At 45.6% G+C, this 144,179-nt stretch overlaps 1 protein-coding gene across 5 annotated transcripts; it reads left to right on the top strand.

The window, feature by feature from the left end:
• Positions 1 to 41,566: 41,566 nt before the first annotated feature.
• On the top strand, positions 41,567 to 143,746 carry DAO (D-amino acid oxidase). Of its 5 annotated transcripts, XM_069759728.1 has the most exons (12): positions 41,602 to 41,633; positions 43,053 to 43,110; positions 96,513 to 96,725; positions 97,313 to 97,427; positions 98,147 to 98,223; positions 110,967 to 111,032; positions 113,643 to 113,697; positions 113,783 to 113,887; positions 136,160 to 136,242; positions 136,377 to 136,494; positions 138,602 to 138,700; positions 143,101 to 143,746. In XM_069759728.1, the coding sequence occupies exons 3-12, from the start codon at positions 96,532 to 96,534 to the stop codon at positions 143,227 to 143,229; spliced, it is 1,041 nt and encodes a 346-aa protein (XP_069615829.1). In that variant the 5' UTR covers positions 41,602 to 41,633; positions 43,053 to 43,110; positions 96,513 to 96,531; the 3' UTR covers positions 143,230 to 143,746. The 5 variants fall into 5 exon arrangements, with proteins under 5 accessions (XP_069615810.1, XP_069615829.1, XP_069615818.1 ...); XM_069759709.1 differs by lacking the exon at positions 43,053 to 43,110 and having other exon boundaries at positions 41,567 to 41,633; XM_069759717.1 differs by lacking the exons at positions 41,602 to 41,633; positions 43,053 to 43,110 and adding an exon at positions 69,563 to 69,698.
• The last annotated feature ends 433 nt before the right edge of the window (positions 143,747 to 144,179 follow it).

Raw genomic sequence — 144,179 nt, 5'->3', positions numbered from 1 at the left:
CCGTGCTATCGCCACTTTGCGCTTGGACCCTTGAGAGTGCTGTTTGTCTGAAGAGGTGGGTGTGGCCGCTTTTGGTCGACGGCACTGCCACTGGGTCCCTCATAGTACAATAAAGTGTCTCTGGCGGTGGTGGTGCGCACCCAACGTCAGACACACCGTTGTAATATGAAGGGCCCTGTGCCTGTACCGCCGGCCACAAGCCAGTTCCCCCCCCAGCTCAAACAGTGCTCTACCACTAGCAAAATTATCTCTCACAGCTTCACCAATGTGTAGTCTAGGCGCTGACATCCTTCAATGCCTGGCACTGACAATACCATTGTTTTGACATTTTTGTTATGTTAGGCCTTCGAAGCCTGTCTGCGGTCCCTTCTTTCTACAACTACTACACTGACCAGGCCACTGCTGGCCGTGTTACCCTGGAACCAATTTAAAAGTGCCTATAGTCAGCCCAATTTTGTTATGTTAGGCCTTCGAAGACTGTCTGCCGTCACTCCTTCCACTAGACTTCCACTGACCATACACTGCTGCCCATGTACCCCTGGAACCAATTTAAAGTGCCTACAGCCAGCCCAATTTTGTTATGTTAGGCCTTGGAAGCCTGTCTGCGGTCACTCCTTCCACTAGACTTCCACTGACCAGACCACTGCTGCCCATGTACCCCTGGAACCAATTTAAAAGTGCCTACAGCCAGCCCAAGTTTGTTATGTTAGGCCTTCGAAGCCTGTCTGCGGTCACTCCTTCCACTAGACTTCCACTGACCAGACCACTGCTGCCCGTGTACCCCTGGAACCAATTTAAAAGTGCCTACAGCCAGCCCAAGTTTGTTATGTTAGGCCTTGGAAGCCTGTCTGCGGTCACTCCTTCCACTAGACTTCCACTGACCAGACCACTGCTGCCCGTGTACCCCTGGAACCAATTTAAAAGTGCCTACAGCCAGCCCAAGTTTGTTATGTTAGGCCTTGGAAGCCTGTCTGCGGTCACTCCTTCCACTAGACTTCCACTGACCATACACTGCTGCCCATGTACCCCTGGAACCAATTTAAAAGTGCCTACAGCCAGCCCAAGTTTGTTATGTTAGGCCTTCGAAGCCTGTCTGCGGTCACTCCTTCCACTAGACTTCCACTGACCAGACCACTGCTGCCCGTGTACCCCTGGAACCAATTTAAAAGTGCCTACAGCCAGCCCAAGTTTGTTATGTTAGGCTTTGGAAGCCTGTCTGCGGTCACTCCTTCCACTAGACTTCCACTGACCAGACCACTGCTGCCCATGTACCCCTGGAACCAATTTAAAAGTGCCTACAGCCAGCCCAAGTTTGTTATGTTAGGCCTTCGAAGCCTGTCTGCGGTCACTCCTTCCACTAGACTTCCACTGACCAGACCACTGCTGCCCGTGTACCCCTGGAACCAATTTAAAAGTGCCTACAGCCAGCCCAAGTTTGTTATGTTAGGCCTTGGAAGCCTGTCTGCGGTCACTCCTTCCACTAGACTTCCACTGACCAGACCACTGCTGCCCGTGTACCCCTGGAACCAATTTAAAAGTGCCTACAGCCAGCCCAAGTTTGTTATGTTAGGCCTTGGAAGCCTGTCTGCGGTCACTCCTTCCACTAGACTTCCACTGACCATACACTGCTGCCCATGTACCCCTGGAACCAATTTAAAAGTGCCTACAGCCAGCCCAAGTTTGTTATGTTAGGCCTTCGAAGCCTGTCTGCGGTCACTCCTTCCACTAGACTTCCACTGACCAGACCACTGCTGCCCGTGTACCCCTGGAACCAATTTAAAAGTGCCTACAGCCAGCCCAAGTTTGTTATGTTAGGCCTTGGAAGCCTTTCTGCGGTCACTCCTTCCACTAGACTTCCACTGACCAGACCACTGCTGCCCGTGTACCCCTGGAACCAATTTAAAAGTGCCTACAGCCAGCCCAAGTTTGTTATGTTAGGCCTTGGAAGCCTGTCTGCGGTCACTCCTTCCACTAGACTTCCACTGACCATACACTGCTGCCCATGTACCCCTGGAACCAATTTAAAAGTGCCTACAGCCAGCCCAAGTTTGTTATGTTAGGCCTTCGAAGCCTGTCTGCGGTCACTCCTTCCACTAGACTTCCACTGACCAGACCACTGCTGCCCGTGTACCCCTGGAACCAATTTAAAATTGCCTACAGCCATGTTTTATTATTTTAGGCCTTCGATGCCTGTCTGCGGTCACTCCTTCCACTAGGCCTCCACTGACCACACCACTGCTGCCCGTGTACCCCTGGAACCAATTTAAAATTGCCTACAGCCAGCCCAATTTTTTTATTTTAGGCCTTCGATGCCTGTCTGCGGTCCATTCTTTCAACTACTACTACACTGACCAGGGCACTGCTGCCCAAGTACCCCTGGAACCAATTTAAAATTGACTACAGCCATGTGTTAATATTTTAGGCCTTCGATGCCTGTCTGTGGTCACTCCTTCCACTAGGCCTCCACTGACCACACCACTGCTGCCCGTGTACCCCTGGAACCAATTTAAAATTGCCTACAGCCATGTGTGATTATTTTAGGCCTTCGATGCCTGTCTGCGGTCACTCCTTCCACTAGGCCTCCACTGACCACACCACTGCTGCCCGTGTAACCCTGGAACCAATTTAAAATTGCCTACAGCCATGTGTTATTATTTTAGGCCTTCGATGCCTGTCTGCGGTCACTCCTTCCACTAGGCCTCCACTGACCACACCACTGCTGCCCGTGTACCCCTGGAACCAATTTAAAATTGCCTACAGCCAGCCCAATTTTTTTATTTTAGGCCTTCGATGCCTGTCTGCGGTCCATTCTTTCAACTACTACTACACTGACCAGGGCACTGCTGCCCAAGTACCCCTGGAACCAATTTAAAATTGACTACAGCCATGTGTTAATATTTTAGGCCTTCGATGCCTGTCTGTGGTCACTCCTTCCACTAGGCCTCCACTGACCACACCACTGCTGCCCGTGTACCCCTGGAACCAATTTAAAATTGCCTACAGCCATGTGTGATTATTTTAGGCCTTCGATGCCTGTCTGCGGTCACTCCTTCCACTAGACTTCCACTGACCATACACTGCTGCCCATGTACCCCTGGAACCAATTTAAAAGTGCCTACAGCCAGCCCAAGTTTGTTATGTTAGGCCTTCGAAGCCTGTCTGCGGTCACTCCTTCCACTAGACTTCCACTGACCAGACCACTGCTGCCCGTGTACCCCTGGAACCAATTTAAAATTGCCTACAGCCATGTTTTATTATTTTAGGCCTTCGATGCCTGTCTGCGGTCACTCCTTCCACTAGGCCTCCACTGACCACACCACTGCTGCCCGTGTACCCCTGGAACCAATTTAAAATTGCCTACAGCCAGCCCAATTTTTTTATTTTAGGCCTTCGATGCCTGTCTGCGGTCCATTCTTTCAACTACTACTACACTGACCAGGGCACTGCTGCCCAAGTACCCCTGGAACCAATTTAAAATTGACTACAGCCATGTGTTAATATTTTAGGCCTTCGATGCCTGTCTGTGGTCACTCCTTCCACTAGGCCTCCACTGACCACACCACTGCTGCCCGTGTACCCCTGGAACCAATTTAAAATTGCCTACAGCCAGCCCAATTTTTTTATTTTAGGCCTTCGATGCCTGTCTGCGGTCCATTCTTTCAACTACTACTACACTGACCAGGGCACTGCTGCCCGTGTACCCCTGGAACCAATTTAAAATTGCCTACAGCCATGTGTTATTATTTTAGGCCTTCGATGCCTGTCTGTGGTCCCTGTCCTGTGGCTTCCACTAGGCCTCCACTGACCTGTCTACTGCGGCCCGTGTACCCCTTGAACCAACCTAATAAAATATTTAAAAAATTAATTTGATTATAAAAAATAAGATCGTGTTGAGATCTCAAATGCAGACATTTTAACAATCAAAACAAACACACAACAAATATCTGGAACTGTACTACAAAGGTCCAACAGCTACAATTTCTTTCTCCTGCAAGAAGTTAACTGAAAGTTTTTTGGAGTTGTTAACACAGATATGGCATCCACCGAGTGTTGTCCTGTCGCGTCTCCTTTAAATTATTTCCAATAAGATGTTAAACTATTAATTTAATAAAATCAATAATTAAAAAAATAATTGAGTAAGTCAAAAGCACATTGCAAATAAACATTAATTACAAATCAAGAAGCATGGCGCGTCCGAGGGTGAGTAGATACCGAATAAGAATATAATCACCCTCGGACGCGCAATGCTTATTTACAACAGCCTTCCTTCCTAAGAATCAGCCCTTCCGTGGTGTAGAGAGAGGTTGTGTTACACTCCAAGGTGTTCCCCAGGTTGCCTTTCCTGAGCTTCGATCTTCCGGCTCTCGTTTAGTAGCTGTTGGAAACTACGCTGCATTAGGCCTACTAATTGTGTATGGGGTGTAGAGACAGGTTGTGTTACACTCCAAGGTTTTCACCAGGTTGCCTTTCCTGAGCTTCGATCTTCATGCTCTCGTTTAGTAGGTGTCGGAAAGTAGGCTGCATTAGGCCTACAAATTGGGTATGGGGTGGAGAGAGATGGTGTGTTACACTCCAAGGTGTTCCCCAGGTTTCCTTGCCATTGCTTCGGTCTTCCAACTCTCGTTTAGTAGTTGTAGAAAAGTACACAGCATTAGGCCTACAAAATGGGTATGGGGTGGAGAGAGATGGTGTGTTACACTCCAAGGTGTTCCCCAGGTTGCCTTTCCTGAGCTTCGATCTTCATGCTCTCGTTTAGTAGGTGTCGGAAAGTAGGCTGCATTAGGCCTAAAAAATGGGGAATGGGGTGGAGAGAGATGGTGTGTTACACTCCAAGGTGTTCCCCAGGTTTCCTTGCCATTGCTTCGGTCTTCCGACTCTCGTTTAGTAGTTGTAGAAAAGTACACTGCATTAGGCCTAAAAAATGGGTATGGGGTGGAGAGAGATGGTGTGTTACACTCCAAGGTGTTCCCCAGGTTGCCTTTCCTGAGCTTCGATCTTCATGCTCTCGTTTAGTAGGTGTCGGAAAGTAGGCTGCATTAGGCCTACAAATTGGGTATGGGGTGGAGAGAGATGGTGTGTTACACTCCAAGGTGTTCCCCAGGTTTCCTTGCCATTGCTTCGGTCTTCCGACTCTCGTTTAGTAGTTGTAGAAAAGTACACAGCATTAGGCCTACAAAATGGGTATGGGGTGGAGAGAGATGGTGTGTTACACTCCAAGGTGTTCCCCAGGTTGCCTTTCCTGAGCTTCTATCTTCAGGCTCTCATTAAATTGTGGTTAAATGGAACAACTGCATTTGGCGTACTAGTTGGTTTGGGGCCTACTATCGGTGTCTGCCACTCCTTGCTGTTCTCCTGGTTTCCTGTCCTGAAATTCCATTTTCAGCCTCTCGTTAAGTAGTTGTTAATGTTAGACTGCATTTGGCCTACTAGTTGGGTTGGGGCCTACTATCGGTGTCTGCCACTCCTTGCTGTTCTCCTCCACTGAACAAAGCTGTGCCGCCTGTTTACTACGGTTGCCAATTTTGAACTGCATTTCGACTACTTACTGATTTGGCCCTACTCTCTGTGTCAGCCTCTCATTCCAGTTGTCCTCCACTGCAATGCCCCCTGGTTATTCCTGTGTTACCAATTTTGAACTGCATTTAGCCCACTTTCTTCTTTGGGCCTATATCTGTGTTTCCACTTCATCGTGCCCATTGCCCAGCCAGTGATAGATGAGTCTGCTGGTACATTGACCCATAACGCAACATTCCCCGTGCACGCTACACAACAACATTGTGACCCTGCTGAAAGTCAGGTTGCTCTTCCCGCATACCATACCACCTTACACGGGGACAAAGAGGAAGGTGCAGATGAAAGTGCAGGTTCCTTCATCAGGTGGGGGGAGGAATACTAGTTGGCGACGTCACTGGCACAGGGCCTCTCATAGTACGCAAAAGTGTTGCTGCCGGTGGGAGGCGCCCCCGCCGTGCAAACACACCGCTGTACTTTGAGGGGCCCTGTGCCAGTGCCAATGCCAACGAGTGGGCCCCCCCCTGCTTGCTCAGGATCACAGCACTTGCAAAGTTGAAATACTTACCTCTCCCTGCTCCACTGCCGTGACGTGGTCCAGATTTACTGGGCCCACTAATTACTTGAACCAGCCCTACCCCCCACAACTTTAGCCAAATGACCCCCAATTTCAAATGCCTTCCAATTATTTTAAGGTAAATTACGCTTGACAAGCTTCATTAAGAAGAATGGATGGTTTTGACATTAAAATGGGCACTCTAGGTGTTTTCCTGGCCCCCACTCACTGCCGACTATGCTGCCCCATTGACTTGCATTGGGTTTCGTGTTTCGGTCGATCCCGACTTTACGTCATAATCGGCCGATTTCACTCGACCCGACTTTGGACATAGTCGGGTTTCGCAAAACCCGGCTCGACTCTAAAAAGGTCAAGGTCGCTCAACTCTAACTACAGGTAATGAGTGGAGAAAAGAGGAGACTCTTAAAGAAGAAGTTACAGGTCTGTGAGAGCCAGAAATCTTGATTGTTTGTTTCTGACCAAATACTTATTTTCCACCATAATATGCAAAAAAAATGTTAAAAAAACAGACAATGTGATTTTCTGGATTTTTTTTTCTCAGTTTGTCTCCCATAGTTGAGGTCTACCTATGATGTAAATTACAGACGCCTCTCATCTTTTTAAGTGGTGGAACTTGCACTATTGCTGACTGACTAAATACTTTTTTGCCCCACTGTATGTAGACGACATTTTGATTTGTTTTGAACAAGAAAGGGATAACGAAAATATTCTAAAAATCCTGAAGCAACATTTCGAAATCAAAGACTTGGGAAATGTAAAACAATATCTAGGAATACAAGTAGAAAGAGAAGAAGATGGAAGTTTCCTACTGAATCAAAATCACATGATTCAAGACATGACAGAAAAATTTGGATTAAAGGATGCAAAAACAGTAAAGTCTCCAATGGAAACTAATTATCTCAAAGAGATGAACAGTGAACAAAATATGCTACCAAATAATGAAGAATACAGAACAGCAATAGGAAAACTACTGTATCTAGCGACCGTTACAAGACCAGACATCGCAGCAGCAGTAGGAATCCTGAGTAGAAAGGTATCAAAACCAAATAAAGCTGATTGGAATGCCGTGAAGAGAGTAATGCGTTATTTGAAAGGAACTAGCAATGTTAAGCTGAAATTACCAACAAGCGATGATTGGATTTTAACAGGATATGTTGATGCAGATTGGGCTGGAGATCCAACTGACAGAAGATCTACCAGTGGACATATTTTTTTCCTCTCAGGTGGACCAATAAGTTGGACAAGTAAGAAACAGTCAATTGTGACACTATCTTCAACAGAAGCAGAATATGTTGCAGCAGCACATGCGAGTCAAGAAGTACTGTGGTTAAGACAATTGTTGACAGAATTAGGACAACCACAGTTGGCACCAACAAAACTAAAAGAGGACAATCAAGGATGTCTTGTTCTTGCTCAGATGGAAAGAGTCAATCCAAGAACCAAGCATATTGATGTGAAATATCATTTCTTGAGAGATCATCAGGAACAAGGAGTCTTGAAGTTACTGTCCTACTGAAGAAATGATAGCAGACATTTTCACGAAGGCGTTGAATGCTGATAAACATCAGAGACTAATAAAAAAGTTGGGTTTGATTGAATAAGTCCTTACTGTTGAGAAAGGGTGTTGGCATATGCAACAGATTAGGACTTATTATAAGTGAAAGGAGGACTTTATACTAACCAGACAGCAGATGGCGATAGTGTGTAAAGTTATATACTTGCTGTAATGTGGGGAGGGAAGCTCTCAGTTGTTGGTTGTTTTCTTACTTTCTGTTTTGCTTTTCTTCATGAATGTGTTGTGTTCAGTGCACGGACTGTGTGACACTGAATTGTATCTCATGTTTATCCAGTATGAAGTAAATACTGTTTACTCAAGATATCTTGCTGATTGAAGCTCTCCTAAGTACAGCAGTGACTGCAAGAAGAGGCACTCTGCAACAGGCACTACTCCGTACACCTCGTACACACACGGCTCTGCTCTATACACATTGCACACGCTGCTCCGCTCCGTACACCTTGCACACACATGGCTCCGCTGCGTACACCTCATACACATACGGCTCCTCTCCATACATCTCGTACACGGCACTACTCCGTACACCTCGTACACATGGCTCCACTCTATACACATTGCACACGCTGCTCCGCTCCGTATACCTTGTACACGCATGGCTCTGCTCCGCACACCTCGTACACACGTGGCTCTGCTCTGTACACCTCTTACACACGACTCCGCTCCGTACACCTTTCACATGCTGCTCCGCTCTGTACACCTCGTACACACGCGGCTGTGCTCCGTACACCTCGTACACACGGCTCCGTACACCTCTTACACACGACTCCGCTCCGTACACCTTTCACATGCTGCTCCGCTCCGTACACCTTTCACATGCTGCTCCACTCCGTACACCTCGTACACACGCGGCTGTGCTCCGTACACCTCTTACACACGACTCTGCTCCGTACACCTTTCACATGCTGCTCCGCTCCGTACACCTCGTACACACGCGGCTGTGCTCCGTACACCTCGTACACACGACTCCGCTCCGTACACCTTTCACATGCTGCTCCGCTCCCTACACACGCGGCTGTGCTCCGTACACCTCGTACACACCTCGTACACACGGCTCCGTACACCTCGTACACACGGCTCCGTACACCTCGTACACATGGCTCCGTACACCTCTTACACATGACTCCGCTCTGTACACCTTTCACATGCTGCTCCGCTCCATACACCTTGTACACACGCGGCTGTGCTCCGTACACCTCATACACACGGCTCCGTCCACCACTTACACACGACTGCTCCGTACACCTTTCACATGCTGCTCCGCTCTGTACACCTCGTACACACGCGGCTGTGCTCCGTACACCTCGTACACACGACTCCGCTCCGTACACCTTTAACATCCTGCTCCGCTCCGTACACACGCGGCTGTGCTCCGTACACCTCGTACACACATCTCTGTATACCTCTTACACACGACTCCGCTCTGTACACCTTTCACATGCTGCTCCGCTCCATACACCTCGTACACACGCGGCTGCGCTCCGTACACCTCGTACACACACGGCTGTGGTCCGTACACCTCTTACACACGACTCCGCTCCGTACACCTTTCACATGCTGCTCCGCTCCGTACACCTCGTACACACGCGGCTGTGCTCCGTACACCTCATACACACGGCTCCGTAAACTACTTACACACGACTCTGCTCCGTACACCTTTCACATGCTGCTCCGCTCTGTACACCTCGTACACACGCGGCGGTGCTCCATACACCTCGTACACACGACTCCGCTCCGTACACCTTTCACATCCTGCTCCACTCCGTACACACGCGGCTGTGCTCCGTACACCTCGTACACACGGCTCCGTACACCTCTTACACACGACTCTGCTCCGTACACCTTTCACATGCTGCTCCGCTCCGTACACCTCGTACACACGCGGCTGCGCTCTGTACACCTCGTACACACGCGGCTGTGCTCCGTACACCTCTTACACACGACTCCGCTCCGTACACCTTTCACATCCTGCTCCGCTCCGTACACACGCGGCTGTGCTCCGTACACCTCGTACACACGGCTCCGTACACCTCTTACACACGACTCCGCTCCGTACACCTTTCACATGCTGCTCCGCTCCGTACACCTCGTACACACGCGGCTGCGCTCCGTACACCTCGTACACACGCGGCTGTGCTGCGTACACCTCGTACACACGACTCCGCTCCGTACACCTTTCACATGCTGCTCCGCTCCGTACACACGCGGCTGTGCTCTGTACACCTCTTACACACGACTCCGCTCCGTACACCTTTCACATGCTGCTCCACTCCGTACCCTCGTACACACGTGGCTGCACTCCGTACACCTCATGTACACGACTCCGCTTCATACACCTTTCACACGCTGCTCCGATCCATACACCTCGTACACACACGGCTCTGCTACATCCACACTGTAAACACCTCCTGACCTCACACATATACACTTACCCTCCTCCGGCGCCCATGGCAACCAGCAGAGTCCTGTACAAGGATGTCCTCCCGATCATGTGACCCCTGACTCCTCCCATCCTGTGACCTCATCACAGGTCCTGTGCGCACAGAGCTGACATCATGTGGTTTGCTGCTGTGCGGGCCGGGTGCAGGGACTCAGGGAGCTCTCAGCTGACTGGGTGATATCACATACCTCCCAACCAGTGCGGGACAATTAATGTCCCGCCCGGGATCGCGGGGCTGACTGTCAAAATCAGGACAGTCCCGCTGGATCCGGGACGGTTGGGAGGTATGCGGTAGGGGTCCTTCACCCTGCACCCCCACCCTTCCGCCAGATATAAGCAATGTACGGAGCGGAGCAACACCTGTGAATAAGGCTACTTTCACACTTACGTCGTTTGGAATCTGTTGCAATGTGTCGTTTTGGGGAAAAAACGGATCCTGCAAATGTGCCTGCAGGATGCGTTTTTTTCCCCATAGACTTGTATTGCCGAAGGACGCGACGTCGTGCACTGGATGCGTCGTGTTTTGGCGGACTGTCGGCATGAAAAAACATTCAATGTAACGTTTTATCGTACATCGTGTCTGCCATTTCCTACCGCGCATGCTAGGCCGGAACTCCGCCCCCTCCTCCCCGGACCTTAGAATGGGCAGCGGATGCGTTGAAAAACTGCATCCGCTGCCCACGTTGTGCCGAATTTTCACAATGTACGTCGGGCCGACGCTTTGCGACGGGCCTGTACCGACGCAAGTGTGAAAGAAGCCTACTTTCACACTAGCTTTTTTGACGTACGTCGCAATGCGTCGTTTTGGAGTAAAAACGCATCCTGCAAAGTTGCCCGCAGGATGCGTTTTTCTCCATAGACTTTCATTAGCGACGCATTGCAACGTATCGCCACTCGTCGCATCCGTCGTAAAACGGATGCGTCGTGTTTTGGCGGACCGTCGGCACAAAAAAATGTTTCATGTAACATTTTTTGGTGCGTCGAGTCCGCCATTTCCGATCGCACATGTGCGGCCGGAACTCCACCCCCTCCTCCCCGGACCTTACAATGGGGCAGCGGATGCGTTGTAAAACTGCATCCGCTGCCCACGTTCCTTTTTTTCGCAGTTTGTGGATCGCCCCCATGTAAGGGCAATGGGGTACTCGGTACCGGGTCCTTCAGTTCCCTCAGCGAGGATGTCACGGTGGCCAGATTTGGACCGTGGCCCTATGAGGGGCGCTGTTGTGAATTCCGCTCTTGGGCTCCCTCTGGTGGTTTTAAGTGGAATGGCTGCTCCTTGGATTTAGCTGTCAGCAGCTGCTTCCACTGATTGTCTATTCTGCTCGGCTATTTAGCCTGGCTCTTTCCTTCAGCTTGTGCCACTTGTCAATGGTTCCTGGTTGGATTCACATCTCTTTGGATTTCCCTGTTATCCTGACCAGTTCAGCAAAGCTAAGTTCTTGCTTGCTCTTTTCTGTCCACAGGTTGTGGACTTATCCGTTCTGTGCTTTCTTTGTTTGTCCAGCTTGTCAGTATGAATTAATTCAGTGATGCTGGAAGCTCTGGGAAGCAGATTTACCCTCCACACCTTTAGTCAGGTGTGGAGATTTTTGTAAACTCTGTGTGGATTTTGTGTAGTGTTTTATACTGACCGCACAGTATTCCATCCTGTCCTATCTATCTAGCTAGACTGGCCTCCTGTGCTCATCCTGGTTTCATTCTGTGTATGTCTTTTCCCTCTCCACTCACAGTCATTACTTGTGGGGGGCTATCTATCCTTTGGGGATTTTCTCTGAGGCAAGAGAGTTTTCCTGTTTCTATCTTTAGGGGTAGTTAGTTCTCAGGCTGTGACGAGGTGCCTAGGGAGTGTTAGGAGCATCCCACGGCTACTTCTAGTGTTGTGTTGAGCTTAGGGACTGCGGTCAGTACAGGTACCACTTCCTTCAGAGCTCGTCCCATGTTGCTCCTTAACCACCAGATCATAACAGGGCGCCCAATAAAAGGCAGAGTTCGTAGATAACGGTAGTGTTCGTGATGCCACCTGTGGTATTCGGTCAGAGTGACCGACGCTGCTTAGGGGTCTGCTGGGGTGATGGAATGGCAGCTAGATGGAATACCTTCCCACAGGTGAAGTATTTCCCCAGGGCTTCCCAAAAGTGTAGATGTTGATGGTGGATGATGTAAGGCGCGGCAAATAACGAGGACACAATGGGTGCAGTCTCTTTACCTTTACTGAAGGCTTCAGCATCCACAGTCCAGAGTGCCGGATGACAGGGTAGCGGGGTTCGGCCGGTCTGATGGCAATGCCAGAGTCCCCTTATCCAGGTGGAAATCAGTAGCCTTCCCCTTGCGCACAGTAACGTAGTAGGTCCCTACTTGCATTAGCTACCATAAGGTCCTCACTCTTGTTCTCTCTCTGTCCCCCAGATGGATAGGACCAACCCATATGACGGTGATGGCCTGAGGCTATTTTATAGGGACCCTAGAGACGCCCCTCCTCCACAATTGCCATCGTGTCTGCTTAGGTGTTTAGGTCGGACAGCCAACTTGGAATCGACTGCCCTGCCGGTCTCTGAAGTAAAGCGTAGAGTCTATTACTCCCTCGGTGTTCCGGCCACCGGATCTGCGCTTCAGATGGAGGCAGCCTGCTTCTAGCTGGTCTCCCACTGATGTTTTACTTCTGTTGCTATGACTTCTTTTCTCACTCACTACAGCACAATTCCTTTCTTGTCCTTTCTTAGGATGCTGCCGCATGGGTTGCAGGCGCAGCTCCGTGTCCTTCTTTCCTTCCTCCTCAGACTTCAGTCTGGATCTGACCAGGGATCACCCCAGCCAGCTCGACCGGGAGACCTTTCCTCATCGGTCCCCAGCCAGGAACTCTCCTCTCCTCTCCTGATACTGACTAACTTCCTAACCAACCCACCAGTTTTACCATGTGTGAGGAGTGGCCTAGTGGATAGAACCCTTAGCTCCCCCTGGTGGACTGGAGTGTGAAGTGTGTGTGTGTGGCTGTGATACCTGGTAAGATGAACTCCTTTGGTGCCATCGGACGTAACATCACTCCCCCTGGTGGAAGAGCGACATTACTGCAACGACCAGGACTCTGGGGCGCTGCACTTCCCCCCGTTAAATCCAGCACTCCGGGGCTGGGAAAAGAACACAACAATTACAGGTTAGCAAAAGACATGCAAAAATTTTGAAATGCTTTAAAACAAATTAATTTAACAGTGCTTCCCCTTTATGGGAGGTGAGAACACTTGAACGTTACAAACAAAACATATCTACATTGCGCGCGCTACTAAAACAATTATTATCTAACTATGACATAAATTTAGCCATACAGGTATTCTATCTTACTAAGTGCAAGTACCCTCTAAGGGTATACTATCATTAACCCTTAAAGTGCTAATCAACATTTTCCCTATCCTTCTTCATATGCAGGACTATCTGTCTACCCCTACGGGCCTACTGCATCTTTCTTCCTAAAACCTCAATTTTATTTACAGTACATCATTAACATTTTATCACTTTCTAACTTTCTGGCTACATACTATCACTATAAAAACATTATGACTATCTAACTTCTTAAGGCAACATTATCACTTTTTTGGCAAGGTGCAACAAATGAACATTCCCTTTAAGAGGAAAGCTCAAGTCTTTCTCCTGAAGTAGTGCAAACAATCAACAAGTCAGTTATAAACTTTAAGACAATAGAAACTTTCACGTCGTCATCAGGAACAGTTTCTTCGCAAAGTCTTCTTTCTTGTAAAACCAGTAGTGAGCACCCTTAAGAAGGTGCAAACTATGTACAACGGACAGTTTGTGAACCATTCACCGTCCACGATTGCAATGTTCTTTAGAAGTAATGATGAAACTTGTGCAAAAACTTGAAACAATAGGGATACCGGGTAAACAAAGGGATCCCTTTAAATGTTAACCCTGAACGGGTTTTGAGGCAGCAACAGAAAATGTTTTTAAACTATGTACAGTTTTTCAGGGCTCCGAAGTTTATTGGAGTTCTGGGGGTAGTACCGGTGGGGTTAGCCCTGTCGGGTATCGGCTACCAGGTGCTACATAAGGGGCTCCCTCACTCCAGATGGGAGTCTGTGTACCCACAATGTTCTGTTCAGGGGCAGCCGAAGCATGAGCCACGCTGGGAGTTAGTTCTGTAACCACTACAGTGGTAGCTGGACATACGATAGGGGTGATGTTAACTTGCAGGACCCTCGGTGGTTCAACGGCTGTAGCGGTTGGGGTTGTTTCCTTAACACTAGGTGGTGCTGTTAATGGCACACATCTCTTAGCGTTTCGAGCGTACCATCCTTTTTCACCCCAGTGACGGGTGTAAGTCACCGGATCTCCGGGGCGCAAGTCTCGGTCCGGATGCCCCCTTCCAAGGTGAGACGCCACTTCTCTTCTGTCAACCCGAACCTTGGGCACTATCCCGGATTCCTGAATGAAACCCCTCCCTCTTTGGAGGTGGTAGGTCACCACTATGCCATAGCTCACCGGGGGCCTGTCGCCTCGCCGATTTTTAGCGGCCGGTGCGTCACTTTGAGCGTTCTGTTTATTCTGCTCCCCCCATTGTGACACTAGGCATTGTTTGTATTCTTCCCATGTGAGGATCACAATATAGGAACCCTCTTGTTTGGACCCGTCTAGTCTAGTCCTTGGAGCATCCCATTTGAAGATCACCCCCTCAGGGCTCACGTCCAGTGGTATGCCCATGGATGTCGGGAGCGGGGACAGCGTCTCGTTGGTCATGTTGGGAGCCGTCAGGACCCGAACGGTGGCTGGTGTTCGGTCACAGTCCAGGTGGGGAGCGGTCGGTGGGGTAGGGGCGCTTGTTGTACCTGTTCCTGATGTGGTTCCACCGATGGCAATCCGCTCCGCTGATGGGGACACTGGAGTCGGCTGCCGCTTGAACTGCGATTCCTCCAGTGCGACCCTCCCGCTCAGCTCCGACTTCCATTCCTCCGCTGCGGTCAGCTCTGCGTCCGGGAGTGAATGGTTCAGTTTCTCCAGTAGCGGCAAGCTCGGGTTCGCCTCCAGCTGCCCGAGATGGTCCTGGGTCACTTCGTTGTCGTTCCGGTACCCGCTGGTCGCCATCTCGGCTCCGGGACCTTCGGTAGCATACGCATGCTGCTCCTCCATTTTCTGGGGTTTGAGCTCCTGCATTCCTGAGCTCGTCATCCGGCAGCCGTAGTCGGAGAGGGCGGTCGCTCCCTTTGGCGCCGCTTTCGCGGTCTCCTCCCATGGCATGCCCTCCTTCTTATCCAGCGCTTCTCGTGGCACAGTAATGGCGGCAGTTTTGGCGGCAATTTTTGGCGGTAAATGGAAATACACAGTCTTTAAGCAATTCACAGTTCCAATACGATTCTGACACAGTTCTTAGGCGCACATGACCCAATTTTTCAGGCTTAAGTCCATCCTGTTCGTGACGCCAAAATATTTGGATCGCCCCCATGTAAGGGCAATGGGGTACTCGGTACCGGGTCCTTCAGTTCCCTCAGCGAGGATGTCACGGTGCCCGACCCGGACCGTGGCCCTATGAGGGGCGCCCAATAAAAGGCAGAGTTCGTAGATAACGGTAGTGTTCGTGACGCCACCTGAGGTATTCAGTCAGAGTGACCGACGCTGCTTAGGGGTCCGCTGGGGTGATGTTATGGCAGCTAGATGGTGTACCTTCCCACAGGTGAAGTATTTCCCCAGGGCTTCCCAGAAGTGTGGATGATGATGGTGGATGATGTAAGGCGTGGCAAATAACGAGGACACAATGGGTGCAGTCTCTTTACCTTTACTGAAGGCTTCAGCATCCACAGTCCAGAGTGCCGGATTACAGGGTAGGCAGGGTCCAGCCTGTCTGACGGCAATTCCAGAGTCCCCTTATCCAGGTGGAAATCAGTAGCCTTCCCCTTGCGCACAGTAACGTAGTAGGTCCCTACTTGCATAAGCTACCATAAGGTCCTCACTATTGTTACTTATCTCTCTCTGTCCCCCAGATGGATAGGACAAACCCATATGACGGTGATGGCCTGAGGCTATTTTATAGGGACCGTAGAGATGTCCCTCCTCCACAATTGCCATCGTGTCTGCTTAGGTGTTTAGGTCGGACAGCCAACTTGGAATTCACTGCCCTGCCGGTCTCTGAAGTAAAGCGTAGAGTCTATTTCCTTCCTCCTCAGATTTCAGTCTGGATCTGACCAGGGATCACCCCAGCCAGCTCGACCGGGAGACCTTTCCTCGTCGGTCCCCAGCCAGGAACTCTCCTCTCCTCTCCTGATACTGACTAACTTCCTAACCAACCCACCAGTGTTACCATGTGTGAGGAGTGGCCTAGTGGATAGAACCCTTAGCTCCCCCTGGTGGACTGGAGTGTGAAGTGTGTGTGTGGCTGTGATACCTGGTAAGGTGAACTCCTTTGGTGCCATCAGACGTAACATCACTCCCCCTGGTGGAAGAGCGACATTACTGCAACGACCAGGACTCTGGGGCGCTGCATTTGCGTTGGTACGTCGGGCCGACGCATGGCGACGGCCCCCTACCGATGCTAGTGTGAAAGTAGCCTAAGGCCTCTTTCATACTTCTGTATTTTTCCTCCTGTCAAAATCCGTCAATTTTTGAAAAAACAGGATCCTGCTAATTTTTCTGCAGGATCCTGTTTTTTCCCATAGACTTGTACTAGCGACGGATGGCCATCCGTTTCATCCGTCATGCACTGGATCCGTCGGAAAATTGCTGTCCGTCGGGCGGAGACAACGCACAGAGGAAAGTTTTTTTCTGCACGTCAGAAAACAGATCAGCAACGGGTCCTGCGCTGTCCGTCGTCGGCTATAATGGAAGCCTATGGATGCAGGATCCGTGGCTGACCGTCACACACAGGAATCCAGCGACGTATACCGTTTTTTCATTCTGAGCATGTCTGGAAGGATTTTCTAGTCTGAGAAAAAACAAAACTCTCTCTCTCTCTCTCTCTCTCCCTCTCTCTCTCGAATTTTATGCATTAAAAATTCAGGTACTACCAAATTCAACAGATCCGTCAGGTTACTGGATGCTTTACATCCGTTTGCCAATCTTTTTACAACGTCCGTCGATACGTCGCGCCGGCGCATTATGACGGCCGTCTCAAGACGGAAGTGTGAAAGAGGCCTAAGCCATCAATATGTTGGTCCCACACAACCCTTTTTAGGGTCCCAAGCCCCTTTTCCTACTCATTGCATGTCCCCAGTGAGGAGGAACAGGGAGAATGCCGATCAGCCATTCAAAGGGAAGCTATTGTCAGAAAATGACCTTATGTTTGAATCAGTTTTTTTTATTATAAATGTTTATTTTTTGGAGGGCAATTGGTTTCTTTATCACAACCTGAATTAAATATAGAAGTCTTGCAATTTTCACACTGGCCACTGGAGCGGTGTTGGACTCTTAATTTCCTGTTGTTTCAGGAAACAACACATGTACATAGCCACAATAATCAAACCCTGACCCAATGTTTTGTACTGAATCATCTAATGAGTGTGTAAAGAGAGGAGGGTGACTGGTGGATCCTGTGTAGTCAGCGGTGTATAAAGGTATTACCTGTCATTATAATCCTGCATCTGATGATAAGGAGCCTGAATACTCCTGACGAACTAGTCCCAAAAAGCCCCAGTGCAGAAAAAAAATTGTAATATCATGACATAATAAAAACCTTGGCAAAATGTTTGTTTCTTTAAATACACAAAAGTCTAGCTTGTAAAATAGGCCATTTTCTGATGACTGCTTCCCTTTAATATGACCTTTCCTGTGGATCAGCTGTAAATGCCATTGTGGAAATTCCTTTAATGTCAACCTAAAATTGCTTAAAGGGGATGTCAGGTCCAAATCAATAAGTCTGAAATCACTCTGTGTGCCTGCAGACTTATGAATCCCCCCCCCAGCGCACGCACACTGCTCTCTGCTGGGATTCTCTGGTTTCTGAGCCAGGACCAGAGGGTATCAGTAGCATAGCTAACGGGGGGGCAGAAGGGGCCATCGCCCCGGGCCCGGAGCTCAGAGGGGGCCCATCCAAAGCTGTTAGTTACATTCTGTGGCTGAGCAGGCCGCCCGTCCGCTATGGGGCCCTGAGCAGGTGGGGGGCAGTGCCAGCAGTGGGCCCCCAGCCCTTCACTGCAAGGACAGCTGTTTCGGCATTTAGCTGATACAGCTGACCGCATTGATGAAGGAAGGAGCGCTGCACTCCTCCCATCATCCCCCAGTCAGCGTCTGACATCACTGACAGTGGGCGCGATGACGTCACCACCCGGTGCTCGCTGTCAGGAGATGAGTGGGAGCTCAGAGCACCACTGGAACAAGGAGGAAGAGAGGGGAGTATTTATTGTTTTTTTTTATGGGGGCTGCCTTAAGGTACCTTCACACTGAGCAACTTTCCAACGAGAACGACAACGATCCGTGACGTTACAGTGTCCTGGATAGCGATCTCATTGTGTTTGACACGCAGCAGCGATCAGGATCCTGCTGTGACATCGCTGGTCGTTGCTGAAAGTCTGGAACTTTATTTGGTCGTCAGGTCGGCGTGATTCGTCATGTTTGACAGCAAAAGCAACGATGCCTGCAATGTTTCTTCATGGAGCGAACAACCAGCGAGAACGATAAGTACGTCACTGGATCGCTCCTGCATCGTTCTGCGTTGCCGGTGTTTGACATCTCCTAGTGACCTAAACAGCGACGCTGCAGCGATCGGCATCGTTGTCTATATCACTGCAGCGTCGCTAAATGTGACGGTACCTTTATACTACAGGATCTGCCTATGGGGGTGCCGCTTTATACTACAGGGTCTGCCTATGGGGTGCTGCCTTATACTACAGGGTCTGCCTATGGGGTGCTGCCTTATACTACAGGGTCTGCCTATGCGGTGCTGCCTTTACTACATGGTGTGCCTATTTGGTGCTGTCTTATACTACAGGTTCTGATTATGGGGGTGCTGCCTTATACTACAGGGTCTACCTATGGAATGCTGTCTTATACTACAGGGTCTGCCTATGGGGGTGCTGCCTTATACTACAGGGTCTGCCTATGGGGATGCTGCCTTATACTGTACTACAGGGTCTGACTATGGGCGGGCTGCCTTATACTACTGGGTCAGCCTATGGGGTGCTGGCTTATACTACAGGGTCTGCCTATGGGGGTGCTGTCTTATACTACAGGGTCTGCCTATGGGGTGCTGCCTTATACTGCAGGGTCTGCCTATGGGGGTGCTGCCTTATACTACAGGGTCTGCCTATGGGGGTGCTGCCTTATACTACAGGGTCTGCCTATGTGGTGCTGTCTTATACTACATGCCTTATACTACAGGGTCTGCCTATGTGAAGCTGTCTTATACTATAAGGTCTGCCTATGGGGGTGCTGCCTTATACTACAGGGTCTGCCTATGGGGGTGCTGCCTTGTGCTATAGAGTCTGCCTATGCGGGTGCATTATACAATATTGAGTAGGCCTATGGGGAGTGCATTATATTATATTTAGAACAATGGTGTGTTATACTATATGGAGTCTATCTAGGGGGCCATCATACAGTGTGGAGAAAACAGTGAGGGGGCCATCATACAGTGTGGGGACTACAGCAAGGGGACCATCATACAGTGTTGGAGCCATCAAACAGTTTGGGGACTACTAAGGGGTCAGTACACTGTGTGGCTGGTACTATACAGTGAGGGGGCATTTTACTGTGTCACGCCGCCACCACCGCTTTTCCTGGTGTCTCATACTTACCGTTCCACAGCGTGTCAGCGCGCACCTGTTCTTCCAGTGTCTGCTCCTCTGCTCACTCCCCCAGCTCCTGCTTCATGTCGGGTGCGCGCGCGCGCGCACTAGATTCCACTGTACACGCGCACACAGTACTCTTTGATTCCGGCCGCTCCTGCCCTCTCACTCTATGCCCCTGGAGGACCTTGACCTGGAAGGTATGCTGCCGCTCTGTATATCAGGCCACCTCTTCCTCTGGGCTGTGCCTGATTATCATTTGTTCTTGCAAATGACTCTGGCCTCCGCCTTTCTCTGCACCTCCCTTGCGGCTTGTCCTCTATTCCTCAGTTAGGTTTTCTAGTGCCTGACCATTGTTTTCTTCTTCGTTTCTTTCCAGCTCCAGCCTGCCTGTGTCTCCGTCTCCCCGGTGCTCCTGTGCCTCTGCGTAGTTTTCCTGCTGTGTTCTCTTCCCATCCGTATTCCTGTGTCTCCGTCTAGCCTGCTGGTTTGTCTCCCACCTTCCCTTAAGGCTTCCATCTTTTACCGTAACTGTCTGCTCCCTTTCTCCGTCCGTGCTTTTTCCCCTTTGTCCTTGCCTGGCCTTTTCCACCTTGTCTTCCGGTTCTCTTTCATTGGGTACCAGCTGCCGTGCAGTAGTCTCCCCTGGGCTTGTTCCTAACGCTCCCTGTATAGAGGTGGTCTACCTGGCCTCCTCGTACTGGGGAGGTTTGCTGTCGCGGTCCAGTCGGTTCACCTTTTGTTGTTCTCCAAGCCTAACAGTATAATCAGGCCATGGACCCCGCTGGTACCTCAGCTTCCACCCAAAAGGAGCTGGTGTTCCTACGTGAGAACCAAACTAGGATCATGGCCTTTTTAAAGTCTATGGAATCCCTTTTATCCGCTCTCCAGCCTTCTGACCCGGGGAACGCATCCCAGTTGGCCAGTCTTCAGCAGGAACTCGCCCAGCAACGCGATACTCAGGGTCACATTCTTAATTATATGGCTTTGGTAGATAACCATCTGCTATCCCTACAAACCGCCGCCTCGGCTCCTGTCCAAGTTCCGATTTTGCATCCTCCACCCCGTCTGGCTAAACCCCCGCGGACCCCATATTATGTCGGGGTTTCCTAAATCAGTGTCAGTTACATTTTGAATTACTGCCACAACAATACCCCACTGACCGGGCTAAGGTGGCTTTTGTGATGTCCCACTTGGAAGGTGAGGCTTTGGCCTGGGTTAACCCCCTCTGGGAACGAGATGATCCTCTCGTCTCCCAACTTTCCACTTTTTTGGAGAATTTTCGTAAGGTCTTCGATGAGCCGGGGCAACTAGCTTCAACTACTGAGTCTCTTTTTAATCACCAGGGCACTCTTTCTGTTGGCCAGTACGCCGTTCGTTTCCGTATTTTGGCCTCCGAGCTGTGGTGGAACAATGAGGCCCTGGTGGGAGCTTTTTGTCGAGGTCTGTCCGGCCTAATTAAGGACGAGCTGGTGGGTAGAGACACTCCAAAGTCCTTGGAGGATCTCATTTCTCTGGCATTGATTTGCTCTTTCAGGAACGTCTCCGTGAATCTGCCAGGGAGAGGAAATTACCTCGTCCAGCTTCGACTACTCGCAGTTCTCCTCGCTCTCAACAAGCCTCTTCTTCTACGGCCTCGGCACCGGAGCCCATGCAAGTGGACCTTATCAAGCCAGCGGAACAACGCCGTAAAGAAAGACTCGCACAGGGTCTCTGCTTTTATTGTGGCAGCGCCTCTCATCTTCTGCGTTCCTGTCCGGTGAGGCCGGGAAGCGTTACCTGGGTATGCCATCTGCAGAGGACAACACATATCAGGCCTCCAGCGTCCTACACAAGATCCATGGCTTCAGAGTGAAGAACCTATTACTGGTCCATGGCATGGCAAACGCTAAAGTCCATTTCCAGCATTCACTTTTCCTCTTTGACCAGACCCATCACCTCTCTGATTCGCAAGCGATCCAATCCTCACATCTGGTCCTCAGAAGCTAATGATGCCTTCCTGTCCCTAAAACGAGCCTTCTCTACAGCTCCCGTACTTCATCGTCCAGAAGCCAATAAACCTTTTATTCTTGAGGTAGACACTTCTGCTGTTGGAGCCGGAGCGGTACTTTCTCAAAGGTCTTCGTCCGGGCGGCTCGTCACCTGCGGTTTCTTCTCCAAGACTTTCTCCTCTTCTGAACGAAACTATTCCATTGGTGACAGGGATCTGTTGGCCATCAAGTTGGCGTTGCAAGAGTGGAGGTATTTATTAGAAGGAGCCGTTCATCCGTTCAAGATCTATATGGACCACAAGAACCTAGCTTATATTCGTTTGGCACAAAGACTTAACCCCCGGCAAGCTAGATGGTCTCTCTTCTTTGCACGTTTTAATTTTGAGTTACACTTCTGTCCCGGCAATAAGAATCTCAAGGCTGATGCTCTGTCCAGATCCTTTTTGTCTATCGATACAGAAGAGGAACCCACGCACATCTTGGATCCCTCCAAAGTTATCGTGGTAGCCCCCGTCAATCTGAATTCTTTGCCTCCGGGCAAAACCTTAGTTTCTGAGTGCAACAGGAGGCTAGTCTTACGCTGGGGACATGCCTCCAAATTTGCTGATCATGTTGGTTTCAAAAAGATTCTCATGCTCGTGTCTCTTTACTACTGGTGGCCAACCTTTTCCCAAGATGTCCTAAGCTTTATTGCCTCCTGTCCGTCTTGTGCCAAGAACAAGGTACCTAGGCAACAACCCTATGGACTTCTTCCGCTTCCAGTTCCTTCGGCTTCCTGGCAACACATTGCAATGGATTTTATCACCAACTTATCTTGCTCTTCCGGCTGCACCGTCATTCTTGTGCTTGTGGATAGGTTCTCCAAAATGGCTCATTTCATATCCCTTCCAGGTTTGTCCTCTGCACCTGAATTGGCAAAAGTTTTTATTCATCATATTTTTCGTATTCATGGCTTTCCTCAACATATTGTTTCGGACAGGGGAGTCCAGTTCACCGCTCAGTTTTGGAGAGCTCTCCAGATCAACGGTCAAGTGGAGCATATTAATCAGACTCTGGTGACTTTTCTCCGTCATTTTTCTAACTCCCGCCACAGTGAATTGGTCGATTTACTCCCGTGGGCTGAATTCGCATACAACAATCATACCAGTGAATCTTCTTCCAAGTCTCCCTTCTTTATCGTCTACGGGCAACATCCTGGTGTACCTCTACTGGTTCACCTCTACTGGTTCCTCTTGTCTCGGGTGTGCCAGCAGCTGATCTTCTGTCCGGGGAGTTCTCTAGGATTTGGCAGGAGACCAAGACCGCTCTCGAATCAGCACGTGACAGAATGAAAAGACATGTGGACAAGAGGCGCTTAGATCCTCCACTATATCATCCTGGTGATAAGGTTTGGTTGTCCTCCAAGTTTGTTCGCTTAAAGATTCCCTCACGTAAGCTGGGTCCCCGCTATATTGGACCTTTTGAGGTCTTGGCTCGCATTAATGATGTCTCTTACAAGTTAAGACTACCTCCCTCGCTCCGTATTCCTAATGCCTGTGTCTCCGTCTCCCCGGTGCCCCTGTGCCTCTGCGTAGTCCTCCTGCTGTGTTCTCTTCCCATCCGTATTCCTGTGTCTCCATCTAGCCTGCTGGTTTGTCTCCCACCTTCCCTTAAGGCTTCCATCTTTTACCGTAACTGTCTGCTCCCTTTCTCCGTCCGTGCTTTTTCCCTTTGTCCTTGCCTGGCCTTTTCCACCTTGACTTCCTTTCTCCCGCCATTATTCCTGTTCTCTTTCATTGGGTACCAGCTGCCGTGCAGTAGTCTCCCCTGGGCCTGCTCCTAACGCTCCCTGTATAGGGGGTGGTCTACCTGGTCTCCTCGTCCTGGGGAGGTTCGCTGTCGCGGTCCAGTGGGTTCACCTTTTGTTGTTCTCCAAGTCCTAACACATACTGTGTATAGGGGAGCTGTACAGGGGGACTTTATTAAATGTAAAGTGGGCACTTATTGTTATAGGGGAACTCAGGTTACTGTGACTGTCAAGGGCACACCGGTCATTATTACTTTCTAGGGGGCAAAATGTGGGCACTGTTTTCTAGGGCACTTGCACCTGGCATTACTATATTATAGAGAGGTGCTTTAGAATTTAGAAGGCACAGAGAACCACACAGCAGGTGCAGTAATAGGGACACATACGGTAGCAGCGGCTCAGTATTTGGGGTATCGGGCAGTAATAGGGACACATACGGCAGCAGTGGCTCAGTATTGGGGTATCAGGTGCAGTAATAGGGACACATACGGTAGCAGCGGCTCAGTATTTGGGGTATCGGGCAGTAATAGGGACACATACGGCAGCAGCGGCTCAGTATTGGGGTATCAGGTGCAGTAATAGGGACACATACGGCAGCAGCGGCTCAGTATTGGGGTATCAGGTGCAGTAATAGGGACACATACGGCAGCAGCGGCTCAGTATTTGGGGTTTCAGCAGGATGAGGAGTTTGTGCAGGTTGGGAATAAATGGTGATGGGGCTGGAATATGAGAAGTGAAATGTGTCTGTTGTTTTTTCTGCAGCCTAGTTGTGGATGGAAGAAATTGTCATGTCGGTCTGGGCCAGATGGAAAAGACGGGAAAAAAACGTCAGCGGTAAGTCACCATCTGTAACTGTGCTGTGATCTCTTATATGTTCTGTAGGATTGGTATCTACCACTGACCATATGGCGGTAATATCCATGTTGGTCGTTATATAGAGATTATCTTCAGTAATAGCGCGGCCATCTGCTGAGGTTCTCCTCCACTATTAGGGGGCGTCACCAAATTGTAATCAAGGTTACCTGGTTAGGGGCCCAATGAAAAGTTTCACCCCCCTGAACCAAAACCCTAGCTATGCCTCTGGAGGGTATGTATGAGTTATACATACTCCCGGCCAGCGGATGTGGCCTCGCTGTATACATTTGTATTGAGCGAGGCTGCGCCCTCTAATCAGTCACGTGCACTAGTTGGCCTCTGGCTAGGAGTATGTCCGGTCCAGGCTCAAAAACCAGCGAATCCCCACAGTGTACAGTGCATGCGCTGGGGGATTCATAAGTCACTCAGAGTGACTGCAGGCTTATTGATTTGGACCACTTTAAAGGGGTTGCCAAGCTTCTCTAAACCATGCACCATGCATGGGTTAAAAAAAAAAAAACATGCTTGTGGATTCACTGCAGGCTGCTCTGGTGGTCAGCATCAGCCTTGAAGGTACAAGGTCACGTTCTTCTGTCACACATCCGCTGTGATTAGCTGCAGAGGTAAGGTGACGAGAACAGCACTTTAGAGAACATCTGATCCTGGGGTGACAGCAGGTGAGTATGACGGTTTTATTTTTAACCTATATATGGCCCCAGTACACACGCAGTGAAGTAGGACAACCAATTAAAAGGGAATTTCTCATGTTGAAAATGGTATTTCACCTCTAGACAGGATGTTATAGAGGAAGTGGAGCAGATCTATACGTTATATATACCTTTCTGTCGGAACATTTTCACTATAACTTGTATTTTATTCACTGAAATCCCTGGTGTTTTTATATATTTCAGTTCAGTGGGTGGGCCTACTAGTTATTCACTGTCCTCTCTCTGACTGTGCATGCAGCGTTAGTTGTCAATCACTAGTAGGACCACCCACTGGACTTGTATACATACAGTAGTTACCAAAAGTTTTGAGCCTGACACAAGTTTTGGTTTTCCCAAAGTTTTCTGCTTCAGTGTTTTATATTTTTTTATTCAGATGTTTCTATAGTTACTGAAGAACAATTATAAGCATTTTCTAAGTTTTGACCATCAATATATCAGATTTATGGGAAGACTCAATATTTACTCCTTGATCCTTATTTTTTTTAAGACTTCTGTAATTCATCTTGGCATTGGATCCGTTCAGATTGAGATCTTGGGAGATTCCTGGACATTGACCCAAAATGTAAATTTTTCTGGTTAGTTATCACTTTTGCCTTTTTGCTCCATCATGCTGGAAAAAGCTTTGTCATCACCAAACTGCTCCTGGACCATTGGGACAAGTTGGTCTTGGAGGATGTTTAGATCGTCAGCTATTCATGCCTTTGTTATTAGGCAAAATTGTGAGTGAGCCCTCTCCCATGCATGAAAGGTATCCCCACACTGGTCTCAGGACGCTTGTTGGCAGGACACAGGATTCATGGTAGTGCTCACCTTTTCATCAATCATACTTCTAGATGTCCCAAACAGTCTGAAGAATGTTTCATCCAAGAAAATAACGTTATCTCAGTCCTCTGCAGTCAAATTCCTGGACATCCTGCAGAATGTCATGTCAGCCTGTCCTTGATGTTTTTAGAGAGAAGTGGCATTGTCTTGAAACCAGGCCAGCCTCCAAAACCCTTCGCCTCACTGAGTGTAGATGCACTGAAGCCTGCTGCCATTCCTGAGCAAGCTCACCTGTGGTGTTAAACTGATTCCATATTTGAATCCTTGGTTAGAAGACATCCTGGCACTTGCTTAATTTTTTGGGGCGCCTTGAAGCCAGTGTGAGGGTCGGCCAGGGCGGTTGTCATTTCTAAGAGTAATCCCTTTATCACACCCTGGTTTCTCCTCACAGTACAATAGTGCCTTTCCTTTGGCATACCTGCGTTGTGGGTCTCTACGCCATCAGGTTCCTCTCTGGGCTGCTGAAGGCTCCTTGTGGTCGGTATCACACAAAGAGAGAGATAGTCCTGCTCAACTTTAACAACAACTGCTTTATGTGGTTCTTTACACAGGACATCCAAGTTATTTTCAGCATCCCTGTCCTTTTCTCTCTGTCACTAAGCTCGCTTCTAGGACGGACCGTACCTTTCGATCCCTCAGCATCCTCCCTGCTCATCCTTACTCCGTTTGGGGACTCCCTCACCTGTTTTGCACTGGTTCTGAGGGTGTTAGCCGACACAATGAACTGCCACATGATGAGCGACCTGCCTGTACTGTTTAGCCTTTTCTAGCAACTGCAGTCCCACTAATACTGCACCTCTAGTACTGTTGCTGTTGCTTCTCCTGATGAAGTTCAGACCAGGGATGCTATATGGCTGGGCCCTATTCTTCAACGTTGCGTTGCACTGTGTTGCCTGGGCTGGCTAGCCCAAGTGAGCTGCATGGGCACCCTGGCCCAACTGAGACCTGTCAGGAAGTCCCTCTTGCCTTATCCACCATGCCCCTCCTATGTTAACAAATTACAGTGCTATATCTGGAACTATGATGTACCCCATCTTGTGGCTAAACTTGGGTACTACACTTTCCCTATGACACTTCTTATACAGAGCAGCAGTAATAGATGTGTACAAAACAACATGATAGCAGTAGACAAAGGTAAAACATTACAATATACATATTTACCGGGACGAACAGGACATAGTTTACCCCCTTACACCTCCATCACAGCAACTGACCCTCTTTGAAGTTTTTAATGATCCGATAAATGGATTTCAGAGAAATCTTTCAAGCAGCAATGTCCATGCCTGTAAAGCCTTTTTGATGCAAGGCAAAGATGATTTCACAGGTAGCCACGCCTCGTCACTGACTGACAGTTGGCTCTACAGTGCCGAGCCTGCTGTCAGTCATTGCTGGAGGATGGTTCAGCCACCCCTCACAATGCACTGAGCAGTGACTGAAGCCCGCTGCCTGCAACCTCTGTGACTAAAAGTCAGAGGCAGCCAGAAGGAATAACATTTATTTCCTCCCGGCAGTGGGGCTCTCAGTGCAGACAACAGGCAGCTTCAGAACGCTATTAACCTTCAGATTAACCCCATATCTGCAGCTTACTAGCATTTTTTCACATGAAAAGTTCCCTTTAACATTCATCAGGCCCAAGACCAGACCTGTAAAACTAATAAAGACCCTCATCAAACACAGCCTAATGCTGATGAGCAAGACATTGTGTGTTTGACCTCAGCGGTAGTTCCACTCCTGATGGAAGATCTTCCCTTGTGTATGTATAGGAAGAGACCCTGCCCTTTTTCTGGTGCTTCTATGAATGGAGGTCTGTGGTCTGGATATTGGTCTGCCAGATGAGGATTGGTGGCAGAATCAAGAACTCGCAGTTGACTTCTACATTGCAATGTCATCATCACTATAAAATTCTGTTCACATTTGCGTTGGAGGTTCTATTCTTCCTGTTAAAACTACACCACCCCATTGTGAGTTGTGACCTCAAAAGCCACATTGCTGCTGTGAACAGAGCCTTATACACAGCCTCAGTCTACTGCAGCACTGATGTATGGCCACTTACCTGTATATAATCAGCGGAGTCTGAGAACATTGATGGTAGAATGCACATTAGAAGCAGGAGGGCTTTGTACGTACAGTTCATTGAGGCCTAGTCACTACTACTGCAATGGGGGCTTTCTTGACGTCGCTTATGACCGGTGTTCTGTTTGCGTGATGGGTTGGTATTGTAAATTAATGTTCCATTGCATTAGTTATCGCACTAGGTTACTTGGCTACTGCCAGTATGACCATCCAACTCTGTTTTTACAATCTATCTCTAAAACAGTCAACAAGCAAGTTACAGACACTTAGAAGGGTAAATCATTAAAGGGAAGGAAAATGTATAGAAAAGATTCTTCTATTTCTCAGTTTATTTCACCCTTTGCCTTGGATTTAAGAATTGCATCATTCCAGTTTCACACATCTGTGAACAACGGACTGTTCTTGGATCACAACACCAGGCAGACCGTTTGGCCTGTTGATCTGAGCTCACTCATATATGTCCATGAGGTAGTTAGCACAGGTCAAGAGACCCAGTGGTTGGGCCGGGTATGGTGACCCAATCACAGTCCATGTGTAGTCTGTGGCCACAGAACCAGAGCCCTGTGAACCTCCTCCTCTTATCGATGGCCGGACAGGTAAGTATTAGGTGGCATAACAGTACCCCCTCTCTTACCCCCCTCTCTTTAAAACTGGAAAGGAACCTTTTCAAGATTACAGGAGCATTGATATTCTCTAGGAGTTCCCAAGATCTTTCTTCGGGACCAAACCCCTTCCAATCAATTAAATAAAAAGTCCTACCTTTAACAGTTTTCTTAGCGAGAATATCCTTAACTTCAAAAGAGACATCGGAAGAAATGGGTAGATGAGAACGCGACGGGGCAGAATGAAAATGATTAAAAATTGCGGGTTTGAGGAGCGATACATGAAAAGTGTTAGGAATGCGTAACGAGGCGGGTAACTTCAACTTGTAAGCTACATCATTAATTTGGCTAGAAATCTCAAAGGGACCGATGTAACGTGGACCTAACCATCTAAATGCCTCTTGTCAGCATACCTTTTCATTCTGCTACTAGCCCTCTCAAGCGCCTCCTTAGCCTCCTGCCAAATCTTGGAAAATTCCAAGGACAAGGAATCTGCCGCCGGTACACCCAAGGTGGGGAGAACAGGGAGAGGAATGCCGGAATGTTGCCCAAAAACAATAAAAAAAGGAGATTTAGGCGAAGATTCACTAGTGTGTTGTGAATTCTGTTTTCGAACTCCCTCCTGTGGTCATGAATGGTATTTCGGCGAGTTCTGTCCATGAACTCCCTCTGGTGGCTGTGAGTGGAGCTGCTGCTTCTGAGGTTCCTTCCACAGGTGACGTAGTTTATTCTTTGGCTGGCTGTTCTATTTAACTCCACTCAGATCGTTACTCCATGCCAGCTGTCAATGTTCTTGTACTGGTTCAGTTCGCTCTTGGATCTTTCTGGTGACCTGTCTACTCCAGCAGAAGCTATGTCCCTGCTAGCTAATTATTTGTTCATTGTCTCCTTGTCCAGTTGGCTATCATGATTTTGTCTTGCTAGCTGGAAGCTCTGGGATGCAGAGTGGCACCTCCGCACCGTGAGTCGGTGCGGAGGTCTTTTTGCACACTCTGCGTGTTTTTTTGTAGTTTTTTGTGCTGACCGCAAAGATACCTTTTCTATCCTCAGTCTGTTTAGTAAGTCTGGCCTCCCTTTGCTGAAACCTGTTTCATCTCTGTGTTTGTGACTTTCATCTTAACTCACAGTCAATATATGTGGGGGGCTGCCTTTTCCTTTGGGGAATTTCTCTGAGGCAAGGTAGGCTTTATTTTCTATCTCTAGGGCTAGTTAGCTCTTAGGCTGTGAAGAGGCGTCTAGGTCGTGTTAGGTACGCTCCACGGCTATTTCTAGTTGTGTGACAGGATTAGGGGTTGCGGTGAGCAGAGTTCCCACTTCCCAGAGCTTGTCCTGTGTGAGTTTAACCATCAGGTCGTTCCGGGTGCTCTTAACCACCAGGTCCATAACACTAGTGTGATTATTATAGGCGAATTCTGCCCAGGGAAGAAGAGACACCCAGTCATCATGATGAGCATTGGTAAAATGGCGGAGATAAGATGTGAGAATTTGGTTTACCCGCTCCACTTGACCGTTGGACTGGGGATGGTATGCAGAAGAAAAATCCAAGGATACCTTCATAAGTCCACAAAGAGCTCTCCAAAAACGAGAGGTAAACTGAACTCCTCGGTCGGAAACGATATGCTGAGGGAATCCATGAAGTCGAAATACTTGATATAAAAAGATCTTCGCTAGATCAGGAGCAGAAGGTAAACCAGGTAAAGAGATGAAGTGAGCTATTTTGGAAAATCTATCCACCACCACCAAAATTACAGTGCAATTAGAAGACTTCGGTAAATCGGTGACGAAGTCCATCGCAATATGACTCCAGGGAACAGAAGGCACAGGAAGTGGATGCAGTGATCCTGAAGGAAGCTGTCGAGGAACTTTGTTCCTAGCACACGAAGAACAGGAAGCAACGAAATCCAGGACATCTTGGCGAAGCGAAGGCCACCAATAATGGTGAGAAATCAGGGAGAGAGTCTTCTTGCCCCCAACGTATCCGACGAACCAGGAAGAATGACCCCAACGTAAAACTTTCATCTTGTCATGATTTGACACAAAGGTTTTTCCCGGAGGAGGAGTGATCACATCTAGGGGAGCTAAAGAAACGATCTTAGCAGGATCAAGAATATGTGCTGGTCTCTCCTCTTCATCCAAAGGTTGAAATGATCTTGATAGAGCATCAGCTTTGATGTTCTTATTTCCAGGTCGGAAATGTAGCTCGAAGTCAAAACGTCCAAAAAACAAGGACCATCTGGCTTGTCGTGGGTTCAGCCTTTGGGCGGACTGGACATAGGCCAGATTTTTGTGATCCGTAAAAATAATAAAAGGATGTACAGCCCTTCAAGGAGGTACCACCACTCCTCCAAGGCCAATTTTATGGCCATTAATTCCTTGTCACCAATGGAATAATTACGCTCAGGAGGAGAAAATGCCTTAGAGAAAAACCAACAGGAGACCAATCGACCCGAGTTAGACCTCTGTAAAAGTACTGCTCCAGCTCCAATAGAGGAAGCATCCACTTCAAGAATAAATTGTCTATTGGTATCCGGTCGATGGAGCACCGGTGCTAAAGCAAATTCTTGCTTGAGGGTTTTGAAGGCAGCTTCGGCCTCCGGAGGCCAGAGATTAGGGTCGACTCCCTTGCGGACCAGAGCAGAAATTGGTTTAGTCAAGGAGAAGCAATGAGGGATAAATTGTCTATAGTAATTAGCAAAGCCAAGAAATCGCTTTATAGCCTTTACTCCCGAAGGACGTGGCCAATTTAGAATGGCAGACACCTTCTCAGGATCCATCTTCAGGCCATCCTTAGAGACAATATAACCCAGGAAGGGTATGGAAGACTGTTCAAAGACACATTTCTCAATCGTCGCAAAGAGATGATTCTTCCTTAAACGTAGTAAGACTTGGCGAACGTCTCGTCGATGAGAAGATAAATCTGGAGAGAAGACGAGGCTGTCATCCAAGTAGACCTCGACACTAGTATAGAGGCAATCACGAAAGATATCATTGATGAACTTTTGGAACACAGCGGGAGCATTACAAAGTCCAAATGGCATAACCAAATACTCATAGTGACCATCACGAGTGTTGAATGTAGGTTCCCCGAAGATCAAGTTTGGTAAAAATTCGTGCTCTCCTCAGGCGGTCAAAGAGTTTTGAAATAAGAGGCAATGGGTATTTATTTTTTACAGTAATGTTGTTTAACCCTCTGTAGTCAATACAAGGATGGAGAGTATCATCCTTCTTCACAAAAAAGAAACCTGCCCCAGCTGGAGACAAAGATTTTCGAATTAAGCCTCTGGCGAGGTTCTCCTGAACATAGTCTGACATAGCTTGAGTCTCTGCAGGAGAGAGACGATAGATTCTTCCTCTAGGAGAAGTAGTACCAGCAACTAGGTCTATAGGACAGTCGTAGAGTCGATGTGGCGGAAGAGTCTCCGCCTCCTTTTTGTCAAAAACATCAGCGAAGGAAGAATAAACGGGCAACCCGGAAGGAATGGGGGAGGAACAGGGGACACCCACAGGACGTACCAGCAGCAGACAATGAATCCAACAGGAATCTCCCCAATGAAGAATGTTGCCCCTGTGCCCATCTAAGAAGGGTTTGTGGACCCGCAACCACGGAAGACCGAGAAGAATAGGATGAGAGATGTTGGCTAAAACAAAAAACAAAATTCTCTCCCTATGAACAGCCCCTACCTGACGCTCTACTAACTGCATAACTTGAGTTACAGTCTCTTGCAGAGGTTTTCCGTCTACGGAAGCGAGAAAAAGAGGATTCTCTAAAGAACTAACAGGAATAGAAAACTTAATAACCTCCTCTAACCTAATAAAATTTCCCGCTGCACCCGAGTCCACATAAGCCTCAAGAGAAAAATGTTTATCATGAATATGCAACAAAACAGGGAGAGTGAGGGGTTGAGAGGTTTCACACACACCTAAGGAGGCCTCTCTTACCTGACCTAGGTGGAGGAGTTTTCCGGATGATCTGGGCAGGCTCGGAGAAGATGAGAGGAGCTTCCACAGTAAAAACAGAGACCCTGGGCACATCTCTCCTTACGACGTTCGGAGAGTTTTAGAAGATCCACTTGCATCGGCTCAGGAGCAGAAACCGAAGCTGAGACTCCAAATTAGTTGGAGTATCTCGGCCAGCTAGTTCATCCTTGATGCGGCTAGATAGCCCCCACCAGAATGCCCCCACTAACGCCTCATTATTCCAACCCAAGTTGGAAGATAAGGTCCGAAACTGGATTGCGTATTGCCCAACAGTTAAAGACCCCTGAAGTAAATTAAACAAAGCAGTGGTTGAGGCCAAGCAACCCGGTTCATCGAATACTCGACGAAACGTCTCCAAAAATGAAGTGAGCTGAAGGACCACAGGATCAACTCGCTCCCAAAGAGGATTAACCCATGCTAGAGCATCACCCTCCAAGTGCAAAACAATAAAAGCCACCTTGGCCCGATACGTAGAATGTTGCAGAGGAAGGAGCTCGACATGAAGATGGAACTGATTAAGAAATCTCCGACATAATTTGGGATCTCCATTAAAGTGAGGAGGTTTGGCCAAATGGGGAGAGGGATGAGGAGCAAGAGCTGGTGAAGGAATGGATGCGGCTGACTGAAGAGAAAGAAGTCGGCTATCGACAGATGCCATATAACCCAGAACATGGGACTGGGCATCACGCTGCTGTGCCAGTTCTTGTTGCAAACTGGCCAGCTGGGAGGCTTTCCTCGGATCAGAGGACTGGAGAGCTGAGAGACAGGAGTCCATAGATTTCATAAAGGACATCATCCGAGTTTGATTCTCCCGCAGGAAAACAAGTTCTTTCTGAGCAGCCGCAGCTCCAGCGGGATCCATGGCCTTTGTGTACTATAACAACTCGAGTAGTGGACCCCATGGGTCGTGGCTTCAGAGCCCCCGAGGATGAGCGGACCAGATAGCGCCACCCCCTGTACAGGGAGTGTTTGGGACAGGCCCAAGGAGGGTAAAGCCGCAACTGCCGGAGCCAAAGGGACAACTGTGGGCTGAACCAAAGAAGGACAGCAGACGGGAGAGAGACGGAGCCACCGAGGTGACCCGAACAGCGGAGACACAGGACGAGCAGAGACTGCAAGGATAGAGTACTGACCGGTAAGGTGAAAAGACACGTTTGACAGGGAACGACAGGAACACTGGACTGGTAGATACGGCAGGAACACAGGACAGACAGGCACGCAGGATTGGCAGGGACAGCTGGAAACACAGGACAGGCAGGAACGGCAAGAACACAGGACTGGTAGGTACGGCAGGAACACATGACTGGCAAGGACGGCAGGAACGCAGGAATGGCAGGTACGGCAGGAACAGGACTGGCAGAGATGGCAGGAACACAGGACTGGTAGGCACGGCAGGAACACAGGACTGGCAGGGATGGCAGGAACACAGGACTGACAGGGACGGCAAACAGAGACAAGTCAAGACTGAGTCAAAGCGAGAGGAGAAGAGACTAGAGCCAATGAACCTAAAGAGACGCCAGCAAGGAGCCAGCGAACGCAATAGACGCAAAGGCGTCTTACCTGGACAGATGCTGGGAAGAAGTACCCAACGGGCGCCGCCATATTGGGGGCAGAGCCACTGGGTCACGACCTCCCAGAAACCATAGCGGCGAAAGGAGTGCGTCTGCGCATACATGGACCGCAGAAAGGACGAGTGCCTGAGAAGCCAGAGGAAGGAGAGCAAGAAGGAGCATCGGGAGCGCGCCGGCCGGACAGGTAAGTATTAGGCGGTGTAACAGCTTCCCATATATGCGATAAATCACAATTAATTTATGTTTTAAGTGGGGGGAATCAATTTTTCACACAGGACCCTGTAGGTTTGGATTTCTTTTTCCCTTAATAATAAAGACCTTCCTTTAAAAACTACATTTTGTGCCTACTTGTGTTATTTTTGTCTAATATTTAAATTTGTTTGGTGATCTGAAACATTTTAGTGTTACAAACTTGCAAAAGAATAGGAAATCAGGAAGGGGAAAACAGTTTTTCACACAACTGTATATATTTGTATGTAGTGAAGAATGTTTTCAAAGGAAATATTCATGTTTAAATTACTGGAGAATGGAGAATTACTCTATGTTAAAGCTCATGTTAAAAGTGCATTGCATTCGCATGTCATTTAGATGTCATTCGGATGCTTGGTGATAAAAATCACATTTTACTCGCTTGAAAATAGCATGACACTCGCATGACACTCGTCTGACTTTTCAGGAAGAATATTGGACTAATTTTTATTAAATAGTGATGGGTACAAGCTCTAACTCACAATATGATTTTCTTCTTTAACCCCTTACCAAAATATGACGAATGCAGTTGGGAAAATAAGTATTTGATACATTGTCGATATTGCCTGTAATTTTTATCGTAGACACACTTCAACTGTGAAAGACACAATTTAAAAATAAAAAAAAGAAAATCACACTGTATGATTTTGAAATAATTACATTGCATTTTATTGTGTGAAATAAGTATTTGATCACCTATCAACCACCAAGAATTCTGACTCTCACAGACCTGTTAGTTTCTTTTAAAAAGCCCTTCTACTCTGCACTCATTACCTGTATTAATTGCATCTGTTTGAACTCGTTACCTGTATTAAAGACACTCGCCCACACACTCAGTCAGTCACACTCCAACATTTCCACCATGGCCAAGGCCAAAGAGCTGTCTACTTACACCAAGGACAAAATTCTAGTCCTGCACAAGGCTAGGATGGGCTACATGGACAATAGGCAAGCAGCTTGGTGAGAAAGCAACAACTGTTGGAACAATTGTTAGAAATGAAAGAAATACAAGATGACTGTGAATCTTCCTCGGTCTGGGGCTCCATGCAAGAATTGCCTCTTGGAGTAAGGATGATTCTGAGAAAGGTCAGGAATCAGCCCAGAACTACACAGGAGGACCTAGTCAATGACCTGAAGAGAGCTGGGACCAGAGTCTCAAACTTTACAGTTAGTAATACACTATGCCATCATGGGTTAAAATTCTTTTGGTGCACACATGGTCTCCCTGCTCACACCAGCACATGTGCAGGCCCTTTTGAAGTTCTCCAATGACCATCTGGATGATCCAGAGGAGGCATGGGAGAAGGCCATGTGGTCAGATGAGACTAAAATAGAACTTGTTGGTATCAACTCCACTTGCCATGTTTGGAGGAAGAAGGATGAGTACAACCCCAAGAACACCATCCCAACCGTGAAGCATGGTGGGGGAAACATCATACTTTGGGGGTGCCTTTCTGCAAAAGGGACAGGACGACTGCACTTTATTGAACGGAAGACGGATGGGGTTTTGTATCACGAGATTTTGGATAACAAGCTCCTTCCCTCAGAGCATTGAGTATGGGTTTTGGCTGGGTCTTCCAGCATGACAATGACCCAAAACACACAGCAAGGTAAACTAAGGTGTGGCTCAATAAGAAGCATTTCAAGTTCCCGAAGTGGCCTAGTCAGTCTCCAGACCTTAACCCAGGAGGGAGCTGAAACTCAATGTTGCCCAGCGACAGCCCCGAAACCTAAAAGATCTGGAGAAGATCTGTATGGAGGAATGGTTCAATATACCTGCTGCAGTGTGTGCAAACTTGGTCAAGAACTACAGGAAACGTCTGACCTCTATAATTGCAAACAAAGGTTTCTGTACCAAATATTAAATTCAGTTTTTCTATCGTATCAAATACTTATTTCATGCAATATAATGCAAATTAATTATGTAAAAATTATATAATGTGATTTTCTAGAATTTTTTTAAATTTTGTCTTTCACAGTTGAAGTGTACCTACGATAAAAATTACAAACCTCTCCATTCTTTGTAGGTGGGAAAACTTGCAAAATCGGAAGTGTATCAAATACTTATTCCCCCCCCCCTGTAGTTAGGTCATATGCTGGCTCCCTGACTTTGAACTGAGAATTGAGACTGCATCCTTCCCCCTCAGATGTTGGCTGCGATATTCAGCCATCAACTGCTTCTAACAGCCACGGGTGGAGCTGTTAGGCTACATTCACATTAGCGTTCTGCCGGGCTGTGTCGGGCGCAGCCGCGGCAACGCATGCGCCATGCGCCCCTATATTTAACATGGGGGCGCATGGACATGCGTTTTCATGCGTTTTGTGATGCATGCGTCTTTTTTGGCGCATGCGTCAGGGCGCAGAGGATGCAGCAAGTTACATTTTTTTTGCGTCCAAAATCCGGCCAAAAAAGGACGCATGCGTCACAAAACTATGCGTTTTGCATGCGTTCTTGTTTGCGTTGTGCGTTGCGTCGCCGACGCAGCACTGCACAACGCAAATGTGAACGTAGCCTTAACTTGTTAAATGCCACTTTCAATCTCTGACAACAGCATTTTCAGCATGCTGGTGGAGCGCCCCCAAGGGCTAGGGGTACTCGGATCTGGACCCTTCGGTTCTCAAAGGGGATGTCACGGTGGCTGACCCGGTCCGTGGCCCTCGGGAGGTCCATTGTAAAAGCGAAAGGTCTTAAAGGGGAAATGTTCGTGACGCCACCTGTGGTATTCGGTCAGGGTGACCGACGCTGCTTAGGGGTCCACTGGGGTGATGTTATGGCAGCTAGATGGTATACCTTCCCACAGGTGAAGTATCTCCCCAGGGCTTCCCAGAGTGTAGATGGTGGATGGTGTAAGGTGCAGTGAAGAACGAGGACACAAGTTTGCAGTCTCTTTACCTTTTACTGAAGGCTTCAGCATCCACAGTCCAGAGCACCAGATCACAGGGCAGGCAGAGTCCGGCCGGTTTGAAGGCAAATCCAGAGTCCCCTTATCCAAGTGTAAATCAGTAGCCTCTAGCACCTGAGTGTTATAGTACCTTCCTGCTGAGCTTCTCGGTAAGGTCCTCACAACAGATGTTGGTGTTCTAGATGTTATGTCTCTCTCTGTCCCCTAGATGGATAGGAACAAACCCATATGACTGGTGGCCTGGGGCTTTTTAAATGGACTCTAGCATGCCCCGGCCCCCACAAGTTACCACCGTGCCTCCTGGGTATAGGTCGGATCAGTAATGTGGAATTAGCTGTCCTGCCAGTCTCTGGAGCAAGGCATGGAGACGATTGCTCCCTCGGTGTTCTGGCTACCGGATCCTGCGCCTCAGAAGGAGGCAGCGTGCGTAGGGCAGAACTCCTTCTGGTTTCCTCTCCTTTTGCTATGACTTCGTTTCTCACCCTCTACAATACAATTCGCTGTTCGTGTCCCTTTCTTAGGATGCTGCCGCATCGGTAGGCAGGCGCAGCTCCGTGACCTTCTGTCTAGGCCTCTGACAGGATCCCACCCCTGTCATGGACCACCCTGTCGGCAACTGCTAGGTGTTCCTCCTTTCCCTCTGTCTGCCTGACAGGGACTGCCTGGGTGAAGCCCAGTCAGCTTCTGACTAACTTCCTATCCAGACCACCAGTTTTACCTAATTGTGAGGAGTGCCCTAATAAATAGGAGCATAGTTCCCCTGGTGGACTGGTTTGTGATACCTGGTAAAGTGATCTCCTTTATTGCCTTCAAACGTAACATCACTCCCCCCTAGAGGAGAATGATATTACTGCAACGACCAGGACCCTGGGGCGCTGCACTGGCTCGGGGCGGGCATCATTCCATACATCTATTGGTCTCCTGGTGACGCAATAGCAGGTCACAGATGAGTTGACATGACAGACAGTGGTCTGCTAAAGACCTTGTATCTGTCATGACAGTTCTGTGAACACCAGCTTCCAGCTGGTGTTCATAGGAAACCTTATTTTTTGCTATATATAGCAGTGCTGTGGTATTGTTGTGCATAGCACAAGTGATTGGATGATCACAGGGTTATTTCTCCTAAAGAGACTAACAGATACAGTGAAAAGTAAAAAAAAATCTAAAAAAAGATAAATATAAAAGTTCAAATCACCACCGATTTGTTTATTGAAAATAGAGAAATAAAAAAAATACACGTGTGGTATTGTTATGTTGGTAAAAGTCCGATCTATGAAAACATAACCCGATCAGTAAATAGCATAATGAGATAAACATTCAAAACACAAGAATTAAGTTTTTTCTGTAACCGCAAAACTGCAAAAAAATAAATAGGAGGGGTTATCAAAACATGGTATGTACCCTAAACTGTTATAAAAAAAAAATCAGCTCAGCCCTCATTCAGCCCCATCTACTAAAAATGTAAAACATTACCGGCCTTGGAAAATGGCAACACCAGCAAAAATATTTTTCTTTTACAAAATTCCAAATTATTTTTCACCCTGTAAATAAAAATCTTTTGAATCGTACTGACCTGAAGAATCATACTGCCAGGTCATGTTTACTTTCCAGTGCATCACATAAAATAAATGGTGCAACTGAAAAATACAACTATTCCCATAAAAAAACATGTCCTCATATGGCTATGTCGACAAAGTAATGGTTCTTGGAGGAAGAAAAGGAAAAATCTAAAACAGAAAATAACCCAGTCGTGAATGAGTTAAACATAAGAACACATTGGCAATGTATCTTAATATATGTATACAGTGAGATACGTCTAGGTTTTCCATCAATCATTCATAGGGAAATACTCCTGAATGATGGATGGAAAGTTTAAGTGCAATGTGAATAGAGCCTTATCTATTACTCGTAAGGACAACACAGCATTTAATCTTAATTATGTCAGATGTATATTTTCAGTAGGCCAGGAGACATAAGGTACCTTCACACTGAACAACATTACAACGATAACGATAGCGATCCGTGATGTTGCAGCGTCCTGGATAGCGATATCGTTGTGTTTGACACGCAGCAGCGATCAGGATCCTGCTGTGACATCGCTGGTCGGAGCTAGAAGGCCAGAACTTTATTTCGTCGCTGGGTCACCCGCTGACATCGCTGAATCGGCATGTGTGATCGCTGGTCGTGATCGTTGGAAAGTTGCTGAGTGTGACGGTACCTATAGACTATATGAGTCTGAACGTTGACTCTTGAATTGATGTTTGTGAATTGTCGAATGGCTGCTGTTTATTATATTAACTCCTACAGTTTATTGTATTGCTGTATTTTGAGGATAGGGAGTCAGGGTCATTGAACAGTCGATGTTTGCTAATATGTTGATTACTCATTGTATAAGTCCGTGTAACTTGCTAACCTTCAAAACAGTGAAGGACAAATTATGCAGAATGATTAAATATTCAAACAATGCAAGGTGACCTGAACCCACCTTCCCCCTGACCTGTGGATGATGGCCTGAGTTACAGATGTGGGTATAAAAAGGGACCTATATCCTTTTGCAGAGAGACTTTACAGAACAACAGTCAAGGCACCATGGCTCCATCAAGAGTAATACAGATTTGACATTCTACAGGATGCCAGCTTAAGGGTACTAGCTGGAAGAATACAGATCTGCTCCATTGGCCATCACTGAACCCATGGAGACATTCAGAGAAGCCACGTTGGGACCCTCCGGTCACCTGGCTCCATGTAGACATTCAGAAAAGCCAGGTTGTGACCCTCCGGTCACCTAGCCCCTTGGAGATGTTTGGAGAAGCCAAGGTGGAACAATCAGGTCAACTGGCCACATACCTCAATGAACTGTCAGCTTCCTAAGCTTGTCGTTACCTCCGCCCTGTGGGTGCCCGCCAAAAGCGGGGTGCCATTGGTGGGGATAGTTGGCCCTGAAAGCCCTGAAGTCACAGCACCTCTAATCCTGGCAAGCCAGCGGAAGGATGAGACTCTGCAATTTGCACCATCTAATGTACTTGCTGGGACTTTTCTATATGTTATTCTCTGTTGGTGGTTCAATAAAGTATTGGCACACTGTTTTACCCTCATCCTGCGTTGTCTGAGTAGTGTTGTGCCCATGGGAAAGGAGGGCGGGCTGTTGTGAATTCTGTTGTCGAACTCCCTCCTGTGGTCGTGAATGGTACTTCGGCGAGTTCTGTCTATGGGCTCCCTCTGGTGGCTATGAGTGAAGCTGCTGCTTCTGAGGTTCCTTACACAGGTGACGTGGTTTATCCTTTGGTTGGCTGCTCTATTTAACTCCTCTCAGATCGTTACTCCATGCCAGCTGTCAATGTTTTTGCATTTGTTCAGTTCGCTCCTGGATCTCTCTGGTGACCTGCCTTCTCCTGCAGAAGCTAAGTTCCTGATAGTCATTATTTGTTCACTGTTTTCTTGTCCAGCTGGTTATCATGATTTTGTCTTGCTAGCTGGAAGCTCTGGGATGCAGAGTGGCCCCTCCGCACCGTGAGTCGGTGCGGAGGTCTTTTTTGCACACTCTGCGTGGTCTTTTGTATGTTTTTGTGCTGATCGCAAAGTTACCTTTCCTATCCTCTGTCTATTTAGTAAGTCTGGCCTCCCTTTGCTGAAACCTGTTTCATTTCTGCGTTTGTGACTTTCATCTTTACTCACAGTCAATATATGTGGGGGCTTCCTTTACCTTTGGGGAATTTCTCTGAGGCAAGGTAGGCTTAATTTTCCATCTCTAGGGCTAGATAGCTCTTAGGCTGTGACGAGGCATCTAGGTCTGGTCAGGAGCGCTCCACGGCTATTTCTAGTGTGTGTGATAGGATTAGGGCTTGCGGTCAGCAGAGTTCCCACATCCCAGAGCTCGTCCTGTATTAGGTTTAACTATCAGGTCATTCCGGGTGCTCCTAACCACCAGGTCATAACAGCGGGCGTTCAGTGGGATGAGCCCTGGTCCATGTGGTCTTTCTAAAGACAACCAAGCCAGCAGACGAGACCATCCACTGACCTTCGTGTCTCCACAGTTGTTAATTATTGGCAGTTTGCTGGGGATAATAATGAATGTATTACATGGTAATACAGTCCTCTGTATTTTACACTGTGTAAATAATACATTGTGACATGTGACCGGAGCAACCTTTGCCCATTTTTATAACTTAACCTTTGGTAGTTATTATTGATGTATAAACTGAGGACCGTGTCTGGCATGTGCAGACCGCCTGCTGCTGTTCTGCTGAACTTTTCGCAAGTAAGTTTTTGCACTTCTCTGTACAGATATTGGTGTATCCATTGTATTATAAGCCAGTGCCATGTGTGGGTCAACATGTGCCACGTGTGGGCAAGCCTCTGGTCTTCTGCAATATTAAGTGATAGTCTATGATGGCAATAAAATGCAGATAATAATCTCACTGATTTGGATTTCTAGAAGTATCATGGAGTGTTGTACTAGTGTCAAAGTAGCTACATGCAGATTCAATTGTATCAGAAATATCTGAACACCGGAGACCTTCTGTCATGCAGCATTTTCATACTTTGTGATTTCAATTTGTAAATTGCTTTGTGGTGTAGACTATTATCATGTACGCCTCCTGAATTTTCAGTATTAAGCTGCCGTCACACTAGCAGTATTTGGTCAGTATTTTACATCAGTATTTGTAAGCCAAAACCAGGAGTGGAACAATTGGAGGGAAAGTATAATAGAAACATATGCACCACTTCTGCATTTATCACCCACTCCTGGTTTTGGCTTACAAATACTGATGTAAAATACTGACCAAATACTGCTAGTGTGACAGCAGCCTAATACTTCTAAACCAGTGGCTGTGTTAGAAGCCGACTTCTAATTGTAGCAGTTGATAAGGAAATGTAAAATATGACTTTTTCCCGTATAGATATCTGTAAATGTATTACTTACCAATCTTAATGCAGATTTGACTCCAAGACACACACTTGCTTAATTTAGTAGAACTTAAATGATTTTTCCGCTAAGTAGAAGTTTCCAATTGTAGGATAGAAGATAACATTTAGATAAATTTGGGTCCAACTACTGGGTTCCCCAACGATCGCCTGAGCAGGGCATTTATGTCCTCATTAGAATGGAGCGGCAGTGCATATGTCTGAGAGTCACTCCATCCATTCTCTACAGGAGAACTGGAGAAAGCCAAGTACATAGCTCCTGCAGCCCATAAAGAATGACTGGAGGGGTGGTCCCGTATATGCACTGCCACTCCATACTGAAGAAGATAAAGTGCCCCATTTGAAGTATTAGGACCCTCATCAATCTAAAAGTTATCTGTGGGCTGGTGATAATTTCTTCCAACTTGAAGGAATATTTTATAAATAATTGGATCTGGATTTAGGAAGGAAGGAATATATACATTTTCGACAGGAGGCAGCAATGAATGCTGTTGTACAGAGGTACACATGAAGTGTTCTACTTTTGGATCAAGTACCGTATTGCTAAACCTCTTAATGACCAAAGAATTTTTCATTTTTTGTTCTTGTAATTTTTTTCATCCCCTTGTTTCAAGAGCGTTAACTTTTTTATTTGTTGGGCTTTTTTAGCATAATGAGGAATAGTTTTGTATTACACCATACATTTTTACCATCGAATATAGTGGAAATCTTTGTAATTTTGCCAATATTTTTGGGTGGTTTGTTTTTACAGCGCTTATTGTGTGCCAACAAAACCTGGTTGACCTCATTGACCATACATGTTTCTCCAGGTCAGTACAATTATGGTGATACCAAATTTGACCATTATTTTTTAATAGTTTAGTGATGAAAAAAATATATTTTTTAGTGATTAATTTTTTTTTCTGTCAATGAAGCTGAGGGCTTGTTTTTTGCTCCTTGAGCTGACAGGTTTTTTTTTAGACCATTTTGGGATACCCAAGACATATTTTTCAAGTGCACCAACCAAAAATGGCAATTCGGGTGTTAATTTTTTTTATACCTTTTCAGCAATTAAATTAAAGGAAATCTGTCAGCAGCATTGGGCACAGTAACCTACAGACAGTGTAAGGTCAGCGTCATTATACTGATTAAAATGATACCTTGATTGTTGAAATCCATCTTGTGGTTGTTGTTTAATATTTATTTTCAGTTTTAAGTTAATGATATGCTCGTGCTTCGGGGCGGCAGGCCTGGGGGTCATCATGTGGTGCTCTGCTTAGCTATTCATAATGCAAACTGCTGACAGGTTACTGATCCTTCAGTGACCTGCCCCCTAGTTGAAAATTTATTGGCAAAGCTGAAAAGACAGGTGCGAGAAAGGCAACCTACAAACCTGAATCAGTTACACCAGTTTTGTGTGGAGCAATGGGCCCAAATTCCGACCAACTATTGTGAGAAGCTGGTGGAAGGCTATCTCAAACGTTTGACCCTAGTCATTCAGTTTAACGCCAATGGTACCAAATACTAATGAAATGCATGTAAATGTTTCACTTTGCAGTAAGTAATAAAAATGCCTTAAAACATTCTCTCTCTCATTATTTTGGCATTTGGCAAATATTAATAATTATGGTAATCCTAACTGACCTAAAATGGGAAAAGTTTATTCTGATTTCACATCAGATATTGAGAAAAACAAGCATATGTGTCTTTTTATATAGTGTATGCAAACTTCTGGTTATATACAGTATATATTGTGGTAGATCGGCTCACTCTGTCTCTTTAAATCTTCCACTGGTTTATTATATAGAGTGGGGGAAATAAGTATTTGATCCCTTGCTGATTTTGTAAGTTTCCCCACTGACAAAGACATGAACAGTCTATAATTTTAAGGGTAAGTTAATTTTAACATTGAGAGATAGAATATCAAAAATAAAATCCAGAAAATCACATTGTATAAATTATATAAATTTATTTGCATTTTGCAGTGAGAAATAAGTATTTGATCCCCTACCAACTATTAAGAATTCTGGCTCCTACAGATCAGTTAGACGCTCCTAATCAACTCCTAATCAGCTGACTAGCGGTGGATACTGCATCGCTGATGACTGCACGCTGGTACCCCCACCCAGGTACTATCTTATACAGGCTCCAAGCCCAGTGCCTAGAGCATGACCAGACACATTTAAAGTGACTATGGTGTCACTCCTATTATCGCACTGAACCCGATTAACCACTATACTGCAGTCTGTTACTGATGAAGGCCAGTGAGGCTGAAATGTCTATTTTCTGTCTGCATTAAAAAAATCCAAAAATATTCTAGAAGTTGAGTGCCAAGTTTTCTTTATTGTACATGTATGGCGTGTTCTTCCTTTACTTGAGGGACAAAATCATAGACCTGCACAAAGCTGGAATGGGCTACAAAACCATAAGTAAGACGCTGGGTGAGAAGGGGACAACTGTTGGTGCAATAGTAAGAAAATGGAAGAAATACTAAATGTCTGTCAATTGACAGCGATCTGGGGCACCATGCAAAATCTTCTCTCATGGGGTATCCTTGATCATTAGGAAGGTAAGAGATCAGCCTAAAACTTCATGGGGGGAAGTAGTTAATGATCTCAAGGCAACTGGGACCACACTCACCAAGAAAACCATTGCTCGCACTTTACACCGTAAAGGTTTAAAATTCTGCAGTGCCCACAAGGTCCCCCTGTTCGAGAAGGCACATGTGCAGTCCCGTCTGAAGTTTTTCAATGAAAACCTGGATGATTCTGTGAGTGATTGGGAGAAGGTGCTGTGGTGAGATGAGATAAATTTTTTGCGAGACAAAAATTGAGGTCTTTGGCATTAACTACACTCGTTTGGAGGAAGAGAAATGCTTCTTATGACCCAAAAAACACCATCCCCACTGTCAAGCATTGAGGTGGAAACATTATGTTTTGCAGATGTTTTTTCGCTAAGGGCACTGGACTACTTCACCACATCAATGGGAGAATGGATGGAGCCATGTACCGTAAAACCCTGAATGACAACCTCCTTTCCTCTGCCAGGACATTAAAAATGGGTCGTGGCTGGGTCTTCTAGCAAGACAATGACCCAAAACATACAGCCAAGGCAATAAAGGACTGGTTCAAAAAGAAGGTCATGGCGTGGCCTAGCCAGTCTCCAGACCTTAATCCCATAGAAAACTTATGGAGGGAGTTGAAGCTCTGAGATGCCAAGTGATAGCTTCAAAATCTTAGTGATTTAGAGATGATCTGCAAAGAGGAGTGGACCAAAATTCCTCCTGACATGTGCGCTAACCTCATCACCAACTACAAAAAATGTCTGACTGCTGTGCTTGCCAACAAGGGTTTTGCCACCAAGTATTAAGTATTGTTTGCCAGAGGGATCAAATACTTATTTCTCAATGTAAAATGCAAATAAATTGATGCAATTTATACAATGTGATTTTCTGGATTTTACTTTTGATATTCTATCTCTCAATGTTAAAATTAACTTACCCTTAACCCCTTTCTGACCTCGGACGGGATAGTACGTCCGAGGTCAGAAGCCCCGCTTTGATGCGGGCTCCGGCGGTGAGCCCACATCAAAGCCGGGACATGTCAGCTGTTTTGAACAGCTGACATGTGCCCGTAATAGGCATGGGCAGAATCGCAATCTGCCCGCGCCTATTAACTAGTTAAATGCCGCTGTCAAACGCAGACAGCGGCATTTAACTACCGCATCCGCATCCGGCTGTGCGGCTGGAAATGACGGCATCGCCGACCCCCTTCACATGATCGGAGGTCGGCGATGCTTCAGTATTGTAACCATAGAGGTCCTTGAGACCTATATGGTTACTGATCCCCGGCAGCTGTGAGCGCCACCCTGTGGCCGGCGCTCACAGCACACCTGATTTTCTGCTACATAGCAGCGAACAGCAGATCGCTGCTATGTAGCAGAGCCGATCGTGCTGTGCCTGCTTCTAGCCTCCCAGGCTATTGAAGCATGGCAAAAGTTAAAAAAAAAAAAGTTAAAAAAAATTTGAAAAAAATAAAAAAAATATAAAAGTTTAAATCACCCCCCTTTCGCCCCAATCAAAATAAATCAATAAAAAAAAAAATCAAATCTACACATATTTGGTATCGCCGCGTTCAGAATCGCCTGATCCATCAATTAAAAAAAGCATTAACCTGATCGCTAAACAGCATAGCGAGAAAAAAATTCAAAACGCCAGAATTACGTTTTTTTGGTCGCCGCGACATTGCATTAAAATGCAATAACGGGCGATCAAAAGAACGTATCTGCACCAACATGCTATCATTAAAAACGTCATCTTGGCACGTAAAAAATAAGCCCTCAACCGACCCCAGATCATGAAAAATGGAGATGCTACGAGTATCGGAAAATGGCGCAATTTTTTTTTTTTTTTTTAGCAAAGATTGGAATTTTTTTTCACCACTTAGGTAGAAAATAACCTAGTCATGTTAGGTGTCTATGAACTCGTACTGACCTGGAGAATCATAATGTCAGGTCAGTTTTAGCATTTAGTGAACCTAGCAAAAAAGCCAAACAAAAAACAAGTGTGGGACTGCAGTTTTTTTGCAATTTCACCGCACTTGGAATTTTTTTCCCGTTTTCTAGTACACGACATGCTAAAACCAATGAAGTCGTTCAAAAGTACAATTTGTCTCGCAAAAAATAAGCACTCACATGGCCAAATTGACGGAAAAATAAAAAAGTTATGGCTCTGGGAAGGAGGGGAGTGAAAAACGAACACGGAAAAACGAAAAATCCCAAGGTCATGAAGGAGTTAATATTATAGGCTGTTCATGTCTGTAAGTGGGCAAACTTACAAAATCAGCAAGGGATCAAATACTTATTTTCCCTACTGTACATGCAGCATAAACCAGTGCAAAATGAAAATAAACATGTCCCATCAGGCAAAACAGGTAAACAAAACAAAATGGTATGAAGTCTCTGCAGCTGCGTAGAATCCACCCTATCCAGATATACCCGGGTTAAGCACAGTTTAACACAAAAACACCGCTCTGGATATACCCGGGTTAAGCACAGTTTAACACAAAAACACTTAGGGTACCGTCACACTATACGATTTACCTACGATCACGACCAGCGATATGACCTGGCCGTGATCGTAGGTAAATCGTAGTGTGGTCGCTGGGGAGCTGTCACACAGACAGCTCTCCAGCGACCAACGATGCCGAGGTACCCGGGTAACCAGGGTAAACATCGGGTTACTAAGCGCAGGACCGCGCTTAGTAACCCGATGTTTACCCTGGTTACCAGCGTAAAAAAAAACAAACAGCACATACTTACATTCTGGTGTCCGTCAGGTCCCTTGCCGTCTGCTTCCCGCACTCACTGACTGCCGGCCGTAAAGTGAAAGTGAAAGCACGTCACCGCTGTGCTCTGCTTTCACTTTACGGCCGGCAGTCACTGAGTGCGGGAAGCAGATGGCAAGGGACCTGACGGACACCAGAATGTAAGTATGTGCTGTTTGTTTTTTTTTAGTTTTACGCTTGTAACCAGGGTAAACATCGGGTTACTAAGCGCGGTCCTGCGCTTAGTAACCCAATGTTTACCCTGGTTACAAGCGAACGCATCGCTAGATCGCATCGCTAGATCGCTACATCGGTGTCACACACACCGATCTAGCGATGCCAGCGGGAGATCCAGCGACAAAAGAAAGTTCTAAACGATCTGCTACGACGTACGATTCTCAGCAGGATCCCTGATCACTGCTGCGTGTCAGACACAGCGATATCGTAACGATATCGCTGGAACGTCACGAATCGTACCGTCGTAGCGATCGAAATGGCAGTGTGTGACGGTACCCTTACTTGGATCTGCTGGCTCCAGACACACCAAATGACTCAGAAGGATGTCTATTTACCTTCTAAACTCCGCCCTGGGGAGGAGATGTGATGAACAGCCTCCCACCTGTTCTTCAGCTGTTCACTAAAAGCACAGTCCTTAAAAAAGGCCAATTAACACCTCTCAGTGTGCTGAAGCAAACTTCTAGGTTTCAGATCACTGAAACAAACATCCTCAGTGAAACATATCTCCCCTCTAGTACTTTGCCAGTGACTTTGTCACAATATATATTAATATATAATGTGGTGCGTTAGGGAATTATTAATTTCAGCAGTTTAAGACACTTAACTTTTATGATTACCCTGCTATAAACTGTGCTGAATTTCACTAGCTTGGATTTAATATTAAACTTACTAGGAGACACAGAAAAGCTGTGCTTACAACTTGGTTCATATTGCGTTAGAGCAATCCGTTTAGCGCCTAGCGCTAGCAGATTGCGCTAATGCAATGTTGTTTTATGGGGTCGCGTTAAACGTCCCCGCTCTCGCAGATCTCCGATCTGTGAGAGCGGGGAACGGCGCTGCAAGCAGCGTCCGCGGCACGCCACAAAACACCGGCACATCGCTAGCGCGTGCCGAAAATGGCACGCGCTAGTAATGCGCATCCCCATTGCTGTTAATGGTCGCGCTAACGGACGCGTTGCACGGCGTTAATTTCACTGTGCAACGCTGGCCGTTAGCGCAGTCACATTAACGCAATATGAACCCACCCATGGAAAGGTTAGATAGATCTTGATTTACACAATGTTTGATTGTTGCCAGTTTATCATCAATATTATATACATTTATATGCAATATTCAAGTCTTCAAAACATAAAGCTGGTTAGAAATATGTCATCTTTAATAGACCAATATATACAGACCAGAAATATTTGGACAGTGACACAAGTTTTCGCATAATAGCTGTTTCTGAAAACATATTCATGATACAGTTATATAATCAATATACACATACAATGCAGACTCTCAGCTTTAACCCCTTAAGGTACCTTCACACTAAACGACGCTGCAGCGATCCAGACAACGATCCGGATCGCTGCAGCGTCGCTGTTTGGTCGCTGAAGAGCTGTCACACAGACAGCTCTCCAGCGACCAACGATGCCGGTAACCAGGGTAAACATCGGGTTACTAAGCGCAGGGCCGCGCTTAGTAACCCGATTTTTACCCTGGTTACCATCGTAAAAGTTAAAAAAACATACACTACATACTTACCTACCGCTGTCTGTCCCCGGCGCTGTGCTTTCCTGCCCTGACTGTGAGCACAGCGGCCGGAAAGCAGAGTGGTGACGTCACCGCTGTGCTTTCCGGCTGCCCGGCGCTCACAGCCAGAGCAGAGAAGCAGAGCGTCGGGGACAGACAGCGGTAGGTAAGTATGTAGTGTTTGTTTTTTTAACTTTTACGATGGTAACCAGGGTAAACATCGGGTTACTAAGCGCAGCCCTGCGCTTAGTAACCCGATGTTTACCCTGGTTACCAGCGAAGACATCGCTGAATCGGCGTCACACACGCCGATTCAGCGATGTCAGCGGGAGAGCCAGCGACCAAATAAAGTTCTGGCCTTCTAGCCCCGACCAGCGACATCACAGCAGGATCCTGATCGCTGCTGCGTGTCACACTGAACGATATCGCTAGCCAGGACGCTGCAACGTCACGGATCGCTAGCGATATCGTTTAGTGTGAAGGTACCTTTAGTGACAGAGCAAATTTGGTACTTAATGACCGAGCCAATTTTTACAATTCTGACCACTGTCAATTTATGAGGTTATAACTCTGGAACGCTTCAACGGATCCCGCTAATTCTGAGACTGTTTTTTCGTAACATATTGTACTTCATGTTAGTGGTAACATTTCTTCGATATTACTTGCGATTATTTATGAAAAAAACGAAAATATGGCGAAAATTTTTAAAATTTTGCAATTTTCAAACTTTGTATTTTTATGCCCTTAAATCAGAGAGATATGTCACGAAAAATAGTTAATAAATAACATTTCCCACATGTCTACTTTACATCAGCACAATTTTGGAAACAACATTTTTTTTTGTTAGGGAGTTATAAGGGTTAAAAGTTGACCAGCAATTTCTCATTTTTACAACACCATTTTTTTAGGGACCACATCACGTTTGAAGTCATTTTGAGGGGTCTATATGATAGAAAATAACCAAGTATGACACCATTCTAAAAACTGCACCCCTCAAGGTGCTCAAAACCACATTCAAGAAGTTTATTAACCCTTTACGTGCTTCACAGGAACTGAAACAATGTGGAAGGAAAAAAATGAACATTTAACTTTTTTTTGCAAACATTTTAATTCAGAACCATTTTTTTTATTTTTACAAGTGTAAAAACAGAAATGTAACCATCAATTTTGTTATGCAATTTCTCCTGAATACGCCAATACCCTATATGTGGGGGTAAACCACTTTTTGGGCGCACCGCAGAACTTGGAAGTGAAGGAGCGCCGTTTGACTTTTTCAATGCAGAATTGGCTGGAATTGAGATCGGACGCCATGTCACGTTTAGAGAGCCTCAGATGTGCCTAAACAATGGAAATCCCCCACAAGTGACACCATTTTGGAAACTAGACCCCTTAAGGAACTTATCGAGATGTGTGGTGAGCACTTTGAACCCCCAAGAGCTTCACAGAAGTTTATAACGTAGAGCCGTGAAAATAAAAAATCGCATTTGTTTACACAGAAATGATCTTTTCACCCACAAATTCTTATTTTCACAAGGGTATCAGGAGAAATTAGACCACAAAAGTTGTTGTGCGATTTCTCCCGAATACGTCGATACCCCATATGTGAGGGTAAACCACTGTTTGGGCGCACCGCAGAGCTTGGAAGAGAAGGAGTGCCGTTTTACTTTTTCAATGTAGAATTGGCTGGAATTGAGATTGGACGCCATGTCGCGTTTGGAGAGCCCCTGATGTGCCTAAACAGTGGAAACCCCCCACAAGTGACCCCATTTTGGAAACTAGACCCCTTAAGGAACTTATCTAGATGTGTGGTGAGCACTTTGAACCCCCATGTGCTTCACATAAGTTTATAACGTTGAGCCGTGAAAATAAAAAAATCGCTTTTTTTTCTACAAGAATGATTTTTTGCCCCCAAATTTTTATTTTCACAAGGGTAACAGGAGAAATTAGACCACAAAAGTTGTAGGGCAATTTCTCCTGAGCACGTCGATACCCAATATGTGGGGGTAAACCACTGTTTGGGCGCACCGCAGAGCTTGGAAGAGAAGGAGTGCCATTTTACTTTTTCAATGTAGAATTGTCTGGAATTGAGATCGGACGCCATGTCGCGTTTGGAGAGCCCCTGATGTGCCTAAACAGTGGAAACCCCCCACAAGTGACCCCATTTTGGAAACTAGACCCCTTAAGGAACTTATTTAGATGTGTGGTGAGCACTTTAAACCCCCAGGTGCTTCACAGAAGTTTATAACGTAGAGCCGTGAAAATAAAAAAATCACATTTTTTCTACAAAAATGATCTTTTTGCCCCCAAATTCTTATTTTCACAAGGGTAACAGGAGAAATTAGACCACAAACGTTGTTGTGCGATTTCTCCCGAATACGTCGATACCCCATATGTGAGGGTAAACCACTGTTTGGGCGCACCGCAGAGCTTGGAAGAGAAGGAGTGCCGTTTTACTTTTTCAATGTAGAATTGGCTGGAATTGAGATTGGACGCCATGTCGCGTTTGGAGAGCCCCTGATGTGCCTAAACAGTAGAAACCCCCCACAAGTGACCCCATTTTGGAAACTACACCCCCCATGGAACTTATATAGATGTGTGGTGAGAACTTTGAATGCCCAAGTGCTTCACAGAAATTTAGAATGCAGAGTCGTGAAAATAAAAAATATTTTTTTTTCCACAAAAAATATTTTTTAGCCCCCAAGTTTTTATTTTCACAAGGGTAACAGGAGAAATTAGACCACAATCGTTGTTGTCCAATTTATCCCGAGTACACTGATGTTCCATATGTGGGGGTAAACCACTGTTTGGGCACACGGCAGAGCTCGGAAGGGAAGGAGCACTGTTTTGGAATGCAGACTTTGATAGAATGGTCTGTGGGCGTTATGTTGCGATTGCAGAGCCACTGATGTACCTAAACAGTGGTAACCCCCCACAAGTGACCCCATTTTGGAAACTAGACCCCCCAAGGAACTTATCTAGATGTGTGGTGAGAACTTTGAATGCCCAAGTGCTTCACAGAAGTTTAGAATGCAGAGTCGTGAAAATAAAAAAAATATTTTTTTTTCCACAAAAAAAGATTTTGTAGCCCCCAAGTTTTTATTTTCACAAGGGTAACAGGAGAAATTGGACCCCAAAAATTGTTGTCCAATTTATTCCGAGTACGCTGATGCCCCATATGTGGGGGTATCCCACTGTTTGGGCGCACGGCAGAGCTCAGAAGGGAGGGAGCACCATTTGACTTTTTGAGCGCAAAATTGGCTGTCGTGTTTGGAGACCCCTGATGTACCTAAACAGTGGAAACCCCCCAATTCTAGCTCCAACCCTAACCCCAACACACCCCTAACCCTAATCCCAACCCGATCCATAATCCTAATCACTAACCCTAACGATAATCACAACCCTTACCCCAAAACAACCCTAATGTCAACCCTAACCATAACCCTAATCAAAACCCTAAATCCAACACACCCCTAATCCTAATCTCAACCCTAACCTCAAACCTAACCCTAATCCCAATACACCCCTAATCACAACCCTAACCTTAACCCTAATCCCAAACCTAACCCTAATCCCAAGCGTAACCCTAATGCCAACCCTAACCCTAATACCGACCCTAATCCAAACCCTAACCCTAATCCCAACTCTAACCCTAACTTTAGCCGCAACCCTAGCCCTAACTTTAGCCCCAACCCTAGCCCTAACTCTAACCCTAAATTTAGCCCCAACCCTAACCTTAGCCCTAACTTTAGCTCCAACCCTAACCCTAGCCCTAATTTTAGCCCCAACCCTAACCCTAGCCCTAAGGCTACTTTCACACTTGCGTTTGGCATCCGTCGCAATCCGTCGTTTTGGACAAAACACAGATCCTGCAAATGTGCCCGCAGGGTGCGTTTTTTGCCCATAGAGTTGTATTGCCGACGGATCGCGATGGATGGCCACACGTCGAGTCTGTTGTGCACTGGATCAGTTGTGTTTTGGAGGACCGTCGGCACAAAAAAACATTCAATGTAACGTTTTTTTGTACATCGCGTCCATTTCTGACCGCACATACGTGGCCGTAACTCCGCCCCCCTCCTCCCCAGGACATAGATTGGGCAGCGGATGCGTTGAAAAACCACATCCGCTGCCCACGTTGTGCACAATTTTCACAACGTGCGTCGGTATGTCGGGCGACATGGAGGAGACAGGTAAGTATCGGGGGGCTATTGGGGCCCCCATTTCTCTGTCCTCTGATGTGCGATCACATCGGAGGACAGAGAAATTAAAAAGAAATCGCGTTTTGTTTTTTTTGCGATCGCTGGTAAATGGTTAATTACCGGCAATCGCAAAAGCGGGGTCGGTAAAAAAAACCCCGAATCATGTTCTCTGGGGTTTCGGCTACCCCCGGCAGCCGTGACCCCGGAGAAAATCCAACTCTGGGGGGCGCTATTTACTTTTTCAAGTGGTTTAAGTACCCTTAGCGGCCGCCGTTAAAAGGCGTATCGGTGATCGTTAAGGGGTTAATATCTGGGTATTCACATCTTAATTGAAGTACCGTATATACTCGAGTATAAGCCGAGATTTTCAGCCCAAATTTTTGGGCTGAAAGTGCCCCTCTCGGCTTATACTCGAGTCACGGTAGCGGTGGGGTCGGCGGGTGAGGGGGAGAGGGCGTTGAGGCATACTTACCTAGTCCCAGCGATCCTGGCACTCCCCCTGCCATCCCACGGTCTTCTGTGCTTCAGCTTCTTCCCCTCTTCAGCGGTCATATGGGACCGCTCATTAGAGAAATGAATAGGCGGCTCCACCTCCCATAGGGGTGGAGCCACCTATTCATTTCTCTAATCAGCGGTGCCGGTGACCGCTGATAGAGGTAGAGGCTGCAGCACAGAAGACCGTGGGACGGCAGGGGAGCGCCAGGATCGCTGGGACTAGGTAAGTATCGCATAGATACCTGTCCACATTCCAGCCGCCGGGCGCCGCTCCATCTTCCCGGCGCCGCTCCATCTTCCTGGCGTCGCTCCGCTCTGACTGTGCAAGTCAGAGGGCGCGATGACGCATATAGTGTGCATGCCACCCTCTGCCTGATCAGTCAGAGCGGAGAGACGCTGGGACGAGACGCTGGGAGCTGCAATCAAGAGAGGTGAGTATGGCTTTTTTTGTTGTTATTGCAGCAGCAGCAGCAGCGGCACAGATTTATGTGGAGCATCTATGGGGAAATATGAACGGTGCAGAGCACTATATGGGGCACAGCTATGGGGAAATATGAACGGTGCAGAGCACTATATGGGGCACAGCTATGGGACAATACTGAACGGTGCAGAGCACTATATGGGGCACAGCTATGGGACAAAAATGAACGGTGCAGAGCATATATGGGGCACAGATATGGGGCAATATGAACGGTGCAGAGCACTATATGGCACAGATATGGGGCAATATGAACGGTGCAGAGCATATATGGGGCACAGATATGGGGCAATATGAACGGTACAGAGCACTATATGGCACAGATATGGGGCAATATGAACGGTGCAGAGCACTATATAGCACAGCTATGGGGCAGTATGAACGGTGCAGAGCACTATATGGCACAGCTATGGGGAAATAATGAACAGTGCAGAGCACTATATGGCACAGCTATGGGCAGTATGAATGGTGCAGAGCACTATATGGCACAGATATGGGGAAATAATGAACGGTGCAGAGCACTATATGGCACAGCTATGGGGAAATAATGAACGGTGCAGAGCACTGTATGGCACAGCTATGGGGAAATAATGATCTATTTTTTTTTTTGAAATTCACCGGTAAATGCTGCATTTCCACCCTAGGCTTATACTCGAGTCAATAAGTTTTCCCAGTTTTTTGTGGCAAAATTAGGGGGGTCGGCTTATACTCGGGTTGGCTTATACTCGAGTATATACGGTAAGTGTTTAGGAATTACAGCTTTTTAATATGTAGCTGCCTCTTTTTAAAGGGACTAAATGTAATTGGACTGACGTTTGTTTTTTTCTTTTGTGTGTTTGTTTTATTTAGTTTTAATAGTTTCTAAAAACAAAATTAAAATGTGAATGTATCTTGATATCTTTCACATTAAAAAAAATTATCTGATTGAAAAAAGTAATTGTACAATTATCTCAATTGTTCTTTAATGGGTTTCATGGACTATTCCCTTGTTAATCGATTATCAATTAGGCAGGTAAAAGGACTGAAGCTGATTCCAAGTGTGGCATTTGCATTCGGAAGCTGTTTATCTGAACCCACAACATGCGGTCAAAGGAGCTCTTAATGGAAGAGAAACAGATTATCATTAGTCTGCAAAAAAATAATAAATCCATCAGTAGGATAGGAGAAATGTTAGGAGTAGCCAAATCAACAGTTTGGAACAGTCCACAAAAAAAAGAGTGCACTGGTGAGCTTGGGAACTCAAACAAGCCTGGATGTTCACAGAATGCAACAGTGGTGGATGATCGCCAAACCTTTTCTATGGTGAAGAAAAACCCCTTCACGACATCCACCCAAGTGAAGAACACTCTCCAGGAACTAGTTGTTTCAGTATCCAAGTCTACCATTAACCCCTTTCTGACATAGGATGTACTATCCCGTCGAGATGGTATGGGCCCGTATGACCACCGACGGGATAGTACATCATCACCGATCAGCCGCGCTCATGGGGGGAGCGCGGCCGATCGTGGCCGGGTGTCAGCTGACTATCGCAGCTGACATCCGGCACTATGTGCAAGAGGCGGTCACGGACCGCTCCTGGCACATTAACCCCCGGCACACTGCGATCAAACATGATCGCAGCGTTCCGGCAGCATAGGGAAGCATCACGCAGGGAGGGGGCTCCCTGCGTGCTTCCCTGAGACCCTCGGAGCAAGGCGATGTGCCACGTGAGCACATGGACTCACGGACACGGATAACTCCGGTACCGATTTCTCTGGTACCGGAATTATCTGGATGTGTGAGACTGGCCTAAGGGTAAGTTCACACAGGGCGTTTTTGCTGCTTTTTTATGCTAATTTTCAGCTGCTTTTTAGAGTACCAGCAAAGCCTATGATATCTCAGAAATCTCATGCACACACATTGGTTTTTTGTTTGGTTAGTATTTTGTGCTTTGCTGCGTTTTTTGGACATACAGCATGTCACTTCTTTCAGCGTTTTTGCTGCGTTTTTTCACCCATTGACTTGAATGGGTGTTGAAAAAAACGCAGCAAAAACGCAGGTATCATTATTTGCTGCGTTTTTGCTGCTGAATATCCAAGGACATTAGCATGGACAAAGAGAAAAAAAATGCACCAAAAATGCACCTAAACCGGCGTTTTTGAGGCAGCTTCTTTCCTGCCTAGAAGGTCAGGTTTTGCTGCAGAAAAAAAAAGCATCAAAAACGTCCTGTGTGAACTTACCCTAAAACCTGGCCAGACCTTCTCATCCCTGCCTGTGAAGTTTTGCTTCCTGTTTTTCTGGAGTTGGTGTTCTGAAGTTGGAATTCGTAGTTGCTGCTGGAGTTTGTTGTCTGCTGTTTTTGGGTGTATGCTTTCTCAATTATCCTATTCCCATTAGGTTTGTACATTCCTATCCTTCCTTTTATTCCTCTCTATCCTTGCTGAGTGTTTTTGTATTGAAGTTGCTTTTTGTTATCCCTGTTTGTCTTACAGGTATATACAGTACATATCTATACCAGGCCTCCTGGTGGTGGGGGAAGGGACAGCTTAGGACATTAACAGGAGCATAGTAAGGTCGGGGATTCAGGCCTTTCTACCTTTAAGAGTGCTGCAGGACAGGGATAGTTAGGGTCTAAGTTCCAAGGACAATTTGAGGCCCCCTTCCTTACCAAAGACTGTCACAGCGTGACAAAAAGCGTGACAGAAATAGTGGCATGCAGAGCCCAAATCACGAAGATTTGTTCACTGTCCAAATATTTATGGACTTAACTCTGGCATCTACATTAATGTAGCATTCTGTACAATCAATGTAAATGAGTTTTCTGATTTTCTTATTTAGTAGGACATATGAACAGGAACTTTTTTTCATAAGGCAGCTCTTTTATGGGGCTTCTGCAAGAATAGAAAATACATACATAACCCACTAATTTTGTCTATGGAGATAATCACTATTGTACATTTGAATGGCTGCCATTTTGTTACACTGATGGAAGCTGTAACACTGGCATTGCTCCATAGTTCCTCTTCCTCCTCCCAGCATGGATGCCAACATGCTCTGTGCCTCAGTAGCTCAGCTGTGTCTTTTGCTCAACCTCCTCAGACGGCTCCCAGGCTCCAGGGCTCGAGCATGTCACAGCAGTGCGCTTAGGGTGCACAGGTTCCCCGCTTCTTATAGGGGCAGCGCACATACTCCAGAAGTGTCCCCAGCCTATAGGGAGGCATTAGGTATTTAAAGCACCCTTCCTTGTAGGGAGGTGTCTGAGCAACTTCTGTACCTAGTTTGTCTTCTACCCCCTAGTCCATTGTGAGGTCACTGTTACTAAACTTGTTCTGCGATCATGTACTTTTGCCTGTCCAGTGATTCTGAGCTGGTCATATTTGAGCCAGTCGTTCTGTCCAAATCTGAACCCATTCTGTCTGAACCAACCATTCTGTCCAAACCTGAATTTGTTCTCTCTGAACCGGCACCATTATCCATACTGGCAGTGTTCCTGAGCCTGTCCTGCTTGACAGTCCGAGTCCATATCTGCGTCCTTGACCCCTGGGGTCAGCTGCTGCAGTACCGGAGACTGCCCTAGAGTGGTACCTGGCGGATACCTGCACCTCAAGCCTAACTTCACCATCAGAGGCTCTTGTGAAGACCAGGTAGTCACCAGGGTAAGCCGGCCCATGGCACAGTGGCTCCACACACCCCAGCGTGATAAAAGCCTATCCTAGAAGGTTAGAGGTGCCTGTGGACATGTGCAGTAGAAAACTCTTCCCCATCTTTTCATTTGTAAAATGTCAGTAAATATTCTGATCTAATACCAGAGGTACAAAGAGTGCTGAGGTAAGAAGAAGCTGCTCACACTGCTATCCCTTCCTTCTAATTTAATACTGGAGATACCAGGGGTGCTGAGGTAAGAAGAGGCTGCTCACACTGCTGTCCTATCCTTCAGAGGACCGTATGTTCTTGTCACAAAAAATGCGTTTTACTGTACCAACAAAATGAATGAGATTTCTGAAATCTCATGCACGTGCTGCTTATTTTTCCCTTGTAGATTTGAAGCAGTTTCATATCTGCAGCATGTCAACTCTTCAATTGAATGTTAAAACAACTTATCAAAATGCATGAAAAATGGGGCAAAAAGCACATGTTTTATGCAGCATTTTTCCTAACAAGAGACTAATGCTGCAAATACTTAACTAGTGCACATGTCCCAAGTATTGCTCCTTCCTCACTCCTATCCATAAAATGGCTAGTGATCAGTTGCGTAACGTGAAGCTCATGGGCCCCAGTGCAAAATCTCCAACAGGGCCCCCAAATATCACAGGTCATTAATGGTGATATTATTTTGATGTTGGCTAAAGGGACATTTTGGGCCCCCTAAACTCAAGGACCAGAGTGTGAATGCAACTTCTATACCTAGTATAGTTACACCGCTGCTAGTGATGGAGAAGCAGGTGATCAGACCAGTCAATAAACCGCATCCAATAGAAAAACACCTTTCCCATGTGCAATATTTTTCAGTTGGAGGAAAATGATGGACAGGTCTGGTCACATGCTTCTCCACTAGCAGTCATTATTTAGACAGAGTGATGTGCAGTTTTTTGAGGATGGCTGTAATAGGGCAGGAGGAGAACCTGTAATACCTCTATATTAGTGAGTGTAACAAAATCATATCCCCAACATGTTTGTTAAAGTATAGTGATCCACCCCTTTAAGGACCATATCCCTGAGGTCGGCTGCAGATGCGCTCATAAAAACTTGGGTCTGTCCCCTGTTCCAATTACAGAGACAACTGGTCCCAAGTGCATCTCCCTGTGTTCTCCTGAATATCGGATGAGTCTAAGAGTTGCCTGCCATTTACATGCACTATTTTGGTCTGTAAATTAGTCCAATTTCTCAGTTGGACCGATAGAATAATTGTTCATCTGAACAGCCCTATCGAATAACATAGGTCGGTGTGCTGTCAGATCAAAAATCGCACACATCTGTTTAGTACGCTCGTCTGCGTGAGCCCTGAGAATAACTACTAAGCGCTTATTTTTTACCAAGGGACTGATCCCTGGTGAATTGATCTTTAGTTTTTCTGTACACCTACAAATATTTATGGAGCACAATAACTGTGACACATACATTTCCATTCTATTCTAAAACTTTTCAGAGAATAAAAGGAACTCATTGTATAAATGAAACCAATGGTGTTTACTGATGCCAGCGACCAGTAGGAGTGATGTTTATGCGGTGTAGGCGTTCAACATCTTAGCGCCAATATGACGAGACAAAGGAATACGTTTATCACAGAGATTGTGTTGGTAGTTGATTCAGAACAATAATGGGCTCATTATCACTAGCACTGTCCACATCATTCGTGTGTAATAAATTATTAGGATATTTTGTCAGTGCAAAAACTGACATCAATTGGCATTAAGAATTGTTTCAGCCACTTGGGTCTAAATTGCAGACTTTTGGAAATTGGTAATTAATATTGAACCCTTCCAACCTAATCAAAAAATATGACAAACTTCAGACAGGAATGTGTCTATAGACGTCTGTCCCTCGAGTATATTCTTCAGTATTGTTTCTCAGCTGCATGCACCAGGCCCAATTCACTGCACAATGGGAAAAGCAAGCTGCCTGGCTCAACCAAAGCAGAACAACAGTGCCCAAGCAGCCTGTGAGTGACTCAGTTATCTTGCCCTATTCAAATAAATATGCCTATGATAAAGTAAAATAAATCGCTGTCAAATGTGGCGACAGCTATTGCTTATGAATGGCCACTTATACCGCTTATGTTATCTACAGTAAATTTGTTTTACATTTGAATCCAATCTATTGTTTCATGAAAGCAAGCACTTAGCATGCTGGCCCCATCCGGTTAAAAAGAAGACAAGTCTGTGTAGTTATGGAGAGCCATCACATAGGTCAGCTTAGCTGCAAGGTTAATGCCAAAACCCACCTATTTGGGGAGGCATAAGACAACCATCTAACTTGTATGTGTCCTTCCCGACTCTTCCCTGACAGAAGTCTAAAGTTGCCAAGACCGATAGTAATGATCGAGTTGCTGTCCGGTTATGCTCTGGCACTTTACAGGAAAACAGTGTCCCTGTCCCTGTGTTCTGTCAGGTGTGGGGTGCATCACAGTCACTTGTAGACTGCGTACACCGCAGGCCTCCACAGTCTCCGGGCCTCCATCCTCAGGAACCACCGCACAAGATCCAAGGAAAACCAAGTTCATTGCAACAAGCAAAAATTTACTGGTCAGTTCAAGTTCATCATGTTGTAACATGTGAGATAAGGCACAAAACTAAATATTTCTCATTTTCTTAGTACAACACATTTTCAGCCCTACCACTCATTCATTCTGGACTATCCTTAAGCCCACTGACTCCATCAGCCTCATGATTTTCCTGTCTACTTCAGCAGTGCAAATACAGTTAGGGCCAGAAATATTTGGACAGTGACACAAGTTTTGTTATTTTAGCTGTTTACAAAAACATGTTCACAAATACAATTATATATATAATATGGGCTGAAAGTGCACACTCCCAGCTGCAATATGATAGTTTCCACATCCAAATCGGAGAAAGGGTTTAGGAATCATAGGTCTGTAATGCATAGCGTCCTCTTTTTCAAGGGACCAAAAGTAATTGGACAATGGACTCTAAGGGATGCAATTAACTCTGAAGGCGTCTCCCTCGTTAACCTGTAATCAATGAAGTAGTTAAAAGGTCAGGGGTGGATTCCAGGTGTGTGGTTTTGCATTTGGAAGCTGTTGCTGTGAGCAGACAAGATGCGGTCAAAGGAACTCTCAATTGAGGTGAAGCAGAACATCCTGAGGCTGAAAAAAAAAAAATCCATCAGAGAGATAGCAGACATGCTTGGAGTAGCAAAATCAACAGTTGGGTACATTCTGAGAAAAAAGGAATTGACTGGTGAGCTTGGGAACTCAAAAAGGCCTGGGCGTCCACGGATGACAATAGTGGTGGATGATCACCGCATACTTAATTTGGTGAAGAAGAACCCGTTCACAACATCAACTGAAGTCCAGAACACTCTCAGTGAAGTAGGTGTATCTGTCTCTAAGTCAACAGTAAAGAGAAGACTCCATGATAGTAAATACAAAGGGTTCACATCTAGATGCAAACCATTCATCAATACCAAAAATAGACAGGCCAGAGTTAAATTTGCAGAAAAACACCTCAAGAAGCCAGCTCAGTTCTGAAAAAGTATTCTATGGACAGATGAGACAAAGATCAACCTGTACCAGAATGATGGGAAGAAAAAAGTTTGGAGAAGAAAGGGAACGGCACATGATCCAAGGCACACCACATCCTCTGTAAACATGGTGGAGGCAACGTGATGGCATGGGCATGCATTCAATGGCACTGGGTCACTTGTGTTTATTGATGACATAAGAGCAGACAAGAGTAGCCGGATGAATTCTGAAGTGTACCGGGATATACTTTCAGCCCAGATTCAGCCAAATGCTGCAAAGTTGATTGGACGGCGCTTCATAGTACAGATGGACAATGACCCCAAGCATACAGCCAAAGCTACCCAGGAGTTCATGAGTGCCAAAAAGTGGAACATTCTGCAATGGCCAAGTCAATCTCCAGATCTAAACCCAATTGAGCATGCATTTCACTTGCTCAAATCCAGACTTAAGACGGAAAGACCCACAAACAAGCAAGACCTGAAGGCTGCGGCTGTAAAGGCCTGGCAAAGCATTAAGAAGGAGGAAACCCAGCGTTTGGTGATGTCCATGGGTTCCAGACTTAAGGCAGTGATTGCCTCCAAAGGATTTGCAACAAAATATTGAAAATAAAAATATTTTGTTTGGGTTATGTTTATTTGTCCAATTACTTTTGACCTCCTAAAATGTGGAGTGTTTGTAAAGAAATGTGTACAATTCCTACATTTTCTATCAGATATTTTTGTTCAACCCTTCAAATTAAACGTTACAATCTGCACTTGAATTCTGTTGTAGAGGTTTCATTTCAAATCCAATGTGGTGGCATGCAGAGCCCAACTTGCGAAAATTGTGTCACTGTCCAAATATTTCTGGCCCTAACTGTACATACCATGAGATACGGCCTTCCCAAAACCCTGTCTGATGACAAATGCACACTTAGCAGGATGCAGCAGGCCTCCACTGATAAAGGCTAGGAGCGGCGGAGGTGCAAACTACTTGATAAAAACAGCCACCCCAACCAAACATTGCAGAGGTTGGCTGCCTAGCAGAAAAAATGCACATTGATAAAACTCACATAGGACGCCAGTCACACTGAGAGGTGTGGTGCACAGTGTCTGGTATGCAACCGATTAATGACGCCCCTTGTATTAACAGGTGGGCTGCCCAGCACTATAGTATGCAGCACACAGTGACAGATGCCCCAGAAAAACCTAGCCAACATAAAGAGGCCTGGCCACATCCTGCAAAAAAGGATATGATATAGTGCAAAAAAATGCATGCATATGATAAACACATACACTATATGGGGTATTGGTTTAATATTTTGGCCAAAATAAAGTAAGCCCGCAACCCAACGTCAAGGGTCCCCATAATATTGCGGGGGAATATTGTTGGCTAGGTTTTTCTGGGGCGTCTGTCACTGTGTGCTGCATACTATAGTGCTGGGCAGCCCGCCTGTTAATACAAGGGGCATCATTAATAGGTTGCATACCAGACACTGTGCACCACACCTATCAGTGTGACTGGCGTCCTATGTGAGTTTTATCAATGTGCATTTTTTCTGCTAGGCAGCCAACCCCTGCAATGGTTGGTTGGGGTGGCTGTTTTTATCAAGTAGTTTGCACCTGTGCCGCTCCTAGCTTTTATCAGTGGAGGCCTGCTACATCCTGCTAAGTGTGCATTTGTCATCAGACAGGGTTTTAGGAAGGCCGTATCTCATGGTATGTATTTTTTCTGAGTTTTTTCTATGTTAGCTACTTCAGCAGTGCACCCGGGATCCATTACCTTCTGTTTACACAGGTTCCTGTCCATTTTCCTCTGTACACCAGAAGATACGATGTACCCGGCTGCCCCTATGCCAGACCTTGGGCTCCTGACAAGACAGGAGCATCCGCTGTCTTATCTGTTTATCAATACCTTATGTCCGAAGTCCAGACCTATGTTTTACCCTATGTTATTCTATATCGTACACTACTTATATTGTATATTAACACTTTGCATAACCATAATACAGTATATGTAAAACCGCATGACACTATACACATATACATTTCTTGTCTTCAGAGCAGGGGCGTACATAAAAATCATGGAGCCCCATAACCACCACAGAAGAGCATATCTCACATCTTTGCAGCCCTTAGGCCGCCGTCACACTAGCGAGTTTTACGGACGTAGGAGCGCATAAAATACGTCCGTAAAACACGCCTAACAAACGGCCCAATTATTCCCAATGGGTCAAGTCCTATCAGCCGTATATTACGCATCCGTATTATACGGCTTTCTACGGCCGTACAAAATCGCAGCATGCTGCGTTTGTCAGCGTATTGCGCAAAAAATACGCCAATGAAAGTCTATGGGGGAGCGTAAAATACGGAATGCATACGGACCATGCGTGTGACTTGCGAGAAATACGCTACTCACTGGCAGATGTCCGGAAATGTCCAAAGGCCTCAATCAGGCAGGTGAGACATGCTAATTAGCTCAAAAAGCCAGACAGTGAACCCGGAAGTCTGCTGCACGCCTCCACGGAGTGAGATTCACCATGTCTCACATTATCAATGTGGAGATGCTTATTATTTTGGTCCAAGAAAGGCCTGTAATTTGGGACCAAAGAGATCCAAACTACGCCAACAGGGCCCAAAAAGAGGCAGCATGGAGGAGTGTGTGTGGGTCCCTATTCCCACATTATGAGCAGCAGCCACGTGAGGCACAGAGACAAATAAGTAAGTACACTCATGTTTGTAATGTAATTTTCTAGTGAAACAGCAGGCCCTTACTACTTTGAATTTTTAAACATGAAAGTATTAATTATTACAGAACTTAATTGAAAGCACACCAGTACGTACATGGTGCTGTACAAGATAAACGGATTACAATAATGGTTTTAACATTTGTCCCTTAACAATGTTTTTCAAAAATTTATCTTTCTGGGATAGAGGGTAGCGGACTCTGTCCTTGTGGCCTTACATTAAAATTGTCTTATTTGAACAAAGTTACTAATAAATGTATTCCACAAATGCATATTCCTATGCTACACTAAAATCTGTGTAGTCAATTTCACCTTGTGTGACCACTGTGCATAATGGGCTAATCTATTTGTTTAATGTTTTTTTGTTTCAGTGGGTGATGTTACAACAAGATGGCAGACCATCCGCGATCAGTATAGGAGGGAGAGGCAGCAGTGTGAGAGGAGTGGGGCAGGCGCACCTCCTAAGAAAAAAAAAAAAATATCTATTTTGATAGATTAACTTTCTTGAACCCCAGCATGGACCTCAGGCCGTAAGTACAAACCTCACAACACATTTTCTACCTTTTTTATTTTTTCAAACTTTCATATAAAACAATTTTGTACTCAAAATATTTTTACGTTACAGAACACAGTCTAACCTCACTGACAGGGAGACAGGGTCAGATTCGGAGTTGGTCATAGACCCAGTTGGGGAAGGAGAAGAGGTGGCTGGACCATCTTCTGATCCCTCAGGCTCAATCCCTCCAGGATCCTCCTCATCTGCCCAGCCAGCTCCAGAAGCAGCAGCAGCCCAAGAAGAAGAGGCACCACCGTCTACATCAGCACCAGCAGCAGCAGCACCACCTAGCCAGGATGAGCATGCAAACAGCAGCAGCCCTACTGTTGCCCTGGAGCGCTAACCACAGGCTGCATTGGTTTCACAGCGTGCTCGCCGCAGGAGAGAGCTACTCCAAAGTAGGAGAAATGTCGATGCTGGGGTGTTGAACTACCTGGCAAGGGTTCGTGAGGATGATGGTGAGGAGGGCTTTACAAGGAGCCTGGCACGGTATTTAAGGCCCATAGAGCGTGAGTTGAGGCTTCGTGTGAGAGGGTGCATTCAGATCCTTATTGATGCATGCACCCCCCCAAATAACCCATACCAGATTATGGAGATGATTGAACAGTGGCAGATGTCACCACAAAATATCCTGCGGCCTCAAAGATTGCAACAGGTGCATGCTCAACAGGGATCTGAAGCACCCCCTCCACGTGAGCCGACACCTCAACCACAACCCACACACAACCCACCATGGCAACCTCAGCACCATATGGCCGGATATCATCAACCATCCCAATATGGCCACTTGTCCAGACCCAGTGCTGGAGGCTGGTCCCAACCTGGGTTTGGACAACATGGCCATTTTGGTTTGGGGTATGATTCCAGGCCATATGTTTAGGAACATCAGGGGTTTCCTCAAAATCCATTTGCAAATTTGCCAACTGCCCATCATCATACCAGGCCTAATGTTCCTCCAGCCAATACCACATCCTCACAGGGTGAAGGACAATTGGGCCTACAAAGGCCACCTGATGAGGACCCTGACCTACCCACATCTCCACCACCTACCTATCAAGATTTGTGATTTTTTTTTTATGTTTTTTAAATTTTGTTTGTACATTTTGCTTATTTTTTTGTTATGTTCTATTCAAAATCTTGTTAATGTTTGTGCTGACATAGCACTTTGTTATGCTAGTCTTGTTTTCAGCTTATATTGCCAGTTCTAAATTTGCCTATAAAAGAGGTTACAAAAAAAAGTTTAGTAGAAAATAATAACCTAAAAAAAAAAAAAGTTAAGTAAAAACTACGCTTTAAAAACCAAAATTATGGATGTCGAACAATCATTACTACATCACACACACATGCTAGGCTCATAAACATATGTAAATTAATTAAATACAACAGATTTTTTTTACTTAAAAAAAAAAAAACATTTATAATTAATCAAAATTACACATGCAAAATTGCATATTCTTGCCAGGGAGTCGCACCTTGAGGAGTCAAAAAATAATTGGTGAATACATCACGAACTTTTAGCCCAGAAAGGGGACGCCGCAGAGGAGGGACATATGGGGTAGGCCTAATCACATTGTTCATCAGGTGATCACCAATATTAGCTGAGGAACAATCATGTATGCTGGTAAAATTGTGCAAAATAACACAGGCTTTTATTACTTCATTGATTGTATCCTCACTGAGCTGAATGGCAGACTGAAGAACACGCCATTTGGCAACAAGAATCCCAAAAGGCGCACTCCACCAGTCTCCGTGCCCTGGAAAGTCTCATATTAAAGACCCTCCGCCGGTGGTCCAGGTTGCGCCTGGGATAAGGCCTCATGACGTGCCTCGTCAGTTGGAAAACCTCATCTCCAACCAAAACAAAAGGCACTGCTTCCGCATTGGAGCCTGGGAGTTGTTGTGGTGGTGGGATGTTTAACTGGTTGTCACGTAGCTGCCGACCCATAATGGATGAATTGAAGACCCTAGAGTCTCCAGTTCACCCATAGGCCCCAATGTCTACAATTACAAACCTGTAGTTACTGTCAGCAACAGCTAACAGAACTACAGAGAAAAACTGCTTATAATTGTAGAATTGGGAACCAGAGTTCGGCGGCTTATGTACCCTGATATGTTTCCCATCCACAGCTCCAATGCAGTTAGGGAAGTCACAAGTGTTCTGGAATCCACGGGCGATTTTGAGCCAATCCTCCTGTTTGCGCTCAGGCATAACAAGTTCCTGAAGTTTCTCCCATATTTGAAAACAGGTTGAACGAACAATGCCAGAAATTGTCGACCGCCCAATCAGAAACTCAAGGTGTAGTCCCGCATAGGACAAGCCTGTGGACAGGAAGCTGAAAGACAAATAAAGATAATATTAGTTTTTTAAAATGAGGACAAAGAAAACATGAAGAAGCACAAGTGCATAGTATATTTACAAAGACATTATTTACAATATAAAAATTTCTATTTCCCTTGGTTACTTTACTAGAACATTAACCACAGTTTTGTTGATATGCTTGTGCCATAATGTCCACCTATACTTTCAAAAACCTGCTAGAACACAACACATAAAAAAAAAATATCATCAACATACAGTATGTGAGAATGTAGAATACATACTGTAAGGTAAGGAGAAGACGCTCCTCAGCAGATATGGCTTTTTGCATCCTTGTGTCCTGATACGTGATACCTGGACGTATGATCTCCAACAACATATCAAAGGTCCTGATGGTCATGCGAGTATACAGGTAGAACTTTTCAGGATGTGACCTCAAAGCTGTATAGAGCCTCTGAAAATGTCCTTTACTCAGGCGTTGGGTCAATAGAGGATGCACCCACAATCTTCGTCTCCTCCTTCGCGGATCAACATTCACCTGATATGGCTGACCAAAGCGACGCGACAACAGCCAGTGAAACAACACCCGCTGAGTTGTGCTTAAAGACACATGGTCAGACATGTTTGGAAGGTAAAACCAACACAGCCAAAATAAGCTCCACAAATAAATGGGCAGATGGGAGGTTTCCACCTGTTGTAGAGGGCTTAAATAGTGTTGTTAATGATGATTTAAATGATTTGCAGGCCAGAAAACCGTTAAATGTCCATTTTGTCATGTTGCGTAAAAAATACACCATACGGATCACATACGGATTACACACGCAACAGTACATGCACAAAATACGCGACCACACCTAGGCAACGCATTAACTACGGAACTAGATTTCAGGGACATTTTGGCGTATTACGCGTGTATTACGGCCGTAAATTACGGACCGTATTGTCTTACGCCGAGTGTGACGCCGGCCTTACAAAGACATTTTCCTCCAATATAGTCCAATAAGCAGCATCTACTTGAAACGTGCGTCAAGGGGTCTCAGCGGGAGGACCTACACTCCATGCCAGCTACTATGGGTGAGCTTTAAACAATCTCTGGGATACGTGGGGTTTTTGGGGGCTTGCTCTATGGGGCATAGTCCACGGTACTTACAGGCAGCCCCTTGATTTATGGTTGTGATGGTTTCATATGTACCCACCTGATTGGGATTTGTTTCTCCCACCATTGGAGATTTTATTATCAGTACTAGTTGTTCCTCCTGCTGTACCAGCATGTCTTTTGTACTTATTCCCCTCTTTTCTTTGATGCCTTATCATTTGGCTAGTATTTTTTGTATGTATTTCTGATTTAATAAATTATTTTTTTGTTTTATTTTACCCTCTTGGTGTTCCTTGTACTCCATGGTGTTCTGTGTTGTCAATCTGCACATAAGCATCAGAACTGGACCATGGAGCAATAGAACAAGGTGGGTGATCCAATGAAATACTATTTCTTTTATAACATGTGGACAGACAAGAAGGAGATGGCACCAGGAGGCACATTAGGTAGAGGGCAAGGTAGCAGATATGATGTGATGCTCTGGGCAATGTTCTCAGGAGAATCCTTCGGTTTTGTTATTCATGTGGACGTTACTTTAACATATACTACAAACTTAAAGGGAATCTGTCAGCAGGATCTCTCCCTCCAAACTATTTAGGAGTATGCACATGCAGTTCTTTAAAAAAAAGAAAGTCCAGCAATACGTTTACATGGCCAATCTGTTCCCCCATGACTGACAAATCAGCGTTTTGATTAATATGTCAATGAAGAGCTATTTGTAGATCTGAATCCTTGGTCACTCTATTACCCGCCGAGTGCTGCCTCCTCCAGCTAGACTGACAGCTCCTTTTGCCTGAAGTCACAAAGCATAAGGGCTGTCAATCAGCAAGAGGCGACAGGGAGTAGAGCTGGAGTGACATAGGCTTTAGATCTACAAATAGCTGTCCAACTTCATTTGCGTGTCAGTTCAAAAGCTTACACATCAGTATAAGTGGAACAGACTGGCCTTATAAAAGTATTGCTGGACTTGTCTTTGATAAAGCTACTTGCCGTGCTGCTACAAAGGCAGAACTTAATGCCTAAACATAGAAAGAAACCTGACAAAAAGGCGTCCTGCAAGCAAAAATATTAAAAAGCTCTTTACTTTTAAAAGAATGTGCTATGCACGCTACAGCACTGTGACGCATGTCCGGCACTGGTTTAGTTAACAGAGTTTTTGTTAGTGAGGACGATTTTGTTGTTTGGCCTGGTTGTCATTCTTCTAGCTGCAGCCAATCACTTGCTCTGCAGACGGTGAGTCACTGGTAATCGCACACCAGCACGTCCTCTGTTGACTGTTAAAGGAACATGAATAAATGAGTGAGTAAAGCCACATCTGTTGCATTTTTATATTGTTTTATGTTATATTTTTACTCTCTTCCTAACAATCTAGTTTTCCAGTATTGCCTACGTGTAAATGTGCTCGTGTTGTGCGGAGTGTGGAAGGACACATTGTACTCAGACTGCTTTACTCCACTTCTTGCTGATTAGACTTTAGTACTATTTTTAAGGCTTACAATTCCTGTTCTGAGAGCTTTATACCTTCCTTCGTTTTCTAAATTCATATGGGATTATCTGTGGGTTCCCCAACTTCTTCCCACACTCCATAATCATGCTTATATAAATTAATTTCTTTTGATCTTGGGGTTTTACTGTCTTAGAGATTTAAAGTCCCTCAGCCCCATTCTGTAAAGTGAGGTGGTGCAGCATTAGTGATGCTGATGAGCGAATATACTCGTTACTCAAGATTTCCCGAGCACGCTCGGGTGACCTCCGAGTTTTTTTAGTGCTTGGAGATTTAGTTTTCTTCGCCGCAGCTGGATGATTTATAGCTACTAGCCTGCTTGATTACATGTGGGGATTCCCTAGCAACCAGGCAACCCCCACATGTACTTAGCCTGGCTAATAGCTGTAAATCATTCAGCTGAGGTGAGGAAAACTAAATCTCCGAGCACTAAAAAATACTCGGAGGTCACCCGAGCGTGCTCAGAAAATCTCGAGTAACGAGTATAGTCGCTCATCACTATGCAACATCAATCCTGAAAATAAATGGCGAGGTTGCTCCAATCCAACAGGTCTCAGTTGGGCAATTCTTTATGGGCTTACCTGTGTATAGACTGTATAAAAGAAGGCCAAATCCATTAAAATGTGTATTTTCAGGAGAAAATCTATAACGTGAATGCATTCTTGCTGCAGAATCAAGAAACAAGTTAGTGTAACATTACTAGCAGAAAAAAATAAACTGCAAAACGTGGTTTCCATCTCATAAAGTGTTCATTGACATATGTCATCACTTTATGATTGGTGAGGATTAGACTTCTGGTGCCCAACAGTCAGTAGAATGTACTGTGGTTTAGTACTGCACTCATTTAGGGTATGTGCACACGATGCAGATTTAGTACAGTTCTGCAGCGTTTTTTTCTGCAGCAGAAACGCTGCAGAACTGCACTGTGAGTTACAATTCAATGAAAATCAATAGAAAAAAAAAAAGCTGTGCACATGGTGCAGAAAAATCCGTGCAGAAACGCTGCAGATTTCAAAGAAGTGCATGTCACTTCTTTTGTGCAGTTCTGCAGCGTTTCTGCACCCATAGGCTCCCATTTTGTGGGTCAAATCCGCATAAAAACTGCAGATGTAAAAACCATCTGCAGATTTTATGCGGATTAGGGTGTCAAAACCGCAGCAGACGGAAGTGACGTCAGTGATGTGGAAGAAGTGTGTGGGCGGAGTGTAGTGAAGTTAGTGTATGGTCGATGTGAAGCGTATGGTGGAAATGGTATGTAGTGTCTGTGTGTGTGTGTCGGTCTGTGTGTCTGTCTCTCTGTCAGTAGTGACTCATTGTAGTCATTCGTCGGGTGGGACTACTTCTCCCATCGAAATGTGATGATGGGAGAGTTGTCCCATCGTCAGGCGACTGACTACAATGGGTTAAAAACACAAACACACATAAAACATACATTACATACAACATATAACATGTGCCCCCACCCCACCGATCCCCCCCAAGCCAACGATCTGTCCGGTACACTGCTCCGGCTCCCCTCCATCCTGTGCTCCGCTCCCCCCGTGCTCTTGTCCACTCACCCCCGTGCTCCAATCACCCCCCCCCCCGTGCTCTGATCCACCCCCCGTGCTCCAATCCACCCCCCGGTGCCCGATCCACCCCCCCGCGCTCCGATCCACCCCCTGTGCCCGATCCACCCCCCGCGCTCCGATCCACCCCCCTATGCTTCGATCCCCCCCCATGCCCCCCCACCTCATCATACTTACCGTTCCTCCCGGGGTCCATCCGTCTTCTCCCTGGGCGCCGCCATCTTCCAAAATGGCGGGCACATGCGCAGTGCGCCCGCCGAATCTGCCGGCTGGCAGATTCGTTCCAAAGTGCATTTTGATCACTGAGATATAACCTATCTCAGTGATCAAAATAAAAAAAATAGTAAATGACCCCCCCCCCTTTGTCACCCCCATAGGTAGGAACAATAAAAAAATAAAGAATTTTTTTTTTCCACTAAGGTTAGAATAGGGTTAGGGTTAGGGTTAGGGCTAGGGCTAGGGTTAGGGTTAGGGCTAGGGTTAGGGCTAGGGTTAGGGTTATGGCTAGGGTTAGGGTTAGGGCTAGGGTTAGGGTTAGGTCTAGGGTTAGGGCTAGGGTTAGGGTTAGGGTTAGGGCTAGGGTTAGGTCTAGGGTTAGGGCTAGGGTTAGGGCTAGGGTTATGGCTAGGGTTAGGGCTAGGGTTAGGGCTAGGTCTAGGTTTAGGGCTAGGGTTAGGGCTTAATTTAGCTTTAAAAAACGCTTACAAAACTGCATGAAAAAACGCATAAAAAACGCACTTCAAATCTGCACCAAAACTGCACCAAAACTGCACTGTAAAAAACGCGTAAAAAACGCATCAAAAACGTACAAAAAACGCACCTGCAGATTCTGTCAGGAGATGCAGATTTAGTGCAGAACTGCAGCAGATTTTTCTGCACCAAATCTGCATCGTGTGCACACAGCCTTAAACTTTAAAATGCACAGCACTTCTGGCAACTTATCTGTACAGGGAGCTGTAACTGGCCACATTTACCTGAAAAGGACCGTGCTGCAGTGTGATGGGGAAAAAAACTGAAAAGGGTATGTAGCGCATATCCAGGACTTTTGGATCTTTTCTAAAGTGGCTTGTGAAAGTATTCACCCGCTTGGCATTATTCGTGTTTTCCCAGTTTTTTTTTAGGATTTGCATCAGTTCATGCAAAGAACATGCCTACAACTGTGAACATTTTGTTTTCTTTTATTGTGAAGCAAACAAAAAATAGGACAAAATAACTGCACACTTCATTGTACTTAACTATTCACCACCTAAATTCAATACTTTGTAGAGCCTCTTTTGTGGCAATTACAGCTGGAAGTTGCTTTACATAAGCGTTACAGCATTGTGGCCGGATATCAGGGGCTAAAGGCTCCTTGCCTATCCCTAAAGCTAGAGGCGCCCTAGCTATCCCGGATTATTTCTGGCGAGAATATTGCCGCTGGGCAGTCTGCAAGTAAACCAAATTTTTGTGGTCGGTATAGACTTGGAAGGGAAAACGAACCCCCTCCAGGAAGTGTCTCCACTCCGAGAAGGCCAACTTCATAGCTAGCAACTCCTTGTCCCCGATGGAATAATTCCTCTCCGCCGGTGTGAAGGTCTTAGAGAAAAAGAAGGATGCTTCCGATCTTGAGCATCCTTTTGGAATAGGACTGCTCCAGCACCGACAGATGAGGCATCCACCTCCATTATGAAAGGTTTATCTACATTGAGGCGATGTAGAATGGAAGTGCTACCAAAGTGGGACATAATAGAGAGGAAGGCCTTGGAGTCCTCCTCTGGCCTCAATTTGGGATTTGCTCCCTTCTTGGTGAGGGCTACGAAGGGAGCTACCAAAGTAGAGAAGTGGGGAATGAACTGGCGATAATAGTTAATGAACCCCATAAAGCGCTGCACCGCTTTGAGAGAATGGGGTTCTTGCCAGTCCATCACAGCCTGTAGCTTGGCAGGATCCATAGCCAATCCCTGGGCGGAGATGATATAGCCCAAGAAAGGCAAGGACTCCTGCTCAAACACACACTTCTCCAACTTGGCATAGAGGGAGTTTGCCCGTAGGAGGTCAAAGACTTTGCAAACATCTCTCCGGTAGGAGTCTATATCTGGAGAGGAAATGAGAATATCATCCAGATAAACTACGACCAAGGTGGATAACAGATCCCGGAAGATGTTGTTCACAAAGTCTTGGAAAAGGTCAGGAGCATTAAAAAGCCCAAAGGGCATCACCAGGTATTCATAGTGCCCGTCCCTGGTGTTAAATGCCGTCTTCCATTCGCCCCCCTCAGGGATGCGAATCAGGTTGTAAGCACCCCACAGATCAAGCTTAGTAAACACGCTCGCTCCCAGCAACCTATCAAAGAGCTCAGATATCAGGGGCAGAGGATACTTGTTCTTAATGGTGATGGCGTTAAGAACCCTGTAATCTATGCATGGATGTAATTCTCCGTTCTTTTTCTGCACGAAGAAGAATCCTGCCCTTGCAAGTGAAACTGACTTCCTAATGAATCCTCTTGCCAGATTCTCCTGGATGTATTGGGACATCGCCTCCATCTCCGGGAGAGATAAGGGATAGACTCGACCCCAGGGAGGCGCTGCACCAGGCAAGAGGTCAATAAGACAGTCATAGGGGCGGTGGGGTGGAAGGGTCTCTGCAGCCCTCTTCGAGAACACGTCCGCATAGGGCCAATAGTGCTTGGGGAGAGAGGAAAGATCTGCGAGTACTTCAGTAGTAGCAACCTGAAGGCACTCCCCCAGACATCTACCGTCACAGGATTCACTCCATCCCAAAATTCTCCCAGAGGACCACTCTATATGAGGAGAGTGGTAGCGTAGCCATGGTATCCCTAACAGGACCTCATCAATTCCCTCGGGAATGACTAGCAGGGAGATAATTTTACTGATGGGATGGCGACATAGAAAGAGTAAATGGGATGGTCTGGTGTGTTATCTGTGAGGGCAGTGATGACTATTGTAAGGTGACATTAGGCCAGGTTAATAATGGAGAGGTGTCAATTATGACACCTATCCATTATTAATTCAATAGTACAAAATGGTTAATAAAACACACACACATTATTAAAAAGTATTTTAATGAAATAAAGACAGGGTGTTTTAATATTTTATTATACTCTTAATCCACCTGAAGACCCTTGTCGCCTGAAACAAAGTTAAAAAAACAAACAACAATATTCCATACCTTCCGTCGTTACAGTCTTGTCCCACGCTGTAAATCCATCTGAAGGGGTTAAATCATTTTACACCCAGGAGCTCTGCTAATGCAGCCGCCCCTGCCTGTAAAACTTGGTGAATGAATGGAATGCAGGGGAATGTACTGTAGTTACCTCGAGTCACGGTGATGCGCCCTCTGCTGGATGAACTCATATGAACTCGAGCGTGGGAAAATATTCTGAAAAGTTCCCAGGCTCGAGATCATATGAGATCATCCAGCAGAGGGCGCATCACCGCGACTCGAGGTAACTACAGTACATTCCCCTGCATTCCATTCATTCACCAAGTTTTACAGTCAGGAGCACAGCTGCATTAGCAGAGCTCCTGGGTGTAAAATGATTTAACCCCTCCAGATGGATTTACAGCGTGGGACAAGACTGTAACGACGGAAGGTATGGAATATTGTTGTTTGTTTTTTTAACTTTGTTTCAGGTGACAAGGGTCTTCAGGTGGATTAAGAGTATAATAAAATATTAAAACACCCTGTCTTTATTTCATTAAAATACTTTTTAATAATGTGTGTGTGTTTTATTAACCATTTCGTACTATTGGATTAATAATGGATAGGTGTCATAATTGATGCCTCTCCATTATTAACCTGGCTTAATGTCACCTTACAATAGCAAGGTGACATTAACCCTGCATTATCCCATATCCCACTGCTACAGGGGAGTGGGAAGAGAGAGGCTAAGTGCCAGAATAGGTGCATCTTACAGATGTGCCTTTTCTGGGGTGGCTGGGGGCAGATGTTTTTAGCCAGGGGGGGTCCTATAACCATGGTCCCTCTCTAGGCTATTAATATCTGCCCTCAGTCACTGGCTTTCCCACTCTGGCAGAGAAAATTGTGCGGGAGCCCATGCCAATTTTTTCCGGGATTTAACCCTTTAATTTAATAGCTAGAGACCCCAAATGTGACACAAATACACTTCTTAGATTACTAAAGAGGAATATGTAATGAAAGAAGGGATATGAGATGGTTTACTGTATGTAAACCATGTCTCATATCCTGTCGGGTTTGTGAAGGAGATAGGAAAAGCCGAGAATTGAATTACTGGCTTTTCTGCCATCTAGCGCTGAATTAAATATAAATATATATATATATATATATATGCCGTAATATACGGCAGATAGGAGCTGCCCCATAGAGAATCATTGGGCCGTGTGCAATGCGTATTTTCTGGACGTATTTTCTGCACTCATACGTCCGTAAAACTCGCTAGTGTGATGCCGGCCTAAATGGGAAACAAGATGCAGCAAGGATTTCTTAAAGAAAGTAAATGGAAAAGTTTATTATTTTACTATTTTCGTTTTTCTTATCTCTAGAATATGCCATAAATTGTAACATATCTGACAGACTGGTCGTTACACAACAAGTGATTCTGCCATAAAGAATACAGGTCCTACGTGTTGGAACAAATAAGGAAAAGATTTGAATTCTTATTCAAATCTGCACCATTTGGATTCCTATCTGGATTTAACTACACATTTCCCCCTACTGTATGTAACAGGTGAAAATTAGCAGTGATGCAAACGCCCATATTCATGCATTACATTATTGTCAATGGATTTTAGTGTAAATTTGTGCTGCGTTTCCTTGTGTGAAAATAGCAGTTCTACATTTTTTTCTCTCACATAATCTCTAGAACATATCTCTAAGTTGCATAATCTTCTAATATGTAATTGTCATATCAATTGGGAAGCCAGCAGAATATTTGACTTCTTTAAGCTAGACTTTTGTAATGTCCTGGATTTCTAGTCTGGACTAGGTGAAATACTAGAGGATGAAGAACAGGGATGATCTGTCATTGTGGCATTCTGGTATTACTCAGATAAACTTGTTCATACAATGTAAAGACATTTGTGCATACTTGGCTAGATCACAATATTTCATATGATTAATACCCGTACCACACCTTTCTAATTACAATTGTGAAAGACAGGTTACCAAACGTGCAAATGGGCTGCATTAGTTATGGATATGTCATTAATATCTGATCGGTGGGGGTGCGACACCTGGCTCCTCAACCAATCAGATGATTCCGGTGTCGCCAGTGGCCATATGTGATCAGTTGTGAAGTGGAACAGCACAGCTCCGTCCGCTGTATGGTGGCCATAGCAGGGTACTGCAGATCCACTCCTATTCATTTGAACAACTTGGATACATTTAGTCGTAATTGTGTTTTGTTATTATTGATTTGCTACTTGAACCTGGCCCTTACTTACCTTATCACTGGATCTGCGTAAGAATGGGGTAACTCTTTTAGTACTAAATAATGACCCAAACATATTCATACTACTATTTAAAGGAATTCAAAACACCTCATGAAGACAACAAACATCACAGTGATTTTATCATTAAATCTAATACTAGTATACTGTGATTATATATTTTTGGACATTTATGGGGAATAATCGTAACAACCATAAATAACAAAGAAAAACTGCAACTGAAAATTCCAAATATAATTTAAATAATCAACAATAAGTTTAATAGTCAGGTACAGATGGCAACAGGAAAGGAAGGGGTTATCACCCACTAGCACATGCAGAGAATAGGATACTCACAAGACATAATTAGCATTAGCAACATAGGCAAAAAAGGGAGGGGGGTCATATAACAAAGTGTATATAGCCTAGTAAATCAATAGCCTAGCTCAGAAACTATATATCAAAGAGACAGCCACAACAGCTGATGTTATTACCCGTATTCAGCCAGGAATATGTCTTGCGAGCGTCCTCCCCGACGCGCGTTTCGGCAACGTGCTATTTTCATGCTATTTATTTATGTATTTATTTACTGCAGGATATTTGCTCATTTTGTTTTTATCTCAGCTTTCTTCTGTTTAGTGGCCAGACTCAATGATTAAAATCCGGGAAGGGTCGAAACGTCCGTGTAACTAACAGTTGCTTTTATATGTGATCACTTGCTTTGCTCCCTTGAACATTGATTTTGTTATATGGATTATAATAAGTTAAGTTTTGCTCCATAATCTCAAGAGTGTGCGGTGAACCTTTGATTCTCTAGCAACAGGTGCTCTTCAGCCTGTTCTACCGTCACCTCGCCTACCTGACAGAGTGCACACTAAACCTGAATCTTTTAGTGGTCAGTGTAACATGCACTTACACGTTGCATGCACACCAACTTATATTCCAGTACATTTCTTTCAGTTTTTGCTTTAGGTTTTTTACACTCTGAAAATAAGGGTGTGGCCGCCCTTTTCTTTGAGCTGGACATTACTTTTATAAAGCTCCCCATTGCTGGGTGTCAAATAGTCGGGATCTCAGTCCTGCTCGGCCCTTATTCACATTTCCGTCTTTTGATATAAAGTTAGTTTTTAATACTAGAGGTTAGGACGGTTCCCAGTAGGGTCACCTTGAAATGATGGGATGGCTTTTATGTTTTTTTTATCAAAACAATGTTAACCAAGTACCCTATGCTATTTTCATGCACTATTACTGCAGGGTATTTGCTCATTTTGTTTTTATTTTAGATTCAATCTACACAGATGTAGGGGGGAACAGAAGGTAAAAAGTGTTTGTAGTGTACGAAGCAGCCATCATTATAATATATAAGGGTAATCATGTAACACCACATGAATCGGTCATTAGTTGGGATCTGTATATGTTCAGATAAAAAGTGCTACTGAGTGCCAGCATAACATTTATCAAGCATGACAAGATTACAAAAAATAGCAAGTGTGAAAGTTAACATGATGCATGTGGCTTATACATGCAAGGATGAATTGCTCACCTATTGTCACAATTCCACCATGCTGTGTGACAACTCACCCATACTATAGAATTAGGGCATGTTGAGCTGTCAATCTTGTGAGTGACAGCCCAATCTGAGGCAGAGATGTGCTGGACGGTCAGTATTTTGATCAGGGCCACCATCAGGGCATTACAGCCCTTACTGCTGTATGGGGCCCGGTGAGCAGAAGCATAATGGGCAGGGCCCAGGCCCCCCCTCTGTACTGCTGCTCACTGGGCCCTATCGTGCACTAAAGTACTGTGCGCTGGGCCCTGGGAGCTTTTTCAAAGCTCCACGACCGTCTAACTTTGACAGCTGCGCAGCTCTCGCTCCCTTCGCTTTCTCTGCACTTCCAGTCATGGTGACAAAAACTGCTGACTTTTCTTTGGGTCCCTATTGAAGAAGGTAAAATTGACTATTTGAGGGGATCTTGCTACACTGTTTCCCGTGATTCGTTGATAACTGTCAAAAACCTTCTCCCAGAATGGCTTGATCTTAGAGCACTCCCACCAAATGTGAATCATGGAGCTCACCTTCCTCTCACATCTCCATCATACCTCTGAAACTGCTGGATATATTGCGTGTAGTTTAGAAGGGTAATGATACCATCTCATAAGTATTTTATAGTTCTTCTCTTGTGCAATCCCAGCGCTTGCAAGTTTATGAGAAAAGAGAAACCCTCTTTCCCATTCCTGAGGAGACAAGATTATTCCCAAGTCTCTCTCCCAGTAATATGGTGTTTTATGGGAACTGTTAATATCTGATTGGTGAGGACATGGTGCAAAAGTTGAGTTTTTCCAAGAGTGGGTGGTGGGACTGTGGAAGTTTCAAGGTGTGAAGGCAGAGCTAGGGTGGAGCCCAGGGCCGGACTGGGAATACAATTCAGCCCTGGCATTTGAAGTTACACAGACCCACTTGTCACATGGTGACTGTATAATATCTTTGTACACTTGTAGGCAGGGCCGGTTTTTAGGCAAAGTGGGGCCCTAGGCAAAGTTTAAAATGGGGCCCCAAATGCTAACATATTGCACATCACACAAAAGCATTTCGGTTGTATTTACATGCGCTGATCTCAGGGCGCTAAATGAGTTTGATCGACAATACTGAAGTTGTTCAACGCTTGTTTCCTGGCCTCTTTCCACCAGCTGAAGAATAATGATGGGACAGAACGATGACTAATAGATCACTAACAGATCACCATAAAGTATCATGTTATCAGCAGCACATCTACAGTTTACACCAGCGATGTGCTGCTGAGAACAATGATTTCTGTTCCGGCAAAAACAATCTGAATATGCAGCATTTTACTGGTTTAGTAAAATACAACCCATAGTCCTCCATATATTATAATGTGCACCACAGTCCTCCATATAGTATAATACACTCCCTATAGTCCTCCATATATTAACATACACTGCTCAGTCCTCCATATAGCATAATACACTCCTCATAGTGCTCCATATAGTATAATGCACTGCCACAGTCATCCATGTAGTACAATTCACTTCCCATAATATAATGCACCCCATAGTTCTTCATATAGTATAACGTATTCCCCATAGTCCTCAATACAGTATAATGCAGCCCACATATGGTATAATGCAGCCACCTCAGAGTATAATGCAGCCACCCCATAGAATATAATGCAACCCCCTCAGTTTAATGCAGCCCCCTCATAGAGTATGATGCAATCACCCCTCAAAGAATATAAATATAATACAGCCCCCCATAGAATATAATGTAGCCCCAAATAGAATATAATACAGTCCACCTCCCCACAGAATATAATGCAGCCCCATCAAAGAGTATGATGCAGTCATCCCTCATAAAATCTAATACAGCCCCCCATAGAATATAATACAGCCCACCTCCCCATAATATATAATGTAGCCCCCATAGAATATAATGCAGCCCCCCCATAGTATATAACACAGCCTCCCCCATAGAATATAATATACCCCCACAATAGTACATAACACAGCCACATAGTATATAACACGGCCTCCCCCATAGAATATAATATACCCCCCATAGTATATAGCAAAGCCTGCATAGTATATAGCACAACCCACATAGTATATAGCAAAGCCCGCATAGTATATAGCACAACCCGCATAGTATATAGCACAACCCACATAGTATATAGCAAAGCTTGCATAGAAGATAACAGCCCACGTAGAAGTATACAGCACAGCCCACACAGTAGTATACAGCACATCCCACACAATAGTATACAGCACAGCCCACGTAGTAGTATACAGCACAGCCCACGTAGTAGTATACAGCACAGCCCACACAGAAGTATACAGCACAGCCCAAGTAGTAGTATACAACACAGCCCACAAATGTGGTATACAGCACAGCCCACACAGTAGTATATAGCACAGCCCACACAGTAGTATATAGCACTGCCCACACAGTAGTATATAGCACTGCCCACACAGTAGTATATAGCACAGCCCACACAGTAGTATACAGCACAGCCCACACAGTAGTATACAGCACAGCCCACACAGTGGTATACAGCACAGCCTACACAGTGGTATACAGCACAGCCCACACAGTAGTATACAGCACAGCCCACATAGTAGTATACAGCACTGCCCACAAAGTAGTATACAGCACTGCCCACACAGTAGTATATAGCACAGCCCACACAGTACTATATAGCACTGCCCACACAGTAGTATATAGCACTGCCCACACAGTAGTATATAGCACAGCCCACACAGTAGTATACAGCACAGCCCACACAGTGGTATACAGCACAGCCCACACAGTGGTATACAGCACAGCCCACACAGTGGTATACAGCACAGCCCACATAGTAGTATACAGCCCAGCACACACAGTAGTATATAGCACAGCCCACATAGTAGTATACAGCACTGCCCACAAAGTAGTATACAGCACTGCCCACACAGTAGTATATAGCACAGCCCACACAGTAGTATATAGCACAGCTCACACAGTAGTATATAGCACAGCCCACACAGTAGTATACAGCACTGCCCACACAGTAGTTTACAGCACAGCCCACACAGTAGTATATAGCACAGCCCACACAGTAGTATACAGCACTGCCCACACAGCACACAGTAGTATACAGCACAGCCCACACAGTAGAATACAGCACAGCCCACACAGTAGTATGCAGCACAGCCCACATAGTAGTATATAGCACAGCCCTCACAGTAGTATAGAGCACAGCCCACATAGTAGTATACAACACAGCCCAGCCCACACAGTAGTATATAGCACAGCCCACATAGTAGTATACAGCACATCCCACATAGTAGTATATAGCACAGCCCAAACAGTAGTATATAGCACTGCCCACACAGTAGTATATAGCACTGCCCACACAGTAGTATATAGCACAGCCCACACAGTAGTATACAGCACTGCCCACACAGTAGTATACAGCACAGCCCACACAGTAGTATATAGCACAGCCCACACAGTAGTATATAGCACAGCCCACACAGTAGTATACAGCACTGCCCACACAGTAGTATATAGCAGAGCCCACACAGTAGTATACAGCACTGGCCACACAGTAGTATACAGCACAGCCCACACAGTAGAATACAGCACAGCCCACACAGTAGTATACAGCACAGCCCACATAGTATATAGCACAGCCCACACAGTAGTATATAGCACAGCCCACACAGTAGTATACAGCACAGCCCACATAGTAGTATATAGCACAGCCCTCACAGTAGTATACAGCACAGCCCACATAGTAGTATACAGCACAGCCCAGCCCACACAGTAGTATATAGCACAGCCCACATAGTAGTATACAGCACAGCCCACATAGTAGTATATAGCACAGCCCAAACAGTAGTATATAGCACAGCCCACAGAGTAGTATATAGCACAGCCCACATAGTAGTATACAGCACAGCCCGCATCTCTCCTCCCCCCGAGAATGACCCCACAGTCCAGTAAAAAAAAAAAACACTCCTCACCTCTCCTCGTGCTCACGTTGCTCCCTGCTCCACAGCCCACATAGTAGTATACAGCACAGCCCACATAGTAGTATACAGCACTGCCCACAAAGTAGTATACAGCACTGCCCACACAGTAGTATATAGCACAGCCCACACAGTAGTATATAGCACAGCCCACACAGTAGTATATAGCACAGCCCACACAGTAGTATATAGCACAGCCCACACAGTAGTATACAGCACTGCCCACACAGTAGTTTACAGCACAGCCCACACAGTAGTATATAGCACAGCCCACACAGTAGTATACAGCACTGCCCACACAGTAGTATACAGCACAGCCCACACAGTAGAATACAGCACAGCCCACACAGTAGTATGCAGCACAGCCCACATAGTAGTATATAGCACAGCCCTCACAGTAGTATAGAGCACAGCCCACATAGTAGTATACAACACAGCCCAGCCCACACAGTAGTATATAGCACAGCCCACATAGTAGTATACAGCACATCCCACATAGTAGTATATAGCACAGCCCAAACAGTAGTATATAGCACTGCCCACACAGTAGTATATAGCACTGCCCACACAGTAGTATATAGCACAGCCCACACAGTAGTATACAGCACTGCCCACACAGTAGTATACAGCACAGCCCACACAGTAGTATATAGCACAGCCCACACAGTAGTATATAGCACAGCCCACACAGTAGTATACAGCACTGCCCACACAGTAGTATATAGCAGAGCCCACACAGTAGTATACAGCACTGCCCACACAGTAGTATACAGCACAGCCCACACAGTAGAATACAGCACAGCCCACACAGTAGTATACAGCACAGCCCACATAGTATATAGCACAGCCCACACAGTAGTATATAGCACAGCCCACACAGTAGTATACAGCACTGCCCACACAGTAGTATATAGCACAGCCCACACAGTAGTATACAGCACAGCCCACACAGTAGTATACAGCACAGCTCACACAGTAGAATACAGCACAGCCCACACAGTAGTATACAGCACAGCCCACACAGTAGTATATAGCACAGCCCACACAGTAGTATACAGCACAGCCCACATAGTAGTATATAGCACAGCCCTCACAGTAGTATACAGCACAGCCCACATAGTAGTATACAGCACAGCCCAGCCCACACAGTAGTATATAGCACAGCCCACATAGTAGTATACAGCACAGCCCACATAGTAGTATATAGCACAGCCCAAACAGTAGTATATAGCACAGCCCACAGAGTAGTATATAGCACAGCCCACATAGTAGTATACAGCACAGCCCGCATCTCTCCTCCCCCCGAAAATGACCCCACAGTCCAGTAAAAAAAAAAACACTCCTCACCTCTCCTCGTGCTCACGTTGCTCCCTGCTCCACAGCCCACATAGTAGTATACAGCACAGCCCACATAGTAGTATACAGCACTGCCCACAAAGTAGTATACAGCACTGCCCACACAGTAGTATATAGCACAGCCCACACAGTAGTATATAGCACAGCCCACACAGTAGTATATAGCACAGCCCACACAGTAGTATACAGCACTGCCCACACAGTAGTTTACAGCACAGCCCACACAGTAGTATATAGCACAGCCCACACAGTAGTATACAGCACTGCCCACACAGTAGTATACAGCACAGCCCACACAGTAGAATACAGCACAGCCCACACAGTAGTATGCAGCACAGCCCACATAGTAGTATATAGCACAGCCCTCACAGTAGTATAGAACACAGCCCACATAGTAGTATACAACACAGCCCAGCCCACACAGTAGTATATAGCACAGCCCACATAGTAGTATACAGCACATCCCACATAGTAGTATATAGCACAGCCCAAACAGTAGTATATAGCACTGCCCACACAGTAGTATATAGCACTGCCCACACAGTAGTATATAGCACAGCCCACACAGTAGTATACAGCACTGCCCACACAGTAGTATACAGCACAGCCCACACAGTAGTATATAGCACAGCCCACACAGTAGTATATAGCACAGCCCACACAGTAGTATACAGCACTGCCCACACAGTAGTATATAGCAGAGCCCACACAGTAGTATACAGCACTGCCCACACAGTAGTATACAGCACAGCCCACACAGTAGAATACAGCACAGCCCACACAGTAGTATACAGCACAGCCCACATAGTATATAGCACAGCCCACACAGTAGTATATAGCACAGCCCACACAGTAGTATACAGCACTGCCCACACAGTAGTATATAGCACAGCCCACACAGTAGTATACAGCACAGCTCACACAGTAGAATACAGCACAGCCCACACAGTAGTATACAGCACAGCCCACATAGTAGTATATAGCACAGCCCACACAGTAGTATACAGCACAGCCCACATAGTAGTATATAGCACAGCCCTCACAGTAGTATACAGCACAGCCCACATAGTAGTATACAGCACAGCCCAGCCCACACAGTAGTATATAGCACAGCCCACATAGTAGTATACAGCACAGCCCACATAGTAGTATATAGCACAGCCCAAACAGTAGTATATAGCACAGCCCACAGAGTAGTATATAGCACAGCCCACATAGTAGTATACAGCACAGCCCGCATCTCTCCTCCCCCCGAGAATGACCCCACAGTCCAGTAAAAAAAAAAACACTCCTCACCTCTCCTCGTGCTCACGTTGCTCCCTGCTCCTGCCTCGGTGGCAGCCGCTGCACTGCCTGGGACTCAGTGAGTGCATGTGCACCTGCAGTGTCAGAGACAGAGCGGGGAATGATGGGAGAGGGAGTGTCAGCAGACGCTCTCTCCTCCATCATTGCATTCCCGATACTTGATTGACAGCTTGCTCTGCACATACACACTGCTGGCTGTCAATCAAAGTGATGGGATGAGCTTACAGCCACCTTTAAAGTATAGTGAGTTGTGCTCTGAGTAATGACTGTAGCTGCTCCGTGCACCGGCCCCATAACTGAAAGCTGGCGGCTTCTAGGAGGAATTAAGTTCTTTTTCTTCCTGTAGCCGCACTCTCAGTAAGGCATCCAGGCAGCATTGTAATTTCTATGCACCTGCAGATTAGCCCTATATCTTCAGGTATAGAGTTTTCCAAGTTAACAGGTTCCTTTTAACCTTTGCTAATTTCCAGAGTTGTTTATGCTGATGAGACTGATGGAACTGAGGAGGAAGAAGAGGCAGTGGTCAATATCGTCAGTGTTTGCCAAATATGTCCAAAACTACTCTGTAAATTTTTGTCAGATGGAATAAATAAAAGTGAAATCCTGTTCATATATCAGGTGCCTTGGAATCTTGCATTCTGCATGCATTACAGGAGCAGGGATGTGGCTCACATGCGGGTGGAGTAATGTGAATGCCCATTAATACTACAGGATTATGAATAAGTAATCTTACACAACATCCAGTGACACAGTTTTACAGCAAAACATCCAGATCTAGTGGAGAGAAAAGTGAGTAGAGTTACCTTATAGAATATAATAATAACATACATGTGCTGGACATTTTGGGTCTTGTGTACTATGTGTCCAGTGTTTACTTGCCTTGTTCTCAGAGTGGCATGTATTGTGTATTGTACTGCTATGGTTACACAATAGCTTGGGTCTGTTTATTTAGACGCTATGCCGACAATTCCTTCCCAAGCAGTACGTCATGTCTTTATTACCTGTATTCAGTTGTATTCTCTATTGTTACATATGTTTATTGCTTTGCATGCTATTAAATTAAAATATAAATCTAAAATTCTGTGCAAAATAATAAAGAATATGAAGAATATAAGATTATCCTTAGGGAGTATAGTTTGGGTTGTATTTTTTCACACCTCTCTATAAACCATAGGCAGTCATTTCCATATCTAAGTTTCTGCTCACAACTGCATCATAATTTCTTTTTTTATCAGTAATCTAGTTGCAGTGCAGGCCACCAGTACATGCCACCAGTGCATGCCACCAGTCCATGCCACCAGTCCATGCCACCAGTGCATGCCACCAGTACATGCCACCAGATGCCACCAGTGCATGCAACCAGTGCATTCAACCAGTGCACGCCACCAGTATATGCCACCAGTGCATGCCACCAGTTGCCACCCATGCATGTCACCAGTACATACCACCAGTGCATGCCATCCGTACATCACATGAGGGCATGCCAAAAATGCAGGCCACCAGTACATGCCACCAGTGCATGCCACCAGTGCATGCCACCAAATACCACCAGTACATGCCACCAATGCATTCAACCAGTGCATGCCACCAGATGCCACCCGTGCATGTCACCAGTACATACCACCAGTGCAGGCCACCAGTACATGCCACCAGTGCATGCCACCAGATGTCACCAGTGCATGCCACCAGATGGCACAGTACATGCCACCAGTGCATGGCATTAGATGCCACCGGATGCCACCAGTACATGCCACCAGATGCCACCAGTGCATGCCACCAGTGCAGGCCATCAGATGCCACAGTACATGCCACCAGTACAAGCCACCAGTGCATGCCACCAGATGCCACCAGTACATGCCAGCAGTGCATGCCACCAGTATATGCCACCAGTGCATGCCACCAGTGCATGCCACCAGATGCTACCAGTACATGCCACCAATGTAGGCCACCAGTATATGCCACCAGTGCATGCCACCAGTACATGCCACCAGTGCATGCAACACTATTCTTCTTTTCAAATCTGTCAGAATCTGTCACGTAGGCTCTGATGCAAAATGTGAACAAAGCCTTCACGCTCTTATGATTATTGTTGCTAATATTCTAACAATATGTATTGCAAAAAATAATGTTATACTTTTAACGCAAAATTTTGAGCAGTAGCTCTACATTATTTTTTGATCAGTATGGCTTATTTATGATAGTAAAATTGTACGATATTTCATAGATTAATTTGAAACACATTGAAAATATACATGTTTTTTCATGGCTTTCATTAAAGGCATTGTCTAGTGAAGATAAGTTATATCAGGTCTATAATAATAATCTTTATTTTTATATAGCGCTAACATATTCCGCAGCGCTTTACAGTTTGCACACATTATCATCGCTGTCCCCGATGGGGCTCACAATCTAGATTCCCTATCAGCATGTCTTTGGAATATAAGCGATAAATTATAGACCGTTAGGAGTTCAGCAGTTCAGGGCCCCTTTATCTTAGGGCTCACTCACACTGCTGTATAACATTGCTATCCAATGTTTTATCACATAGTCCTCGGACCATTGTTTTCCTAAAGGGCAGTGCATATCTGCAATTATTTTCTCATGCTGATTCAGCATTAGAAAACAACTGCAGCACCCTGTGAGTGGCTCTGAGAATCAAATTGCATGCACTCATACAAGTATAGGGGTTCATGTGAAACCAAACTGCACACGGATTTCATCCGAGTGCAATACAATTACTGTGGATTCCGGCAATGGAGAAGATGGAGAAATTATTTTTTAGTCTGTTCCGCACCTATGCTGCGATTATTGTATGCAAGAGAATCGGATCGCTGTAGAATGGCACTTGGCTCACGCTCACAACAGATTTTGAGCCAAGGGTCATCTGCATATAGTATTCTCGATTCTCTAGCTTGCCAGTGCAAGAGCACCCTTAGAATGGAATGGCAGTGCGCATGCTGAACTCTGCTTTTTCTGGAAGCCCCATAGAGAATGAATTAACGGCAAGCATGCGCACTGCCGATCCACTTTAACGGATCAGTGTGGCTCCCTCATCGATCCATAAGTTATCGCCTGCTGTAAAGGTAAAATAGTATACATCTTCCACATTTTGCCTGGGGTATGAAAATTTATGGGCACAACTCTATGTGCATTTACACTGCAGAAATCACACCACACATATTAATATATACTGTATATATATATGATACCCACTAATATAATATATAATAAATTATACATATACGGAAAGCCACATGTTAGGTTCTGCGTGACGGTAAGATCTGCTAGACTAAATTTGTTGACATGGCGGGCAAGAGTACATTTCATGCATGCAATGTCAAATAACACTGTAACAATGGGAAACATGGCAGAGGATCTAAGCGAAACATAAATAAAAAAACGAACAATATAAAGAACAGTGCCAAAGAGTTCCAGTAATTCCAGCCACACCCATTATACCAAAGATCACACAGGGCACATAGACAAGGGAAGTTCTCCTGGGCTTCCATAACACCTCAGCAGTGCTACAGTCTGATCACCTCCATGCCACGCCACACTGATGCAGTAATTGATGCCAAAGGAGCCCCGACCAAGTATTGAGTGCATTTACTGAACATGCATTTCAGTAGGCCAACATTTCAGATTTTAAAATAATTTTTTCAAGCTGATGTTATAAAGTATTCTAATTTACTGAGATAATGACTTTTCATTGGCTGTAAGCCATAATCATCAACATTAACACAAATAAACACTTTAAATAAATCACTCTGTTTGCAATGACGCTATATAATATATGAATTTCACTTTTTGTATTGAAGATCTGAAATAAATTAACTTTTTGATGATATTCTAATTTTGTGACATGCACCTGTATGTATGCAAAAATGAACATGCAAGTAAAAGGAAGATCCCTGGCAAACAAAAGAATGAAGCATTTCTACATACTGTGGATGTATCATATGGTTTCAACCATTAACACCTTCAGGATGTAGCCCTTTTTTGTTTTTTTCGTTTCTGTTTTTAACTCCCCTTCTTCCCAGAGCCATAACTTTTTTTATTTTTGGTCAATATGGCCATGTGAGGGCTTGTTTTTTTGCGGGACGAGTTGTACTTTAGAACAACACCATTGATTTTACCATGTTGTGTACTCAAAAATGGGAAAAAAATTCCAAGTGCGGTGAAATTGCAAAAAAAGTGCAATTCTACGGCTAAGTGCACACGCTGCGGATTCCATTGCGGAATTTTCCGCAGCGGATTTGCAAAATCCGCAGTGAAATACCGCTGCAGTTTTTACTGCGGATTTACCGTGCTTTTTTTGCGGTTTCCTCTGCGGGTTTTCACCTGCAGATTTCTATTGGAGCAGGGGCAAACCCGCAGCGGAATCCGCAGAAAGAATTGACATGCTGCGGAAAATAAACCGCTGCGTTTCTGCGCGTTTTTTTCCGCAGCATGTGCACTGCGGATTTCATTTCCCATTGCTTTACATGGTACTGTAAATGCATGGGAAACTGCTGCGGATCCGCAGCTGCGGAAACGCTGCGGATCTGCAGCAAAATCCGCAGCGTGTGCACATACCCTAAGGGCAGTCTCACACGTTCAGATAATTCCGGTACCGGAAAAATCGGTGGCGGTGCGTTTCTGTGGCACATCAGTGTGGCACACGTGCGGCACACGTGTGCCGCCCGTGTGCCCACTGGGTACCACACGCACCATGCAGGAGACAGCGCTAAAGTTTAGCGCTGTCCCCTGCATCTGGTGCTGAAGCTGCGATTCATATCTTCCCTGCAGCAGCGTTTGCTGTAGAGAAGATATGAATAATCGTGTTTAAAATAAAGGTCATGGATCTTTATTTTAAACACGATTATTCATATCTTCTCTACAGCAAACACTGCTGCAGGGAAGATATGAATCGCGGCTTCAGCACTAGTGGGGGGGACAGTGCTTACAGTAGCGCTGTCTCCCGCACGCCACACGGACTGCACACGGACAACGTCCATGTGCAGTACGTGTTTTACACGGACCTATTGACTTTAATGGGTCCGTGTAATCCGTGCGCTCCCACGAACACTGACATGTCTCCGTGTTTGGCACACGGAGACACGGTCCGCAAAAAATCAATGACATCTGCACAGATGCATTGATTTCACTGTGTCTACGTGTGTCAGTGGCTCCGGTACGTGAGGAAACTGTCACCTCACGTACCGGAGCCACTGACGTGTGAAACCGGCCTAAAACAGTTTTTTTTTTTTTTTTTTTCTACCATGCTCACCAAATACTGAAACTGACCTGCCATTATGATTCTCCAGGTCATTTTTCGTGATCTGGGGTTGGGTGAGGGCTTATTTTTTGCGTGGCGAGCTGACGTTTTTAATGATACCATTTTGGTGCAGATCCGATCTTTTGATCCCTCATTACCGCATTTTAATATAATGTTGTGATGACCAAAAAACCATAATTCTGGGGTTTTGACTTTTTTTGGGGGATGCCATTTGCCGATCAGATTAATTCTTTTTACAGGTTGCTAGATTGATTGACTCTGAATGCGGCGATACCAAATATGTGTATGCTGGATTTTTTTTATTGTTTTATTTTGAATGGGGCGAAAGGGAGGTGATTTGAACTTTTAGATTTTTTTAAATATTTTTAAAAACTTATTTTGTTCCACTTTCCATGCTTCAATAGCCTCCATGGGAGACTAGAAGCTGCAGCTGTCCAATCGCCTCTGCTACATACGCAATGATCAGATCACCTGTATCAGTGGCGTAACTACAAAGTTAGGGGCCCCGGTGCGAACTTCCAAATGGGGCCCCCCCCTGCAGCCCTGCCATACAACTCAATGTAACCCCCATAGAATAATGGCCACACATGATGCTCAATACTGTATAACGGCCACCACACATGATGCTCCATACTGTATAATGGCCACACATGATGCTGCATACTGTATAATGGCCACACATGATGCTCCATAGTGTATAATGGCCACACATGATGCTCCATAGTGTATAATGGCCACACATTGCTCCATACTGTATAATGGCCAGACAGTGCTCCATACTGTATAATGACCACCCACACATAGTGCTCCATAGTGTATAACGGCCACACAGTTCTCCATACTGTATAATGATCCCACATAATGCTCAATACTGTATAATGACCACAAATGATGCTCCATACTGTATAACGGCCACACATGATGCTCAATACTGTATAATGACCCCCCTCCTGTATGCATGGCTCATCTCCCTCCTATCCCATATACATAGCTCATATTACCCCTCCTGCATGCATGACTCATATCTCCCCATGTATGCATGGCTCATATTCCCCCCCTGTATGCATGGCTCATATTCCGCCCCTGTATGCATGGCTTATATTCCCCCCTGTATGCATGGCTCATATTCCCCCCCCCCCTGTATGCATGGCTCATATTCCCCCCTGCATGGCTCATATTCCCCCCTGCATGGCTCATATTCCCCCCTGCATGGCTCATATTCCCCCCTGCATGGCTCATATTCCCCCCTGCATGGCTCATATTCCCCCCTGCATGGCTCATATCCCCCCCCTGCATGGCTTCTATTCCCCCCTGCATGGCTCATATCCCCCCCTGCATGGCTCATAATCCCCCCTGCATGGCTTATATTCCCCCCTGTATGCAGGCTTATCTCTCCGCTCCTGCTCGGCGCGCCGGCTTATGTCCTCCTTCATCCCCCGTCCCCCCGGCCCTCATACTCACCTGTCTTCCCACTGCACGGCCGTGCCGACATCCCTCGCGCTCTGTCCCGACTCCAGGCGGCGGCGCCGGCGCAGCACCTTCTTCCTGCTTGAGCGGTCATGTGACACCGTTCATTAAGATCATGAATATGCGCATATTCATGATCTTAATGAGCGGTGTCACGTGACCGCTCAAGCAGGAACGAGCTGCAGTGCAGACGCCGAGACCATCGCTAGAGCAGGGTGAGTATTCAAGGCAGCGACAGCAGCAGCGGCAGCGGCGGGGGGGCCCTGGAGCGGGGGGAGGCACTGCCAGTCCGAGCCTGCCTGCCGGGCCCGGGCCCCTGACCTGCCGGGCCCGGTCGCACTGGCGACCGCTGCGACCGCGGTAGTTACGCCACTGCCTGTATGCAGCAGACATGCTCACTTGCAATGAGCGCCGATCACCGGGAGGCGCTGATAGCAATCCAGCTATGACAACCATAGAGGTCTGCTGGAGATCTCTGGTTGTCATTCCAACCCATTGTCAACCCGCGATCACGTGACAGGGTCACCGATGGATGGGATTTCCGGCGCGCTTCCCGGAAGCACTAGTTAAATGCCATTGTCAGAGATTGACAGCGGCATTTAACAGGTTAACAGCCGCGGATGTTAACCTGCTAACACCGGCGGCTGTTAGAGGCACATGTCAGGTGTTCAAAACAGCTGACGTGTGCCAGGAAAGATGTGGGCTCAGCACCGAAGCCCACATCAAAGAAAGGACATGACATGTGAAGGGGTTAAAAGAAAAATCTCAATTAGGCTTTTGCCCATATCTTTAACTGTGGTTGTGCCAAAAACAAACAAGTTTCTGCTACATCATCAAAGAGCGATGTAGGCAAAGAGATGCTGAATCTAAGAAGGTATCACTTAGTTTACAGGGTGCAGTAGTTGTAACACAATCAGAGTTCTTAGATTTTGCAATGCAGCAGAGCTGAGAAAGATAACCCTGCCCACACCAGGCTTTGTATGTACCGCATACTGTTTATAGACAGTGAGGGGGCGGAGTTGGACTAGCATGCACACACTACTGTAGTCCAAGCAATGGTAATCATCAGGTGATAAAACCTTCATTGTAACAAAAGCACACAGCCTGATATGTGACACATTTTTGAAATCCATGTTTTAGCTACTACCTCATGCTGTCCTCTACTATATTATAATACTGTACTATAATATCGCTTATTGTACAAGAATACGGTGAACCCAGACATAAGAGGGGTTTGCCCTCTTGCCAAACAAACACCAGCCACTTTCATAGTTCCTCATAGTAAAATAGACACAGAAGCAGTCCCAATTTACACCTTGTATAGAAGGGCAGCAGACAATAAGCCCTGTCCAAATGTGAGGCCACATTTAGTAGAAATAGTTATAGCAAACAAAATATTCAATAGTATGCTAATATACCCCTCCATAACACAAATGTGGGATAAGCTGGTTGAAGCCACTTTCAACACAGTTGACCACTGCCTCCTACTACAGATCCTCTCCTCCTTTGGCATTAAAGACCTTGCCCTATCCTGGATCTCCTCATATCTTTCCAACCTCACATTATTATTATTATTTATTTATATAGCACCATTAATTCCATGGTGCTGTACATGAGAAAGGGGTTACATACAGGGTTATAGATATCATTTACAGTACACAAATTTATGATGACAGACTGGTACAGAGGGGAGAGGAACCTGTCCTTTGCGGACTTACATTCTACGTGATACTGGGGAAGAGACAGAAGGTCGGGGATGCGGCAGCTCTGGTGGTGGTGAGGTGGCAGCTCGGGTGGTTGGTGAGGCGGCAGCTCGGGCGGTTGGTGAGACATTCAGCGTCTCCCACTGCCACACTACCTTCTTATCCCAACCTCTCAATGTTGGAGTCCCCCAAGGCTCTGTTCTAGGACCCTTACTCTTCTCAATCTATACATGTGGCCTGGGACAACTCATAAGGTCCCATGGATTACAGTACCACATTTATACTGATGACATTCAGATCTACCTCTCTGGCCCAGACGTCACCTCTCTGCTGTCCAGAATCCCGGATTGTCTATCAGCCATATCCTTCTTCTCCTCCTCTCACTTCCTCAAACTCAGTGTGGACAAATCTGAACTCATCATCTTTCCTCCATCTCATAGATCTTCCTCTTGTGACCTATCTAGCGCAATTAACGACATCACGCTTTCCCCCGTACCGGCAGTCCGCTTCCTCGGAGTAACCCTTGACTCTGCCCTGTCCTTCAAACTGCACATCCAAGCTCTTTCCACCTCCTGTCGCCTCCAGCTCAAAAATATCTCCAGAATCTGTCCTTTCCTCAATCCTAAATCTACTAAAATGCTTGTGCATGCCCTCATCATCTCCTGCCTTGACTACTGCAACATCCTTTTCTGTGGCCTCCCTGCTAACACCCTTGCACCTTTCCAGTCCATCCTTAACTCTGCTGCCCGACTAATTCATCTCTCTCCTCTGCTTCTCCCCTCTGCAAATCTCTTCACTGGCTCCCATTCCCTCAGCGTATCCAGTTCAAATTACTAATACCGACCTACAAAGCCATCCACAACCTGTCTCCTCCATATATCTCTGAACTAATCTCCAGATATCTTCCCTCACGTGATCTCCGGTCCTCCCAAGCCCTCCTTCTCTCCTCCACACTTATTCGCTCCTCATCCAACCGCCTCCAAGACTTCTCCCGAATATCCCCCATCCTCTGGAATTCTTTGCCCCAACACGTCCAACTATCAACCACATTTGGATCCTTCAGACGGAACCTGAAAACCCACCTCTTCAGGAAAGCCTACAGCCTGCACTGACCCTGCTGCCGCCTCATCACTATCGAAGCTACCGCCTCACCAACACCGGAGCTACCGCCTCACCAACACCGGAGCTCCTGCAACCCTCATCCTACTGTCTCCTTCCCCATAATCCTGTAGAATGTAAACCCGCAAGGGCAGGGTCCTCACCCCTCTGTATCAGTCTGTAATTGTTAGTTTGTTTACTGTAAGCGATATCTGTAATTTGTATGTTACCCCTTCTCATGTACAGCACCATGGAATTAATGGTGCTATATAAATAATAATAATAACACTACGCTGTAATACAGTGTATTCACACAGAATCAGACAGTGCTTGTCACTGATGTCCCCAAAAAGTGCCTGCTACAGATTGTCCCCGTATCGCCTCATTACAGGCGCACTTTTCTCCTACAGCGCAGGCTGTCGTTTTTCTTTCAGCCACTGTAGTGCTGCAGACAGTGGCCCCTTTGTGCTGATACCATAGAGTAACACAACTGAAAATGAAACTTAGCAGAGACACTTCCTTGTGCTCAGCTGCTCGCTGTTCGCCTGTGGGAAGCTGAACTTATTCATTTGGAGCCATGTTCTGGAAAGGTGCTTCTTCCTGTCTGGTTCACACTGCCAGGTACTGCTTTCTTAGGCTACGTTCACACTAGCGTTCGGCTAGTGTGCGTCGCGCTAGCGTCGGGCGACGCAGCGGCGACGCACGCGTCATGCGCCCCTATGTTTAACATGGGGGACGCATGCGTTTTTGCTTGTTGCGTTTTCCGACACGTGCGTCTTTTTTTACGCTAGCGTCGGACCAAGAAAACGCAACAAGTTGCATTTTTCTTGCGTCCGATTTTCGTCAAAAAACGACACACGCGTCGAAAAACGCAGCGTTTTTGCGTGCAAACCGTTTTTCGGTGCATTTTGCGTCGCGTCGCCGACGCAGCGACGCACAACGCTAGTGTGAACGTAGCCTTACATTGTTCTATGCCACACTGTATGCCTATAATATTAGCCTGGTATTTCAGTGCCTAACAATGTAACATCACAACATTATTACAGTTTAAAGGAACAGTACAGCTTAAAATCAACTTACCATGCACAAGTTAGTCATGTCTACAGTTACAGAGCTAAGGGCTTGTTTACAGGAGATAGCTTTGTAGTTGCTATCGGCAACCACACTTCTTCAATGCAACCTATTTTTTTTTTCACTTCATTTCTTGTTTAAAAGGAACATATTATGTGAGAAAAGCACTTATTAACCTGCAAATATAGGGTTAATCTGCAGGTTAGTATTCTGACACAGAGTGGCGCCCACAATAAAGACCCATACTGCTGGGGGGAAAAGAATTTCATTCAACCCAGCAGCGTTCAGGCCTCAGTCATAGGGTTGGTGCCGGCACGGCTTCGGTCACCGCTCTGTGTATAGAGAGCAGCTGCTGTAACCGTGCCACAGGCACTGACTGACAGCAGCTCAGCATTAGGGTCGGCTATTAATGATGAATGTGTTATCCGAGCATGCTCGTGTGCTAACCGAGTGTCTTCAGCGTGCTTGAAAAATATGTTCGAGTCCCCGCTCCTGCATGTCTCTGCTCGACAGCCGCAACACATGCAGGGATTGCCGGTTTGCTAGCAAAACATGCAGGCACGAGGACTCAAACATATTATTCGAGCACCAACTTCAAATGCAGAACCGGTGCGAAATGGCTGTGCTGCACATTGTCACACATTTACTGACTGACTATCTCAGTTTGGCTACAAGGCGCATTAGCTACTAGATATTCCTGCATAATCGAAGATGGTTTGTATGGCACAATACTGTATTCTCAAGAGACAAGTATGGGTAATACATTAATAAGTTCTGCTTTTGGATCTGTATTTTTCAGCCTTTACCTATTCTGTGCTTTGTCCTGCAGGGTAGTAATTGCCAGGAACATGCATGTGGCAGTAATAGGAGCTGGAGTGGTTGGACTCTCCACAGCCCTATGTATTCACAACCAGTACCATCATTTGGTACATCCTCTAAAGATTGAGGTGTATGCAGACAAGTTTACCCCACTCACCACTAGTGATGGAGCAGCAGGCCTGTGGCAACCATATTTATATGACAATGGAAACAAGCAGGAGACGTAAGTTCTTTTAACTCTCTCATTCCTATATTTCATTTTGTAGAAACACAGATATGGGTGTCATTTTAGTAACTATTCCTGCAGAAGCATTTACTCCTTGGTGCAAATAATTTACCAAGTATGACCCCCCCCCTTCCCGCAAGAGACAATGGCATTTTTAAGCCTATTAAAAAAACACTCAGAATTTCATATTTTTATTCAAGTTCCTTTTGTATTTTTTGTAGCCATTTGGGGTTTTTTTTATACATCTTTCTGCCCTGTAGAGAGGCATATGGGCAAAAAAAGCAGATAAAAAAATACACAGAATATGCAGTGAATAAAGCCAAGCACCTAAAATGATAATATACCACACAATACCTTCATTATTTGTAGGGGCTTTTTCTAATTTTTGGAAAAAATGCATTTTTTACTTCTGCACTGAACACAGAAAGATCAGTCGTGTTACTGTATTCACATGCAGGAGTAATGATGTGCTGTTATGGTAGCGATACATAAGAAGATAATTATGTATAATAAATAATCATTTGTTTTTTTTTATATGAAATGTTTCCTCGTATTTATCATGCTTAATGTTTTTTGTTTTTAAGTCAATGGAGCAAGGAAACTTTTGACTATTTGATAAAATTTGTACATTCTGAGGATGCCCAGGACATGGGGATATTTCTGCAGTCTGGATACAATTTGTTGAAAGAACCAGCACCTGTACGTAATGAGAAAGTGTTATAGCTTTTAGCTGTAGTTATCTATAAAAAATATACACTGGATATGAATGTATTCTTCTACATAAAGACTGGACAAGAGGCATTAATATAGGATAACGGTATGTTCACACAACATTCTTTTTTTCCATTGATCAAAAACTGCACATTTTTCAAGCAGAAACATGTTTATTTTTGTCCTAAAACGTTTTTTTTTAACACCTGGAAAAAAATGCCATGTGAATCGACTGTGGGGGGGTAAAGGAAATGCTGTGAGGAGCTCACAATGAAGATTGTGTCTATACAGCATATTGTAAAAAAAAAAAACCACATTAGTTGGAATGGAACCATTATACTGCTTATGTGATACCATTTCAGCAGGCTCGTTTTGTCCTCGGTAGCACAGATCCTTTTTACACTTGACTGGAAAATGTGCTGCCGAGAATGGTGATCTTTTGTGCAGCAAGATCATTTCACTAATAAATTATTACTGTTCTGTCTACTTGGAACCACCACTAGAGGGAGTGTAGGAGCTTACTGCATACTGGTAAGCAGACTCAATAATACAGTATGCTTCCATTAGGTTCCATCCTTCTACTAACTGTGGCTGGAGGCTGCCATAATAGTATATCTTACATTAATCTTTATACAGCCATATGTGCTCCTTGTGACTAAAATGTAACTTTACGCTGTTTATCACACCTGTGTTTTCTATTTTTACAGGATCCATCATGGAAAGATGATGTCCTTGGCTTTCGACACCTTACACCAAAAGAATTGGAATTATTTCCTGGATACAGGTTTGTTAGTCTTCTAAAACAACGTATCAAATAGCTAAGCAAAATTGATTCTTCACATTATAAAATCTTGCTTTCTCTCATTCCTGTCAAGCATCATACCGCTCAAACATCTCTGCAATGTATTATTTTATATTTATATATTACCATATATGTGTATCTTATATAATATGTACCTTGTAATGTCTTCACATCCTGTTCCGTCCAGATGTGTTCGGATCCCAGAATTCCAAGCGGCAGAAGTTCACTGACCGCCATATTGAAACACCCAAGTGATGGGTGTCTCAATATGGAAATTGCTGGTAGTACCAGTCTCTTACGCGTTACCACCAGCGGAACACCGTCGCACTACACACACACACACTGTATACGCCGTACGTACCACACACACACACACTGTATATGCTGTACACAGCCTCTTGCGCGGTACCACCAGCGGAACACCGTCGCACCACACACACAAACACAAACTGGATACGCCGTACGCACCATACACACACAAAAACACACACTGTATATGCCGTACACACTACACACACACACACTGTACACGCCGTATGCACGACACACACTCAGTATATGCCGTACGCACCACACACACACACTGTATACACCGTACGCAGTGGAACACCGTCGCGAACATGCCGCCGCCGGGGTCAGCCGAATTATTCACTGACTACTGCCATCTTTGTACAGGAAAAGCGCATTCGCAGTTTTAATGTAACCGCCGCTATCTGTCTGCACAAAGATGGCGGCGGTCTGATTTACTGCGCCTGCGCGAATTCCGAGCAGGCGCAGTGAATCATTCAGGTGATCCTGGTGGCAGATGTTCGACGTGTCTACAGGCAGAGGAAGCCGGTCACATTAAGGGGTTTTCCCACAAACGAAAGTTCATTTTAAAAATTGTCTGTGTCTGACCGTGTACGGAGCATACCACATCTCCTGGGCAGGGAAGGAAACAAAAGACAATACTGATTTTACAGCAGGGGATCACAGAGGATTAATTTTGTGAGGTAAAATATTTCACTGACTGTTTTTGAACAATATTTTACCTCACAAAATGTATCCTCTGCGATCTCCTGCTGTAATGTCAGTATTGTCTTTTGCTTCCTCCCCTGCCCAGGAGCTGTGGTATGCTCTGTACACCGTCAGACACAGACAATTTTTAAAATTTCGTTGGTGGGAAAACCCCTTTAAAAAGCAAATATCAACACCAACATGGCTCCTCCTAAAAAGTACACCGATGACAATGAAAGGAAAGCAGCAAAGGTACACACAGGTACAAACGAGAGAACACATGAGGGAAGAAAAATAAGAAAAATATGAATGGCACAGAGAAAAAACGCTCTTAGTACTCACTGTTAAAGGATGAATAAACTCTGAATCACAGACACCTTCCAGAAACCTTCACCTTGCTGGAGGTGCTTGCTGTGAAAAAAGTGCATGAAAAGACAAGGTATTGCTATTACCAGGTGCTTGACCCGTGGAAGCTCTTATTGCGCGAAACGGCCGTCGTCCTGTTTCATTTGCCTGCATAATCTGCACTTGTTTACCTTGTCCATGATTTTTATTAAGCAATAAAGGACTAAGGTTGTTTTTTCACCAATATATGGAGTGCTGCTGCTGTTTTTCTTGTTTCTTTGGACATGAGGGAAGAAGACAGCACAGTGGTCAAAGAAGAGATGACATGAGAGGAGAAGACAGCAGATGGGGAAGAGAGAAAGCAGACAGGGGTTAAAGAGACAAAGCACAGGGGGAGACAGCTCAAACGGGACAGCACATGAGGGAAGAACACAGCACAGGAAGGAGAAAGACAGCAGACAAGGGGGATAGCACATGGGGTAGACAGGTCAAAGAAGAGAGCACAGATGGGAGAAGTCAACACATGGAGAAAGAGAGTGGATAGGTGGGTGGGCACATGGGGGGAGAGATTCTCAATGGTGCAAAGCCTGCCCCCATCGTGACATTACCGCCCTCCCGATGCAATAGCATCGGGCCTCCATCTAGTTACATGAATAAATATAGAATGAATCTTGTTTTACACTGCACGATTATCGTTAAGGAGTGTTCCTAGTATTGCTCATTTCTCGATAATCGAGCAGTGTAACCAGGTTGTCAACCACTCGACGAAACTGTGAAATTATTTTTTCAGCTGACTTAAAAATCATCGTTCTCGGCCGCACATTGTCATCTGATTTACGATTTATTACTGATCATTCAGTGCACACAAATGCAGTCTGTCGAAACAGGCAATGAAATGACCGCCAATTAGCAAAGTAGCTGATTGACAGTCCAATTCCAGAGCAGTACTAGTACGGCGCATGTCGGGAAGGGGTTAACGTTGAAGCTGGGCGGTGTAAACTGAATACTGCTACCTTTTTCAGGTAATCAGAGAGGATGTTAGACTAAAATACTCAGCTGTTCTGAACTCTGGTTGCTGATGATGCTTTTCTTTTGAGTGGGTGGGTTTCAACCAAGTCTGGGACAAGGTATTTTGGTGGCCTAGGCAGATGAAGCTGATGGCGCCCCTACCTCCACCCCTGTGAACATTCAGCACCAAAGTACAGGAATGGGTCAGACACTAAGGTTAAAGGACCCCTAAAGTACCCCCTCTTTTTCACCTAAAAATACCAGCAAAAGTAAAAAGAAGTTATGTATTTTATGGGTGAGGCTCAACAGGGAGTGTGTTTTCCAAGTTATATGTAGAATCATTCATTGCCTGCAGACCATTTACACAAGGGACAAAATAGTGATGTTCATCCCTGACATCATATATTTTATATGTCGGAACCAAGGAAATTAATATGACTTAACTATAATGGGGGCTTTTTCAATTAAAGTGTCCAGCATTTAGCAGATGCCCTAATCGAAGCTAAATAGACCCCATAATAGACAAAGGGATACGGATACGTATGATTGTTTTTAAAAAAGCAATCCTCCTCCTCCTCTTCCTCCGCCTATCAAAATTTGTATTCCCTATAACTCCCATTATGTCCTTAACAATGGTTAGCAGGCCTGGATTTAGGGGCCTGGGCCACCCACCAAGCGGGGGCCTCCCACCAATATAGGGATAAATATCTCAAAACATGTAAAGTACACGTCTCTTTTTGTGAACTGTTAATGATAAGGAACATTTAACAAAAGAGAAACTATTGAAAGTGTAAGGACCTGGCTACGATCCTACATCTCAGTGGCTGGTGCAGAGCGGCAGAGTCATGGCACCTGACCTGCATCAGCATCCACTGACCTGGTTAGCCTAGCCAGACTTCCTTAGTACCCTCCCTGTACCTAATGCTTAGCTTATGGCATGCGGCAGCCTTCTGAGATCCCAACAGAAGCTTTTAGGCGCTACCTATTCAGCTATATGATCGCTCCCTCAGATTAGATCAGATGGAGTTTGTTCAGCTACCTTCGAGGAAGGAGGTGGAGCCACAATGTCGGCGTGAGAAGATGATTCTCCACCATGGAGAGCGGCAGGACTTCACTCTGGATCTTCAGTCACTTAAGATCCAGAGGTGAAGTAGTTCAGTCTTCACAGTGTCACAGTGGGTGAGTATGATCTCTGTCTGTCTGTGTGTCTGTCTGTCTGTTTGTTTGTCTGTGTGTGTGTCTGTCTGTGTATCAATCACATCATCAATCAAGTCAGTTTAGCAACACAGGTGATGTGATGCGAGGGACCTGGTACGAACCCCCAACGTTGGCTTGGGCGGGCTACAAGACGTGTATCCTGACCCGGAATTCTGCCACACCAACGGGTTTTTATTCAGGTCTGAAAAACAAAGCATTTCTTATAACAAGATTAATAGCCGTCTCCATTGGAGGCAGTCTCTGTAAAAGCCTCCGTTGTAAAACCAGTAGGAAGCACCTTTAAGAAGGTGCAAACTATTTACAAGACAGTGTGTGAACCATTCACTGTCCATGATTCAAATGTTCTTTAAAATAAAGCAACTTGTGCAAAACTGATGCAAACTCCTGGGATCCTCCTGGAACTGAGGACCCCTTTAAAAAATAACCCTGGACGGGTTCAGAACCTTGTAAAACAGCAGCAAAAAGAATGTTTAGTAACTATTTACTGTCAGTTCAAATTTCTTCTATTGTAACTCTGGAGGTAGCACTGGTGGAGGTAGTCCTTTTGGGTACTGGTGGCTACCAAGTGCTACATATGGGATCCCTCACTCCAGATGGGGGTCTGAATGCCCACTGAGTTCTTTTCTGGAGTAACCTTGGCACAGGTTACCATTGGAGTTGGTTCCGTAGTTACCGCAGTTTCTGTGGTGGTAACAGTACACACGGTGGTTCTGGTAAAGGTGTAGGTAGGAGTGACAGTAGTGGTGGTTGTAGTGGCAGTTGTCTTAACACAAGGTGGCGCTGTTGTGACATTAGACGGCATAGCAGGGATTTTAGTGTGGTATGTCATAGGGCCTCTTTGCTTGTGCACATTCAGGGCAAACCATCCCTTTTCACCAAAGTGCCTGGTGTAGGTGACACTGTCTCCTGGATACAGGTCTCTATCTGGATGTCCTTCCCAGAGATGAGATTCTACGTCTTTCCTGTTTATGAAAATTTCGGTGTATAGTCCCTGTTCTTTGATAAAGCCCCATCCTCCTTGCAGCTTAAAGGTGACCACTGTGCCCTGCCTACGCGGGGCCTGGTTAGCAGTGCGGTCCTTGCGGGCCTGGGCTTTAACCTGTAGATCCCGCTTGTCAAAGGCTCTACGCTGGGCCTGATGTTTTTCCTCCCACTTGCGGGCGAGCTGGGACTGGTAGTCCTCCCAACTTAGAACTTCCACGGTTTCTCCTTTCTGCTTCTCCGCCTCGGGAACCCCATAAAGTCTGGTCTGGGATTCACCCAGTGGTACACAGTCCGCTCTGCGTATAGCTCACCCGGCAGGGTGGTGGGTGCAATTGGGGCCTTCATGAATTGCTCCATTCCCGTGGCCTGGTCCCAAGGCTCAAGACGCTGGAGCTGGTGAGTACCGCGGGGAGGTGGCGCTGCTACAGGGCCTATCAGCAGTTCTTCGGTCACCGGGGCAGGGTCGGCATCCTTACCTGCCGCATCGGTGTCTTCGGTACCGGCTGGTTTCACTGGCGGCGGCGTCTGCAGTGGTGTCGGAGGTGGCACTGGTAGATCTTCCGCAGGCGTCACTTGGCATGGGGCCTTTGCGCTCAGCCGCATCTATAGGAGCTGATCGATTAACTCCTCCTCGCTGGCCTGCAAGAGGTCAGGGCTGCGGTGTCCCTCCAGGTGGCTGGGGGAGTCATCGGCCTCTACCCCACAGTCTGGTTCCGGACTGCTGGCTATGGCATCCTCCACGTGGCTGGCTCCTTCCTCGTCCTTTTCCTGCTCTCTTCTCCGGGGGCGGTTTCTATTCCTTTGTCTCCGGCCGCCATTGAGGATCAGGAGGCGGATCTCGGCTGCTGACAGACACGTCCTCAAGGTACAGAGATATTTAGACTGGGCGGTCATTTTTCGCACTTCTCAGTTCGTTCACGCCCACAACGACACGCCCTTCTTCTCCTGCGCTCCTCGTGGCGCTGTAATGGCGGCAATTTTGGCGGGAATTTTTGGCGGTCTTTTGCAATACACAGTCCTTTAGTAAATCACAGTTCAAGCACAATTCTGGCACAGTTCTTAGGCGCACATGACCTGATTTTTCAGGCTTTAGTAGATCCTGTTCGTGACGCCAAAGATTTGGAGAGCCCCCGTGGGCAGTGGGGTACTCGGTACCGGGTCCTTCGGTTCTCAGAGGGATGTCACGGCGGCTGACCCGGTCCGTGGCCCTCGGGAGGTCCGTTGTATTAGGGGGAAAGGTCTTTAAAGGGATAGAGTTTATGTTCGTGACGCCACCTGTGGTATTCGGTCAGGGTGACCGACACTGCTTAGGGGTCCACTGGGGTGATGTTATGGCAGCCAGATGGTATACCTTCTCACAGGTGAAGTGTGTCCCCAGAGCTTCCCAGGGTGTAGATGGTGGATGGTGTGAGGTGCCGTGAAGAACGAGGACACAAGGTTGCAGTCTCTTTACCTTTTACTGAAGGTTTCAGCATCCACAGTCCAGAGCACCAGATCACAGGGCAGGCAGAGTCCGGCCGATTTGGAGGCAAATCCAAATCCCCTTATCCAGGTAGAAGTCAGTAGCCTTCCTCAAGCGTCTGGGTGTTTTAGTACCTTATTGCTGAGCCTCTCATAAGGTCCTCACAACGATTGTAGATATTCTAGATGTTGTGTCTCTCTCTGTCCCCCAGATGGATAGGACAAACCCGTATGACCGGTGGAGTGAGCTTTTTACAGAGACTCTATTATGCCCCAGCCTCTCGTGGTTGCCACCTTGCCTCCTGGGTATAGGGCGGGCAGGTAACATGAAATTAGCTGTCCTGCCGATCTCTGGAGCAAAGCATAAGGAACTTTGCTCCCTCGATGTTCTGGCTACCTGGATCCTGCGCCTCAGAAGGAGGCAGCCTGTGTAGGGCAGAACTCCTTCTGGTTTCCTCTCCTTTTGCTATGACTTCTTCTCACTCTCTACAATACAGTTCTCTGTTCGTGTCTCTTTCTGGAAGCTGCCGCACGTGGGGCAGGCGCAGCTCCGTGTCCTTCTGTCTAGGCCTCTGACAGGATCCCTCCCCTGTCAGGGACCAACTACCTGAGCGGAGCTCAGATAGCAACTGCCTGAGCGAAGCCCAGTCAGTATCTGCCTAACTTCCTATCCAGGCCACCAGTTTTACCTAATTGTGAAGAGTGCCCTAATAAATAGGAGCATAGCTCCCCCTGGTGGACTGGAGTGCGAAATGTGTTGTGTGTTGGTGTTACCTGACAAAAAGATCTCCTTTATTGCCTCAAAATGTAACATCACTCCCCCCTAGAGGAGAACGATATTACTGCAATGACCAGGACCCTGGGGTGCTGCATATACACTTTATACAGCCCCTCAGCCTCTATTCTATATACAGCCAGCACAGCAACAACCTCTGATATATACAGGTAAACAGCCTCTGATATATACAGCCCTGCAACAGACCCTCATATATATATACAGCCCAGCAGCAGCCCCTCATATATATACAGCCCAGCGGTTTGAAGCAGAAGGACTGTTAAAACAAATTAAGCAGCTTGAAATTGGTATTAACACCACCTTCTGGAATGATATTCTGCAAAGAACAGATCCTACTAGTAAAAATCTACAACACGCAAAACTCAATCTAAACACTGCTGTGGCGTCACTGACCAGCTTAAAAAACTATGTCACATCAAAGCGTGACTCCTTCAAAATTTATGAGAAGCAAGGTGAAGAGCTGTCTGGTTCATCCGAGTATGTTCCAACTTATTCACAGACGAGCCAAAAGATATTAGCACTGAACTTTTCATGTACAAGGAAAAGGGTGTGCAGGACACTTTCCCAAATATTGAGATAGCTCTAAGGATATATCTAATTTTGATGGTAGCAAACTGCAGTGGTTAGCGTTCCTTCTCAAAACTCAAATTAGTTGAAAACCTATTAAGGACATCCATGAAGCAGGAACAACTTGTAAATTTGGGATCATGAGCATCAAGTCAGATATACTGCATGAATTGGACTTTAGTGACATCATTAGTGATTTTGCAGCACGAAAATCAAGGAAAGTGCCTGGATTGTAAAAAATAAATTATTTTACCTGAATTACTCTGCGTAAATGATTTTTGTAAATAAACCTGCGTTCATTTCATTTTGTGTTTTTGCATTACATATTGCAACATCTTGAAAAATGGGCCTTCCTCCAAAATGGGCCCCAGGACACCCACCTCTTACATCCGGCCCTGATGGTAAAGAGATGCTGTGAGCTTTTGCTATCAGTCTTTATCAGACTGCTGAACATACAGGAACCACAGTACTGAGGAGACATAGTATCAACAAGTAAACATTTCAGTCTAGGTATCTTATGGGTGATCTCTTCTCTGATTGAGTCATTTTTTTCTTTTCATATACATGTTGTTCAGACGCCATTAGGACTTTTCTTATCCACAGCTCTTCTATGCAGACTTCCCTCTTCTCACACACGGTGCCTTTTAAAACTAAGGCTACGTTCACATTTGCGCCGCTCCCGGCTGCGTCGGGCGCAGCCGCGGCGATGCACGCGCCATGCGCCCCTATATTTAACATGGGGGCGCATGGACATGCGTTGCATTTGCGTTTTGCGACGCATGCGTCGCTGCAGCGCATGCGTCAGGGCGCAGGGAACGCTGCATGATGCAGTTTTTCCTGCGCCCAAAACCATGCAAAAAGAGACGCATGCGTCGCAAAACGCAGCGTTTGTGCATGCGTTCATGTTTGCGTTGTGCGTTGCGTCGCCGACGCAGTGCCGCACAACGCAAATGTGAACGTAGCCTAAGAGGGTTATTATAATGCCCTCTGCATAAAAATATCTGCCAAATTAAGACTCCTATAGTATATGACTCCACACTGTCCTCCTTAATGAGCTACACCTACCACACTGTCTGTCATTATCAGCTATAACCACCACATCATCTACCCTTATAAACCACGGTCTATACCATGGCTGCCTGCCCCTCTCTAGTTTTCGCATAAACTCTCTATATCTCCACACTGCGCCCCACTGCCATGCTAACCTCTCTCCATACTGGACCCCCATTTCATTCCGGCCCCTCTCCATATCCATTATGTGCCCCTTTTCACACTATCCGTTCATACTGCACACCACATTGTCCTCTCTAAACTAGTATCCTCTCCTCACACAGTTCCCTTACACCAGGGGTGGGGAACCTCAGGCCCCAGGGCCATAACCTCCATGACCTTTTATCAGGCCCCCCGAGCAGATTCTCAGGGACCGCATTCTTGGGCAAGGAGCTATATTTTGATTGCCACAAGCTGATTATTTTCTTCTTGCTCTGTTAGCGCACACACATAGTGTTCACTGCTGAACATTGAAGGGCATTCAATTAAAGATAATGCCCTGACACCAGTGCCAGAGTCAGGATGTACTTTGTGGGGAAGTTTGTACGGGCCCTGAAGGATGGTATAAATATCCAAATGGCCCTTTGCAGAAAAAAGATTCCCCACCCCTGCCTTACACGGTATGATGGTGACCACAGCCATCCATACAGTGTGATATCCACAACATCCTCCCAATATACACTGTGATATCCACCACAGCCCCAATACACAGTATGATGTCCCTCAAAGCCCCTATACAGTATGATTCCCCCCACAGCCCCTTATACAATAATGCTCCCTACATATCCTATGTAGTATGCTGTCCCCCACAGCTTCCGGTATAATATTCCCCAGTCTCCTATATAATATGATGTTCCCCACATCCCTTCTTGTGAGAGCCCCCACAGCCAGCCCCTCATATATCCCCCACACCCAGCGTCTCTTATGTCCCCCACAGCCAGACCTAAATATGTCCCCTCAGCAAGCCTTTCATATGTACCTCACATCTAGCCCCTCTTATGTCCCCCACAGCCAGCTCCTCTTATTTCCCCACAGCCAGCCCCTCTCATGTCCCCCAACAGCCAGCCCCTCTTATGTCCTCCACAGCCAGCCCCTTTTATGTCTTCCACAGCCAGCCCCTCATATGTCCCTGCAGTCAGCGTTACATATGTCAACCACATCCAGCCCCTCTTATGTCCCAACAGCCATCTCCTCTAATGTTCCCCACAGCCAGCCCCTCTTATGTCCCCACAGTCAACCCCTCTTATGATCCCCACAGACAGCCCCTCTTATGTCCCCCACAGCCAGCCCCTATTATGTCTCCCACAGCCAGCCCCTCTAATGTCCCCCACAGCCATCTCATCTTATGTTCCCCACAGCCAGCCCCCTTATGTCCGCCACAGCCAGCCCCTCTTATGTCCCCCCACAGCCAGCTCCTCTTATGTCTCCCACAGCCAGCCCCTCTCATGTCCCCAACAGCCATCCCCTCTTATGTCCCCCACAGCCAGCTCCTCTTATGTCTCCCACAGCCAGCCCCTCTCATGAACCCCACAGGCAGCCCCTCTTATGTCCCCCACAGCCAGCCCTAATATGTCACCGCAGTTAGCCTTTTATATGTGCCCCAAATCCAGCCATTTTGTCCCCCACACATCCAGCCCCTCTCATGTCCTGTACATTCAGCCCCACTTATGTTCCCCACAGCCAGCCCCACTTATGTACATAACAGCCAGCCTCTCTTATGTCCCCCACAGCCAGCCCCTCTCATGTCCCCAACAGCCAGCCCCTCTTATGTCCTCCACAGCCAGTCTCTCTTATGTGCCCCACAGCCAGCCCTAATATGTCACCGCAGTCAGCCTTTCATATGTCCCCAAATCCAGCCCCTATTTTGTCCCCCACACATCCAGACCCTCTTTTGTCCCCCACATCTGCAGCGCCCCAGAGTCCTGGTCATTGCAGTAATGTTATTCTTCCACCAGGGGGAGTGATGTTACGTCTGAAGGCAATGAAGGAGATCTTCTGTCCAGGTATCACAACCACAATACACACTTCACACTCCAGGCCGCCAGGGGGAGCCATGCTTGCTTCTATCTATTAGGGCACTCCTCACAATTAGGTAAAACTGGTAGTCTGGACAGAAAGTCAGAAGGAGGAGAAGAGAGCAGATGGAAGATCTGTGGGAGAATGAGGGTTCACGGAGCTGCGCCTGCCCCACGTTCGGCAGCATCCAAAGAAAGAGACATTGAAAGGAATTGTGTTGCAGTGAGTGAGAAACAAAGTCATAGCAAAGGAGAGGAACATCAGGGGGAGACCAGCTAGAAGCAGGCTGCCTCCTTCTGAAGCGCAGTACCGGTAGCCAGAACACCAAGGGAGTAAGGATCTCTATGCTTTACTTCAGAGACTGGCAGGACAGTTGATTCCACGTTGGCTGCCCGACCATATACCCAGGAGGCATGGTGGCAACTTGTGGGGGCCGGGGCATCTCTAGGGTCCCTATAAAAAGCCTCAGGCCATCAGTCATACGGGTTTGTCCTATCCGTCAGGGGGACAGAGAGAAAGAGACTTAACACCTACGATAGTTGTGAGGACCTCACCGAGGAGCTCAGCAGGGGGGAACTACAACACTCAGGCGCTAGAGGAAGGCTTTTGAATAACACCTGGATAAGGGGACTCTGGATTTACCTTCAGACCGGCCAGACTCTGCCTACCCAGTGGTCCCTACCCTGGACTGTGGATGCTGAAGCCTTCAGTAAAGGTAAAGAGACTGCAACCTTGTGTCCTCGTTATTCACTGCGCCTTACATCATCCACCATCTACACTCTGGGAAGCCCTGGGGACATACTTCACCTGTGGGAAGGTATACCATCTAGCTGCCATAACATCACCCCAGCGGACCCCTAAGCAGCATCGGTCACCCTGACCGAATACCACAGGTGGCGTCACAAACATTTCCCCTTTCTCCCAATTTACAACGGACGTCCCGAGGGCCACGGACCGGGTCAGCCACCGTGACATCCCGCTGAGAACCGAAGGGCCCGGTACCAAGTTCCCCTAACCCTTGGGGGCGATCCACATCCAGCCCCTCTTATGTTCCCCACAGCCAGCCCCACTTATGTACCCCACAACCAGCCTCTCTTATGTTCTCCACATCAAGCCCTTCATATTTCTCCCCATTCATTGGCAAAATATCATGAAAAAAAGGCTTATACTCATCTAATCCAGGCTCCCTTTACTTCACAGCCGCCATCTCCTTTTCTTTCCTGTGCAACAGTGAATACTGGATGACGTCACTGTATCTAATGTCCCCTACGTCTGCCATCTGCAACAGAGTGCAGGCCATAAGTGGCCTGCATTCTGCTAGAGTTCGCGGCAGGACACTGCTCCCCTGTTTGCCCACGCCCCAGCCATCACTGTGCTGAATGCCTGCGGCAGTAGCAAGGGGCTGAGCAGCCGCAGGCATTCAGCTATGCCACTTTCATTTTTCTCCCCAAGTGCTCCCCGCTTGGGGAGACAGGAAGCAGATCTCCCTGTTACCTCTGATCTTAATGGTTTGGAGATACACTATATTACATTTAGGCAGGACATACAAAAAGCAATTCCATGTGTTTCATATTGGCCATGATATGAAAAGAACACAATATACAGAAATGGTGTAAATATTATAAAGGGGTTCTGCACATGCAACAAAACCTAATGACACAGGCCCCAATTTGACTCTACGTTTAGTAAATCATTCCCCACTTTATTTGCACCATATCAACTCAGACAGAGAGGGGAATGTTATAAAGTACAAGGTACGCACAGCTGAAAACAAGTAACATCCAAAAAAAAAAAAAAAAAAGTGCTTTTACCCAGTGTTTGTGGTTGTAGGCGTAATGATTGTCTGATGTGTCGCTCCTTATTTCTGCTCAGAGCAATATCAAGTCTGTTGTAGAAAATGAGCGCCATCTAGTGGATAATGGGAGGCATTGTTATTTATTTATTTGTTTTTTTTAAATCCCCCCTTATATTTAAAAAATATAAGTTTATCCCTTCAGTACCAGAAAAAAAGTTTTTACCATAATGCATTTAGCTGTACAGGTGCACAGATATGAAATTTTGGTATAAATCCAACACATTTCTCCAATAATCATGGAAATCAGATATGTAAATGTTTGATACTGAGGGCAAATCGGGTTTCAGAATTTATAACTATTTTATTGCTGGGTCCATTAGTCCTTTTATTAAACAAATTTCTGCTTTTTGGGGATAAAGACAAATGGGACACAATGGACCCTTTGCAGTATATGTTCAATAACTGTTATATTACATTATTTAATTACAGCTATGGGTGGTTCAACACTGCGCTGATGATTGAAGGGAAGAGCTACTTACCATGGATGACCAAAAAGTAAGCTCCAAAAATATTACTGTCTTGTGTATTGCGTTAAGGATATTTACGTACAGGGCAATGTATATATCGTAAATTCCTTTTCATACAATGCATTATTAGTGTGCTGAGTATATTTTGGAAACCCTAATGCTTGTTTTCCACCACAACTTGCCCCAGTGTGTGTATTGTGCTGTAGGTTTTCCTAAGGCCAGTCTCACACGTCCAGATATTTCCGGTACCGGAAGAAACTGTCCTGGAGTTATCCGTCTCCGTGTGTGCACGTAGGCCATCCGTGTGTCATCCGTGTGCTTTCCGTGTTTCTCGTCCGTATGCTGTCCGTGTGTCCATGTATTGAAACAATTTGTTTCAATTTTAACCCTATGACTTTAAAAAAGCACACGGACAGCACATGGACAACACACGGACGGCATCCGTGTGCGGTACGTATTTCCATGCACCCATTGACTTTAATGGGTTCGTGTGATCCGTGCGCTCCCACGAACACTGACATGTCTCCGTGTTTTGCACACGGACACACGGTCTGTGAAAACATGCTGACATCTGCAGAGACACATTTATTTTAAAGTGTCTACGTGTGTCAGTGTCTCCGGTACGTGAGGAAACTGTCACCATACGTACCAAAACAACTGACGTGTGAAACCGGCCTTTAGCTGAATTTAGACGTCGGTATATGCCACATTCGGGATCAGAAACCCGGGCCAATCTGTGCATGGCGGTCCATACTCTGACCATATTTCACTGATATCTAATTTTGCCCTAAACTGAATCTGACAGATGATTCACGATGCCAGAATCGAAGGCAGCGTGAATCATATATTGATTCCATCATTGCAGCATGGTATGTTTTATGCTGAAGCACTGTGGCACTTTAGAGTAAAACATACATTTAAAAACTGAGTCGGGGACCGTGTGGCTTGGGTGACTAATCCAAGGGGCTAGTCCCAGGCAACATCCTCCCTGCCCTACTCCCCTTGCAGTCAAAGCAAACAGGAAAAAGAATGGTGATTCAAGGATTTATGTTCTCTAGATCTTTATTGATACAACGCCTTTCGAAGCCGGTTTGACTCCATCAAGTATAGGAACACTCTACCAGATGAAGAAGTCAACCCGACTTCGAAACACATTGTATAAAGAAAGATCCAGAGACCGCGCACCCTTGTTCTCACTCTGTATCAGCACCTAGGAATCGCCACTCTTTTTGCTGTTTGGTTTAAATATGTTTCTTCCCACCGGTATATGGGTCAGCGGACAGAGCAGCAGCCCTTCATTCATAAAATTACAGAGTCGGGTTACAACCTAGGCAGACAAGCATACACAATCCTTTTCTTTTATGTGTCCCATATTGAGGATAACACACTTGTAGCACCTTTCCCCTTTTTTTCACTACTCTTCTTGAATGACAGGTCTCCTCCGTATACACACATGTGCAGTGGACTGACATAAATGCTGCATCATTCATGCATTCTCTTCTTTGCAGTGACCTATCTTTTTTTCCCTGTACCTGCTTATTTCTTTATTGCCAGGATGATTTCTTTACATTACAATTAAGAATAGGCAACATAAATATATTCCCATATACAAACCTAATCAGATACGCTTGTACCAAAAAGTGTCTTTCAATAAAGAGAATCTGTTAAGACCATTTTACTAATCGATCAATAAAAGATGACATTTGTAGTAATATGTTGTGTAATTGCTGAAAAATCAAGCATTGAAAACATTTTAAGCTAGCCAGGAAGTGCATGGGAGGTATGTAAAAGAGCTCAGATTGCAGTGACACACCCCTGAGGAGCTTCCAGGCTTAGTTATTTTTCAGATATGGTATATTTAATTACTAAAAGGCATCTATCATTTGTATAGTTGTAAGGCTACGTTCACATTAGCGTTGCATCGCATGCGACGCATGCGTCATGCGCCCCTATATTTAACATGGGGGCGCATGGACATGCGTTGTCTTGCTCTTTGTGACGCATGCGTCATTTTTGGCGCAAGCGTCAGGACGCAGCAAGTTGCATTTTTTTTGTGTCCAAAAGCAAGCCAAAAATGGACTCATGCGTCACAAAACCATGCGTTTTTGCATGCATTTTGCATGCGTTGTGCGTTGCGTCGCCGACGCAACACACAACAACGCAAATGTGAACGTAGCCTTATGTGGCCTATACTGACATATAACTAGTTTGATTTGTAAAATCCTCCTGACAGATTCCCTTTAAAGGGAACCTGTCACCTGAATTTGGCGGGACTGGTTTTGGGTCATATGGGCGGAGTTTTCGGGTGTTTGATTCACCCTTTCCTTACCCGCTGGCTGCATGCTGGCTGCAATATTGGATTGAAGTTCATTCTCTGTCCTCCATAGTACATGGCTGCACAAGGCAAGATTGCTTTGCGCAGACGTGTACTATGGAGGACAGAGAATGAACTTCAATCCAATATTGCAGCCAGCGGGTAAGGAAAGGGTGAATCAAACACCCGAAAACTCCGCCCATATGACCCAAAACCAGTCCCGCCAAATTCAGGTGACAGAGTCCCTTTAAATATTGTGTTTGCTGAAGAGATGCAGAATTAGCAATGTGCCTTTGCCTCATTCTGTCTGGAATTATTCTGTAGATTAGAAGAGCGAGGAGTCAAGCTTATCCACAAGACTGTCAAAAGCTTTGATGAGGTAACTTTACTATTAGCACTGTATGAGCCATCGTAAAATGTGCAACAAGATGAGGATATCGATGGTTCTTGTGTCTAATCCCCAGCTGGCGGCACTAGGGGCAGATGTCATCATTAACTGCTCAGGCATACGTTCCGGGCAGCTGCAGCCTGATCCAGAATTAAAACCCGGAAGAGGACAAATCATAAAGGCAAGTGTGATACATTGTGATCTAATGGTAGTTGTCCCTTTTCACGTGTTCTTTAACTTCTTCATTATTTTTTGCTTTCATTTTTTCAGCTTTGCATTGCTAGAGCTGCAACTTTTTTATTTCGCCATTAACATAGCTGCACGATCGCTTTTTTTTTTCAGAACTAGTTTTATTTTCTAATAACATCTATTAATGTATCATATGATAAAAATGTTTTGCAAAAATTCTTTTGGGGGGAAAAATGGAAGAAAAACAGCAATTTCAGAGTTTGTTTTAGGTTTGTTTTTTATTTAGTTCACTGTGTGGATTATTTAAAATATTTTTTCACTTTCAAAAAAATAGCCCCAAATGATTGGATACTTGAAAAAACCAAACCCATCAGGTACTCAGCTTCTCTGTGATCCGCACCTTTGCTCTGGTCGCTGTGTTTTGCCTGCAGCACACATCACCGTTGCAGCTAATCACTGATCTCAGTCAGCAGCTTGTGACGTGTATATTAGCAGAGCCTCTGAGCTCAGTGATTGGCTGAATTGGTGATGTGCACTATAATTGGGAAGTCGTCCCTGCAACCAAAACACAGAGACCAGAGCTGTAGTGGGGAGCCAGCTTTGGACCAGGAGAGACTATCCTTGTTTGTCTTTCTTTTACAAGTATCCAATCATTTGGAGAACATTTTTATTTTTTTGTATGTATTTTTGGGTGTATAGAGCTACTCATAAGTCATATATGGAAATTCTCTTCATAACAGCTTGATAGACCAGTTACTAATGTAATAAACTAGCAGACAGTTGTGAGCCACACATCTTGAGCCGACGAGCCACTTGAGGATCCCGAGCCATAGCTTAGGGACCCCTGCATTAGACTGTGATCTAAACACATCGATATCGGCAGGTTCAGCTGACATTAGTCTAATGTGTATGGGGCCCTTTAGTTGCAGGAATCTTTGTCATTAAAGTGAATCTGTCATCGGGTTTTTGCTGCTTTATCTGAAAACAGCATAATGTATAAAAAGAGACCTTGATTCCAATGATGTATCACTTAGTTTACAGGGTACAGTAGATGTGACAATCAGAGTTCTTAGATGTATCATGCTGAGAAAGCTGCTCCCACCCACATCAGGCTCTTTTTGTAAATAGTCTATTGATTGACAATTAGCTGCTTATCACATCAGGGGGCAGAGCTGGACAACTTGGCAAGAGGGAGCTAGTCAGGGCAATGATAATGTCATGACAGATGGGGGCCTTAAGATTACCTCATCTGGTTATACGAATTCCTGCACTTATTAGAACTGTTTTACCATCCTATTAAACAGTGCAAGTTTCCTTGCTGTCATGGCAATCAGGTTAATTGATCTCCTGGAGCTTGCCATCCTGAATTGTCTCAGCTGTTCTGTGTTGGCCTCTCCCCTCTAGTATACTGTATGTGCTCTCCACTGGCACTTTGGAGTTGCCAGTGATAGTTCTTTTTCCTGGTTTGAAGGTAGGTGGAAGGAGAAAGTTCAGTGTTTGGAGTTAGTGGTTGGAGAGTTTTTCTGGAGATAACTGTGTAGAGTTTGTTTGCATATTTATACTTATTCTCTCACACTTGGTTTCACCTTCCTACACCTCCTGTTTCCCACTCTGTTGTTTTATGAGTGTATTTGTATTATTGTAGTTTTCTTTTCTCCCTATCTGTTTACCTCTGTCTGTCTGGTTAGTGTTTTCCTATACACTTCGGCCCCTCAGCTCCCTGGGTGGGGGAGGGATCAGATAAGGGTTAAGTTAGGAACACATATAGGAACAAGAACCCATCATCTCCACCTTCAGGAGTAATCCAGGGAACAGGGTGTCACGGCCGCATCTTCTGCGGCCGTGCCTGCTGCTGGGATCACCACCGCTATCCACGCTCATACTTACCTACTGCGGCGTGCTCCTCCTGTCGCTTCTGCGGTCGGGTCTGCCGCCGCCATCTCCGCTCATACTTACCAGTTTTGGCATGCTCCTCTTGCAGGCGCGCTCTCTCCCTCAGTCTTCTTCGCTCCCTGGTTCTCGTCGTGTGCGCGTGCGCACCGCCCACTCCAGTTCTCCTCTGCGCACGCACACTTCCTCTTTGTGATTTACAGATGCTCTGTATCTCATCTCTGTCTTCCTGGAGGACCATGACCCGGAAGTTCCCCAGCATGCCATATATTTAAGGTAACTCCTTCCTTCGCTCCTTGCCTGTCTGTCATTTGTGTTCCTTTGACTCAGGTCCACTTTCGTCTTGTGCTGCCTGTTCTGAGTCTCCGCTCTGACCAGTCAGTTCAGTTTCTCTGCCCTTCCCAGGCTTCCTTATCTCCTCGTCCAGTCCAGTTCTCCCAGTGTACTCTCTGTATCCGGTCTGGTGCCTCCGTCCTGCTTTGCTTCCTTTGTGTCTTCTCCTTCCCTGTGCTCCTCTGGTCCTGTCTGTTCTCTACATATATCAAACTATACCACATCTTACCCCGCTCTGTCCGTCCTACGTCCAGCTTCTCTGTTTAGTATTTCCTATTGCCTGTGTCCGGGTTCCAGCTTCTGCCGCAATAGTCTCCCTTGGGCCTGCCCCTTATGCTCCCTGTATAGGGGGTGGTCCACCTGGTCAGCTTGCCTTTGGGAGGTTCGTTGTCGTGGATCTTCGGGTCCACACCCGGAGTTTCAAAAGATCTTACAGAACAGACAGGCCATGGAACCCGCTGGTACCTCGACTCCTACCCAGAAGGAACTATTGTTCCTTAGGGAGAATCAGTCTAGGATAATGTCCTTTTTGAAAACCTTGGAATCTCATCTCTCATCCCTGTAGGCTTCCTGGGAGCGCTTCGCAGTTGGCAAGTCTCCAACAGGAGCTGGCCCAACAGCGGGACACTCAAGCTCATATTCTAAACTTTATGGCTTCTGTGGATGATCGTCTTCGCGCCCTCCAATCTTCTGCCCCCCGTTTCTCCTCAGGCCTCGGCTGCTCACCCACTTCACCGTCTGGCTAAACCTCCTCACTACAGTGGGGATCCTAAATTGTGTAGAGGGTTTTTAAATCAATGCCAGCTTAATTTTGAGTTACTTCCTATGCAGTATTCTACTGACGGCTCTAAAGTGGCTTTTGTAATCTCTCACTTAGAGGGTGAGGCCTTGGTGTGGGTTAATCCCCTCTGGGAGCTGGATGAACCCCTGGTTTCTCAACTCTCCACCTTCTTTGATACTTTTGCAAAGTATTTGATGAACCGGGTCGTTTGGCTTCCACCACGATTCTCTGTTCAACCTTCAACAAGGTACACTTATGGTGGGCCAATACGCCATCCAGTTTCGCACCCTTTCATCCGAATTAGGATGGAATAATGAGGCTTGGGTGGGAGCCTTCTGGCGGGGTCTTTCTTCTCGTATTAAGGATGAGTTGGCGGGTCGTGATGCTCCGACTTCTTTGGAGGATCTCATCTCGTTGGCAACCCGCATTGGCTGACGTTTTCAAGAACGTTCTCGAGAATCCACTAGAGAGAGGAGATTTCCTCGACTTCCTCCTGTTTCTCCTAATTCTTCCCGTCTTCGGTCTGAGTCTTCTTCTGCTAATTCTGCCCCAGAACCCATCCAGGTGGATCATCTTAAGCCTATGGAACTACATCGGAAAGAGAGACTTACTCAAGGTCTCTGTTTCTATTGTGGTAGTGCGTCTCATCTCTTGCGTTCCTGTCCTTTGAGGCCGGGAAATGCCTCCACCTAGGGCATGTAAGAGAGATCTCCCTAGGTATCCCTAAACCCTCTCAACCCCTCACTCTTTCTGATCTTTTACAAATGGGTAATAAACGTTTCTCTGACTCTGCTTATAAAGATTCCTGGGAAGCCAGGAACTTTATCCAACTCGAGGTGGTTAGGAGATTGCAGATTCCGGTCAGGTCCCTGGAGACTCCACGACAGATTGCGTCAGTCAATGGCCAACCTCTGCGGGAGTCCGATACGTTGATAACTGAAGAGTTGGAGCTTCAAATTGGAATCCTGCATCGTGAGAAGATCGTCTTTTATGTCCTGCCCTCTTTATCCCACACATTTCTTCTTGGACTTCCTTGGTTGAGGACTCACGAGCCTAGTATTGACAGCGTTGGGGACTCTTCTGCCAAAATAACTGTCTGCTTCCTGTTTTGCCAAGAATACCTTCTCATCCTATTTCGGTGTCTTCAAATTTACCTTCTTCGTATTTGTCTTTCCTGAATGACTACAATAAGAAAGAAGCAGAGACTTTACCTCCGCATCGACCCTACGACTGCCTAACTGATCTTGTTCTGGGCTCTATTCCTCCCCGAGGTCTAACCTACCCGTTGTCTCCTACCGAGACTCAAGCCATGACTGAATACGTCCAGGAGAATTTATCCAAAGGTTTTATTCGCAAATCCTCCTCCCCGGCAGGTGTGGGATTTTTCTTCGTTAAGAAGAAGCATGGGTCCCTTCGTCCTTGTATAGATTACTGTTGTGAATTCTGTGGCAGAGCTCCCTCCTGTGGTCACAAGTGGTACTTCGGCTGATTCTGTCTATGAGCTTCCGTTGGTGGATGTGAGTGGTACTGCGGCTTCTGAGTTTCCTTCCTCAGGTGATGTGGTGAAGTCGTTAGGTGCTGCTCTATTTAACTCCACCTAGTGCTTTGCTCCTGGCCTCCAGTCAATGTTCTAGTATTGGTCTTGCTTCCTCCTGGATCGTTCCTGTGGCCTGTCTTCCTGCATAAGCTAAGTTTTGCTTGTGTTATTTTTGTTTGCTATTTTTTCTGTCCAGCTTGCTTAATTGGTTTTTCTTGCTTGCTGGAAGCTCTGGGACGCAGAGGGAGCACCTCCGTACCGTTAGTTGGTGCGGAGGGTCTTTTTGCCCCCTTTGCGTGCCTGCGTGGTTGTTTGTAGGGTTTTGTGTTGACCGCAAAGCAATCTTTTCTATCCTCGGTCTGTTCAGTAAGTTGGGCCTCACTTTGCTAAATCTATTTCATCTCTGCGTTTGTATTTTCATCTCAACTCACAGTCATTATATGTGGGGGGCTGCCTTTTCCTTTGGGGTATTTCTCTGAGGCAAGGTAGGCTTATTTTTCCTTCTTAGGCCTAGCTAGTTTCTCAGGCTGTGCCGTGTTGCATAGGGAGCGTTAGGCGCAATCCACGGCTGCCTCTAGTGTGGTTGGATAGGATTAGGGATTGCGGTCAGCAGAGTTCCCACGTCTCAGAGCTCGTCCTATGTCTTTTGGTTATTGTCAGGTCACTTTGTGTGCTCTGAACTTCAAGGTCCATTGTGGTTCTGAATTACCTATTCATAACAGATTACCGTGGTCTCAACAATCTCACGATCAAGAACAAGTACCCGTTATCCCTCATTCCTGAGTTGTTTGATCGCCTGAGGGGAGCCCGAATTTTCACGAAATTGGATCTTCGTGGAGCTTACAACCTAATTCGTATTCGCTCTGGGGACAAATGGAAAACTGCTTTTAACACCCGAGATGGCCACTATAAGAGATGTCCGTCCTATGTCCAGCTTCTCTGTTTAGTATTTCCTACTGCCTGTGTCCGGGTTCCAGTTTCTGCGATGATAGTCTCCCTTGGGCCTGCCCCTCACGCTCCCTGTATAGGGGGTGGTCCACCTGGTCAGTTCGCCCTTGGGAGGTTCGTTGCCGTGGATCTGAGGGTCCACACCCAGAGTTTCAAAAGATCTTACACAGAAATAGACTAGGGTGCCCCGAGTTCAAGGGATCGAGCAGGTGCCCACAGTCCCTTGACACTGTGTGACAGATAGTATCTAGTGATAAAACCTTAATTGTAAGAAAACAACCGCACACAGCCTGATAAGTGACACATCCCTGAATTCAGTGTTTTAACCCCATCTCATGCAGTCTTCAGATTACATAGCAAAACCTGATGACAGATTCTCTTTAATCTTAAACCAATCATAGTCTCTTAAACTGAATGACTATTCTGATCCCAAAGTTGGCTGCTTCATAGTTGACCATTCTGTGACTGCTCTAAAATCTTGAAACTGCCAGATCTTTTATTATTAGAGGCAAGTTCTCAGTGAACAGAGGGCAATTTCATGTGTTGGGCTCTGCATCTCGTATTTGTTGCTGCAAAATAATAGGATCAAGTGGAATTTACTAATCAGTAACAGTAATAGTCTATAAGAGATCAAATGTGTTCCATTAATATTCGATTTTGCATTTATTCTTTATATCCCACATGACCATTATATATACTAAGTCAATCTATTTTAAAACATATCATTTATACCAAAATCTTAAAGCTCCACTCTGGCATTCTTGTATTTCAATACCGGAGTAGCATCATTAATGTATGTTCCTGTGTGTAGTAGAATACTTACCAGCCATCTTCTGCTGTATTCGGCGCCATTCCGGTTGTCTCCTGCACGTGGTGACTTGTCTTATGACTCCAGCGTTTGCTGTGCGACAGGAAGTCAAGTCTCAATGTAAGTCTATGAGAACCAAAACGTGACTTACATTGAAAGCTAGTGGAATGGGACCAAAGTGGCGCGGTGAAGAGCAGAAGACGGCTCCTGGTAGGAGCTGGGAACATACATTAGTGATTCCACTTAGTTCAGGCGGTGAAATAAAAAGAAACAACAGGGTGGTGCTTTAAATAGAGTATATCCCAAATACACCATATTGCATGTACGTGAACACATGGATATCGTGTTTCCAAAATCACGAGCATAAGGCTAATGTAGCCTGCAAGCACCTTTCCACAAGATTTTGCAGTCTGTTGAATTGTGACAATCAAAAGGGACAAGTTGACCTCTTTTTGATCACTGGAGGATGAACTAATGCAATTTTGATTAAACCTGTGAACTAACTACCTCATGTTTTTTACACGTGGAGCTATAAAAGAATTCATGTACCGATTAATTGCTGACTTGCATAGTGTTTGCACATATGTCAGTATTGCAGCCACAATGTACTTATAACTGCATATTAATTTTTTACTGAAGGTGGTGCTAACTAATGTCTGTCTTCTGCATTGAGCAAGATGGCTATCCATACCAGACTGTTTTTAACCCATTCATAACCTTAGGATATTCCATTTTTGCGTTTTCATTTTTTGCTCCCCATCTTCCCAGAGTCATAACATTTTTTATTTTTTGGTCAATATGGCCATGTGAGGGCTTCTTGTTTGTGGAACGAGTTGAACTTTTGAACCACACCATTTGTTTTACCATATCGTGTAATGGAAAACAGGAAAAAAAAATTAAATGCGGTGAAATTGCAAAAAAACAGTGCAATTCCACAATTGTTTTTTTTTTTTTTTTACCATTTTCACTAAATGCTAAACCTGACCTGCCATTATAATTAGCCAGGTCATTACGAGTTTGCAGATACCAAACTTGTATAGGTTCTTTTTTATTTAAGTGGTTAAAAAATGGTCTCCATTTTATGGGATCTGGGACTGGATGAGGGCTTACAATGTTTTGATCGCCTGTTATTGCATTTTATTGATTTTTTTTTCTCGTTACGGATTTCTTTTTTGATAGATCGGGCGTTTCTGAATGCAGCGATACCAAATATGTGTATTTTTTTATTATTTTAATTTAAAAGGGGGGTGATTTGAACTTTTATGATTTTTACATTTTTCAAAACATTTTTTTCTACTTTTTACTTGCTTCCATAGTCTCAAGGAGACTTGAAGCTCGATTGTCTGATCGTTTGTGCTACACATAGCAGGGCTTCAGCCCCCCCCCCCGCATTGTCATGCCAACCCATCGCCGCCCTGTGATCATGTGACAGGAGTGCTGGTGGGTAGGGTTTGTGACGTGCTTCCGGTACGATCATGTAAAGGTACCTTCACACATAACGATATCGTTAACGATATCGTTGCTTTTTGTGACGTAGCAACGATATCATTAAGGAAATCGTTATGTGTGACAGCGACCAACGATCAGGCCCCTGCTGGGAGATCGTTGGTCGCTGAACAAAGTCCAGAACTTTATTTCGTCGCTGGATCTCCCGTGGACATCGCTGGATCGGCGTGTGTGACACCGATCCAGCGATGTCTTCACTGGTAACCAGGGTAAACATCGGGTAACTAAGCGCAGGGCCGCGCTTAGTAACCCGATGTTTACCCTGGTTACCAGCGTAAAAGTAAAAAAAAACAGTACATACTTACCTACCGCTGTCTGTCCCCGGCGCTGTGCTCTGCACTCCTCCTGTACTGGCTGTGAGCGTCGGTCAGCCGGAAAGCAGAGCGGTGACGTCACCGCTCTGCTTTCCGGCCGCTGTGCTCACAGTCAGTGCAGGAGGAGTGCAGAGAAGCAGAGCGCCGGGGACAGACAGCGGTAGGTACTGTTTTTTTTTTTTACTTTTACGCTGGTAACCAGGGTAAACATCGGGTTACTAAGCGCGGCCCTGCGCTTAGTAACCCGATGTTTACCCTGGTTACCCGGGGACTTCGGGATCGTTGGTCGCTGGAGAGCGGTCTGTGTGACAGCTCTCCAGCGACCAAACAGCGACGCTGCAGCGATCCGGATCGTTGTCGGTATCGCTGCAGCATCGCTTAATGTGAAGGGGCCTTAAGGGATTGACAGCGGCATTTAACATGTTAACAGTCGTGAGTGGATCATGGCTCTACCCGTGGCTGTTAGAGGCACATGACAGCAGATCAAATCAGCTGTCATGTGTCGGAAAAGATGCAGGTTCAGCATCGGAGCCCGCATCAAAGGGGGATATGTCATAGGTTGTGAAGGGTTTACAGAAGCATGTGAGCAAAATCCAATTTCTTCTATGCTTTTTGAACCCCAAATTAATAGCGCTCAGGAAATCAAAACGGCACAGCCTTGTATGATGTACTGGGGATAAGGAGCCATGCATACAAGGACGGGGATAAGGAGCCATGCAGACAAGGATGTGGGATGAGGAGCCATGCATACATGGAGGGGGATGAGGAACCCTGCATACCAGGATAGGGATGAGGGGACAATGCATTCCCGGCTTATACTCGAGTTAATACGTTTTCCCAGTTTTGCATGGCAAAAATGGGTGCCCGGCTTATACACGAGTATATATGGTAAGCGTGAAAATGTTAAAAAAAAACATGTCACATAATGACCATGTATACACGTGATAACTTATCCTAAAAAAAATCTAATGACACGTTAAATTAAATTCCGAAGAAAATAGGCAATGTACTAGGGGATATTAGTGTAGCTGGCAGTTATGAAAGTCACAGCTAAAGATGGCTTTGCTGCATTGTGCTGCATGGCATGATACCTTGAGAAAGTGGCAAAGTGCCACAAAAACAATGACTGGGATTGGCTTTTTGCATAACAGTTAAGTATCTTATTTGCATGTAAATTGTACAGGCGAATATAAAATGCTAATTACTGAAGCTTGTTTGTTTCCTCTTCACTTTCTCAGCAATTATAGCAGCGGTTTAAAGAATATGTTTACGCCTGCAAACATTCATTATTGCTACAAAAAGTTTAAAAATACATTTTGTGAATATTGTTCCTATACAAAACTTATGTGACTCTATGGTTACAGGCCATAAATAAACTCTGTGTGTAGTCTGATCCTGCAGGCATATGTTATTCCCTTCTACATCTACCTTCTTGTTGGTTACCAAAGTGGAAGACTCCCAGCAACAATTGACTGCAGGACACACAGGAATTGCTTGTAGTTTGTAACCAGAGAGGCAAATACGTCTGAATAAGAACCACATGCACAAAACAATAGAAAATAATAAAATACAGACACAGGTAATACAGAGATAAATGGAATATACACATGTGCAATGCCCAGTGAATGTATTTATGCAGTTAATCCCCCCAAAATAGGTTTAGTGGTGTAGTTTGCTGATGGTGGTGTAAGCTGTATGAGTTCCAGATCCCTGTACTGTCGGTTCAACTTACCTATTACCTGCTGTGTTTTCTAAAAATCCTCATTGGAAAACCAGAAGACTTACAGGGGCAGCGATCACTTCTGATGGTGACCCGTGCATTTGTAAGAAGAGGGACTGGGGGTACCTTTCTTGCACTGGGTCCGGAACTGTCGGGACTGTCACCTTTGTCTAGGGGAAAGCTTAGAAACCCGGACCGACCTTTGCACTCGACAGCATGGGGCGTAGCTAGGCTAAAAATGGCAGAGCGCGCAAAAAGGGAGACAGACTTGGTGGTAGCATGCAGCAAGGGAAGTATAGTGCTCCGTCCTCTGAGCATCGTGACAGCGTAGGTCCGCGCTATATTATCCCTGCTGTCACTTACAGAGACTGTGACTGGTGAACTGCTCTTTGCCCGTTGAAACCCGCTGCTCAAGGTAACCAATGCTGCGGGCCAGTAAATACTGCATGTGTGCCGCCTAAGAAATACCGGGTGACTCACCGAGAACTGTTCCCTCTCTCACCCGCATACTTCTGCCGAGCTTCGTTAAGCCCGGCAGTGTTGGAGACTGCTCTTAACTCTGCAACCCGAAACCAGGACTCAGGACCCCGTGCAAGACATCGAGGACTCAGCATCACTGCCAGGAACGGGATCATCAACGCCTGCAGGGCCCCGGATTCATCACATGCTAACCGCATTGGCACCACCGTTTGAACCTAGGACTCTGCAGTCAGGAAACTGTCAAACTGATAAGTTAACCCTTAATGAACAGTTGTTATACTTATTGCCCCCATTACCACCCTCAGCACCCCTATTGTGCTCATGTCACCTGCCATACCCCTGCCTCTCCTTTCCTCTCCCTGTGAGGAGTATTCCCTTGTTCAAATAAAAATTAACGTTAAACTTTGCTCTGCCTCCTGTCCGTTACTGCATCCAGCAACCTGCTAACACAGAATGGTTTGCAGCCTTTCACGCTCATATTCTGCTAGAAGGCTACCAGTGAGGTCTGGAGTGGCTACAGTGCCTTGCGAAAGTATTCGGCCCCCTGGAAGTTTTTAACCTTTTCCCACATATCATGATTCAAACATAAAGATACCAAATGTAAATTTTTGGTGAAGAATCAACAACAAATGGAACACAATTGTGAAGTTGAACGAAATCTATTGTTTTTTTTACATTTTTGTGGAAATTCAAAAGCTGAAAAGTGGGGCGTGCAATATTATTTGGCCCCTTTAATTTAATACTTGTTGTGCCAGCTTTTGCTGCGATTGCAGCTGCAAGTCGCTTGTGGTATGTCTCTATCAGTTTTGTACATTGAGAGACTGAAATTCTTGCCCATTCTTCCTTGGCAAACAGCTCGAGCTCAGTGAGGTTTGATGGAGATTGTGAACAGCAGTTTTCAGCTCTTTCCACACATTATCGATTGGATTGAGGTCTGGACTTTGATTTGGCCATTCTAACACCTGGATACGTTTATTTGTGAACCATTCCATTGTAGATTTTGCTTTATGTTTGGGATCATTGTCTTGTTGGAAGACAAATCTCCGTCCCAGTCTCAGGTCTTTTGCAGACTCAAACAGGTTTTCTTCAAGAATGGTCCTATATTTGGCTCCATCCATCTTCCAATCAATTTTAACCATCTTCCCTGTCCCTGCTGAAGAAAAGCAGGCCCAAACCATGATGCTGCCACCACCATGTTTGACAGTGGGGATGGTGTGTTCAGGGTGATGAGCTGTGTTGCCTTTACGCCAAACTGTTGTGAATTCTGTGGCAGAGCTCCCTCCTGTGGTCACAAGTGGTACTTCGGCTGATTCTCTCTGTGAGCTTCTGTTGGTGGAGGGAAGTGGTACTGCGGCTTCTGAGTTTCCTCCCTCAGGTGATCTGGTGAGGTCGTTAGGTGCTTCTCTACTTAACTCCACCTAATGCTTTGATCCTGGCTTCCTGTCAATGTTCCAGTGTTGGACTTGCTTTTCCCTGGATCATTCCTGTGGCATGCTGCTCTGCATAGCTAAGTTCTTCTTTGCTATTTGTTTGCTATTTTTTCTGTCCAGCTTGTCTAATTTTTTGCTGGAAGCTCTGGGACGCAAAGGGTGTACCTCTGTGCCGTTAGTTCGGTACGGAGGGTCTTTTTGCCCCCTTTGCGTGGTTTTCTTTAGGGTTTTGTGTAGACCGCAAAGTTACCTTTTCTGTCCTCGCTCTGTTAAGAAAGTCGGGCCTCACTTTGCTGAATCTATTTAATCTCTACGTTCGTCTTTTCATCTTAACTCACAGTCATTATATGTGGGGGGCTGCCTTTTCCTTTGGGGTATTTCTCTGAGGCAAGGTAGGCTTATTTTCTATCTTCAGGCTAGTTAGTTTCTCAGGCTGTGCCGAGTTGCATAGGCAGAGTTAGGCGCAATCCACGGCTGCCTCTAGTGTTGTTTGGAGAGGATTAGGGATTGCGGTCTGCAGAGTTCCCACGTCTCAGAGCTCGTTCTATGATTTTGGGTTATTGTCAGATCACTGTATGTGCTCTGACCGCTATGTCCATTGTGGTACTGAATTGCCTTTCATAACACCAAACATATCGTTTGGCATTGTTGCCAAAAAGTTCAATTTTGGTTTCATCTGACCAGAGCACCTTCTTCCACATGTTTAGTGGGTCTCCCAGGTGGCTTGTTGCAAACTTTAAACGACACTTTTTATGGATATCTTTGAGAAATGGCTTTCTTCTTGCCACTCCTCCATAAAGGCCAGATTTGTGCAGTGTACGACTAATTGTTGTCCTATGGACAGACTGTCCCACCTCAGCTGTAGATCTCTGCAGTTCATCCAGAGTGATCATGGGCCTCTTGGCTGCATCTCTAAACTTTCATCTCAAACAAGAAGATTGATCAGAGGGTTTGCCGTGTCTTGGTAGATTTGCAGTGGTATGATACTCCTTCCATTTCAATATGATCGCTTGCACAGTGCTCCTTGGGATGTTTAAAGTTTTGGAAATCATTTTGTATCCAAATCCGGCTTTAAACTCTTCCACAACAGTATCACGGACCTGCCTGTTGTGTTCCTTGGTCTTCATGATGCTCTCTGTGCTTCAAACAGAACCCTGAGACTATCACAGAGCAGGTGCATTTATACGGAGACTTGATTACACACAGGTGGATTATATTTATCATCATTAGGCATTTAGAACAACATTGATCATTCAGAGATCCACAATGAACTTCTGGAGTGAGTTTGCTGCACTGAAAGTAAAGGTGCCGAATATTATAGCACGCCCCACTTTTCAGTTTTTGAATTTCCACAAAAATGTAAAATAATCAGTAAATTTCATTTAACTTCACAATTGTGTTCCACTTGTTGTTGATTCATCACTAAAATTTACATTTGGCATCTTTATGTTTGAAGCATGATATGTGAGAAAAGGTTGAAAAGTTCCAGGGGACCGAATACTTTTGCAAGGCACTGTATATAGAATTAAAAAAAAAAGTTGCACCTTTGAGTTGTGCAACATTTTTGCAAAGTCTGGCGTTTACATGACACTTTCTCCCAGTTCAACCGAAATGGGCTCACACAGCTTAAATAAATTAATGTAGACGTGCACAAATACGCTATGGCCAATTTGCAACCCTATATACAGTGGGTACGGAAAGTATTCATACCACTCTTTGTTTCATTGCAGCCATTTGGTAAATTCAAAAAAGTTCATTTTTTTCACATTAATGTACACTCTACACCCCATCTTGACTGAAAAAAACAGAAATGTAGAAATTTTTGCAAATTTAATAAAAAAAGAAAAACTGAAACATCACATGGTCATAAGTATTCAGTCCCTTTGCTCACAGTCATATTTAAGTCACATGCTGTCCATTTCCTTGTTATCCTGCTTGAGATAGTTCTTCTCCTTCACTGGAGTCCAGCAGTGTTTAATTAAACTGATAGGACTTGATTTGGAAAGGCACACACCTGTCTATATAAGCCCTCACAGCTCACAGTGCATGTCAGATCAAATGAGAATCATGAGGTCAAAGGAACTGGCCAAGGAGCTCAGAGACAGAATTGTCGCAAGGCACAGAAATGGCAAACGTTACAACAGAATGTATGCAGTACTCAAGGTTCCTAAGAGCACAGTGAACTCCATAATCCTTAAATGGAAGAAGTTTGGGACCACCAGAAGTCTTCCTAGACCTTGCCGTCCAGCCAAACTGAGCAATCGTGGGAGAAGAGCTTTGGTGAGAGAAGTAAAGAAGAACCCCAAGATCACTGTGGCTGAGCTTCAGAGATGCAGTAGGGAGATGGGAGAAAGTTCCACAAAGTCAACTATCACTGCAGTCTTCCACCAGTCGGGCCTTTATGGCAGAGTGGCCGGATGGAAGCCTCTCCTCAGTGCAAGAGACGTGAAAGGCCTCATAGAGTTTGCTAAAAAAAAACACATGAAGGACTCCCAGACTATGAGAAATAAGATTTTCTGCTCTGATGAGAAGAAGATAGACTTTTTTGGTGACAATTCTAAGCAGTATGTGTGGAGAAAACCAGGCACTGCTCATCACCTGCCCAATACAATCCCAACATGGTGGTGGCAGCCTCATGCTATGGGGGTGTTTTTCAGCTGCAGGGACAGGACAACTGGTTGTCATAGAAGGAAGCATGAATGCGGCCAAGTACAGAGCTGTCCTGGATGAAATCCTCTTCCAGAGTGCTCTGGACCTTCATCTTCCAACAAGACAATAACCCTAAGCATACAGCTAAAATAAAAAAGGAGTGGCTTCAGAACAACTCTGTCACCATTCTTGACTGGCCCAGCCAGAGCCCTGACCTAAACCCAATTGAGCATCTCTGGAGAGACCTGAAAATGGCCGTCCACCAACGTTCACCATCCAACCTGACGGAACTGGAGAGGATCTGCAAGGAAGAATGGCAGAAGATCCCCAAATCCAGGTGTGAAAAACTTGTTGCATCATTCCCAAGAAGACTCATGGCTGTACTAGCTCAAAAGGATGCTTCTACTCAATATTAAGCAAAGCGTCTGAATACTTATGACCATGTGATATTTCAGTTGTTTTTTTTAATAAATTTGCAAAAATGATTACATTTCTGTTTTTTTCAGTCAAGATAGGGTGCAGAGTGTACATTAATGAGAAAAAAATGAACTTTTATGAATTTACCAAATGGCTGCAATGAAACAGTGAAAAATTTAAAGGGGTCTGAATACTTTCCGTAACCACTGTATACACACTATGCATCTGCAATAAATGAATACATGAATTCCATATGAGACATAAGTGATTAGGACATCCATATTAAAGACAAACCTTGACGTGGTTGGATGGCTTTTGCACTTTTTGATCAAAAAATGTTAACTAAGTACTGTATTTTCTGGCGTATAAGACTACTTTTTAACCCTTGAAAATCTTCTCAAAAGTCGGGTATCGTCTTATACGCCAGGTGTCGTCTTATAGGGCAGGTGCGGAGTAATCTGCGGTCGCCGCATATTGTGGGAGGAGCGACCCCAATGACAAGGAGAGGGGGCACCTCATCGGGAAGGTGTAAGTGAAGCAGAGGCAGAGAAAGAGATAATAGGATACAAGGGTGAGCCAGATTAGTGAAAGAGGAGTGTTTTTCTAGGCACAGCACCGCTCTCTCTCTTATTTGCATAACCCTGGCATCCCAGACGCTGACAGTTTGCTTCACTTACACCTTCCTGGTGAGGCGCTCCCTCACCTCGTCATCAGGACCACTCCCCCCACTATATACTTCGACCGCAGATTGCTCCGCACCCACCCTATAAGACGACACCCGGCATATAAGACAACCCCCGACTTTTGAGATTTTATATTTTAACTGGAAAAGTTGGGGTCGTCTTATACGCCCAGTCGTCTTATACGCCGGAAAATACGGTATCTTACGTTTTTAATGTATGTAGCTGTAGTGGAACATATGTAATTAATTTATTGCATGGTGCTGACACATAGGGTGTAAATATAGGTATGTGTATTGATCAAAGTGTATTTGTGACCCTGTACTTTAAATTTAATACTAAACGTGTGCAGCCCCATTTTGGTCTATTTTTTTATATACTTCGTTTTCAGTCTTGATCAAAATAGTGTAACCCCATCCACTAGTGACAAGGTGGCCTCATTCAGATGGCACGCTGATTCTGCAGACACACCTCTCCAAAATGTGCCTAGATGGGCCTCAAATGAATTGGGGAAGAACAGGATCCGTCAAGACTTTTTCTACTTAAAGAAGCACTGCCATTACTTTTTTTATTTGTTAAATGTGTGTACAGTACAGACCAAAAGTTTGGACACACCTTCTCATTTAAAGATTTTTCTGTATTTTCATGACTATGAAAATTGTACATTCACACTGAAGGCATCAAAACTATAAATTACACATGTGGAATTATATACTTAACAAAAAAATGTGAAACAACTGAAATTATGTCTTATATTCTAGGTTCTTCAAAGTAGCCACCTTTTGCTTTGATGACTGCTTTGCACACTCTTGGCATTCTTTTAATGAGCTTCAAGAGGTAGTCACCGGGAATGGTCTTCCAACAATCTTGAAGGAGTTCCCAGAGATGCATAGCACTTGTTGGCCCTTTTGCCTTCACTCTGCGGTTCAGCTCACCCCAAACCATCTTGATTGGGTTCAGGTCTGGTGACTGTGGAGGCCAGGTCATCTGGGGTAGCACCCCATCACTCTCCTTCTTGGTCAAATAGCCCTTATACAGCCTGGAGGTGTGTTTGGGGTCATTGTCCTATTGAAAAATAAATGATGGTCCAACTAAACACAAACCAGATGGAGTAGCATGCCACTGCAAGATGCTGTGGTAGCCATGCTGGTTCAGTATACCTTCAATTTTGAATAAATCCTCAGCAGTGTCACCAGCAAAGCACTCCCACACCATTACACCTCCTCCTCCATGCTTCACGGTGGGAATCAGGCATCTAGAGTCCAATCGTTCACCTTTTCTGCCTCGCACAAAGACACGGTGGTTGGAACCAAAGATCTCAAATTTAGACTCATCAGACCAAAGCACAGATTACCACTGGTCTAATGTCCATTTTTTGTGTTCGTTAGCCCAAACAAGTCTCTTCTGGTTGTTGCCTGTCCTTAGCAGTGGTTTCCTAGCAACTATTCTACCATGAAGGCCTGCTGCACAAAGTCTCCTCTTAACAGTTGTTGTAGAGATGTGTCTGCTGCTAGAACTCTGTGTGGCATTGACCTGGTCTCTAATCTGAGCTGCTGTTAACCTGCGATTTCTGAGGCTGGTGACTTGGACAAACTTATCCTCAGAAGCAGAAGTGGCTCTTGGTCTTCCTTTCCTGGGGCGGTCCTCATGTGAGCCAGTTTCTTTGTAGCGCTTTATGGTTTTTGCCACTGCACTTGAGGACACTTTCAGAGTTTTCCCAATTTTTGCGGACTGACTGACCTTCATTTCTTAAAGTAATGATGGCCACTCTTTATCTTTTCTTAGCTGCTTTTTTCTTGCCATAATACAAATTCTAACAGTCTATTCAGTAGGACTATCAGCTGTGTATCCACCAGACTTCTGCACAGCACAACTGATGGTCCCAACCCCATTTATAAGGCCAGAAATCCCACTTATTAAACCTGACAGGGCACACCTGTGAAGTGAAAACCATTCCCGGTGACTACCTCTTGAAGCTCATCAAGAGAATGCCAAGAGTGTGCAAAGCAGTCATCAAAGCAAAAGGTGGCTACTTTGAAGAACCTAGAATATAAGACATAATTTCAGTTGTTTCACACTTTTTTGTTAAGTACCGTATATACTCGAGTATAAGCCGAGATTTTCAGCCCAAAATTTTGGGCTGAAAGTGCCCCTCTCGGCTTATACTCGAGTCAAGGTGGGTGGCAGGGTCGGCGGGTGAGGGGGTGAGGGCGCTGAGGCATACTTACCTAGTCCCAGCGATCCTCGCGCTGTCCCTGCCGTCCCACGGTCTTCTGTGCTGCAGCTTCTTCCCCTCTTCAGCAGTCACGTGGGACCGCTCATTACAGAAATGAATAAGCCGCTCCACCTCCCATAGGGGTGGAGCCGCCTATTCATTTCTCTAATCAGCGGTGCCGGTGACCGCTGATAGAGAATGAAGCTGCGGCACCGAAGACCAGGCAGAGGGACAGCGCGAGGATCGCCAGGACTAGGTAAGTATAGCATATTCACCTGTCCTCGTTCCAGCCGCCGAGCGTCGCTCCATCTTCCTGGCCGGCGCCTCCATCTTCCCGGCGTCTGCGCTCTGACTGTTCAGGCAGAGGGCGCGATGACGCATATAGTGTGCGCGGCGCCCTCTGCCTGATCAGTCAGAGCAGAGACGCCGGGAAGATGGAGGCGCCGGAACGAGACGCCGGGAGCTGCAATCAAGGGAGGTATGTGTTTTGTTTTTTTTTATTGCAGCAGCGGCGGCGGCAGAGATTTATGTGGAGCATCTATGGGGCACAGTGAACGGTGCAGGGCACCGTATATGGCACATCTATGGGGCACAGTGAACGGTGCAGAGCACCGTATATGGCACATCTATGGGGCACAGTGAACGGTGCAGAGCACCGTATATGGCACATCTATGGGGCACAGTGAACGGTGCAGAGCACCGTATATGGCACATCTATGGGGCACAGTGAACGGTGCAGAGCACCGTATATGGCACATCTATGGGGCACAGTGAACGGTGCAGAGCACCGTATATGGCACATCTATGGGGAAATATGAACGGTGCAGAGCACTGTATGGCACAGCTATGGGGAAATAATGATCTATTTTTATTTTTGAAATTCACCGGTAAATGCTGCATTTCCACCCTAGGCTTATACTCGAGTCAATAAGTTTTCCCAGTTTTTTGTGGCAAAATTAGGGGGGTTGGCTTATACTCGGGTCGGCTTATACTCGAGTATATACGGTATATAATTCCACATGTGTTAATTCATAGTTTTGATGCCTTCAGTGTGAATGTACAGTTTTCATAGTCATGAAAATACAGAAAAATCTTTAAATGAGAAGGTGTGTCCAAACTTTTGGTCTGTACTGTATATACACATGTAATGTAATGGAGCATAGAGTTAGCCGGCTAGTAGCAATTGCGGTGACATCATTGAGAAGAAAAGAACGGCGCTGGATTTCAGAGAGAAATGGAAGGTGAGGATATTAATACACTCACACTACATTACATGTACATATACCCACATTTAATGAATAATGAATAAAGTGCTTGTGAGAGAACAGATTCCATTTTGTGACAGTGGTATCCATGTTGTCTTGTAACCTCTGTGTCATAATGATCAAATAACACTTATGGGTGGGGAAGTTTTACATTTCTATTCATGTCCGTAAAGTTTTTATTGGCTCATAATTCAGAGACAACTTTTCCTTTGTCTGCAAAAGTGCAGTGAATATTTGTTTCTCTTCATCAGCGGGCACAAGCTTTAGCCGCAGCAGCTGGCTCCTGCCTCCTGTGACCCGCTGCTCCGCAGCTCCCCATCCCTCGCCATCTTCTGGGACAATGACTTGAGTATAAGCCGAGGGAACATTTTCAGCAAAAAAATGTGCTGAGAAACTCGGCTTATACTCGAATATATATGGTATCTCCATCCTCCTCCACCATCCCCTTTTCATAGAATTCTTTTGCCCTTTAGCAGGCAACCTATTGATATATTGAAGAAAACTGTTTCAACTATAGTTTCTTTTTAAAGTTCCTGTACATGTTATACGGCATGCACCATAGGGGTTCCATTCTCGAGACCTAACTTTGCATATATTTTAAACATAGCTTTATTTTCTACCAGTAATATTATTTTTTTATATTAAGGAGATAGTGTAATCTTCTTTCTTCAGGAGCACACCTTTCCTCAGCTCCCTGCTTCTTACTTGATGATACAGTAGTTGTTCGCTCATGAAGATTTTCAGTTTGCACCAGCAGTATGGTCACAACGCTGATCTGAACTGTGTGCTCTCTCATGCTACTTCGTCAGTGCAGAATGGGAAAATTATAGGGACACTAGATGGTGGCCCGATTCTAACGCATCGGGTATTTTATAATATGCATGTCCACATAGTATATTGCCCAGCCACGTAGTATATTGCCCAACCACGTAGTATATTGCCCAGTCACGTAGTATATTGCCCAGCCATGTAGCATATTGCCCAGCCAAGTAGTAATTGCCCAGCCACGTATTATATTGCCCAGCCAAGTAGTATATTGCCCAGCCACGTAGTATATTGCCCAGCCACGTAGTATATTGCCCAGCCACATAGTATATTGCCCAGCCAAGTAGTATATTGCCCAGCCATGTAGTATATTGCCCAGTCACGTACGTAGTATATTGCCCAGTCACGTAGTATATTGCCCAGCCACGTAGTATATTGTCCAGCCAAGTAGTATATTGCCCAGCCACGTAGTATATTGCCCAGCCACGTAGTATATTGCACAGCGACGGAGTATAGAGCAGGGAGCCACATAATATACAGACTTAAAATAAAAAATAAATAGATACTCACCCTCCGAAAGCCCGTTGAAGTCCTGGCCCTGTGTGCGGTGCACGCGGCAGCTTCCGATCCCAGGGTTGGTATGGGCGCAGGACCTGTGATGACGTCGCGGTCACATGATGTGACGTCATGGCAGGTCCTTCTCGCATACCATCCTTGCCACCGGAACCTGCTGCTTGCGTGGAGCGGTCACCGGAGCTTCGCGAGGAGCGGGAAAGGCGGCGGAAGGTGAGTATATAATGATTGTTTATTTTTTTTATTATTTTTAACATTAGATCTTTTTACTATTGATGCTGCATAGGCAGCATGAATAGTAAAAATTTGGTCACATATGGTTAATAGCAGCGTTAATGGAGTGCGTTACACTGCAGCATTACACGGTCCGTTAGCGCTGCCATTAACCCTGTGTGAGCGCTGACTGGAGGGGATAATGGAGCGGGCACTGACTGCGGGGAGGAAGGAGCGGCCATTTTGGCGCTGGAGTGTGGTCGTCGCTGATTGGTTGTGGCTGTTTTGCCGCAACCAATCAACGAGTTGGATTTCCGTAACAGACAGAGGCCGCGACCAATGAATATCTGGGACAGACAGACAGACGGAAGTACCCCTTAGACAATTATATAGTAGATTGAAGCTGGCTGGATCCAGTGATCCGGATGGCTTCAGAGCAGCACTTACAGATTTTAAAGCATAGTGGCACTCCTTGTCTAGAAAACTGGCCACCTCAAAGACTGCAAAGGTAGCCTAGCCAATGAGCAGTAGACTACAGAATTAGAAATCCCTCCGTTCTTAAGAATAGAGAGAATTTTTAAAAAGAGATAATGGCAAAGCTGCTTGTTTTTACAAAACTATGCATTTTTAATCATTTTATGAGGCAACCCCTTTAATTTTTTTGTGCTTTCTTTAGGCTCTGTTTTGGGATACATGTTTGTTAGCACTTAATGAACTCCTGAATTATGCAAATTTCATTATGCAGCCGGATAATGATCTAAGGCATTCCCCTAAGCTACTTGATAAAGAAATAGGGGAGCAGATTAAGGCTGGGGTCACATTGCGTTTCGGGTGTCCGTTTAATGGACTACATTACACCGCTGCATAACGCGGTGTAACGTTGGGCGTGCGCTAGCGATGTGCCGTCATTTGAGTGACGGACCCGAGACGCTGGCTGCAGCGTTTCCGGGTCCGTCACTGCTAGCGTAGATGGAGCTAGCAGAAGCTCCATCTGCACTAGCGTGATGTAGAGCAGGCACTTGCGCTAGCAGCAGCCCGTTAGCGTATGTGCTGAGCGGGCTGCTGCTAACGCAATGTGACCCTAGCCTAAAACCCCCCTCACAGGAGTCCATTACCAGGCAAATGTTTGTTTTAGACAGCTGGACAATGGAAAGATATCTGGTAATCAACATTATGTTGCTCAACAGCGTCATTAAAACATAACACCAGCACATGAGTCCATATTAACAGAGATGAGCTGCCAACAATAATGAAACTGTATGCCTATGATCACTGGTCACATCCAAGGACAACATCTGGAAGGAGTTTGTATTTTCTCCCTGAGTTTGCGTGGGTTTCCTCCGGATACTCCGGTTTCCTCCCACGCTCCAGAAAAATACAGATAGGGAACTTAGCTTGTGAACCCCAATGGGAAGTGAGAAGATATCTGTGAAGTGCAGTGGAATATTATGTCCCTATACAAGTGATTAAATTAAAATAAACATGCAGTTCGATGATTTTTCCATGTAAATGAAGCTGAGTGGTGATTGACATAATATATTGTTCTTTGATCATTGTTTCAAGCAAAACAATCTGCCCATGTTAAAACACACTAATGTGTCTGACAGACCACCAATTCTCAACCATGCTGAATTCTTGTGGGTGATGTATTGCTTATAACACTTGGTCCTTTTAATGCCATGACATTTGTCCCTAAGTAAATGTAGTCATCCTATTGGTTTTTCTTTTTTTGTGCCATAGGTGGCTGCTCCATGGATGAAGCATTTTATTCTGACCCATGATCTGAAGACAGGAGTATATACAACTCCTTATATCATTCCAGGGTGAGTCCTACATGAAATGCATAACTGCTAATATTACATTTACAAAAGCTAAAAATCTCTCTTGTAGGCTTCAGTTTGTAATCTTTATGGATAAAGAGTTATCTTATACATTTTCTTGTCTTCTGTGCATGAAGATCTCAGCTGGTGACTTTGGGAGGCATTTATCAACTGGGAAACTGGAATGAGGAGGAAGTGTCCAGTGATCATGACTGGATTTGGGAAGAATGTTGTAAACTGGTACCTAGCCTAAAGGTAAGAAATCTGAATATTCACTTATTACCCTTTCTGTAGACTTTTTAAGTTTCTCAGAGAACCTTTCAGGAGATTTATGCTGCCTGATCCATCGACAACAGTAAAGCTAGGTGCAGTCCGTTTAGCGCATACGCTAACAGACTGCATTAACGCAATGTCCAAAAAGGGATCGCGTTTAGCGATTGCGCTAGCACAGATGCCTGATCTGTGCTAGTGAGAACGGACCCAAAAACGCTGCAGACAGCGTTCGAGGTCCGTCACAAAATTACAGAACATCGCTAACGCATGCCAAAAATTTTGATGTGGTCTCTAAAGAAAAGGTTTTGTAAACTTTGTTGGAAAAATGAGAAATCGCTAGTCAACTTTTAACCCTTCTAACATCCAAAAAAAAATTATTATATTTAAAAAATTGTGCTGATGTAAAGTAGACATGTGGGAAATGTTATTTATTAACTATTTTGTGTAATATAACGCTCTGATTTAAGGGAGTAAAAATTAAATGTTTGAAATTGCAAAATTTTTAAAATGTTTTGCAAATTTCCATTTTTTCACAAATAAACGCAAGTCATATGGAAGAAATGTTACCATTATCATGAAGTGCAATATGTCACGAACAAATTAACTCTGAATGAATGGGATCCCTTAAAGAGTTCCACAGTTATTACCTTATAATTTAACAGTAGTCAAAATTGTAAAATTTGACTCCGTCATTAAGTTCAAAATTGGCTTGGTCATAAATGGGTTAAAGTGAGAATAATAATCAAACAGCTCAAAATGTGCAAAAATAAATTTCTGACATTTAAAAAATATATATCAGTGACCAATATAACCACCATCGTTTTCAATAACAGTCATAAGACTTCCATCCATGGAGTCTGTCAGTTTCTTAATCTGTTGACAATCACCTTTTTGGGTAGCACTAACCACAATGTCCCAGACACTGTTCAGAGAAGTGGACTGTTTTTCTGCACCTTAAATCTCCCATTTAAGAAGGGCCCACAAGTTCTTAATAGGGTTGAGCTCAGGTGTGGAAGGGACCATGCCATTATTCTTTCATCTGTAAGGTCTTTGCTGGCTAGCCAAGCCATGGAGACTTGGATCTTTAATAATTCCAACCCATAGCAGTACTCTACCTCCACATTTCTGGAGTCTGAGTTGAAGTAGAAGTCAGTGCCCGTTAGTGATCCAGTCACGGGCCCATCCATCTGATCCGTCAAGAGTCTAATCTCGGCAGTCCATAAAATCTTTGAAAAATCTGTCTTCAGATATTTCTTGGCCCAGTCTTGACGTTTCATCTTCTGTATCTTCTTAAGTGCTGGTCGGGTTTCAGCCTTCCTTATCTTGGCCATGTCTGTGAGCACTCAACACCTTGTACTTCTGGGTACTCCAGGGAGGTTGCAGCACTGGAATATGGCAGAAATTGAGGATAATAGGTTCTTAGTTGCTTCAAGATTGATTATTCTGAAATTTTTGTCAGTTAATGTGCATTTTCCCAACATGTTTTTTGCGCCCCTGTTGAAGATTTGCAACAATACATTTGATAGTTCTGTGATCAGGTCTCAAAGTCTTAGCAATTTCGAGAGTGCTGTATCCCTCTGCAAGACTATACAATTTTTGACTTTTCAGGGTCAGTTACATCTCCATTTTGGCCCATTTTGCCTGAGGAAAACAAGTTGCCTAATAATTCTGCACAACTTGATAAATAATTTTGATATCCTTATACTGCACCCTCTCTCATTACACGAATACACATCACCTGATCTGCTTCATCCAATAAGCATCCAGGCTTATACAGCTTGGAGTTGTAGAATCTGCCAAAAATGATGATATGGTCAAAATAGTCACTTGTCTAATAATTGTACACAAGACACAAAACACAAGTGAGACAGCTGCCATTGTTTAATTTTTAGAGAGCAAAGGATCAAGTAAGTTTAAGTCCAGCATGCTCCTGACAGGCGTTAGTGGACAACATGGTTCATCCCATACATTTTTTGCATTTACACCTTTTTGACTAATACTGTGTCGTTGGGTAACTAAAGCAGAGCATATACCTACCTATCTAAATTATATTATGGCTGATACGTGTGCTATTCTGTCACCTTTGTAGAATGCAAAAATTGTGCACGAGTGGGCAGGACTGAGACCAGCTCGCTCCAAAGTACGGTTGGAGAGAGAGCCCTTAGCATCTGGAGCTGTAAGGAGTGATGTAAGTAGACATTCTAGGCAATAATGCCTTGACAAAGAAAGCGCCAATATTATTATGCTCACTATACTTTGTATGCATTTCATCCAGAACGTCTGCTAACAATCTGAAGCTGTATATAACATTTATTGTCCTTTATCCTACTTTATCCTAACTGGGAGAGATAGGGCAAGACAATAATCACGTGCTTGCTTATCCTGTACATTACATGGAGGGCTTTGCTACGGAACAATCAGCAATAGACCATTCAATATGCATAGGCTATGATGATACGTGGTAGCACAGTTCCAGTTTACTTAGGATGATGTGCTGCTGAGAACAGTGATTTTTTTTAAGCCAGCCAAAAGATCATTTTACCCAATGAACGAGTGTTTTGATTATTTGTCGGTGATTGATAGCCTGTTTACACTAAACAGCCTTTTAACAATGAGCGCTCCTTATCCCCAAATTCATGCAGAGTAAATGCATCCTTTACATTGCTAGACCCTCATTGCAACAACTCTGCTGGCATCACGGCATGGCCTCTCATCTCTCACACTATCTTACCCACTGCTCCAGGCCATGATGTGGTTTCTGTTTCTTGCCAGCTCCATATTCTGTGCCTCTGCTCTCTGCATGCTTCCTGGCTGTGTGCATAGGGGGGCGGCGCCTGAACTCTCTGGTTCTTACAGTAATCAGGTGCACCTGTCTAATCTGTTCCTGACCAATTACCAAAAGGCCTTCAGTACTTAGTGCAGCTCCACCCAGTGGACTGGGCCTGTGCAATATGTTAGCTCAGTTTGTGTTTAGCTTCTGAGTTTGCCAGGCCTTGCTCTGTGTTACTCCCTCTCTAGAGGCTTTTCTGAGTGTTCTTGCCTTGATCTTGTTGTCCGCCCTCCAGGAGGCAGAATATCCTGGTCCCTGTGTCTTTGTTCATGTACCTTGTTTTGTTCCTTTACCTTGTCTGAACTTTGTCCTACCTCTGTCTCCTTGTCTGTGGCTTCCTTCCCTGCTGTGTCTTTCCTTGCATCCTTTCTATTTGTTTATGCTCTGCACTCTTGCGGCTCTTGTGACTTTGCCTGTGCTCCGCTCTCTTGCAGCTTTACCTCTGCTCCGCACTCCTGCGGTTCTGCTCCATTCTACTCTGCTCTGCTCCTGTAGCTGCAGGAATTTCTTGCTGCAGCTCCTCTCCACATTTCTTGTGGCTCCGCTCTGCTTAGCTTCTGCTGCTGCAGTAATCTCTTGCTGCAGCTCCCCTCCGCATTCCTTGCGGTTCCGCTCTGCTTAGCTTCTGCAGAAATCTCTTGCTGCAGCTCCTCTCCACATTCCTTGCGGTTCCACTTTGCTTAGCTTTTGTTGCTGCGCTATCTCTTGCTGCTCTTCCGCTCCTATCTGCAGCCTTGCACTTCTTCTCCTGTGTGAACAGGTCCCAACCTGTTCCTTCATACTCCTTTCCTTCATACTTCATATCCATACCTGCATCTCCCGTGAGAACAGATCCCAACCTGTTTCTTCATACTCCTTTCCTTCATAATTCATATCCATACCTGCATCTCCCATGTGAACAGGTCCCAACCTGTTTCTTCATACTCCTTTCCTTCCAGCTTGCATCCATACCTGCACCTCTTGTGTGAACAGGCCCAAACCTGTTCCTTCATACACCACACCAGCCAGCCCTGTGTCTCTGCCGTTCCTGCCAGCCCTGTGTCTCTGCCATTCCTGCCAGCCCTGTGTCTCTGCCGTTCCTGCCAGCCCTGTGTCTCTGCCGTTCCTGCCAGCCCTGTGTCTCTGCCGTTCCTGCCAGCCCTGTGTCTCTGCCGTCCCTGCCAGCCCTGTGTCTATGCCAGCCCTGTGTCTCAGCCGTGCCAGCCTACGCGTCTGAGTTTCATCTGTGCTCATCTGCCAGTCCTGCCTGATGCCTGCACCTGTCCTAGTGTTCCTGTTCTCCAAGTGGGATCAGCAGCCACAGCCAGACACCACCCTGGAGTAGCACCTGGCAGCTGCCTGCCACACAAGTCTGACCTCACAATCAGAGGCTCCAGTGAAGACCAAGGCAGCTGTCATAGTTACACCCCTTCCAGGGTAGTCTGGTTCGTGGCACAGTGGGGCCACAAACCCCCCCGAGCTCGCACCCACCAGTCAGGGCGTGAGCGTGACACTTATCTCCCTTCCATCATCTCCTCCCTATCATCTGCCTCCAACATTGGGAGGCCCGCATATACAGCAGATTGATGGTTTATCCTAATGATATTGTTTGGTTTGGTGTGGAGGCCTTAAATCTATTGTGTGTGCAATTTCTGTTGTAACTGGATTACATACTATAATATAAAGCCAGATATTTGCTATGAGGCCCTTAGAGAGAAGGTACTCATCCATAGTTACATAGTTGAAAAAAGACCTAGGTCCATCAAGTTCAACCTTTCTCCACCAATTATTCATTTTATTGCTAAATTAACTATAATCCACAATGTTATATATACTGAGGAAATCTTCCAGCCCTTTATTAAAAGTTGTTATAGTGTCTGCCATTGCTACCTCCTGTGGTCGGCATTCCACAGTCTGACTGCTCTAACTGTAAAGAACCCTTTTCTATTTAGCTGCCGGAATCGCCTTTCTTCCTCCATGTAACGAGTGCCCCCTAGTCCTTAGTATGGTCTTTGGAAAGAATAAGTCGTGTGCCAGTCCTGTGTACTGACCACACATCTCATCATATGAGAGGCTTTCCATCCCTTGTAATAATCCAACGGTTCTAGAGGGGGTTGTCACGGCAGCAGTGACCCGGTCCGTGGTCCTGGGCGTCCAATAAAAGATTGAAATGAGGGGGGAAATTTAAAGTTTATAGGGGATTTGTTTGTGACGCCACCCGTGGTGCTTGGCAATAGGGAAATGGCCGATGCTGCAGTTCAGGTCCACTAGGGCAGTTGGTAATGCAGCAAAGATGTTACAGCTCTCCATGGGCAGAGCTAGGCCTCAGGGCAGTTAAAGAGTTAAAGTCAATGATGGTGAATGTTATAGTGCAGGGCAGGTGACACAATAAATAATTCTGAGGACACAGCAGGGTGCAGTTTCCACACTTTACTCACAGTTCTTAGATGCAGTCCCCAGCTGGGTGTTGCGTCCTCCGGGTCTGTGGTCCAGCCAGCTCTCAGGTCATTTGGAGTTCACTTTCCTGAGACTCCCTTTCTTATGTTCCTTCCCTGGCCGTCTGTCTGTGCTGGTTTCGCCCTCCTGACCTGCGCTTCACACACAGTGTCCCAAGCCAGCAGCCTAGAATCCTGTCGGGTGATGTCCTCCTGGTCCCCATGATCCTATGTGGCTGCCTTTTCAGCAAGTATGTGTGGATGTGGCTGTGGCACATACAGTTACCACAGCCTCCGGCTTGCTAGCTGATCCTTGTAGTTCTCCACTATTCTGGGGGCTGGTTTTCCCATGCGACCTGGTCCTTCCACCCGACTATGGTCGGCATGGATTATTGTGCCCAAGGTGGATTCCTCACTTCCCAGGCCCCTAGGACCCCTTCTTCTCCTCTCAGGAGCTTCTCCATGTCTGCTCTTCTCCACTCCTCCCCACCAACTCCCTAACTGACTGACTAACTCCTCCCTTTTACTGTCACTCTCTCCGCCCACACCCTCTACCTAGTTCCCCTTCCAGCCTGAGATGGGGCCCTCCCTCAATAGGGTCCACCCTGACCCCTGGCCTGGAGTGGTGTAGTGTTGGATGCTAGTGTGGGTCTCGGGTAGTGCCCCCTCTTTACCCGAGAGCGGAGTACCACACCTCTGGCTGAGGTGCAGTACCTCTGTGGCGACTGGACCTCCAGAGGTGCCACACTAACTTCTGAATATCCTTTTTAAAATGTGGTGTCCAAAACTGGATCCCATATTCTAGGTTTGGCCTGGCAAGTGATTTATAAAGGGCCAATAATATGTTGGGATTGCAGGATTTTATCTCTCTTTTTATACACCCTAAAATCCTGTTTGTTTTTGGGGCTGCTGCTTGACATTGAGTACTGCTGCTCAGTTTATTTGTAACGAGAATACCCAAGTACTTCTCCTGTTTTGTAGTCCCGACTATACTCTCATACTTTAATGTATATGCAGCAATAGAATTACTCTGTCCTGGGTGCATTACTCTACATTTATCAACATTAAATCTAATTTGCCAAGTGGTTGGTCCCTTCCCTTTCACTGTTGGTGGTAAGAATCTGTTTAGGTTAACCCCCTTCAGAGAAACGGCAAGCAAGATCATAGGGAAACGACCCAAACAACTGGCCCTTCTGTGCTGAGTGGCAAAGACTTCCATGAGGACCTCTCCCTTTAATGTAGCTGTCCTCTGTACAATTAGCATTCATGTAGTCTCTACTAGTTTGTACTATACAATATATACCGCTATATTATAGGACTATTCATGTTTTTTCTTTCCCATAGATCATACACAACTACGGGCATGGTGGTTTTGGCCTCACCATCCATTGGGGGTGTGCTATGGAAGCAGCCAAAATTTTGGGGCAAATCATTGAAGAAAAGAAAACAAGAATACCTAAATCCTCTTTGTGATTATGAGCAGTATGAAGAGTTATGCAATGCTCACAACATCTGTGATAATATCAAGGAACTGTATAAATATGAAAAATTTATATTTTTATATGGATTAGGAGATGGATGATTCTGTTGCTGATCTAACTTTATCACTTTGCTATTCAAATGGCAACTTAGGTACAGAAATATCTTCTTCACACTAGGATAAAGCTATCACACTGGAGGGCAATTTGCCTCTTTTCTTCAATGAATGAAAAAAAAATACAATTTAGGGTCTCTATCAATGTTTAAATACTAAGTGCTCCAAGTAAATTAAAACCTGACAAATGACAATCCTTAAATACACCCAACACTCATTAACACATTCATATTTTCACTTTTACATCATGCACAATCATTTTTCGTTCCTCTTCAACGTCTTAACACTTAGGCCAAAATCTATTATCCTGCCTTGGTAGAAACAATACAAATCATGTAATTTCACCAAATGTTGGAAGCATCACTGACCACAATGAATAAATCATCTAATCCTTTACTGAGACTGACTGGTGGATTTCAATGACATTTGTTATGACCTGGTGGTTAGGAGCACCCGGAATGACCTGATAGTTAAACCTCATACAGGACGAGCTCTGGGATGTGGGAGCTCTGCTGACCGCAAGCCCTAATCCTATCACACACACTAGAAATAGCCGTGGAGCGCTCCTGACCAGACCTAGGCGCCTCGTCACAGCCTAAGAACTATCTAGCCCTAGACATAGAAAATAAAGCCTACCTTGCCTCAGAGAAACTCCCCAAAGGTAAAGGAAGCCCCCCAGGAGGCCAGACTTACTAAATAGACAGAGGATAGGAAAGGTAACTTTGCGATCAGCACAAAAACCTACAAAAGACCACGCAGAGTGTGCAAAAAAGACCTCCGCACCGACTCACGGTGCGGAGGGGCCACTCTGCATCCCAGAGCTTCCAGC

Source organism: Ranitomeya imitator, chromosome 1, assembly GCF_032444005.1.
Source record: "Ranitomeya imitator isolate aRanImi1 chromosome 1, aRanImi1.pri, whole genome shotgun sequence".
In the NCBI taxonomy this organism is placed as follows: Eukaryota; Metazoa; Chordata; class Amphibia; order Anura; family Dendrobatidae; genus Ranitomeya; species Ranitomeya imitator.
The sequence above is the reverse complement of the archived record's forward strand: the minus strand, read 5'-3'. Positions and strand labels throughout refer to the sequence as shown.

What these genes read in the sequence shown, in the direction of transcription:
- DAO (XM_069759702.1), top strand. Translation starts at nt 95,190, where the DNA reads ATGTTCTGGAAAGGTGCTTCTTCCTGTCTGGTTCACACTGCCAG. An exon ending in TGTTGAAAGAACCAGCACCT is followed by an intron (nt 97,428 to 98,146) that starts GTACGTAATGAG and finishes CTATTTTTACAG; the next exon opens with GATCCATCATGGAAAGATGA. An exon ending in AACTGGTACCTAGCCTAAAG is followed by an intron (nt 136,495 to 138,601) that starts GTAAGAAATCTG and finishes TCACCTTTGTAG; the next exon opens with AATGCAAAAATTGTGCACGA.